The sequence below is a fragment of the Pipistrellus kuhlii genome, unplaced genomic scaffold (assembly GCF_014108245.1).
Source record: "Pipistrellus kuhlii isolate mPipKuh1 unplaced genomic scaffold, mPipKuh1.p scaffold_m20_p_13, whole genome shotgun sequence".
NCBI lineage: Eukaryota > Metazoa > Chordata > Mammalia > Chiroptera > Vespertilionidae > Pipistrellus > Pipistrellus kuhlii.
In genome coordinates, this window is record NW_023425438.1 from 31,788,629 (window position 1) to 31,932,807 (window position 144,179).

Here is a 144,179-nt window from a genome sequence, read left to right on the forward strand (position 1 = left end):
ACAAGTTTTCAGACACTGGGGTGGACTAGATTCCCTTAGGAAAGCCAGTGGAGGCTCTGCTCAATGCCTTGGTCACTGCCCAAACTCTGGGGAAAAACTGTTCAGAGAGAGTTTCGGGAGAGAAGTGAGATTGAGGAATCCGAGGAGGGCCCCCGAGGCAGGGCGAGGAGAGAAAGGTCCTCCTGAGACGACGGCGGGAGAGAAGGTCCCCAACACCAGCTGCAGCCCAGGCTGAGTCCGGAGCTGGTTACACTCCGGTCAGAAGGAAGCTGCGCACACACCTCTGTCCTCTTTTAACTGTTTATTGTATAATATAAAACTACAAAAGTAAGACTGCTCATTTCCATGTACATTTCATCCGTCCAATTGTTTCGATTACAGCCCAAACCTACACATGAATACAGCCATCTGGGTTCCAATGTAACGTCTGTAATATTGCATAGAAAAGGCACAGCTCTCAGGTCTGTAGGGGGGAAAGGTTACACTTCCTTGTTAGACAGAAACCCTCCTCAAAAACCACGCACCAAATTCACTCGGTACATCTTTTCCAAAATCTCGGTTGTTTGCTTGTATGGACTGCACTTCTCTTCCAAACTTATTATCTCCAAAAGATGTCCAAACATCTTTAATGGCTTTGTCTGCAATAGCATTTGATCCTGGCTAAATTTCCAAGAAACATTTAAGACTCATTCTTAGAAGCACTTGAAAACAATGGTACACAAGCAGCAACATACACCTCGCTGTTATGTCGCCAATTACAGGAAGTTAACCAGAATAGGTCAGATATGTTCTTTTGGATATCTTCATTAAAGATAGAAAGGCCCAATTTGTAACAGCAAGGTTTTTAAATTAAGACAATTCATGTAAAATTACCCATCGCTACTCAAGGTAGAATCTCCTTTTCTTTTTTTAAAACACATTTGTCATTTAAGAAGACTGCCTAGGGGTATTCATAATTCATTGTTTGCCACAAAAGTGGTTAATAAATTTAAGCTTTTAAAAACGATCTGTAAGTTGATCCTTTGGCTCTTTGGAGCTTATTTAGGTAAGAAATTTTCCTTGATTGACCTCAGGGCCGTTGGGGGAACGCCAAGGGGCGATGGCAATAAGAAGTTCAATTGATAAAGACACTCGAGGTGTAGGAGGTGCGGTAACGGAGGCTCTGGCTGGTTCTCACCTTATGGGTGAGCAAGGGTGTCGTGGCGTTGCCCCTTTTGTCCCAGAGAGAAAGTGCTACTAAAAAAAAAACAAAACATTTAAAAATATCAATCCTTTGATGCTTGATTTTCTTTAAAAATTTGGAGGTATTGAAACTTCCCTCACCCATACCTTTTTGCATATTTCAAATAGACCCAACATTGGAGAAGAGAGTACACATGAATGTAGACTGGGCGTATGATGAGACAACCCGGGGGGCCTGGCTAGGACCCCCCTTTTTTTTAATACAGATTTGACATTCCTACAAGAGAATACATTCCTACCATACATTCTGCACATGTTACGATCCAGATGTTGTTAGAGCTCCACAGTAAAATAAATATATTTACACAGAAAAAAAAGGAAAAAAAAAGGAATAAATAACTTATGGGAAAAAAAATCACTTCAAATTCAAAGCTCTTAATATTCTGCTCTCATCTTGTCACTTCATTGCACATCACTGTCAATGGGTGTCCGCGAGCAGCCCCACCCGGCGTGTCTTCCTCGTGTGGGCACCTCGAACTGCCTGCCCGACTCCGAATGCCTCGCGATGCCCACTGCACGGGGGGAAGGCTCGTCCCGCACGCACACGGGGGCGTGCGGAGCGCACACGGGCTCACACGCTGCCCCGTTTCAGACATCGCTTTGGAAAAATAAGACGGAGAGGTAACGAACACTGGATGGTTTTGTTCTTTTTAAACCGCGCTGCCGATGGCCCAGGTCTTCCTCAGAAGACCATGAGTATCGAGCCTTTCTGGCAAGGGTGTCCAGAGCTGACAAGCATTTGCCTGATGTTAGGGGTGTGTTTTGTTTTGATTTTTCAAGACCCAGACTTACAAACATTATAAAGTCCGAGAAATCACGTTTGGGCAACACTTCGCTGTGCTTATTTGAACTGTTGCCCAACATATGGGATTTGTTTAAGCACACCATTTGCTAATCCAACCAAAGTACAGTTGTTCTAAGTTACTGTAAATCAGCTCTTAACAATGGCAAATCAACCGCCCTTACCCCGTTATTGTTCGGAATAATCAACACTACGGTGTATGTATACCTGTGTGCAGTGTGGGGAGTTCGCCGGGTCCTCCAGTTATCAAAGGCGTGGCCTCTGGGCTGGCTTGTTCTCCACAGAAAAAGGAAGCTCTTGAGACGGGCAGGCCCAGCGACACTGGAAGCATTTGCAGCAACCCTCCCCTCACCTATACATGGTCCCTGGTCCTATCACAGGAGGTGACACGTGTGGAGGCTGCTGGTAGGAGAACAAGAGCAATTGGATCTGTTTCTCACTGCTCTACTGAGCTGATAATTAGCCTTTAAAGACACATTCACGTGGGAGGGGGGAGGGGCGGGGAAATAAATTAGAATGTAGATGGAATCACACCATACACGATGAATCTTTTGATTTAGATGAGCAGTTCCTTCATCACAAATGGATTTGTTCTGCCATGTGCATTATAAAAATAAAACTATCTATGGCTTGTTTAAAGTGCCATTTTATAAAGCTGTCTTTTTTTTTTTTTTTTTTTTTTTTTTTTTTTTTAATTGGCCAGAAAGACTCAATTTGATCCATGGCAAGAAGTGAGCAGAATTGGGTGACTGAATATGGACAAATGACTAACAACAAAGATAACAACAACAACACAAATCCCATAATTTAAAAATTCTTAAATAAATATAAAAGTTATTCCTAAAGAAGCCATCTGCATTTCAAAAATATAGGATGTAACCAGCGAAAGTACCATTGGAAGAAAGAAAACAACTGAAAGGGGAAAAAAGGCCATCAACAATGTCGGCAACAAGCATGATACATTGCAAACATTTTAAAATTAAATGTACACCGTCAGGAATAAAAGGCTACTTCTCAAGTGTCCTGGTTCGGGGTGACGGGGGTGACGAGGGGAGGAGGAGGTGGAGGAACATGCATAGAAAGTCCTGTGTAATTGGGGTACAACAGCCTTGTAAAATGTGGTTATAGCAGCTGATTATAGAAAGCAACCAGACTGGAAGCTGTGACATAATGGGACCAACTCCTGGTTCCAGGGCCAGGGTTGCTTCAGGAGTGCATCCCGGGCTGGGCCGAGGGGAGCAGAGCTGGCTCACCTTGGCGATAGATCCTGAAGATGCCATTTTCAGCACTTAGCAACCGGTGGAGAAGCAAAGCTCTGGGGAAGGGAAGCTGGAAAAGACAATCGGGCAGCATGATGGATGCCTTCTGGGGGAGATTTTTTTTTTTTTTTTTCCTTCTAGGAGCCCTAAGCATTGCAAAAGGGTTTAGATCCAAGAAGAGGTGGGTTGCTTTTCATAAAATTTTGTTCACGTGTAAAATTTCAGGTCATCGTAAAAATTACGCCAAAAAAGTAAAGACTTGGGTTTTGTTGTTCTTTTAAAAAAATGAAAATAAAAACAATTAAACGCGCAAACTTGGCATAAATACAGTGAAGATTCGGTAGTCTTCCCCTCAAGAGAGGGAGTGAAAGAGAACCATCACTTAAGCCCCCCGAGCTCCACGGCCACCTCCCGCCAACTGCTTAATGCAAGTTTGATGAGCAGATGTGGCTCTGGCTTTGGAAGTCACAGTGCTGGCGGGCGTTCATGCCAGGAGGCCGGTGCTTGTGAAATTTGGGTGTGATAGTGCCTGGCCCTTTGTTAAAGCGCTGTGTGTGTGTGTGTGTGTGTGTGTGTGTGTCTGCATTTGGGGGACGTTAACTGCAGATTGATTTGATCCAATTTCCTCTTTGCACCAGACACATATAAAACATTACAATGCTATAAAAGTACAAGTGCAACTTGTACATCTGAAGTTTTGCAGGAACTATGTGAGCAAATCCTATCAAAATAGCTATCTCATATGTATAAACAGCATTTGTTTTTTTAGAAAAACAATATCATAAACTGCAGAATTTGTACAAAAATATAAAATAAATTTGGGCAGCAGTTTTCTAAACAGCCATGTAAATGCAACACTTACGAGGAGTTAATGCCTCTAAAAAGGCTGAATTGCCAAGTCAACCTATACAGGGCAGAAAATGCCAGAAAAGGTACTGAGATTATCTAAATAATAATAATAATATATATATTTATATATATATATATAACTTTTTTCTTTGTTTTACCTCTTGCAATAAAACTTATAGAAAAAATAGACAAATATGCACATGCAATTTACAGCTTTCCCATCTTATTCCTTTGTGCTTCGCTTTGAACTGTTTTATGTTTGCCATTCCGTTATAGCGACATTGTCTTCAAACGTATTCTCTCCTATTCCCGGGGAAGGAGGTCTCTGAGGAACCACTTGAACAAAACAAAAAAAAGTGTATTAAAAGTGGTCATACTTGGATGAAGGCACTCCAACGCTGCTCAAAGCAAAAAAAACAAAACAAAAACAAAAAACCAAAAACTAGTGTGATCCTTTTGTAAAACGTTCTTCTCCTCTGAAAAAAGGCAAGCAAGGCTGCATGCACAGTGCGGAGAGCTGTGGGGCGCCGGGACACTAGCAGGGTCTGGGCGGGAGGGGGCTGGGGCTCGGCCGGTCTCCGGGATGGGGGTGGGGGGGCGGGCGCACCCCCCCCTCCCCCGGGTATTAGGACCCCACAAGCACCTCCATGATGTGGTCCAGCTCCGTGAGGTCCATTTTGAAAGGCTGGCTCGGGGCGACGGGCTGGCTGCTGTAGGGGGCCAGGGTCTTGAGGAGGTCGTCGGCGGACACGGGGGCCACCTTGGAGGCGGCGCCCGCGGCCGAGGTGCAGGGGTCGAAGTCGTACATGGACGTGTCGATGTCGGCGAACAGGATGTCGTCCAGGGTCAGGTCCGTGAGGAAGCCCGTGGACGTGGTGACCTCGAAGTTCCCGGGCAGGGAGTCCATCAGCTTGGGGTCGTCGGGGCGGGCCTCGGGGAGCAGCAGCCCGTCGGGTTTCGGGGGGGCGGCGCCCCCTTTGGAGCCGTCGGTGGCGGCGGCGGCGGCGGCGGCCAGGGTGGCGCTGGCGGCGGCCTGGGCGGAGGTAGGTGTGGGGCAGAGCTCCTCGATCTCGTCCAGGGCGGAGGAGAAGCTGTCCTTCTCCGGCGGGAGCGCCGGGGACGGGAGCCTGGCGGGGGCCGCGGGCTGCACCGCCGCCGCCGCCGCCGCCGCCGGGGAAGTGCAAAACGTGTCCTGGTCGCCGTCGTCCTCCAGCAGCGAGGCCGGGGTGAGGCAGGCCTCCAGCGGGGCCGGGTCCCCGGGCGGCGCCGCGGGGCCGGGGGCGGGCGGGGGCGCCTCCCGGCAGCCGCCCAGGCCGCCCGGCGGGGCGGGGGCCGCGGCGGGCGCGGGGCCCGCGGGCCGCAGGCTGCCCTCCCGCCGCAGCTCCTCCTGGATGCGCCGCAGCATGTTGTTGATGAGCACCGTCCGCTGCAGGCTGGGCTCGCTGAGCGGCCGCTGCTGGTAGAGCTTCATGAGGGAAATGTTGAAGATGGTCTGGCGCTGTAAGGTGTACGACACCTTGGACGGACCGTCGGAGGGAGACAGGATTTTGCCTTCCAGCCCATCTTCATGCTCATCAAACTTCCGCTTTCCTCCTTTGCCCAACATAAATCTGGCGGAGGAGAGAGGAGGGAAATGGGAGTCAGTCACGGGGAAACTTACTGCTGCCATAAAATAAAATGAAAAAAAAGACGCCGGTTCGGAGGTCAGGACGTGAATAAATTATATGTATATATATATATATATATATATATATATATATATATATATATATATATATATATATATATATGTGTGTGTGTGTGTGTGTGTGTGTGTGTGTATATATATATATATATATATATTTTTTTTTTTTTTTTTTTTCTCATAGAGAAGGGAGAGGGATAGAGTTAGAAACACCGATGAGAGAGAAACATCGATCAGCTGCCTCCTGCACACCTCCCACTGGGGATGTGCCCGCAACCAATGTATGTGCCCTTGACCAGAATCGAACCTGGGACCCTTCGGTCCGCAGGCCGACGCTCCATCCACTGAGCCAAACCGGCTTGGGCCAGGATGTGGACTTCTGCTAGCCCCTCGCCCGGGCTTTGCTGGAACAAATGGGTTAATTGGGGGAAGACTGGAGCGAGGTCCAGAGAACTGCAAAGTCCGCTTTTGCATGCCCGCAGAGCAATATTAGTCACCACGCGGTCCGGGTAAATGTACTTCCTGGGAAACGTGTAGGACCCGGACAAGTTAGTTACCATGGAAACCGTGATTTTTACTTTCTCAGCTCCTGCTCTTGCCTGGCGTTATACCATGCAGGTTCACTCTCCCTCCCCCCGGAACAGATTTATTTTTAAAGCCCACGAAAACACAATGCCATGACCCAGAGACAGATCAAGGTGTCGCAGGTCGCGGCGTGAACACGTCTCGGGCGACGAGAAGAGCCCGCGTGGAGGAACACGCACTGTGCCGGTGGGACTGCTTGTGCTTCCCGAACGCCCTTTCCTCCCTCATCGTGCACAGAGGCCTTCTGTCTGTCTGTCTGTCTGGCGACACGTGGGGAAGCACTTGGCCTGAGCTAAATGACCACAGGGATTAGGCTGCCAGTCCAGAATCCAGTGGAAGAATGTGGGTTTCCCTGCCCGAGCGTTTCCGTGGCTCAGTGTCGCTGCAAACAGTTAGGTCTGAATGCAGGCGGACTGACTGGGAAGTAATGTGCTCTGATGACAAAGCATTGCTCTTTGGATACTCGAGGCATTTCATGACAAAACACTTACTGTGAGTCCAGATACACACACACACACAGGTATTTCAAAGCATCGGCACTCTTATCATAGCTCAGACCTTGAGCATTTGGGAGTGGGTGGGGCTTTAGCTCCTGCCCGCCTTGGGGGGCGCTCACAGCCGAGGCTGAGGGGCCTCCTGCCTGCCCTGGCCCCAGTCAGCACCCCTTCAGCTGGCTGCCCCTTCCTCTCAGAGCCTCTCCCATCTCAGCAGGACAAGCGCGAGGCCCCTGGCCTTTGCCTCAGAGACCTTCACTTCCGACTGTTTAGCCGGGGATGCTGTCCCCCTGCCGCCCAGCCCGGGAGGCGGGCTCTGGGCCACGCCGTGCTTGCTCTCTCCCTCCTGCAGCCGTCACCGCGGACACGTGGGAACGCTCTCCTCAGCGCCACACGCTCGCTCAGATGTCTTCATGGACGAGCACGTGCTCTGCAGTTATCCAGTCTCTCTTCTCACGGCGACTGGCCTTTTACTGCATCGTTCCGGCCGATTCTGACGGTACCTTATTCAATCCCTTCATTAACTCATTCCGCATCTCTGCTGCCTTGGGCTCTCTGCCAGGCAGCCGGTCCCTCGGGAAGAAAGCCTGGTCCTCCAGGGGCTGAATAATTTCTCCTACGCCTCGTTATCATTTTGAATTATGAGCCGCATCCTAAAGGAATAAAGCACGCCACAGTGAAACTCCAGAAACTCCTCCCAACGCTTTGTGAGAGAAGGCCACGCCGTCCCCGGAGGCGGGCAGACGTGCAGGTGGGCACAGAGCCTGGCACACAGGTCCCACCGGAGGTGGCTACCTCCCCGGGCCCCAGCCTCGAGGAGAGAAAGACGAAGACAGCTGCAACACATCAATGTCGGAATCGGCTCGAGAATCTGTTAGTGCTCATGAAAATGCGGAGTCCCTTGTGTGAAACACTTGTCAGCATTTCATAAACATTAAGAGAATGTCTGTCCATCACTAGAACCAAAGACCAGTCTCATAATGAATTGCTCCCTAAGGCAAGGGAGGTAAGATAGTGACAGCTTGCTTACCTAACGCCTCACACGACAAACATTTCCTGCTCTGCGGTGCTAAAAGTCTCATTTGTATATGTACTTTGCATAGAACATTTCCTATCTGAAGTGTCTGTGCCCGTTTAAACGTCAGCATGAATCCGAGAGGAAGTGATTTCGTTTCACATTACGAAACACTTTCTACTTTATGCTTTTAGAAGTGCTACTGGACCGCTGTGTTTTGAAACAGGTAACTGTGTTCACGATGACACTGAGTGGCCAGATTATTATATTAGAGGCCTGTGGGGGGCTGTTCCTCTGTTTTCCTCGACCCGCATGGAAAACGACAGGTTCCTGAGTGGAGGAGCTGGGGATTAAGAAATTAAAGGAAAAAAGGGACCAAGACACAGAAATAGATTCAAGCTGGGACCCAGGCGGGGGTATGCCACTCTGATGGAGAGACAGTCAACCACCCACCACAGACAACACTGTGCATTTATTTATTTCCAAAAGAATAAAGGGAGGTTTCCCTGAAAAGCTTAGAATCAAAGGAGTTTTGGGTGTGCCCAGGTCCTATTCATTCCCTCATTCCAGGCACGTGGATAAAGATAGGAAATGGGTACTGATAACCGGCTCCCACATTTTGGGGAAACGTTCCCAGGGCGTGGCTCTGCCTATGCCTTGAGTTCAGCTGATGATAATTAAAGGTCATCCATGTGCATTCCCAAGGGGGGCGCTCTACAGAGGCCCAGTGCATGAATCCATGCATGGGTGGGGTCTGGCCAGCCTGGCCAGGAGAGGACAGAGGACACGGGTGCTTGGCCAGCCTGCCTGCTGGTCGAACTCCTGGTCCAGGGGACAATTTGCATATTAGCCTTTTATACACTGAGTGGCCAAATTATTATGTGTTCAGAGATCATAATAATCTGGCCACTCAGTGTATACTGTTTGAATTTGCTTACAATTTAAGCATCTAAATACTTTCAGAGAAATTCCGCTTTTGCCAAAGAGCTCCAAGTGCACTTAGTTCTCATATAAAGCTGTTAGAGATCTATTTTATATATCATAATGTGAATAGACCCAAGACATTTAAACATGTGTGACAGAGTAGACAAGTGCATACATGCAACAGCAAAAGGATCAGCCTCTCTGACTCCATCTTGGTCAAGCCTGCTTTGTTCCACGGCCTTCAGGCCTATGGCATCGGTTTAGTTTAGCATATTGAAATGCTAATCATTAGAGGAATCCTTGAGTTTTTTTAAAAAAACACCCCCTTACCAGAAGGTGCCTCTCCCAAGGAGATAAGGGAGGTAAAAATGGTTTATCAAAGATTTGCAGGAACCTCTTGGCTGGACTCACAGCAACTAGGATCAACAGAGTCAACAATCTTCCTCAGACCCTTGCTGGCACTTGTCTTTGGTAATCACTTCTCGCCGCTCCCCTTGCCCCTTCCCTTGATATAAAAGAAGCCTGAACTCTATACCTTCTTAAGATGGATTTGAGACACCAAAACATCTCCCATTTTTCTTGGTTGCTACCTTCTCAATTAATACCCCCTTTTTTTTTTACTCCAAACTGATGTTTTGAGTTTGGGCCTTTTGAAGCACTAGGCACACATAATTTAGACCGGTAGCATAAACAAATACTCTAAAATGGTGCTTCTCAGAGTGTGGTCCACTGATGGTCTGTGAACTGTTACTGGTCCATGATGAGGTAAGTAGAAATTGTATATTATTGAGAAACTTTTATAGTAAATGTAAGAGTAACTGTATGATGATTCTATTTTTACATCTTTGTACTTTTCATTTCTCTAGCCATCATTTTTCTTGTATTTTACTAAAGTATGAGTCTATGAAGGAGGAAGGAATCCAACAACATGTTTCTTTAGGAACACTGTCCTAACATGTAAACCAAATGCACAACTGAAACAAATAGTAAGCTCGTCGCCACTTCGAATCTTACTGGCTTTCCTGAGGAAAGGTAGCTAAGGCAGTACAGACGACGTGTCCTTCTCTTTTAGTCACTGATATAGAACTGTCTTCTAAAGATTTGTTTCTGAAACAAATAACAGGACTTTTTTTTTTCAATCACTCACATTTCTCTAGAAATAATCACTGAATCCTGGAACTCAAATACTGACAGAGCGTTCAGTACTGTAGGCATCTAGCAGAATTCCCGGAGCTGAAGAGTACTTTCAGAGAGATTCCCACGTGAGAAGCACCTCATTTCCAATGAGAACGATTCGGCGGGTCATAGCTGTGTGATGACCAATGCTTTCGGAAAAGCTCATCAGAAATATATAAGCTGTTTGGATGGGGAAGGAGGAGGGCCCGTGTAAGCAAAATCTGTGAGCAGGAATAGACAGAAAAAAAGAAAAGAAAGAATCCTGGATGCTTTTCAAATGAGTCAATAAGGATCCATGACAGAGTATGTCTCAAAGCAGGTCTGCCTTCATTTGTCCGTTTCTCTTTATGAGGCAGAACTGGCCCCACACACCCAGTACGATTGTGAAATGCACCCAATCAGGATGTGCAATCCCACGTCTGCCTACATCTTTACAGGCAGGAATAAAAGGCAACGTCACGAAACCTAGTCCACGTTTTTTTTTTATTTAAAAATCGATTTTAAAGTAAAAAGCTTATCCAAAGTTTGCTTCATCCTGTCTGGGATCAGGTCTTCCCACGCACTGTTTGCGGAAGAGGCCTCCGACTCCCAGAAGTGGGAGGACGTGGGGAGAACTCACTCTCACGGCGCATTACCCTCCTCCTCCTCCTCCTCCTCCTCCTCCTCCTCCTCGGAGCGGGGCACCCTTCAAACAAGAAAAGACAAGCCTCTCCAGAAGCCGAGGGCGAAAAGCCAGCAATCGGGCATCTCGGGGCCTGAGCCCAGGTGGGCCCCAGCCGGGAGAGGCAGCTCCTCTCAGACTCTCGCCTGAGGCCCCGCACGCACGGAGTAACAGCAGCTCAGGGAGCAGCTGCCGAGAGGCTCGTGACCTTGGGAAGGGCCTGGCCGGGCTGCGGCCAGAAGACAAGCAGCAGCTGGAGCTCACTGAGGGCTTCCAAGGGGGGTTCCTGTCTCAAAGGCCCAGAGGAGGGGCTGTGACCAGCCGGGTTTCTAGCCACCCTGAGGTGGGACATCCCCACTCCGTCTCTCCCCCCCCCCCCCCAGCTTCAAAGACCCAAAAGGGAATCTGGGCTTCAGGGCTTGTTAGAGACCCCCGAGAGGAGGATGGGGGTGGGGGCTGCCTCCTTTTTTTTTTTTTGCCCATGTGAACCACAGGCACTCTTCCTTAGAATAGTTTGCAAATAAGACGCCTTCCCTTCTCCTGGCTAATGTTCTTTTTCTTTTTAAAAAAAATATATTTAATTGATGTTTTACAGAGAGGAAGGGAGAGGATCGAGTGAGAGAAATATCGATGAGGGAGAAACATGGGTTAGCTGCCTCCTGCACACCCCCTACTGGGGATGTGTCCACAGCCAACGTAGATGCCCCTGTCCGGAATCGAACCTGGGACCTTTCAGTCCGCAGGCCGACGCTGTAGCCACTGAGCCAAAAAGGTTAGGGCTAATTTTCTTAACATGATTGTTAGCAGCTATTAACGACAGCAAAGTTTTGAAAATACAGAACAAAACTCACAGGAAGCAATATAAATGAAAACTGCTCTCTCAAGAGTTTTCCATGAAGTTTAATTCTGAATAAAACTCAATACACTGAGTCTGGCTCCCCGTTGTGCAGCTTTCATTCAGAAGGACCAGGCTGCCCTCAAAAGGGAGGGAGGGAGTGAGGAGGAGAGGTGCGCCCGGCTGAGGGAATTCCCGGGACCCAACACAGAGGGAGGCAGGCAGCTCTCTCAGCACGCTCTCTCTCCCCTCGCTCTCTCCTGTGACAGCCTCTTTGAGTTCTGGAATTTGAGTGAGCATCAGACTCACCTGGGGGCATGTTAACACAGAAGGTAACCCCAAGATTCTCATCAGCAGGTCTGGTGTGGGGCCCAAGAAATCTCACCTCAAGAACCATGACACCCCCTTCCCCCCACAACTGGCCATTTCACGTTTAAGCCTGAGAATATCTCTACTCAATTAAACCAGAGTCCGAAGGTCTTCCCCATTCCTGCCTAAGCAAGGAAGGAATGAAAGAACAAACAGCGTTTTTGTGATGGCAACCGCCAGCTGGCATTGAAAAGAAGGCTATGCAGAGTTAAGATGTCTTCAGCTCAATGTTATCGATAAAGTGCAGCTTCTCCGACTGACACATCCGATTCCCCTGGCTCATGGGCCCAGATTCTTCTGAGATCTCAGAGTGAATGAACGGCAGCGAGTAAGGCCTGTGCCCAAGGTCCAAAAAGGAACGGAAACATTCAAGTTAAATGTTTAAATTAAACATTAAACAATTAAAAGGGTAACTTTTTTTTTTTTTTTGCATTTTAAGGCATTAAGTATTATTAAATGTATTTAAAAAACCCACGTGATCAAAAAAAGTTCTCTAATTCCATGTTTTAAAACTACATATTCAAGCTATGATTTAAAAAAAAAATTTTAAACCCCTCTGTCCTTTAATGTTATTTGGACTGTAAAAATAAATGTCATGATTTTTTTTTTAAATATATTTTACTGATTTTTGTACAGAGAGGAAGGGAAGGGAGAGAGATAGTTAGAAACATCAATGAGAGAGAATCATCGATCAGCTGCCTCTTGCACACCCCCTACTGGGGATGTGCCCGCAACCAAGGTACATGCCCTTGCCTGGAATCGAACCCGGGGCCCTTCAGTCCCCAAGCCGACGCTCTATCCATTGAGCCAAACCGGTCCCCGCAAATGTCATGATTTTTAAATTAAAAATATTAAATCAGGCCTGGCTGGTATGGTTCAGTGGTTGAGCATTGACCTATGAACCAGGAGGTCATGGTTTAATTCCGGGTCCGGGCACATGCCTGGGTCACAGACTCAGTCCCCAGTAAGGCAGCTGATCAATGATTCTCTCATTCTCTCTCTCCCACTCCCTTCCTCTCTGAAATTAAAAAAAAAAAAGTAAAATAAAGGATATTATGTTTACTTCTGTCAGCCCCACTAACAACAAAACCCATTGCTCTAAACTGCAGGCTCACCACAGCCCTCATTGGCCACAAGTGCCCCCTAGAGGCCCAGAGCCTGGTAGCCACTGAGTGACAGGCCCCTAAAGACTGAGGGCAGCATTCCTGCTGGGCTCCTGAGAGACCTGAATGGGGAGCTCTCCTCAGCCCATAACCAGGCTGCCTTCCTGACTCTGTGCTGGTCCCAAAAGATGGGAATATTGCATGTGCTTCCACCTAACTCACCCCAGGCAGAAGGAAAGCCATCCATCTCATCCTACGCCATACCCAGGTCTTTAGAGGGGGTCAAGGCGGACAGCTTGGTCCCGGTTTCTGAAGGGAGCAAATGACTGGGACAGGTGGGACCGATCACATGGTCAAAAGGCAGCCGAGAGGTGAGTGAGGTGCTTGGCCCTGTGCCCGTGGAGGGTGTGACAACGGCTCTCAGCTCCCCACCGCCCAGAAGCGAGGATGGGTGACGGGGGAAACCCGGAAGTCATTGCTTTTAAACAACTCACAGCTCCACTGGCTCCTACCTTGTGCACATTTTCAAGAGCTTATTCCAACTTCCTTTTGGACTAATAAACAACAACTAGAATCTAGTGGTTTCCCTTCTCGGAAGTGGAGCAGGCTTCGCGATGAAGCGACATGTCCTTTCAGAAGCCGGCTGACCAGGCAGCACTAAGCCGAGGGAGGGTCTGCCGCCGGGGAAGGGTGGCCTCGCAGGGCAGCGGCGTCTGTGGAGCTGGCCACACTCGGCCTCCTCGCCTGGGCGGCCAAGACACTCGTGTTTGCTTGGGTGTAAGTCACTGGCCTATGTACTTAGGATCTGTACGCTATACTTAAAAATACAACACAAAACAGCCGAAACCAGTTTGGCTCAGGGGTAGAGCGTCGTCGGTCTGCAGACTGAAAGGTCCCAGGTTCGATTCCGGTCAGGGGCATGTACGTTGGTTGCGGGCACATCCCCAGTAGGGGGTGTGCAAGAGGCAGCTGGTCCATGTTTCTCTCTCATCGACGTTTCTAGCTCTCTATCCCTCTCTCCTCCTCTCTGTAAAAAAATCAATAAAATATATTTTAAAACAAAACACAACCTTTTTAACCCTAGTTAATAGCTCTCAAAAAAAAAGGCGCCTAATTCAAAAGGGAGCTGTAAGAAGCCACATCCCCAATCTCTTCAGCCCCACTGCCCAGGGCGACGAGTGTGGCCGGAGCAGCGTCCAGAAGTGCAGCGCTGACACGGCCCAGCTCAGGGAGGAGGCGGCGATGCCCTCAGCTCGGAACAAGGGCCTGTCCCCCCGGACCCGCCTCGTCGGGAGAGAGACGCTCAGCAGCGGTGACGGGTCTCCAAAGAGGCCAGCGGAGGCCATGTCCTCACGCTGACATCCTGTGTCACCAGAACCCCAAGTCCTTCACGTGGACACTCATTCTTCCCGCTTCTCCCAGGGGCAGAGGCAGAGGCAGAGGCGGAAGGAAGGGGCGCCCTGGCAGCATTGTTTTGCACGAGACAGACTTCCAAGACCCGGAGAGAGAGGGAGGAGGCCGGCCAGAAATGGCTTTGAGACAGACGGCCTCTGAAACGGAATGCTCCCGTTTCTGCTCTCTCACCCCGCAGGCAGGCGCTGTAGGGTGTGTTCTGCACCCTGCTTCAGAGGTGTGGTCCCCACACCCAGCCTCTGCTCCCCGCAAGGACACCTCCCCAGCAGCCAGGGCCTGAGCCTCGGTGCTGCCCGCGGCCTGCCACGCTCGGGCCGGGAGGAAAAGCTGCTCCTGCTTCCGTGGGGAAGACACGTTTGCTCGGACAGCTTTCTCCGCGGTCAAAATAGGACGCCTTCAAAAACACACGGCACTCGGCACCCTCCCTCCCCCGAGGTGCCACAGAACACGCCAGGAGAACGCGAAGGCCGCCCCGGAGGACACGGCGGGGGTGGTGCCGGCAGGAGGGGCGAGGAAGCTCAGAGAAGGACCCACGGGTGTGTGACGCTGTGCGTGGCAAGCGCAGGAGTGAGAGTGTGCCCTCCGCCCGCCCCGCCCCCCGCATCTGGGTGGCAATTTGGTGAGCTTCCAGAAAAAAAGGGGGACCAGCACCCCCAAAGGCTGCCTTCAGACTCTAAAGTGGCTGCCTCTGGCCTAGAGGAATGGCAGATAACAGGAGCAACATTTCACTGGGAGTGGGGGGGGGGGGGGAGCCTCTCATTTACAGACAAGAGTAGGGGCTCCCAGAAGACGAGGGATGTCAGGGACAGAACCCCTCACGCTGCCCCGCATGGGCTTTGTTCCTTCCACACCGAAGCTCATCCAGGCGAGGTCCCTGCAGTCACAGCCACGCTAATTGGTGAGGAAGACAAAGCCTCCCCTAACAAATCAGCCATGTCATTAGGAAGCCAGGCCCCAGACGCAGCCAGTGGGGCGGCGAGGGTGCGAGGCTGCGGCTGTAACCCGACACCCGTGTGCGGCCCGCCTGCCCGCCCCCCCCCCCTGCGCGGGGGCTCCAGCTGCGGGCACCGCACCGGCTGCTGCCCGGCAGTCAGCAGACAATAACTCTGGGAGGAGACCAAGGGAGGCCGGTTCTGGACTTCAGGGGGAACAACCCGCTTGGCCTTCTTGGCAGCATCTCCAACCCTGGGGCTCAAGCACCATTTAGCCAGGAAGTCAGCCTCTAAGTGAACTTAGAAACACAACAACAACAATAACAACAACAACAAAGTTGTATCATTGGGGGACGTCTTCGCAAGGCCCCGTTTTAAGACACTCCGGCTTTCCCCGCTGAGGATTTTTACGCACCTGTGTTAAGTTGAAGACAGTTCTGACACTATTGGTTTGTTAAATATAATCTGTTCTCTTGAAAAGGGGGGGGGGGGCGGGGGGAAATAACCACTTAAAGCTTGACAACTAACTGCACTGAGTAGGCAAACTAAGTCCAATCCTGGGAGATAATGTTGGAAGTTAAGTATTTCTTTGGAGTAAACGATGGCCTGGTTCATCAACACCTGGAAAGAAAAATGGGCTTCTTCATAGTGCAAACTGCAAAGTAGCACACAGTGTTTCTACCGTGTTTCCCCGAAAATAAGACCTAACGCATGGAAAAATAAGACATCCCCTGAAAATAAGATCTAGCAGCATCTTTGGGAGCAAAAATTAATATAAGACACTGCCTTATTTTCGGGGAAACAGGGTAATACCCTGTCTCACTGGTTCTCCCCAACAGCTGGGAATTCTGGGTTTTAAACTTAACGCATGAAGCAAGGGACACCAGCCCCTTCTTTCAGAGACAGTGAAAATAGTAGTAATTCTTTTATTTTACCTAAGGATTCTGACGTAAAGCACTGCACACTTTAGTAAAGTAACAGACTGGGCAGTATACAGAATTTAAGGTTAACAAAAAACATACCCAATATGATATGATGCTTGGAATCTGCTTTTAAATACTCTAGGAGAAAAACACCCGGTTGTGTAGATGATACGAGACTGACAAAATGTTGCTAACTGTGGACGCTGGGTGCCGAGCACAAGGGGATGCATTGTCCTCTTCCCTTTACTTCTGAGTATGTTTGCAATTTTCCATAATAAAAAGTAAAAAAAAAAAAAAAAAATACAACACACCTATACATTCTATAAATTTAAAAAATCAGGTAAGCACAATAAATTATTTACACTCTCACCGAGAACTGTCTTAGTAACTTGATAGAGTATTTTACACAGAAGAAAACTATCAATGCTGTGTAGTAAACAAGCATGCCCAGTAGGAGTCGGAACTCCTTCAACCTCTGAAAGACAGGATACCACATCCAGCCACGAGGGGGCGTAGCAGAGCAACAAGGCACTCCTGAAGTCTGATTACTCACAGCAATTTCTACCTACAGAACTCCTAGAGTACACGCATTTCCAAGATTGTTCCAAAATTCCGGTCTCTGCAGGGCACTTCTAAGCAAGCCAAGAGGTAGGACTCAAATTCTGGAAAGACTGTATGTAGAAAAGGTTGTTGCCTGTATATAAGAAACACTTGGTGTTTCAAAGACCATGGTTAAAACTCTGGAAGGATTTCTCAAGTGAGCACACACACACACACACACACAATAGCAAACACACAAACCCATGTGATAAAATGTGGATTCAGAGAAGCCAACAGTTCAGAATTTCCACTGGGGGTACTAAAGTAGAGTCCCAGCCACACAAAGAGTTTCACGGTAAGCACTAAGAATTTTACTAGTACAGAAAAGCCTTCAGTGATCCTACTGCTTCCTCATATCAGGGAAGTACTCACACGCACTCACATGCTGAACAGACACAGTAGTTATTTGGGAAAGCTTCATAAAGGGTATTGGAGAGAAGTCATTTAATTATAAAATGCAACACAGAGAGATAATGGAGCAAGTTATATAACTGCTTGCTGGAATTCTTTCTATTCAAATACAAACTTAGGTTCTGTGAGTAGGTTTAGTAATAATGTCCATAAAGTATTGAGCTATTACCTCCAATACTTCCATAGGAAACTTGGTAAATGTTATTACAATTTTTTATAAATAACATATTGTAAGCATTTAAATGATGATGCTACTTCATAATAACTTGGTGTCAGAAACACATCTTTAGCTGAACCTAAAGCCTCATTAACACGAGAACTCTTATTAGATTTGAATTTCTTTCCCTTAAGATTACTGCCTGTAAAGATTACCAAACCTCACCCCACCCCCATTCCTATGCATAATGAAAGTATTTTTTTTCCTCCTGTATTTATAATTGCTTGGATGGGATTCTGGTTTCAGCCCTCCTGTAGCATCTTTTCCCCGAAGACACCTTGTTTTTCCCCTCACACGAGACCTTTAATAAACAATGTCCAGGGGGGGAAAGGGGAAAGTTTAAGGTAGAAACCAAATGCTTTGCCAAAAGTCTGTGATGGCTGTTGTTTTTTTAAAGAGGGATCTCTGATATATAAAAAAGACATACTAAAGCATAAATGTAATTTGTTAGAACAAATGGGAGAAGAGTACAATTGCGTATGAATTTAAACAAAAGACTTCCTTTTAGGTTTTGTTAAACGACTGGCCTTGAATAAAACAAATGAAAACTAAGTATGCTACATCAGGAAGTGTTTCTAAACGGTTATGATTACTTTTTAATTTTCTTTGCTTTCAATGTTGGAACGCTTTACTACTGTGGGGGAAAAAATGCTTAAAAGAAGACAGGCTATAAAATATTCCTCACAAACACAAAACATATTTCATCTTTTAATTTCCACATGCCCAGTTTAAAGAAGAAAAGCAGAGAAATGTTATTTATTTACTTACTGAGTAAATGTAAACATTGTATTACATGATCTAAACCTGAATTCCTTAAAACGATCAAATGATATATGAGTGTATAAAGACAGGCATGTAAAAGGAAGGAAATAACTACTCTATTATGTAAATATCTGTCCCATGTAAGCAACATGCATATTCTGAATGTTTAGTTATTTCTATGAACTAGGCAGGCTAGGTATAAGGTCTTACAAAACAACTTAAACTTGATATCATATATTTAAATAATTCACAAGGTAGAAAAAAGGAAATGAGATACAAACCAAACCTGGGGCAGTGAGTGATAATTTGTAAATGTGGTGGCCATTCAGTTTTATTTACTGTGGGGGCTATTCTGAGATCAAATGTATTTCTTCTGTATTGCCAATTAATGACCCATAGAACTTCACACAGAGTCACTTAGTCAGATACAATAAAAACAATCAGAGTACTACGCTGGATGTAATAAATATTTACTTTCTTAGGAAGCTACCTCTTAATACTTCAAGGATCTTCAATGACCTTTAGAGAGAGATTGCCTCCAACCTCCCCTGCTAGCCCGGAACATTCCGATTCACCCCGCCTGCCTATCTCACTCAGGGACCTGCATTCTGAGTGTGCAAGCCAATTACTGAGCAAACAATCATCAGGTGGTGAAAATACTTTACAAAAACTAATCTGTTTTTAAAAACTGGCAAGCAGAGAGGCAGTGCAAACCCTTCTTCAGCCGCAGACCACACGGCCAGCTCGGGCTCTGGGACAGCAGGGAAGACACAGAAGCACACGCATACATGGAGGCTGCCTCCTAAAAGAAGGAAAGAAATCTGAACAGCAAATCTGTATCAAGTATTATTATAAAATGGGATAACCACTCCGGGAGGACAGATAAGTCTAAAACAGATGCCGCCTCGTTATCTCCTTAGTGTGGCTAGAATTTTTATGCAAACCTGTTCTGGAGGAGAGGTGATGACTTTCAGATTCCCCGAGTTTTAACTCGGGCAACCCTTCTCAGCACCAGGGTGGGGTCCTCCAGCAGGCCTGCTGAGGCCGGGAGCGTGGTGTGTGATGATAAGCAGCCAGCCAGGGAGAGGAGAGCAAGGGGGGCTGAAAGCTGATCTTCAGAGTGGTGTTTCAGTGTTTAATTTTTTGACCATGGCATATTCAAGTAGAACTTTTTACTTCTGTCCAACAGATCCATACAGCCCACTATAATGTGTTTGTGTGTGTGTGTAAAATGATCTTAAGAGCCAGAATCCATTCTCCTATGTGAAACTCCTGAAACACACACACACACACACACACACACACACCCTAAGAAAGTTTTTAAAGAAAAAAAAAATCTTAGAATGAAACAGTAACTCTGTAAAGCTACAGGTTTTTTTGCAGAAGCGGAAAAAAAAAAGACAGTAACACAGACATAAAGTCATGTTAAGAATTTAGGTTTTGCTGCTACCCGAAGTTACTAGAGGAACAAAGCTGCCTTTGGGCACCTAAAACTAGTCAGACCTGCTGTAGCAGTTGCACAGTCGGCTCCAGAGCTGTCCTCTGCTCTCCTCCCCCCGGCCCCCACCCCACGCATCCGCATAGCTCACTCCACTCCGGGCGGCGCCGGCCGGGCACACTCACCCTGCTCCCCTGCTCAGAGGCAGGGCCGCCCCGACACACACGGTGTGCAGGCCCGAGAGGGGGCCGGACCGGAGAGCCGCAGATACCAACTCCACTCGGAACGGAAAGCCGCAGTGGGTGCAGAATACAGCTCTGGGCTCCCTGACTTTTTTATTTTTTTTTTTTTTTTAAGAAATCGATCAAGTTGTGGGTGCTGGCTTCAGGGACACCTGGCAGGTGCTTCCCATTCCGTCCGGTGGAGGAACAGATCTCCAGAGCAGACGAACCAGCCTTCCCAGACCACACCGAGGGCAGAGCTTCCGAAAGGGAGTTTGTGCCGCACAGAAGATACGCGTCTCTTTTGTCCTGTTAGAAATCATGCATTTTCAGAGATAGTGTGTTTTTGTTTTTTTCGATTTTTTATTTGTGTTTCAAAGAAAAACTTTTTAAGACAGCCAAGCATATCTCATGATCTTCCAGGGGGGTGGGGGGGAAACACCAAACAAACAAACAAACACACAAAAACATACAAGGCCTCTATTTATTACAGAACAGAAATGTTGTCTTATTGGCCTGACATATGCCATTCACAGACTCGCACAAAGCATGGACTGCCACTCAGCTCGTGGAGAGAGTCCCGCTCTGCACAATGAGGGCTGGGCGCTCCGGGGACAGCCCTGCTCACAGGGTGTCCCGGCATCTGTGCAGAGGGCCGGGGAGTGTGCCTTCAATGGCCAACGGCCCTGGCCACTGGAGACACTTTCTCTTAAAAAGACATGCCAACTTTGGTTAGTGGCCGGCTCCTTCGAGAATATTAAAACTAAACTGCACATCCACACACGTGCTGGAATCCCAGCTTTCAGGTTTCTGCCAACTGTTTAAGGAGTGTTGACGGTGGGTAGAAAATACATGGTTTGTGCAGACACAGTGGCGGCTGCACTGTTACAATGTCATACTCTGCTGGTCCAGATCAATTCATGGAAAGACCTAGGACGGTGACTGTTCCCCTTATCATAAGGCCAGTTTTCCATAAAACCAGGGCTTGCCCTAGGATGCCTTTACTATGTGTGTGATCTTTGAGCTCAGTAATCAGAAAGTGCCTCTCTCTCTCTCTCTTTTGCCAAGAAAGGAATTCCACTATAGTTACTTCCTATAGGATATGCCATAACACTAAGTATACAATTTCTGTAGCAGCAAAGTTTTAAAAAAAAAAATTCTACAAGTGAATTAAAATTCACACTCTGAAATACCATATTTACCTATACATATTTTTAATCTATATGTAATACTGACAAAATCATCTTGATTTTTCTGATATAAATGAGATATAAGATATAGCTTTTACCAGTGTTCCTCAACTAGAAACTACAGCAAAAATAAACAAATAAATAAAGAACCAAACAAAAGCCTTTAACAGTTCCTACTGTAGCTTTTACCCATCTTAGCTATTACGAAATGTTTTGGCTGAGAGTAAATGTATAGTATAATTTGATACTGGTAGTTTGTTATCTGCTCCTTTATTTATCCACAGACAAAAATCTCGAAGTATCTGGATGTATACCTCCAACCCCCCCTTCTATCTTCTGATCTGTTTTGTGTGTGTGTGTGTGTATACGTGTTTCTAAAGCAGTGTTGTAACTTACTCTGCACTGGGTCACTATTTAAAACAGCGGATGCCAAAAGCTATCAGCTGCTACACAAATCTGAGTGAGTTTTAAAATATATAAAACTTTACTACGCTCATTATTAATAATCAGTGCACAGTAACTGATAGTAACTTTTAGCTTCTGAGTTAAATTAAAATGCTTTCAAGAGGGGCAAGTCAGCAAATAAGGAGCCCAGAGATTTTTCTAAATGTGAGTCAATATCCTTCTCTTGGTCCTTAAAGGGAAAGAAGCTTGAGCAGCTGTTACCTAAGAAGCAGCGGTGGCACTGGCCCGACAATAAAACTGTTCCCTAGCACACCTCTTGTCCGCACTTGGTTGGCATTATAAGATGTGGGTCCTCTCTCCTACCTGTTGTAATACAGCAAGGAACAGAGCTGAGTGTTTAAAACAAACAAACAAACATATCCATTTCATAAGATTTCTCATCTGAGAGCAACATGGTTACAAATTGTAATTAGGGAGGGGGGGTAAAATTATTTTAAAGGGTGCCAAGCTTGACGAACAGCATAAACATCTTTACACTAACATACAATACCTCTGAGTACATCAATGAAGTGAAAGGAAAACTTGCTAACATGTCTCACTTTTTTTTTTTTTTTTTTAATTTAGCGAAGACGTTGATAAAATGAACAGGGAAGCAGAGACTCTTGCTCCCGCCCCGAAGCTGGGATCTTGGGACGGGTATTTTCATCCTCCCAGCACACCCTGGCACACTCACATCAGAATAGACTGCTATAAAAAGGGGGAGGAATGGGGATGGGAGGAGCTCCTGGGCTGAGACGTGCCTCCTGGTTAGCTGAGCAACTCACCACCCCCCCCCACACACACACACCCACGGGCAAAACAACCCGCAGGCCCTCACTCAGGTGGACTGTCCTCCAGGGGCTGAGTGGAGCCAAGAGCCCACTTCACTCCTGTCAGAGACCAGTCCCTCCTGACAAAAGGCTCCTCGGAACACTTGAGGCCTCCGGGATCCCACTGGCTACTGCCACTTCTAGGTTCTTTACGCACGTTACAGACATTTCTCAGCACACACTGGGAAGTCAAAAACCGTATTTCATGAACAAAGCTGGAAAACGTTCACGTACACTATCTTCCCTAAGGCCAACGGGGGCTGCTCAGCTCAAATAAAAACTGCTCTGGTCCCAGTCTGACGGCTCACCCTGCCCTTCCCCATTCAGCGCCTGTAAAAGCTGACTTTCCACCTCCCGACTCATCCGGAAACTACCCAGTGTTAGAGCAGAAAGTTACTCTGAGACAAAGCAGCTATCTCATCTTTTTCGTGAAACGAGAGGGAGTAAACCCAGAGACTCGACTCCCATCTCCATTCTACGACTAGGAATCCTGCTGAAGGCGAGGTAACCGATGACCAAGAGAAAAACAGGACAACTCACTTCATGGTTCTCTCCCCGGCAGCGTCCCTCCGTCTGGATGGTACAAAGTCCGGGGCCGGGACAGCTGGGCTCCCCGCACCCCCTCCCTCTCAGTCCCCACCGAGATGACTGGTAGGTTTCTAACTTTAAAGCTGACTAGGCATGTGCATTCAAAATCAATTCCCTTGCACACGGGCGAGAAGAAAAGCCTAAGGAGGGATTTTTTTTTAAGCTAACACACACACACACACACACACACACACACACACACACACGCACGCACAGGGAAACTCACAGACACACGCCATAGCAAGTTGAATGCAAACCCGGGCACGGAACTCTAAAGTGAGGCAGCCCTCGCGGCAGCAATCGGAGCCTTCGGGGGGGGGGGGGGGGGAGGAAAGTCTCGCACGTTCACAACAACACAACCGCCACCGACACGCGCGCGCGCACACACACACACACACACACACACACACACATCCCGGCAGCGAGCGCCGCGGCTCCGGCTCCCCCGGCCTCGGCGCGGGGCTCCAGGAGCTCCGGGCACAGCACCCCCCTGACCCCGGCCCGCGCCTCCGCGCCCGGCCCTCCCCCCGCGGCTCCGCTCCCGGCGGCCGGGGGTCCCCAGCCCGAACCCCGGGCGTCCGAGGGCGCCGGGCCGGGAGGGGAGGGGGCTCCCCTCCGCGGACCTGCTCCTCCGATCCGGGGGTCCCAGTCGCCGAGGAGGAGGCTTCCGCGACCCTCGCTGCCGGCCGGCCGCCCGGGGCCCTCCTCCGCCCTCCGCCCTCCGCCGGGTCCCCAGCGCCGCCCCCACCCACCCGCGGGGAGCCCGGCGCAGCGGAGGACCCCCTCCAGCCCCCCAGCCCGGCGCCGGGAGAACTTACCACATGCAGCTCCCCCGGGGAACGAGCGCCTCGGGAGGGGGTCGGCCCGCTCCTCAAAGCTGGTCCCGCTCCATGCGGGGTGCCCGGCTCCGGGGGCCGAGGGTGGCGCCGGGGAGCGGGCGGGCGGCAGGCGAGAGCGAAGCTAAGCCTCCGCCGTCCTCTGCCTGCGCGCTCGGAACATTATACAATGGTGGAGGAGGAGGAGGAGGAGGAGGAGGAGGAGGTGGAGGAGGTGGAGGAGGAGGCGGCGACGGCAGGCAAGCAGCGGAGGAGGAAGCGGGAGGCGGGCGGAGGGGGCGCCCTGGCCGAGCGAGCGACAGCCTGGGCTCCAGCGCTCGCCGTGCAGGAGTGACGTGCGGCCAGCGAGCCTCCCGCGAGCTCCCGGCCCGGGCGCCGCAGGCCCCGCCCCCTCTCAGCAGGCCACGCCCTCCCCATCCCTCCGGCCCCGCCCACCCCGCCCCTCCGGCCCGCCCCCTCCCCCGGCGGTCCCGGGAGGCGCGAGTACCGCCGAGCGGGGCCCGGCCGCCGGAGGAGCTGGAAGCGGGCGACGCCGGGTGGCAGCACTGCCCACGGCTCCCTCTCCGGCCGGCGCGCCCTTCCTTTTCTCTTAAGGCTTAAGGAGAAGGAGAGCAGGAAAGAGGCACCCCGGCCGGGGGACCCCAGCTCCCCGCCAACGGCACCCCACTCCCGCCCCCCACACTCTCTAGAAAACACTCATTTAAAGGACGGGGCGGCTGGTGACAAAGGCGGCGGCGAGCGCGGCGCGCGCACAGCCCGCGAAGTGGTGCGACCGCAAATATGACAAGCATCCGAGCTATTCGGCAACTCGGGGCCTGTCCGCGGGGCGGGCAGGGTCCCGCGGGGTGGGGGCGGGGGCGGGGGCGGGGGGGTGCAAAGATCCGACCCCCGAAGCGCGGCGCCCACGCGGCCCAGGGGCTTTGGAGACGCGAGTCCCGGGAGGGCGCGAGCGGCCGCGGTCGCGGCCGCCGCCGGGGCACTCACTCCCCGACGACCCCGCGGGAGAAACTCTCAGAGACATCCCACTGGCAGGATGGGGGCTCCCTCTTGAAAATGCCCCTTGTGCGTGGGTGGCCTCCCTCGGCCGAGCTTTCGAAGTGGGTCACCAAGTCAACAGTACTTTTCGAGCCGGACGGAAGGACCGAGTTGCATCCTCCGTGCCAGGCGGCGCCGCGGTGGTGCAGACCGGGCGGCCAGCCGGCCACGGGCTCTGAAAGAGCCCACAAAGGTAGGGAAGCCAGGCTTGAAGACACAGGGGGGCCGGAGACTCCAGCCCTCTGGCCAGAAGTTTCAAGTTCTTAGCCTTTTCCTCGCCTTAGGAAAGCTGCTGCTAGGAACTACTTCTATTTAGCAGGGACATTTATTATACTAGTTGAAAGAGGTTGTGTGTATATAATATGCCTACATGGTGCGAATTTAAAATCACCGGAAAAGAAGAGAGACAACTACCCTGGAAAGTAAAAATGATTTTATTTTTAAAAATCACACGAGCGTTCAGTGTAACAATATTACAAAAAGTAACTCAGGCGCCTTAACATTGTGGCGTAAAAATATTACAAAAAGTAACTCAGGCAGGCACCTTAACATTTTGGCCGCTACCCCAATCAGTATCTCAGGTCTCTTCCGTGTTTAATGGTCCACTATGTCAGCTATGTTTAAGGATAATAAAGCTTTAAGGCCTAACATAAAGGGGATTGTAAGTCGTTAACATCAACCCAAGTGCAGGGCCTATTCCAACTGCTCTGCAATGATTGTTATCAATCAAATTGATGCTCGCATTGAAATTAAACCTGGGCTAAAATGTTTGGTAGAGGGGACAATGTTTCTTGTTCTATCTTTAAAGGGAATGGTTTTTACCGGACCCTCAACATAATTAAAACCTTACACAGGTTTTTCTTTAAAGTCTAACCAATGCCGAAAGCTGATTATTCGTGGATATCTTTGGAAAGACCTAGGAAGGAGTGCTCGGCCCCTCTGCAGTTCCAGCTCAGTGGTGCCTGGGTGGCAGAGCATTCAAACAATTTGCTGGGAAGCCACGATATTTTTCATTTCCAGAGTTCGGCCTTTAGAGAGGACACTAACTCCTAACAGTTTCCTAACCACTCACACACTTCCACTGGTCACTTTAAGGAAAAGCCATTGAAATAGAAGCTTTAATGATCTCTTCCTGCGATATGTCTTTGTAGGGGAGGCCACAGGGTTCTGTTGAATTTAACGTGAATTTAAACTGTTACTCATGAATCGAAGTTAGCAGCAAGTCAGAGCTGCAGGATTTGTGGGGCACGGATATTTTATAGCAAATGGGTTCCCAAGAGTGTTCCTGTACAAAAGAACTAAGATCAGGGTGACAGTTTCTGTGTCTCCAGAGTGGACACCTGATTCCCATAAAGCCTGTGTCCTGTACGTGCTCAGTAAAGGTTTGCTTTCTTGGGAAGCAACCTGAGTTTGGGGTGAGATGGCGGGCACCTTTCCACACGTTTGAAGGCTGTAATATTATCCCATCAGTGCACGTGTTATAAACAAGTCCACTTCCCCCTTTCAGATTCTGGCATCTTTCACCAAGAAGGCAGCCCACGAAGTGGCAGCTTCAACAGCCCATGATGTGGTCCTACACCAGGTGGTTCACCAGCCCCCTTCGCCCTATGCTAAGCCCCCACAGGCTGGCCCTAGAAATCCAGATCCCCGAGGATAAGGAAAGGCCCTCCCAGAACTTTTGAAGTCAACTCCCTTCTGTATGCAATGGCACGTTTTGTTTTTTTAAATTGTTTATTCCCAGCAAATGAGCAAGAAATGCTTAGTGGAGACGATGGTGTTATTTTCACTCTTTGGGACTTTTAAAAGCCCATTTAAAATAATCCTGCCTTCAGGACGGAGAGTTTAGAATTTCTCCCTCTCACTTGCACATAGAAATTAGGCCAGTCATCCACACTTAACTACCAGGAGCATACCTGTTTAGGGAGAAAGGAAAACATTGCTTTTCTAAGTATAGCACTGTGATGGTAATTATTAAAAATACTCCGTGAGTTTAATTTCAGAGAGGTACTTCTCAACATTGCTTGGTAGTTCTGGGTACTAGTTTGCACGTCACTGCTCCTCTTGAAAGCTTCTGTGCCTTCAGGTCTTGCAAACTATTAGACTACTGCGCCAACTGCAGGCCCCTGTTAGCATTTAATTAGCATGCACAAAAGCAAGACACAAGGACGAGCTGCCTATATATACTGAGAAACTAAGACAGTAAAACAGTTTTCAAACTTTAAATTTTCCTTTCGCCTTTATTATATTTTATCTTTCTGGTTCCATATGAAATACTGGTAAGAATCATCTACATACATGCCTTGGAAATACTGGTCTTCTGGCCAAAAAAAAGAGGCGGGGGAGGGGGTTAAATATTTCAGTTATTAATCACACTGCATATAGCCGGCGATACTAAAAGACACATACAACCTTTTCATGGAAAATACAGAGATTCTAGCTCAATGTGGACTTCTGTTTGATAAATAACTAAAAATTATCAATGAATCTTCAAACTAAAGTCCTGGAAGCCACATCACCCAACTGATTTTCAAAGAGTTGATACAATGACTTGGAAAACTAGATATTCTCACAAAGAGCGCAGACAGGTGAAGACTTCATTGTACCAAATGAGCACGTTAACTCATCTACTTCTGCAAACCCTTCTTCCTCGCTTCTTCCACCTGCTTCTGTCCGTTTCCCCCTCACCCCTGCTTCTCGCTTCACACAGAACTTCAGCTCCAGGGAAGGGCTGCTTCTGCGAAGTTTCCCTTATTGTTCCCGGACTGCTTTGAACTGTTGCCGCTTACGTTCCGAGAGAGAGAGTTGTTCTGTTACAGATACACCATTTTCTCTTTCAAAAATCTGACAATGTTTACATTCTAATTTGGAACCAAATCTTCCTGGTAATATTTGAAGAAAATGCTTTTAGGTTTTTGGGTGTTTTTTTTTTTTAGTTTCTTCTAACCTGTACTAGAGAAGATGACTTCCATTAGGCACTAGCTTCCTTCTTATTCCATTTGCCACTGTTTTCCTCAGATAAATCGCGAGGTCCAGTTTGCAGCAGCCGCCCTGAGAGACCTGACTTTTTGCTTTCGTCCTCTCCTCAGCTGAAAAGGGAAGGCCTTTCCGGCGGCAACGCCCGCGCTCCCTTCCGGCCAGAGGCCTCCCCACTACACTTGGTGGTCGCTTCTCAGAAACATCTCTCCTCGTACCCGGTTCCCCACACAGCACTAGCCTCCTGGTGGCATCTGCGCGTTGACTCTGTATTTCCTGTCTTTGACAAAACAGCCTTCCTTCTTGAGTTCACACTCTTCTCAAGGCACTCAGCAGCCCTGGCTTCCACAGAAAACTTCTTCAATGGATGTTAGAAATCTCCCAGCCTCCGGGCCTTCCTCGTCCCTGGGAACCAGCTCAGCGAGATGAGGAGGCCCGGAGTCGGGAGTTTGAAGATCCTGTGCAAATAAATCACTCAACTATGATTAGATGTTGATATGTTGGCTTCTTAATCTGCTAGGTCACAGATTGAGAGTAAGCACTGGTTCCAGTGAACAGAGCACAGGAGATTTGGGGTGTAGTTCCTCAGCTACAGTAGGCCAGCAACGAGGCTGAATCAGACCCTGGACACCATGGGTCTGCTTCCACATGCCACGCAAGGAGGATTTCTGTACTAGTAACTAGTAGTCCCTTCTCAGTATGAGGAGTCCATGAAAAGTGACCACAGTTGGGAGGGGTTTTAGGGCTTAAGTGAGATAATCTGCTTATTGGAAAAATAGAGAAACAGCTTCACATGCACACATTCCTAAAAGAAAGAAGTACAAATAACGATAATTTGCTTTCTTCAATAGAACGCGTTCTCTGAATTGTTTGTCATAGCCAAGAGACAGATTTGAGCAGCCAGCCCTACCCATATTCTCCTGGCTCTGTTACCCGTTATGGTTCAAGTCACCTACTGGTAATTGTGAAATCTATAACACACCCAATTTTATTGGAGCAGGTTTACAAGGCGTTTTCATATGGATTCACTTGTTTGCTCCTCATCACATCTTCGCTCTGCCACAGGCAGGACAAGTGCTGCTTCCCTCATTGCACAGATGGGTAAAGAGAGGCATAGAGAAGGACCTGCCGACTGAACTCCTCCTTCATCCAGGTGACTCCCAGGGACAAAGATCTGGAGGCTGTGAGATTTCTAACGTTCATTAAGTTGTTGTGTTTTTTTGTTTTTGTTTTTGTTTTTTTTTAAAATATATTTTATTGATTTTCTACAGAGAGGACGGGAGAGGGATAGATAGCTAGAAACGTCGATGAAAGAGAAGCATCAACCAGCTGCCTCTTGCACACTCCCTACTGGGGATGTGCCCGCAACCAATGTACATGCCCTTGACCGAAATCGAACATGGGACCTTTCAGTTCGCAGACTGACGCTCTATCCACTGAGCCAAACTGGTTTCGGCATTGTTGTTGTTGTTGTTTTGTAGCGAGGAGAGACTCAAGCTGAGTGTCTTGAGAAGAGTATGAATTCCTCAAGAAGGGGAGGATGGTTTGTGACCCAGCAAGTTCAGAGTCAACAGGCAGAGATCACCAGGAGGGAACGCTATGCCAGGATCTGGATACCACTTTGCTTCAACCCTAATTCGAGAGTCATGAAATAACAGTTCTACTTCTGACACAAAGAACTCCAGCCCTGCCTGATCTTAGTTTGTTAGAATCACATTTTAACCCACAGAATTAATAACCTTCAACCACTACAACAACAACAACAAAATAAAACTCATCACACCCTCCAGCCTCATACTCATTTCCAATATGGTTCATAAAACTGTCACCACTCTCCGTAGTCTCTAGAACAGTAGAGGATATGGTAGTATTTGGTAAATATGGAATTATATTTATTCAAATGAAAATATGAATAAATTAAGACAGCTTCATAAAATCAAGGGGATTAAATCTTTTCTGCTAAGATTTTCCTCTCATTACCTTTTCACTAACTCTGCATGTGTGTATACACGTATAAGTAACTACTCACAAACACTGTTCAAGCAGTATTTAGGAACCTCCATAACTAGAGGGGTCACTGTGAGTGAGATAATATTGTACTTATAACTGCTGTTCAGCATTTCTAAAACATGGCATTTGGAGTTAACACAGTTAAAAGGACTAAATGGGCACTCACAGAGTACTTCCTGTTAGGAGTTAATCCATGCAGCCTCTCTATTGGGGAAATAACCTTGCAGATAAACAAATGATTGCCATAATTCCACCATCCCATACTTCTTTATGAAGGTTTTCTCTTCCTACTTACTTTAAGAAATAAAAGTCTCAGTTAAATCATATTTAAATATGCAGTGGCATTTGATAATTACAGGTTAAAAAAAGATTTCTCTATTCAAACTTTCAAATGAAGACTTGAATGGTTCAAATGACCATTTATTACTTTTATCGCTTTCATGTCCTCTTGGTCATGAAATACAGAAACATGCCAATAATCAAACATGCTCTGAATATCATCAACCAATATTAATTTCCAGGAAATTTTGGCAAAATGATGACAGGAAAAATAAATTTTTTAAAAAAGTATTATTCTAATGCCAGCTTTTTTTTTTTTTTAATGTTTCAAAATCAAGCAAATTTATATGATTGGCTAGACTAAATTCTACTTTCTGCTATACATATTCTCATGTCTATACTATCTAGAATTATATATCTTTACATCACCTATATGAGTAAAGAGTTAATTTAAGAGCAGTATGGCAATTTGGGGACTGCAAATTATATATTTAAACCATTTTTTGGCTCTAGCTATAAAAATTATACTTTGAAAATTTTAAAAAATATCAAAGCTTTAAATGTGTATAGATGCCCAGAAAATGCCTTTATGGTCAGGCGATGAGGTATCATTAGAAAATAAACATGTGGACAGAGAGCACAGTTTAAATGTAAACATAACGTACAATTAAAAATGAATCAGCTCTTTGCACTTCGAATTTTTACTGGTTTTCTGAAAGAGAGGTAACACTTAGGTAAGACGGTATAGGCTTTATCTTTCCTTTTAGTCGCCAGTGTAGAGCTATTATTTTTTTAAAGACCTGTTGCCAGAATAAACAAGACTTCTCCAAAACTATCCAACTGTCCAATAATACTAGTCCCTTGATTTAAATTAAAAAAAAATTTAATTTAAGACATTTTATATTTAAAAGTTAAGAGATGCACAGAGTGACGTCAGGTAGGTAGAAACTAAAACAAGTACCTCAGATAAACACCAACACCAATTAGATACACTTGTGTAACCAGTCAGTTGTTTTCCTAAACATGCTTTAAATGTTGAACAAAAGATTTAATCTTGCTAAGTAATATTTGTTTCAAAACTGTTGTCTCAGAGAAGTCTTGTTTTAGGAAACTCCTTAAATGGGCAATTATCAGAGAAACTGGGTTTTAAAGAGAAAAATAATAGTGTGAATGAGCTGTATGTAACTTCCCTTTTTAAAAACAGAAGTTGAATCTGAATCACCAAATTTAGAAAGGAGAGTGGATGGCAGCGAACACCAGAGAATACCATCTATAGCATAGTCGCCCACTGCCATTCTGTTCTGTTACAAATAAATATACACTCTACGTTCCTGTGTTTGCTCAAACAATGCGTGTATTTAATCATCCCTAAAGATTATTCTTTTAAAAGCAAACATACATGTGAAAGAGTCACATCAAATAAAAAATTCTCACTTAAAAAGGACCAGATTCTCTTCTTTTACCACTGCGATTCAATTCACAGTCCTCACTGGGACTGCAGATACATAGCTTTTGTGGGAATAATACTGATAATTTCAACACCATTTATATTTCCTTTTAACTTTCTTTAAGAAATTAAAACCCAAATACAAAAAGACATAATTTTTTTTAATGATCAGATATTCCTTTTCAATCCATTTTTATTTATTAACTACTTTAGAACTGTTAGACACCAGGCTTTTAGTTTTAGTGAAAAACGTTAACAGCTATAAGAATAAATACTCCAGAATGACTATTTTTCATGTTACAGCCAAAAAATGAAAAGTGTGACAATAGAAACCTTCCTTTCTAATAGTTCACGAGGTGAAAAGATCAGAAATAATGGGGACTCATACCAATTTTGAAAAAAAATACTGAATACCATATAGATACCAATTCTCCCCCAAATTCATCAATAAATTAAATGCAATTCCAACTTAAATTTCAATTTTTTTCATGGTGTCTGGTAAACCAAATCCAGAAATTCATCTTGAATAACAACAACAAAAAAACACACAAAAAAACAAACAAAAAATCATCTATAAGTTTTTTACTCTTATAGCTGTAGTAAGTTTAAAAAACAATATAGGGCATGTGTCCTATCAGATAGCAAGGCTTATTATGCAGTTCCAGTAATTAAAACAGAGTGATGTTGGCATAGGGATAAATAAATAGATCGACAGAACAGAACTGAGAGTGTAGAAACAGACCTGCACATATATGGAACTATGGAATAAAACAGCGGTGAGATTACAGATCAGTAGAAAAGAACAGACTGATTATTCAATAAACGGCTAAGAGTCATCTGGCTACCTGTGTGAAAAATAAAATTAGTTACCTAATATTTTCCCAAAAGGCACATCTCAGGTGGACTGGAGTCCACATATGTAAAACAAATCGTTAAAACTTTTAAGAGAGAATACAGGAAAACATGTTTGTGGCCTCAGGATAAGTGATGTGTGATGATTTGTTTGTCTCCTAAGATTCATTCTCTACTTGCCTCTCCTTTACCCTGTGCCTTGGAATGCTGACTCCTCCTTTGCCAAGCAGCTCCCAAATGGGTCCAGCAAATGGAAAGCACCCGGAAGAGATCAGCAGTTCAGAAGGGAAAGAGACTGGGGTATTTCCTCCTCGCTCCTTCCTGCGTGGGCCTGGGAGAGCAGCAGCCCTCCCTCCACAATCACAGCTTCTGCAGGTGGCCCTCCTCCGGGCGCCAACTCTCGCGGATGCCAGCAACGCCACTGCTCTCTTCTCCCCTTTAGCCCAAGGATAGTAACAGTTTCCTACTGCTGTTGGGTTTCCAAGCCTCAACTTCTGCCACATCTCTGTAAATAGTCCCTTCGTGAAAGTCTCTGTAGTTGAATCATGTAGTGGAATTCTGTTTCCTGCCCAGACTTTGATTATGAAGCAACAACACACCCAATGCATAAACTATAAAGAAAAAGGTTTAAAGAAAGATCAATAACCTTGACTCATTTGAAATTAAACATATAATAATATAATGTAGGGTGTCCCCCGCAAAACATGTACACACACTTTGAATCATTAAAAAGGCAATGTTTATTAAAATACATTTCATTTTCAATACCGGGCTACCGGTTGTAAAAATGTATATACATGTTTGGGGGGGACATCTGTATAAGGCCATATCAAATGCTATGTGTGATTCATGTAACCCACAGAAGATTACTAGTATTCAAAATTAATAAAGAACTCCTCTAACCTTTCAAAAGCCAAATAAACCTAACAAAAAACTAGGTAAAAGAGGAAACTCAAATGTCCAACAAACATGAGAAAAGATACTTAACTTCATCAATGATAAGAGAAATGAACACTATGAGGAGATAGGTCACAGCTATCAGAGATAATCTAGTACTCTCTAGGAAATTAGGAGATGCATTTACCCTAAGCACAGGTAAGGGTCCATGAGAAAATAAGCCCTACAGAAAATGATTCGAGTGACTGTTTCCTCAATCTTCCCAAGGATGGTATAAAGTTAAAAACCAGTGGTGTGCTGGGGAATGTTTAACAACCATCTGGGGGGGATGGGGAAGGAAGCTCTTCCTGTAGCCATTTGTTGATTTCTGTGGTGTGCATCCCCCACCAAAGTTGATTTTAAGCCTCCCAACTGAACTCAAGAATTAGAAAGAGATTCACACAATTGCTCTTAGGAGCAAGGGTAAGTCATTTCACAGAGGTTATTTTTTTACATACAAAGGAAGCTTTAGAGTATGGGAGTTTAATTTTCCTGAGGAATTTTGGACCAGAGGGTTAAGTCTAGAATTTAGAGAAAAGCTTGCTTGTTTGTTTTTTAATTTTATTTTCCAATTACGTTGCACATTCATTATTATTTGATACTGAGGCCCAATACACGAAATTCATGCACTTGGGGGGGGGGGGTCTCCCTCAGGCAGTCTGTGAGCCATCGAGGGATGTCTGACTGATTCAGCCGACAGGCAGACATCCCCGAGGGGTCCTTAGTGCTGCCACAGAAGTGAAAGAGGCTCCCACCACTGCATTTGCCAGCCGTAAGCCCAGCTTCTAGCTAAGTGGCCCTCCCCCTTAGGAATGCAGTGACTACCAGGGGGCAGCTCCTGCATTGAGTGTCTGCCCCCTGGTGGTCAGTAAGCATAATAGTGACTGGTTGCTCTGCTATCTGGTCAATTTGCATATTAGTCTTTTATTATATAGGATTAGTTTCAGATGTATGATATAGTAATTAGACAATTATAGGGAACGTTTTTATCACTCATGCAGATCTAGAAGAATGTGAAAGAATGTTTGAAGAAACAATCTTAATTGTCATTAAGATGAGAATAAATTGCTACACTTAAAAACCATTGGGGTTAGAGGTACTAAAGGTACCATATAGTATCAATATGGATAAATCTCAAAAATATAATGTTGAGTAAATTAAGCAAGCTTGAAAGAAGGAATTGAAGATTCAAACAAATGGAAATATATACCATGTTCTTGGATAGAAAGAATTAACATCTTAAAATGTCCACACTACCCAAAGCAATGTATAGATTCAATACAATTCCTATCAAGATTCCAATGACATATTTCACAAACTAGAACAAATATTTCAAAAATTTATATGGAACCACAAAAGACCCTGAATAGCTAAAGCAATCTTGAGAAAGAAAAAGTTGGAGGAATCACACTACCTGACATCTAACTATACTATAAGGCCATAGTAATCAAAACAGCAAGATACTGGCATAAAAACAGACATACCCATTTAGGTCAATGGAACAGAATAAAGAGCCAGAAATAAACCCATGCCTTTTAGTCAATTAATATTTGACAAAGGAGCCGAAGCCGGTTTGGCTCAGTGGTAGAGCGTCAGTCTGCGAACTGAAAGGTCCCAGGTTCGATTCCAGTCGAGGGCATGTACATTGGTTGCGGGCACATCCCTAGTTGGGTGGTGCGCAAGAGGCAGCTGGCTGATGTTTCCCGCTCATCGACGTTTCTAGCTCTCTATCTCTCTCCCTTCCTCTCTGTTAAAAAAATCAATAAAATATTTGACAAAGGAGGCAAAAACAAACAATGGAATAAAGATAGTCTATTCAATAAATTGTGCTGGGAAAATTGGACAGATTAAGTGCAAAAAAAAAAAAAATTAAGCTAGACCACCTTTTACATCATACACAAGAATAAACTCAAAATGGATAGAAGATTTAAATGTTAGACTCAAAAACATAAAAATCCTAGGACAAAATATAGGCAGTAAAATCTCAAATATTACTTGTAGCAATATTTTTTCTGATGTATTGCCTTGGGTAAGGGAAACAAAATAAAAAAACAAACAAAAGGGACTACATCAAACTAAAAGGTTTTTGCACATCAAAGGAAACCACCAATAAAATGAAGAGACAACCCACTGTCCCTGGCTGATGTGGCTCATTGATTGAGCTTCCTCCCATGCACCAAGAGGCCACTGGCTCCGTTCTGGCCGGGCACATGCCCAGCAGGTTGGGGCTTCAGTCCCCAGTAGGGGGTGTGCAGGAGACAGCTGATGGATGGTTCTCTGTCACTGATGTTTCTCTCTCCCTCTCCTTCCTCTCTCTATCTAAAATTAAAAAAAAAAAAAAAAAAAAAGACAATCCACTGAATGAGAGAAAGTATTTGCAGATACATCTGATAAGGGTTTAATATAGAAAATTTATAAAGGATGTATAAAACACAACACCAAAATGCCAAGCAACCAAGTTAAAAAATGGGTAAATGATCTGAATAGACACTTCTCCAAAGAGGACATACAGGCGGCCAATCTATAATAATAAAAGCATAATATGCTAATTAGACCGGACATCCTTTGGGACAAAGCCAGTGATGCAAGGGAAGCTTGGGTCCTGGGTGCCTGCCGGCAGCCAGAGGGAAGCCTGGGTCCAGAGGGAAGCCATTGCTGGCAGCTGGGAAAAGAAAGGCCTATTCTTGCACAAATTTCATGCATCAGGCCTCTAGTAGACATATAAAAAGATGCTCAACATCACTAATCATCAGAAAAATGCAAATTAAAACCATCATGAAATATCACCTCACCCTTGTCAGAATGGCTATTATCAATAAATTAACAAACTACAAGTGCTAGCAAGGATGTGGAGAAAAGGGAACCCTCATGCACTGTTGGTGGGGATGCCGATTGATGCAGCCACTGCGGAAAGCAGTATGGGGTTATCTCAAAAAAATTAAAAACACGCTGCCTTATGATTCAGCAATTCCACTTCTGGGAATTTATCCAAAGAAACCAGAAGCACTACTTTGAAAGAATATGTGCACCCCTATGTTCACTGCAGCATTATTTACAATAGCAAGATTTGGAAGCAGTCCAGTGTCCATCAATAGACAAGTGGATAGAAAAGCTGTGGTACAGTCACACAAAGGAATACCACTCGGTCATAAAAAAAGAAGGAAATCTTACCTTTGGGACAGCATGGATGGACCTGGAGAGCATTATGCTAAGTGAAATAAACCAGTCAGAGGAAGACAAGTACCATATGATTTCACTCCTATGTGGAATCTAATGAACAAAATAAACTAACAAACAAAATAGAAAGAGACTCACAGATACAGACAGACTGATAGCTGTCAGAGGAAAGGGGGGAGGGGTTGTGGGGCTGGGTGAAAAAGGTGAAGGGATTAAGCAAACAACACCAACAACAAAACCCCTTCACAGACACAGACAACAGTCTGGTGATCAGCAGAGAGAAAGGGGGTTGAAGGGGTAGAAGAGAGTAAAGGGGAGATAAGTGGTGATAGGAGATTTGACTTGGGGTGATGAACACACAATACAACGTACAGGTGATGTTATAGAATTATACACCTGGAACCTATATAATTTTAGTAACCAGTGATACCTCATAATTCAATAAAAAAGGGGGAAAAAGTTGCCAAGTGTAGAGGGTCCCTTGGGAATGCACATGGATGACCTTTAAATTAATGCCAGCTGCGTCCGAGGTGACTGGCATGGCCGTCCCCCGCTCCTCCTCCCAACCCCCCAAACAGCCTCCCAAAATGTGGGAGATGGTTATCAGTACCGATTTCTTATCTTTATCCACGTGCTTGGAATGAGGAACGAATAGGACCTTGACTTACCCAGGTCTTGATATGCTAAATCCCAGGGATGAGGGAATGAATAGGACCTGGGCACACCCAAAACTTCTTTGACCTTAAACCTCCCCCTCCCCCAACCCCCCACTCTGGAAATCAATAAATGCGCTGTGTTGTCTGTGGTGGGTGGTTGACTGTCTCTCCATCTGAGTGGCAGCGCCCCACCTGGATCCCAGCTTGAATCAATTTTTGTGTCTTGTTCTCTTTTTTCTTCTTCTTGAATTTCTTAATCCCCAGCTCTTCCACTCAGGAACCTGCCGTTTTCCATGCGGGCCACGGAAAATAGAGAAACAGCTCCCCATAGCCAATCTGCCCAAGATCAAATCTATAGAATCTAAAGAAGCCGAGATTTGAACCCAGGTCTGTTCATATTCCATAGACCTGTAATCTGCATGTCTATGCCCAGCACAGAATCTAATGCAGTAGGTACTTAATAAAATATGTATCAAAAAAGAAAAAGAAAAGCAAATGTTATAATAAACAATTTGAATTTATTGATTTCAATAGGTTAAAAATGTTTTTATTTTCTTCCTTATAGTTCCTATGAAGTAGAACTCATAAGATTTTTCCTATACTTTCTAAAATCTACTAACAAAGCATTGGGTAATATTTGCATTTCATATGTTTATTGATAGCCCAATATTTCAATAATAACTTATTCCTTTCACTCCTTTAGATATATTGTTCTTCTTCTCTCTCTCTCAATAATCTATAATAATCTGATGAGGCCAGGGTTGTGCATCGGACCTCTAGTAGACTGATAATCCTCGAGTAAAATTCTACATAGAAAGCCCATCTGATAGGGCAAGTATACTAGTAAGAGAATAACTGGTTTAAAGCCTTTGCCTGGAGTATATTTCTCTCCTGCCAGGCTAACTTTTATCTTATTAGGAAGGATAAAGGCACCCTCACAAAATATGGAAGGCTTCTTGTTACTCCTCCATCTGCCAAGTAAATCAGTTAGCACTAAAAAGTGAAATCTTATTGCTGATTAAAAAGCAACAACTACAGAAACACACTTTCCCCTAAAATAGTTTTCACTGGGTGTTCAGGTGACAACTAACTGCTATACCCAATGTATTTTGATTCTTTCTTATTTTATGTTGCTTTTTTCATCTGAGCATCACAGAATTGGCCCACAACTATCTTTATTCTACTGACCTTTGGGGGCGTGATGTTGTCTCAGTGCATGCGTAGTGAGACTTTTTTTTTTTTTTTTTTTTTTTCAGAGATAGTCTTGAAATAAGCCTATGTTTTAAATACACACTTTTCTGTGCTAGCAGGCATTCTGAAGCTAGGTAGTTCTAAATAAAGAATGCTAGTCAACAACAGGAAATAACTCCCACAGAAAAAGGGGGCAGAATACAAACTCTCACCAACTCTTGTACACGGTTCACAACGGCCTTTTGTTCCCTGCACATTAAGCCTGAAATTTTTACTTTTCAGAGCATGTTTGGGCCTTTGCAATTAAACCTCTCTTTTCCTTCTGAGGTTGTCCTTGCCTTCTTCTCCCCAAGGAAATTAGCCTTACCAGGAGACAGTATATCAGAAAATGGAACAGTTTTTATTCCAAAATTTTACTTTTCTTTTTCTTAATGGAGTGTCTCAAGAAAAAAAAAAAAAATCAATTCTCAGTTTAAACTTACTTTTCCTTCTAATACCTACAAGTGCCATGTAAACACATGTATGTTCGAAAGGAATATGATCATCTGCAGTACGTGTTTCTAAATCTATGATAAGGATATATCATATTAACCTATAAATCTAGATCAAAGGTTATCAACAAGTGACATTTACAAGTGACATTTCAGCAAATCAATGCAACCAGAAGGTAAATTTATATTCTACTCCAAAGCTCACCATCCTGAATTTATGGTGAAAAAGAGGGAGAAAAATCTAGACTCAAGCTAACCAAATAGAAAGACATCTGAATGGTCCTAGCTGGTTTTGGTTCAGTGGCTAGAGCACATGTGTCAAACACAAGGCCCGCGGGCCAAATCCGTCCCGCCAGGCCTTGCAATGTGGCCCACACCGCGCTGTCATCACTGCACTCCGCTGTGGTTCAGTGGCTAGAGCATCGGCCTGTGGATTGCAAGGTTCTGGGTTCGATTCCGGTCAAGAGCACATGCCCAGGTTGCAGGCTCAATCCCCAGTAGGGGATGTGCAGGAGGCAGCCGATCAATGATTCTCTGTCATCATTGATACTTCTATGTCCCTTCCTCTCCGAAATCAATAAAAATATATTTAAAAATAAGTAAATAATTTAATTTTTTTTTTTTTTTTTAAAGAAAGACATCTGAATGGGTAGTTTTCAAAGTCAAAGTGACTCCAAATGAAAAGAACTGGTGGTATCCAACTATAGTAAGCACAGGTAGTCCTGATAAGAAAATGGGCCTGAAGAACACAGCCTAACTATGATGCTGCCTGGGATTTCTTCCCTCTTCATACACTCAGCTTGTCCTCTCTACTTGCTTCCTGCGGTCAATAAATTACGGACTCCACGCTCTCTATCTTCACTCTAGAAACAGGAAACAACCCTCCCCAGATGCAATGCTGCAGGAATGCTGGTGGCTACTTCTGTCTTAGCCTGTCAACAGCATTAGTCCCTCCTACTTCCTCTGGCGTCCACAGGACAACTATGCTGACCATACCCAGAAAAGAGCACCAGTGCCCCCTCAATGCCAAGGCCAACTGACACTTCTCTGTTGTTTAGACACTGAGCCTCTCCATAGCATTTGACATTGACATTACTGACCACCTCCAACCATTTCTTTCAGCACCTTTGGTTTAACTGTAGTCTCCTGGTTCTTATCTCCTGGCCACTTATAGTTTTTTTGTTTGTTTGTTTGTTTGTTTGTTTGTTTTGCTGGCTCCTCTTCTCCTCTGCCCATCCTTAAACCTTTAGTTCCCAATTTTAAAATAAATTACCTTTGGTTGCAATTTGGGACCAGAGAGGGTTATGGAGATGAGTAGGGAGTAGGGGGTGGTTGGTATAACAATCTTCAGGAAATGTGGAGACACAATTGTTTTGGAAAAAAATGCCAACTGATCATTACTATCTAAATGTCCTACTCCCTATGGCTTTGTTTTTGCTCCTTCTCCTCCTCTTATCCTATAAACTTTCCCTAGGTAACCTCACTCTCAGGTAATCTATATGCTAATGGCTCACAAATCATTCACCACATTCTAGATCGTTCTCTTTAACTTCATATCTGACCTTTATATAGAGAAAGGCCATATACCCCAGTTTGTCAGGGTCATTCCTAGTCTGTTCTTGTTCTGGCATGATTAACAGCACCCTGTTTCAATCTCAAAAGAGTCCTGGTTTGAACAATAAAAGTATACAATTAGGTTATTTTTTTATCCCATTGCCGATTAGACATCTCCACTGGGTATCACAAAGGCAGCTCCATCTCATAGCACATCTACCAATAAAATGGTCCTAATCTGACCCTCCTCCTGAATGCCTAAATATGGGTAAGGCACCACAAGGTACCCTGGTGTCTAAGCTGGAAATCTAAGATTCATGGTATCTTCTCTTCCCCCTTTCCTTACATTTAGCTAGTCAGAGTCATGTCCATTTTCTCTCTTAAATGTTTTTCAGATATGTCCCCTCATCTCCATTTTTCCTATAACAGTCCTGGTCAAGACCCCTAAACATCATTTACTTGATTATAACAATCCATCTCCCTATTTCCAGTCCTGGATATTCTCTAAGGTCTACTGTGTGACAAGTAGCACTCCAATGACTAGACATCCAGGAAAGACTAACTCATCGTCACATCACTGAGGCAACAGGTTGCCTGGGATAGAGACATACACAGGATGACCATGGACACACACAGCCTGGCCAGCGTCAAAGGAGTCAGGGAGGTGGGGAGGGAATCTTGGGGTAAAAGGGAGTTAGACAAGGTCATCAAAAGCAGATGGAGCAGCAGAGATGGGGAGGTGAGAAACAGCATCTCTGCGGGAGGGGCCTGAGAATCTGTATTTTATATTTCCCAGATGTTCCGGTTTAACATTGCCGCTGTAACTGATTATGAAAAAGTCAGTAGCTTACGGTGACACCAATTGATTCTCTTACGGTGTGGAGGTCAGAAGGGTAAGGTCACAGTGTGTCCAGGGAAAACGTTTCCTTGTCTTTTCCAGCGCCTAGAGGACAGCTGTGCTCCTTGGCTTTCGGCCCCTTCTCTTATCTTCAAAACACATTCCAACCTCTGCTTCTGTCATCCCACTTCCTCCTGCCTTTGACCTTCTTGCCTCCCTCTTACAAGGACGCTTATAATTACATAGAGCCCAAAATAATAATGCAGGCTAACCTCCGTGTCTCAAGATCCTTAATTTAATCACATTTGCAAAGTCTCTTTTACCATGTAAAGTAGCATGGGGGAGGGGAAGCATTATTACCACCACCACCACCACCACATCAGTTGATTATGGGACTGGTAACAATCAAGGTTTAAGCTACTGTTGGCTTTTCTGTACCTGCAAGTGTAAGCATCTTATTAAATCACTTCCTGGTCATAAAAACTTAACTCAGTGGATTTCAATGGGAACAGGGATGGGGATGTGGAGGATTGGGGAAACGGATGGGGGAGAAGCTATTATACACATTAATATTGTTTGGGATCTTTTTCCCCCCAAAATATATTTACCTGGGTCCTGGCCCAGACCTGTGGACCTGGGATATCCAGGTACAGGCACCAGGGGAACAAACCTCTGGCTGAAATCCACCAACCAAATTCCAACTATGCATTCGTTTTCTTATCTGTAAAATATAAGAGTAATGTACGTCCTGCCTATCTCTAATGATCATGTGAGGATCAAGGGAGGCAATGCATGTGGAAGCATTTTATAATTGGGAATGGCTTATTTAGTTATCACTGGTGATCATCAGAGAAAATTGATGCAGACAGTAAATGGTGGTGGGCAAACAATCCCTCCAGTTCCTTGGAACTAAAGAAGCAAACAAAAATAAATCCTTGAGAAAAAAGGAGAAATCACAAAGCCCATGTGTCGAATCTCATGCATCATCATGCATTCCCTGAGTGTTTATGTAAAAGGTGATTTAATTTTTTTTTTTTTACCCCAAACAATAAATTGTAAATGGAAATCAGAGGGGAGGCTAGATTAAAAGAGGCAAGTACATGATACCAGAAAAATAAACTAACAAGTAGAAGAGGCGGAGATTGAAAAATGTTGGTACAAGAAGAAAGAAAAAATTTAGTGATGTGTGATCAGTTAAAGTAGAGGCAAACAGCACCATGCCCCTCCCTAGCTCTGCGCCCTAAGACTGTGTGTTCCAAGAGGATACCTTAGCAACTTACATGATCCTCAATCATGAAGAAAAGCTAGCATTCTGTTCAGTGCTCTTCGTGGGGAAAATGTAATACGAACAACAACAGTAATGATATAGTGAAATATTTTTATGGAACAAGCTTACATTAAAAAAATGTGGGTGCTTCAAGAGAAACGTCAAATATATTTAAAATGCACATGTACAGAATGCCTGCATGCTATAAATGACACTCTATAAACTAGAGCTGTTGTAAATCTGTGCATGAGTTCTGCTGATGTGAAGGAAGTCCTCACACATCGTAAGAGCTCAATGTGTATTGTTTGAGAGATTGAAATTGACATTGTCACCTTCATGGTCCATCTGCCGGCTGTGGAGTATTACAACGATAACAATACCACACCTTTCAGTCTGTATAATTCCTTATTTACACATTATAAAGCACCCTGACCTTATCATCTTATTTGATCCCAACTCCCCAAAGCCCCAAGAGCCAGTTACTACTATTCTCTTTCACACTTGAGGAACGGAGGTTCAGAGAAAACTTCCTCAAGATGCCACAATAACCAAGCAGTAAAGCCCAGATTCAAGATCCAGTTTTCACTGTCAAATTTACATTATTGTAAGTATCATACTTCACTTACCATCCAATGCAGACTCTTTGCCAAAATACACTTCTGAAAACAAACTCAGATGGGATCTTTCAGTGTGTTGATCTAACATCTATCTACCTACCTACCCAACAGCATGAATCAGAAAAATGTTAACATATCTTTAAAAAAAAATCTTATCTTTTTCTTTTTAATATGCCCATACATGGGCTAAGTTTCTAGGAAAAGCTTTAGCTCAGAGTAAAATGTTATTCCTGAATCAGAAACACTTTAATACATTAAAAACTTCTAAGATAAAAGCTAGTAAACAAAATCATTCACTCTTAAACACCGAAAGCTCAAAACAAGCAGGTTTCGCAAGTACTACTCTGCTGCTACGCGAAGTGGTACGGTTAGCCCACGGGTGTGTTCTACGCGCACTACTCGTGGACTACTATGTTTCTGTGCAGTTTCAACCCACATGCCCGGATGACACATACGGAGCTGAAAATGCTGTGATTCACCGAGGCAGCCAGGCGGGCAGCTCAGTGACGTGCCCATCGGATGAGAAGCTGCACACTCACTCCTCGGACCCCTCACTCCTCTGCACACTGCGTGACTCCAGAAGGGCACGCTCACCCACCTCCGGCCCACCCTCCCACCCGAGGAAGAGCACACGCTGTGAAACCGAAGTCAATACAAAAGGATTCTCTAAAGGCCACCTTAGTCAGAAATCAATCATCTTTTCTACATTGACAGGGAGAAAGTCTTCACTATGAGTCAGGTCATTTTTTTAAACTATTACCTTTTGGCTCCTTGCAGAAAAACCAAAGTACAAAATGCAGAGTACTTGGAGATTATTTAACATGTAATTAAGCGATACGGTCAACATTTTCCGACATGCCTAAGAACACTAACTTTGGAGTCAAAATATTCCTGGAACAAACAGGGTTTCAGGTTCCAGCTTGACCATCATGTGTTGGCTATCTGACCTGAGGCAACTTGCTCAAGCTTCAGTCTCCTCAAATGTAAGCGGGACAGAACCAGGACCTGAGGCATGGTGCTACTGTGAGAGTTAGATGAGATTATGTACGTAAAGGAATTAGCACAGCCTCTGAAAACGATAAACAAAGGTAACTGTTTTGTTATTAATAATCAGTTCATTATATAATGCTCGTTGAGTTCCATGCTGAGAGGCGGTCACTGGTGTTGGAAGGCGAGCTCCCCTGTTGACCCCCGGGAGGCCTCGTCATTGCTGCCGACTATAATGACTCTCATGGACGGTTTGGGATGCACATTAGAGCACACGAGAGATTAGGTGGAGCTCCATTCGCTTAAAGCATTCATCAGACTAGATTGCAGGAAAAAGATGCTTTTAGTGAATAAATTTCACCATCTGACTGGCATTCAAAATGTACCTCTGTCCCCACAATTCAATATGAAGCCAACCCCACCTGTTTTGTTTTTCCTTTGCCCAACTAACATTTACTAGCTGTCCACTGTGCCCTAGTCTAAGTTTAAGAAAGGGTTCCAACTGTGAGACCTCTGGATTCTAAATTAATTGTGATCCCCTCCTTCTTGTCTCTTTGCTTGAATTATATTCTAATGGGAATGTGTATGTAACAAAATATAGTAAAGACGAGGAAGGATCAACTATAGTCAATGGCTTTAAAATGTAACAGGAGCAGCCAACATGCATCTTCCTATTTTCACTACTGCAACTGGGCTACGGGCCTTTCTTTTTCTGTCTAGAAAATGCTGGTAATGCTTGGCATGTGAACCCAAAGGAAAGGAGAATATACACAAAAATGTAGAAAGCTCTGAAAAATATTGGTACTCATCACAGACACAAATACCTCCATTTGCCCATGCTTCTCTACCCAGGTTGATGGATTATGGGCTTGAGTTGTATATCAGGATTTATCTTTGGCTATGAGTAAAGAAATACTAACAGTGGCTAGTGACTGAGTTTATTTTATTTTATTTTATTTTTTCTCATAAATTAGATGTCTGAGATTAGGCCATCCAGGCCTGGAAAGTTGGTTGAAAGGTACCTGTTCCATCATCCGCATGGTCCTCAGGGTTGTAATAAGACTGCTAGCCACCAGCTATTTCATCCATATTCCACGCAAGAGTAAAGCAAAAGCCTTGTCTTCATGGGGCTTTCCCCTTTTATTCAAGAAGAACTATCCTCCCCAGGGACATCTCACAGGCCAGATCCCAGTCGGAACGTAGCCACCTCCTCTAAAGGTGTCAGAACATCAAGTATTTTAGCTTAGTACAGAGCTACCCCAAACAGAATGGCTTTGGGTAGATGGCAGAGTAGAAAGCACCAGGAATCTGTCTCTCCACCTAGAAAACAATCACACTGGCAGAATATGTCTGATATAACGGTTCCGGAACTGTGGAGCCTCTCGCGGGCTTGCAATCTGTGGGGAGGGGAGAGTTGTACGGTCTATTGCAGCAAATTTCAGCTCACAGTACAATAGCAGCTACCCATCCCTCAGCCCCAGCTGTGCACTTGCTCCTGGAGCAAGATCCTTGTCTTCCACCTGAAGTGACTTCCAGATGATTTAAAAGGCCAGCAGCACCCACTTCCCTTTCATTTTGCACTTTCTCCCCTTTTGGGAGCCAGACATTAAGGGCTAGGACATTCAAAACTCACTGCAACAGACAGAGAAAATAAGAAAGTGACCATACACACCCAGAGAACGTCTCAGAAAAGACCTGAGAAGGCTTTAAGTTTACACCTTAAGCTGAGACAGAGACAGACTACAACAATAAAAATAAATAAATAAATAAATAAATAAATAAATAAATAAATAACAAAAAACAAAAACAGCAAACTTTGAGGAAGGGGAAGAATCTGATTTCCAAATCTGATTATTAGATCCAACAACAATAAATCACAAGGCATACAAAGAAACAGTTAAGCATGGCCAATTCAAAGCGGGTGGGAGGGTATTAATCAGTAGAAACCATCCTTGAAAAAGACCCAATGAACATGTATCAGATAGAGACCTGAGCTGTGTGCAAAATGGAAATATCAATAGAGAGAAAACCTAAAAAGAAACCAAAAAGAAAGAAATTCCGCAATATGTTACAACATGGATGAACCTCCCCCATGCCAAATGAAATAAGGCAATCACAAAAAACAAACACTATATGATTCCAATTACAGAAGCACTTAGTCAAAATCATGAAAGGATGGTGGCCTCCAGGGTTAGGGCAGGAGAGGATAGGGAGTTATTGTTTAATAGTAGAGTTTCAGTTTTACAAGACAAAAAGAATTATGACAATGGGTGGTAGTAATGGTTGCACAACAATATTGATGTATTTAACACCACTGAATTATACACTTAAAAATGGGTGAGCTGTTAAATGGCACATTATATGTATCTTACCACCAAAATAACAAAACAAACAAACAAACAAACAAAAACCAGAATGAGGGATAGCGAGAATAGATATAGCATAAATATATGGCTATATTAATAGGATTTGCCATATGGTAAGAGAAAGCAGCTGAAATTTATGATTCATTGTGGGGCAAAATGAATTAGAATATCAAATGATTATTAACAATTAAAATAGTTCTATATGGATAGATAATGAATAATAATAACCATAATGGCATCTTGGACTTATTCACAGAGCACTGTTTTCTGAAAATCTCCATCTGTTTTCTACACCTATTAACTTTTATCACCAATTTAAAAGAAATTTTCCAGAGAATATCTGCATAAGGTAAAGGAAAGAAATATAGAATATGAAACTTGTGTTACATATGCTGCCTCAGGTTCTCCTCCCAGAGATCCTTCAGAACGGTTAGGTGGGTTTGTAAAGGCTGTGCAGGAGAAATGCAATCTGAGTCTATTTAGGTTCAACCAAACTGAGTGTGCTGAGCCAAAGAGACTCTTCATTAATCCAATACTGACCCCTTATCAAGGAGGTCTGCAGCGTAGCCCTTATGGGTAAGACGTGCAATGCAATAGAAAAGGTCTCAGTGTTTAGGTCAAGCTGTCAGTGCTAGACCAAGAGAGGAAGGGAGGAAAGAAAGAGGGAGGGGGGTGAGAGGCAGAGCTCTGATCACTATGAAACAACTCCCAGACATTTTAATATGTTTTATTGATTTTTTACAGAGAGGAAGGGAGAGAGATAGTTATAAACGTCGATGAGAGAGAAACATCGACCAGTCGCCTCTTGCACACCCCCTTCCGGGGATGTGCCCGCAACCAAGGTACATGCCCTTGACCGGAATTGAACCTGGGACCTTTCAGTCCGCAGACTGACGCTCTACCACTGAGCCAAACCGGTTTTGGCAACTCCTAGACATTTAGACGACCTAAAACCAGGCCACCTAAAATTATTCCCTTTACTTCAAATATTAGTCCACAGATGGACAGCTTTGTCCCAAGGAAATCAACTTTTCCGAGAACATGTACTCAACATGTTCAAGCCCAGAACATATTCAAATTCAGTGGGTTAACTTGTAGCCATTAATTAACATTATAGTTTGTAACTCAATTAGGAATTTTTTCTAAATCTTTAACCATTCAATAGACTGAAAAAAAGAAGTATTACAACATTATTACTAAGCAAAATACTAAAAATACTAGGACACACTGAAAGCTATTCTTCTCTGAGCACATATACAACCCCCATTGTTACTAAGAGAGCTTAGCACACACTCATTTGGAGAAAAAAGAGAAATAACTGTAATGCCTCAGAACTACTCTCAGTGGTACATTAGCTTCCTAGGACTAAATAAGAAAAAGCAGAGGTTGTTAGATTTATAGTCTTCAAACATGAACATGTCCAATCAATTATTTATTTTGTGTTCATTTTAATTTTAAAAATTACCCCACAACTGGGCCCAGGTGGGGGTGGAGGTTAAGGACACACTTGTAATACCTTAATAAAGAAAGAAAAAAAAAAGTAACCCAAAGAAAATGGTTGCATCATTGATGGATTAGATCATAGCACTCTTTCAGGAAAGCGAAGATAAGTTTAGTAAGTTTAAATAATATACGACTAAATAAAGTATTTCCCTTTCTCAGGCGAGAAAACACGTGAAATCAAATATAGGAAGTTCTGTAGTGAGTTTCATAATTACTTATGACCCCACAAGTAGTTGGAGCAAAATTCTTCATTAACATTTTTTTAAAATCCATAATTATGTGATTGAGAACATATTCATTAATAGAGAGGCAGATCAGAAGGTCTCAAAAGCAAATTTTTGTTTTGAGACTTGGGTCCTGCTATGAAGAAGAATGGATACAGTGTGGGGGTGGCTGGCAAGGGGGCAGACACTTCAAGGTGAAAAAGGTTTGGGAAGCTCTTCCAAGACTTGCATTTTAAGACAGAGAAACAAACCAACAATGTTACTGAGGAATGTCTGCCTGGTGGCAATAATGAATACGCTTCTTTTACTGTAGTGTTTTATGTTGAGGAGGTTGACATGATTTTTAGTTGTATATTACCAAAACAGGTTTACAACACTCTTTGTTTGTTTTCAAACTAATCTAAAAAAAAAAAAAACCCAAAATGTTTTTAAGTAAAACTTCCCCCCTGCAATGGACAAAAGACTTGGGCCCTAAATGGAGTTGGTTTTTAAAACCTGCAAACTGATTGGGTGACATTTAATCTCCGAGATTAAAATCTCTTAGTGAATATTGTACGGTTCCCACTGTCCTCACTGTCATTTTGGCATTTGGGGCCTCGCTCTGCTGCTTCTGCTGCTTCTGCGGGTGCACTCACCAGCTAATGCAGCCAGCCCGGGAGCAGCTGCCTGAATCTATGTCAGACTGCATCTGGCAGCCATCTATCTTGCAGCACTCGAAATTCACCTCTGAAACCATACAAAAGCAGCGCAGAGCTCCGTGCAGCCACACCAACACACCAGTCTTTGTTTCATCAAGGCTGTAAAGCAATTTCAGACCTTTTTTTTTTTTTAATTTGCCACATAGTTGAGAGTGGCAGCTTTCTAAAGAAATGGGGGGAAATTGTTTTTTTTTTTTTAATCATGAGAATATCAAGTCTTAAAAACGTCTTGTTAAAATTTGGTAGGCCGTTATTAGCACAGTTTTGGCTGAAATAGTACATTTAAGGGCCTGCCAGGAGAGACACACTGGTGCCGATGGATCCCAGACAAGGAGGCGAGTCTGCTTAAAATTCTTGAGTTGTCACGGTTATTAAATATGCTGTGCCACAAAACCTTCCAGTGCTCACGGTTTTCTCCAGATCAGCTCCACTGGATTATCAAAAATGCTGGCCGTAGCAGGAAAATTATTTACAGTGCATTCAAGGAACATTATTTTAAAGGAGTATGTTATAGGAGAAAGGTTTTTCTGAAGAGGAGGAGAGAGAGAGAATAGATGATAGATTGTTGTTGTTGTTGTTAATCCTCACCCAAGGATATTTTTTCCATTGATTTTTAGAGAGAGTGGAAAGGAGGTGGAAAGACAGAGAGAGAGAAAAATTGACTTGAGAGAGACACATCAACTAGTTGCCTTTTGTACATGCCCCAACCTGGACCGGTATATAGCCTGCAACCGAGATACATGCCCTTGACAAGAATCGAACCAGGAACCCTTCAGTCTGTGGGCTGATGCTCTATCAGTGAACCAAACCTGCTAGGGTAGATGATAGATTTTTTTTTTTAAAGATGAATTTTTTTCCAAAAATTATAATTAGTTGGATTACTCTGTAACCATTGACTCTTCTCCTGCCCTTCTGATGGTAATGACTTTTATAAGGGGATATCCCCCCCAACACACACACACACACACACACACACTGTAATGGCTAAGGCCTGAGCCATTAAGAAAGGAGTATAACAAACATGTACTACAGAATGTACAAAGAAAGCCAGGCCACAGATGATGCCTAAAGCAAACTTAGTTCTTAGATGAGAAATAAGTGAAAAAATAGTGGGGGTTTTTTAGCTCATTTATTGATTTTGTTCATATATGTATAATCATTTCACTTTATGCAGTGTTTTATCTGTTAGAATTTACCATTCCAACCTTTTTAAAGTGCATAATTCAGTGGCATTGAGTACATCCACATTGTTGTACAACCATCACTACTATCCATTTCCAGAACGTTTTCATCATTCCAAACACATACTCTATACCCATTAAACAACAACTCTCCATTCCTTCCTGCTCCTAGCCTCCAACAATCTTTATCCTACATTATGTTTTTATAAATTGGATTTTTTAGGTGCCTTATAGAGGCAGAGCCATACAATAGTTGTTCTTTTGTGTCTGGCTTATTTCACTTAGTATGTTTTCCAGATTCGCCTATGTTGTAGCATGTATTAAAATTACATTTCTTTTAAAGAATGAATAATATCCTATTATTTTAATCATTTGTTTTATTTATTTTTTAAAATATATATATATATTTTATTGATTTTGTACAGAGAGGAAGTGAGAGGGATAGAGAGTTAGAAACGTCGATGAGAGAGAATCATCGATCAGCTGCCTCTTGCACAACCCCCACCGGGGATGTGCCCGCAACCAACGTACATGCCCTTGACTGGAATTGAACCTGGGACCTTTCAGTTCGCAGGCCGACGCTCTATCCACTGAGCCAAACCAGTTTCGGCTTAATCATTTGTTTTAATCCATCATCTGTTGATGGACATTTGGTTGCTTCTGCCTTGTAGCTGCTGTGAATAACGCTGCTATGAACATCAGCATACAAGTATCTGTTTGAGTTCCTTCTTTCAATTATTTTGGATATAAACCTAGAAGTGGAATTGCTATGATAATTCTAGAACTTTTGAGGAACCAAAGAGTAGCTTTTTATTTATTTATTTTAAAAGATATTCTTATTAGAGGCCTGATGCACGAAATTCGTGCATGAGGCTCAGCCCCCCGCAGTCCCAGCTTGGTCCAGGTCATCCGGAAGGTTGTCCAGATTGTCATTCTGCTGTTCGGCCCTCCAGACTAATTAGCATATTATGTCAGAGAGGAAAGGAGAGGGAGAGAGAGATAGAAACACCAATGATGGGAGAGAATCCCAGTAGGGTTTGAGCCCACAGCCCAAGCATGTGTCCTTGACCAAAATTGAACCCCAAACCCCTCAGTCCTCAGGCCAAGGTTCTATCATCTGAGTCAAATCTGCCAGGACTGGCTTCACGTCCTTGCTAGAACTTGAACATGCTAGACATCATTCACCTCAAAGCCTTAACACTGGCTGCTCCTTATGCCTAGAGCTCTCGTCCTCCACATACCTCCATGGGTTCTCTCCTACTTCCTTCAAGACTTTGCTCAAATAACACTGTCTCTTTGTTTTTAAACTCTGTTTAAAATTGCAAGTTACAACCCACTCACTCCTCAGCCATCTCCATATCCTCAACCCCTAAACATTGCTTTAAAAATTTCCCCACAGAACTTACCTCCTAGCATTAATTCTATAACTTATGCATTATATTTATTGCCTTCTGTGCCAGTTAAACTATGAACTCCATGAAAAGCAGAGAATTTCCCCCCTGATTTTGTTCACTGTTGTATTTCCAGCACTTAGAGGAATGACTACCATAAGGTAGATACTCAATAGATAGTTTTCAAATTAATTGGTCAGCAGAAAAATACCCTTCATTTTGGGATATACTGCTTAATAAGGTTACATTCAAATGTGTAGCCTCTCTCACTTATGAAAACACACAAACGTTTAAAAATATATATATTTTATTTGATTTCAGAGAGGAAGAAAGAGGGAGGGAGAGATAGAAACATCAATGATGAGAGAGAGCCAAAACTGGCTTGGCTCAGTGGATAGAGCGTCAGCCTGTGGACTGAAGGGTGCCAGGTTCTATTCCAGTCAAGGGCCTGTATCTTGGTTTCGGGCACATCCCCATCAGGGGCTGGGCAAGAGGCAGCTAATGAAAGACTCTCTCTCATCAATGTTCCTAACTCTCTATCTCTCTCCCTTCCTCTCTGTAAAAAATATCAATAAAATGTATTTTTTTAAAAATGATGAGAGGAACCCACAACCGGGGCATGTGCCCTGACTTGGAATTGAACCATGACCTCCTGGTTCATAGATCGACCTCAACCACCTAGCCACGTCGGCAGGGCTGACAAACATTTTTAAAGCATCTTCTATGAGTCAGGCACTGTGCCAGCTGCAGGTGAAATACAGAAAACCCTTCCCACATGGAGTTCACAGTACAATGCAATTCTAAGGAGTTCACAATTTTTAAGACTTTTCCTTTTCAGATAATTATATTTTGACATGCAGTTGTCAAAAACAACCCTGAGAGATACCGTTTACACTTGACGCAGTTTTCCCCAAGGGTAACAATAGCACAGGCTATTGACATTGACATAGTGAGGATGCAGAACTTCCCCATTCCCACCCAGACCCCATGTGCTGCCCTTTACAGTCATACCCACTTTCCCCTCCCCCCGGCCCCTCCCCTTCCGTAACCCCTGGAAACCATTCAGTTTTCCTCAATTTCTAGATATTTGTCACTTCAAGAATGTTGTATACTTGGAATAATATGGTATGCAATCTTTTGGGATTTTTTTTTTTTTTAAACCCAGCATAATTCATCCAGGTTGTGGCATCTATCACTGGTTAGTTCCTTTTCGTTGCTGACTAGTACTGAACATACCATTGAAGGATCTGAGTTGTTTCCAGTTTGAGACTTTTCTGAATAAAACTGCTATAAACAGTCATATAGAGGTCTTTGTATGAAGTTAAGCTTTCGTTTTTTCTGAGAGAAATGCTCAGATATACAATTACTAGAGAATCTGCCACGCTGTCTGCAAAGTTTTGCATTCCTACCAGCAATGTATCTGTGACCCAGTTTCTTAGCAGCCTTGTCAGCATTTGGTGTCGTCACTATTTTTCATTTAGCCATGCTGATAAGTGTGTGCCTTTAATTTGCATTTCTCTAATCTAATGATGTTGAACATCTTTTTGCCCCTTTTATATCTTTAGTAAAATATCTCTTCCATGTCTTTTGACCACTTTGTAACTTTTTTCTTTCTGTTTACTTTTCAGAGTTTTTAAAATATATTTTAGATCAGGAATTTCAACCTTATTCATCTCATGGCACACATAAATTAATTACTAAAGTTCAGCACACCAAAAAAAAAAAAAAATCTATTTTTTGCTGATTTGACCAAAAAAAGGTATAATTTTTATTCATTTACAGTGGGTGGCTGTTGTTGTGTTGGCTATTGTCATATTTTAAAATTTGAAAATCTAAAAAAGAGGTCAGTGTCCTTAACAAAATAGTCAGGTATTGTGTAGTCTGTTTGTTTTTAATCCTCACCCGTGGATATGTTTATGATTTCTGAAAGAGAGAGAACATTGATCAGCTGCCTCCTGTACATGCCCTGATGGGGATAGAACCCAAAATCTAGATATGTGCCCTAACTGGGAATCCAACCCTCAACCATTTGGTGTACGGGATGACACTCCAACCAAGTGAGCCAGGGCATGTATTACATGTTTTAAAAAGTCTTGTGACACACCAGCTAAAAAAATCACTTTCTAAGTACCAGCCCTTTGTCAATATGTGGTTTGCAATTATTTCCTCCAAGTCTATAACTTGTCTTTTTATCTTCTCAACAATAATCTTTCGAACAAACTTAACTTTAATGGTCTAATTTGTCAATTCTTCCATTTATGGATTATCCTTTACATGTGTGGTACAATTTATTTTGTAACATACCTAAGTCTTAAATGAGTAGAGTTTGCCAGATTGGGAAGTGGGAAAGAACATTCAAGGCTAACGAATCAGAATGGCACCACTAGCTAGCTATGATATCAGCTGGCTCAAAAATATGAGAACTGGAGAATCCTTTCGACCATCCTATATTTACAACAGTACACTAGCGCAGTGGTTGGCAAACTCATTACTAGTCAACATGGCCAAATATCAACAGTACAATGATTGAAATTTCTTTTGAGAGCCTAATTTTTTTAAAACTTAAACTTCTTCTAATACCACTTCTTCAAAACAGACTTGCCCGGGTCGTGGTATTTTGTGGAAGAGCCACACTCAAGGGGCCCGCTGTTTGCCGACCACGGCTCTAGTGTATGTAATCAGAGGGTGCTGTACTCTACCTAGATTGGTGGGGATGGGGAGTAATTGTTCTATGTTTACAATTTAAAATATTTTGGGATTGGCTAATACACTTTTTTAAAAATTGATTTTGAGAGAGAGAGACAGGCAGACATACAGAGATTTGTTGTTCCACTTATTTATGCATTCATTGTTTGATTCTTGCATCTGCCCTCACCAGGGATTGAACTTGCAGCCTAGGCGTATGGGGACAACACTCTAACCCACTGAACTATTTGGCCAGGGCCCAGACAGTTTTTGGGTTTTTTTTTTAAACCAAATATTATTAATACCAACCATTCTGAGACAATATATAACTCTAGACACCAGAAGTGGAACGTAGAACTTGCCTGTACAAACACAGAGGTGGTGATCAGATGAAGGTGAAGAGTATTGTGAGTAGTTGGCCTCTCCTTTATTTGACATGATCACTTTTACAGGCCGTTCTACTTAAACAAATTTCCCAGATAATTGATGAAGCTTCCCCCTTTCAGGGTGCCAACATGTTTTCTCTTTTAACCACAAGGGAAGGCTCTGGACTGCTGTCACTAAATCTAACTATTTTACTGTGTGGTAATGTTGTTAAATGAGCGATGCCTTGGGGCTACTAAAGTTCACAGGACCGGTTGCCCCTAGATCAAATTCCTCTGAGCTGCCAGCTGAGTTTTTACCTTGGCCTTTTGTGTGTCCGTGTTTGTTACTGGACATTCTGTTCTTCATTTTTGCAACTGTCAAGATGCCTGCTTCTCACACTTCCTCCTAATCGGCAGTGGCTTGGGAAGCCCTGTAAGTAAGCCAGCAAAAATTCTGTCCCACTGAAGAATAAATACATTCTAAAGGAGGACATGATTCTGCTCACCTCTGAGTAAAATGCATTAGTGCCCGTCACAGGAGAGTGATTTTAATGCTGCTGAAAACTTTGGGAAGAGGCTTCTAGCTTTCCCCAAATATGTATTCCCCATTTTTTTTTCAGTAATAATTTTTAGTTGGGCCCATGGGTACCCAATCAAAAACTAAAATCCTAGCTTCTTTAGTAGCTGGGTGTGACCATGCGACTGTGTCTGGCAAATGGGATCTGAGCTGAAATGACAGTTACAATGTTACCCTCCCACCCCGCACCCCTCCACTCTGTTTCCCCTTCCCAGGGGCTGCTTTCATGGGCGTTGAGCCATCCTGAACAAAAGCAATGTTCCAGGGATAGTGGAGCAATAAGATTGAAAGTGATATAATGATTCTAGCATATTGTTGCCCAGTCTTTATCTATTACATCTTTAAGTATCAATAATATTTTCAAGAGATGCCACAGTATTTTATTGTTAGGGTTATCATTTTGCAATTGTTCTATTTTGCTCTTTTCATCTTAAGAATGTAGTTTTATTTAGAGAATGTCAGTTAGCAGGTCAAATTTAGGCTTAAGACATTTATCCACACTTAACCAGAGAGTTTGTAGAAGCTATTACACCAGTCAGCTATTCTAAACCCTTTTATGTTAAATATGAACATTTTCTCAATACTACTCTTAAGTTACATCTCATTTATCTTCCTCCTTAGAATTGCACAGGTTTGTTTTAAATAGTTTTAAAACCTGTAATAAACTACAGAGTTTGTTCAGAGTACAGGTACTCTGGTTAATGTTCAAAATGGTGCGGCCAGAGGTAAAGCAAGTGTTATTAAATATGCATGCAATCCTTATCAACAAATTGAACCTTTTCTTCCAATTAAAAAAGCTAGTCCAATATACAACCTCATTCTATAAATATATCATTTCCAAATTGCAGTGAAAGAAAGGGACTTTTATGGAAATTACCACCCTTTCAAAGACTAAAGTCCCATCTTCCAAAGCTAACCTGCAAGAATTTTTTCAAAGCTTATTTTCCTTCAATTAGCTAAAATTCCAGATTCCTTTTTAGTCTTTATTCTTAAAGGACTCTGCCCTTCACGCCTACAGTCCTATGTTTGCTCTTAGACATGCTCTTTCCTCTTCCCTCTAGCTGTAACCTCCAGAACCACGGGTCTTCAACAGCACAAGACCTTGCACTAGCACCAGCCTGCCTTGCTTCACAGCTGGGCCTCACTTGGACACCTCCAAACCCAATAAAAAAAAAAAAAAGCAAATAGCAGCCGACTGCAGTGGCTGGCTTTGCACCTCCCTGGAGGCCTTAGAGCCAGTGCACCCTTTGGGCAGCTTCAGACCATAGTAGATTACAGCTCTACACGTCCACAAGGGACACACTCAAAAGGCAGACTCAGTGAACACCAAAGCCCCACTGAAGCAAGTCCTGATCCGTAGGGGTGTCTCCTGCACAGCAGCTCTCCCACTGTAGTCACATCTGGTTCTCACAGTCAATTGGTCTAGAGGTCAACTCTTCCCAGTGATTCCAACAGCAATCAAGGCTCAGCTACAAGACTGTGCACACAGTCCACACAGGGGTGTACCTAGAGTGCCCAGCTCAGGTAATGGGGAGGCTGAGCCACTGGGCACTGTGGGACTCCTATTACACAAGGCTACTCTACCAAGTCCAGAAAACATAGCAGCTCTATTGAATACTGTACATAGAAACAAACACAGGGAAGCAGCCAAAATGTGGAGACACAGAAACATGTCACAAATGAAAGAAATGGAAATAAGCAAATTATTGGATAGAGTTCAAAACCAGAGTTATAAGGTTACTCAAAGATCTTCATGAGACTTTCAAGGATCGTAGTGAGAATGTCAAAGACAGGAAAAAAGGACCAGTCAGAAACTGAGCATACACTAACTCAAAAAAGAATAATTTACTGGGATTCAACAGTAGAGTAGAGGATTCCGAGAATCAAATCAATGATTTGGAATATGAAGAACCAAAAAACAACCAATCAAAAGAACAAAAAGAAAAAAGAATCCAAAATATGAAAATAGTGTAAGGAGTCTCTGGGACCAATTCAAGCATACCAATATTTGCATTATGGGAGTGCCAGAAGGAGAAGAGAGAGAACATGATGTTGAAAAACCTACTTGAAGAAATAATGACAGAAAATTTCCCCTACCTGGTGAAAGAAATAGACTTACAAGTCCAGGAAGCCCAGAGAGTTCCAAACAAAAGGAACCCAAAGAGACCCACACAAAGACACATCATAATTAAAATGTCAACGATTAAAGACAGAGAATCTTAAAAGCAGTAAGAGAAAAGCAGTTAGTTACATACAAGGGAACACCCATGCGATTGTCAGCTGACTTCTCAACAGAAACTTTGTAGGCCAGAATAAAGTCACCACAAAAGCAGTATTAGATGAAATGTTGAAGGGTATTCTTTAAGAAGAAAGAGGAGAAAGAAGAGGTAGAGGAGGAGGAGGGAGGAGAGGAAGAAGGGGGAGAAGAGGAGGAGGAGGAGGAGGAGGAAAGGAAGAAGAAGGAGGAAGAGGAAGAGGTGGAGGAGGAAGAGGAGGAAAAGGAGAAGGAGAAAGAGGAAGAAGAGGAGGAGAGGAGGAGCAGGAGGAGGAGGAGAAGGGGGAGGAAAAAGAGAAGAAGGAGAAAAAAGAGAAGAAGGAAAAGAAGGAGAAATAAAAAATATGAATGACAAAATGGCAACAAATACATATCTATCAACAATTGAATCTAAAAATCAAAATAAATGAAAAAGAAATCTAATGAACAAAATAAACTGGTGAATAAAATAGAATCAGAGGCATAGAAGCCTCTGATGAATCTGAGGAAAGGGGGGAGGTGGGACAAGAAGAGATTAACCAAAGATCTTACCCACTGACACAGACAGTAGGGTGGTGAAGGCCTGGGGCAGGGTTGGGAACTGGGTGGAGGAGGGAATGGGGGGAAGTGAAATGGGACATCTGAAATTCTCAACAATAAAGATTTTTTTTTAATAAAATAAAAATAAAACCTTAATAGAAAACTTTTAAGGGAATAGATGGTAACCAAACAATTGGACTTACTAGGTGTTAGGGAAGGTAGAATGCAATTGTGCAGCACTGGAATTTGGCCAGGCCATTAAGGTCAAATAGTTAAATGTAAAAGGTACTTCTGATTGCATGGAATGTAAGTGTCTATATTTTTCTATGCATTCAAACAAAACTTCTAATCACCCTGACTTTCAATTCTTTTTTCCTTAATTCTGGAAGCAATCAATTGCACTTAAATAAGTAGTACAACTGGAGGAAAGAGAATACTAAAAAAGTATATATGAGAAAAATCTTTTAGTGATTTTAAAGGAGCTTAATCTGTGTACTAACAACTGTAGCTCTGTAAAAGGAAACCATGTGGAGAACATAGCAACATTTAGTTTATGTTTTCACAAGTATATGCTGACTGTCTCATAATTAAGTACACAGAGCTCAAAACAGCCAAGCCAACACTACAGAGAGCTTATACTGTTAACCATTATAGAAGAGGTTGAGAAATATTTGCTAATGACTACCATAAAAGGAACTGATGACTAAGAACAGAGAGGATGTGTGACTAAAAAGTCCCACTACAGTTCTTTGAAAATTCCCTGAATAATGAGGCATGCCAAATGTGGTCTGTCATAAAAGCATCTGATGTTAAACTCTGTAGTTAGGCAACAAATACATGCTCTGCCTAAAGGATAAAGTGCCAAAACAACAAGACCACCAATAAGGGAAAGTGTTAATCAAATTAAAGTGTGGCCCGGGTGCAAATGCTGCTGGGCCAGAGTGGGCTGACTCCCGATATAATTCATTCAGGTCCTCAGGGGCTGGACCACCGCACAGGAAGCAGACACTTCGGGCCACTGCTGTTCTTCCCTGCACCTGAAAAATGTACAGAAAGCTTCTCACAGACCCTCAAATTCTAGAATAATTCAAGTCAGCACATCACAGCCTATCTTTGGTAAATCAACCTTTTCACCCCAAAGGCTTAATACAGGTATAACCAAGCTGCAGAAATCAAAAGAAAATCCCAGTACACATTTGGGAATGCATTTTCTTTTTTATATACACACAACTATCTCTGAATTGGCACAATTGATTTTCCAAAAGAATATTATATTTCCCGCAAATAATAATTCCAAATTATAATAACAATAGTTACCATTATTTTATGAACAACGTCATTTAACCCTTTAATTCATGAGATAGGTTATGACATCATTTTTCAGATGGGGATGCTCAAGGTCACACCATTAAGGTCAGATTAAAACCCAAGTTTGGCTGAATCCAAAACCTATGTTTGTTTTCACTACATTTCACTGTTTCTGGATATTTTTCTGTTTGCCACAGACACTTGCGGGAGAAAATACACTAAATACTGACTCAAATGGGAAACAGTTTTGAATGACTGCAGGAATGTGTTGTAACACACTGCAGTGACTTTTCATGCCACATGATTAAGGGTATATGTATTTTTCTTTTCCGTTTTTTATTTTTTGCTTTCCTAGTATATGTTACTATCTGGACCTCTAAGCATGTTTGTAACACCATATCAGGTTTCAGTAGTCTATGGATTTTTAGTAAAATGTACATCTCCATCATGTATAAATTTTGCATCTTTAAAAACCCATGTTCTATGAATATAATGAAAAAGAAGCAACTCCTGACTCCTCTATAGAGCTATCTTTCATTCAAAATAATTGATTCAATAATGAAGGATGAAACTTACTTTTCTCATTAGGATTTTAATATTTCCTCTACTTAGTGACTGATGTATACAGTGAGAAAGAACTGATTAATAAAAAGACATTTTAATTTTCTGAAACAATAGATTGCAAAGTGGCACTTTGATCTACTGAAAGAATGCAGAATACAGTATTATTAAAAATGTCAAATAACATGATTACAGAGGACAGCTGTTCCTCTTGTTGCATCCATTTCTCTTCTTCTACAATTGCACCCCACTTTTAAGAAGCCCCTCTTTTTTTCTTTTTTTTTTTTTTTTTTTTTTTTTTTTTTTTTTTTTTTTTTTTTTTTTTTTTTTTTTTTGTCTAATCCTCCAGCTGATTCTCTCTTTACTAGGGATGGACACATGACCTAGGGCTGGCCAATCAAAGCATTTCACCCACCCTTGCCATAGTGATCCATTCACAGACACATACAGGTCAATGAGATTTAATGCCAAGACTTTTCACAAACTATTGAGAAAGAAGTGCTTTCTTTCTGCTAAGGATGTTAAAGAGACTATTGCTTCTGGTTGTCTTTACTACCACTTAGGGATAATATATCTAAGAATGAAGACACCACAGGGGAAAACAATGATGAGAAGTAAGTCTACATACTCCTGATGCTATTATTTGAGTGGTAGCAGGTTCAGGATGGAAAGGTTGATCTTACTAGTCAATCGCTGTCATGTGGTCTTACTCTGCTGCAGGCCACTAAGCTCCACTTGACTCCTTTTTTCCAGCCTTCCTGGTAATTCTGTGAACACCTGATACCATTTTTGGCTTAAGTTGAATAGAGTCTATTATTGTTTTTGCAACCAAGAATCGTGCTAGCCCAATGGGCAAACAATTTTATGATCTTGGGATAGAAAAGGCCTGCCTAGAAAGACAGAGCTGACTACATAACAATCTAAGAATTGTAATAAAATAAGAAAAAATAAATTATGTATAAAAATAAGTACATGGATATGCAATCCACAAAAGAAAATACTAGTCAATACATACATTTAAAAATATTCAAATTAATGAGAAGAAAAGAAAAGAAGGTTAAAACAAAATAAAAAATACTAGTCTCCCAAAACAACAAATTCTGGGCAGGCAAAAACCATTTCTGTATTGTTTATTATTGAAACCCCAATATAACACACACTCAGACATTTATTAAATAAATGGAACAATCAGTTTAGGAAGGAAGCAATTGGGTGTAATAAACAGACCCTCTTAGGTCCTGTTAAGGAAGCACACACTGGTACAGCATTGGAGAGCAAGTCGGCAATATTATAAAATGTTTTAATGTACATTGTGCTGGACTCAGCAAAACCATACCTACAAATTTATCTTACGGAGAACAAGGAAAAAAGTGTGCAAGATGTAAGGATAAGTGATGTTCCCAGCAGTAGACTGCTTCCAAGAGGATAAATGAAAAACAATACAAATGTCTGGCAATAATGGTTTATTGAATAAATTATTTTGCATCCATTCACATTGGAATACCATGCTGCTATTTAAAAAGATAACCTATATTGACATGGAAAGAGTTCCATGAGTGAAAATAGCAGAAAACAAACAGCACCTATCATGTGACTTTATTTAATGAAGTTTCTTTTTTCTTATGTATTCCCTGGGGTAAGGTCTAGAAATGTATTCGTTGAAATGATGCCAATGGATTCTGAGGGCAGGGCTTTAAGGGAGTTATACTTGTATGGGTTGAATGTTTTGAACAAACATTTTATCAAGGTACCAAATAATAATAATAATGACACATGCATACACAGAATTCGTGCAATTTCCAAAGGAATCACATATAATATTTAGTCAGATAAGACAGAGAATCTTAATCTTTTCATTATGGCAATGTAAGCCTAAAAATTTACCAAATTGGCCTAGTAAGGGAATAAAATTCCCCTTTTCATTCTAGACTCAAGGAAAGGTAAAGGCTAGAGCAGCTACCCAGGTAAAATATCTTGAGAAAATAAGTTTTTTAAATCTTATAAAAGATGCTCTTCGGAATTAACGCAAATAGCCAAGAATCTGAGGAACTAAGAGGAAATAAATCAAGGTCATCAATTGTTCAAATATGCACTGCATCAATTCTGACCAGTCAGAAAAGTATTGGACATTTGAAAACACCCAAAATGCGATGAAATTCTGTTGTCCAACACTACCAAATTGTCTCTTATTTCACTGCAAACTCAAACATACTCACCCACTACTTATCCCAAAGTACTGAGACATATAATCAATTTTAAAAGTAGTAAGTAAAATGTTTGGCGTGTAAAATAGAAGGCAAGACTGATACCAGGAAGAGGTAATGTAATACAAGCTGTCAGCCTTGTACAATAGAGTACAATCAGTGCGTCTGAAAGTCTTGTTTCCACGGCCCGTAATATTCTGAAGCACTTAAATTCTGGAGAATTCTGCCTTTGAAACAGAAACCTCTCGGCAGGGTACTATAACTTGTGCAATCAATGCAAGTTAATACTGTGAGTGCTCTCCACTTCTTTAAAAAACTAAGATATATGGGGAATTCAAACATGTTAAACTCCATCCCAGAATTTGCATATTCGAGTATGAGCAGTCCCGCATAGTGGTTAATGATCTGAGTACAAGTCTTGACTCTGCCCCACACTAGCTTAGAAATCCTGGGCAAAATAAGACCTGCTTCAGAGTTGTAATGACTGCGTTAATACAGACAAAGCACTTGCAATAGTTCCTGACACAGAGAATGCCCCCCAAATATTAGCTGTCATGATTATTGGGCATAAAAATGATTCCAGGATTCTAATGCTATGGGATAGCTACGGAACTAACCAAGCTAAACTTAAGTTATAAGGCATTTTGTAATTCAACTCATTATGGTTCTGACTTTTTTTTTTTTAAAGTAGTAATTAATTTTAATTCTTTGAAGTGCTGTAAGACGCTGCATTAACTAAATGTTATTCACAAGATTATATAGTACAATTGTTTCAAAGAGCTCAGAGGCTTAATATAATTACTTATTTTCTGATCCAAAATGTGATAATTTTTTTCCAAATCGTTTCTAAATGTGAATATGTTTATTGGTTACAGGTTTTATTCTGAAAACAACAACAACAACAAAACTTTCCAAACATGACACATATACTTCAAAGAAGTGGTAATGAGGAGTTTATGCCAGTAATTGCTACGAATTTGAAAAGAACCATTGCAAAACCCAACTGTATGAAAAGCCTAGCTCTAAAAAATGCTCTCATCCTAGATGTACTTGCCCCTCCATTCTAGTAAAATGAAGCTTCTTTCTTTTTATTCCTTTATCACTCCATTTTTTAACTATCCCTGAATTTTATTATCACATCATTAGACTTCATTTCATTGTCCCTTTTCAACAGGAAAGTTTTTTAAATATGTAAATGTCTCTTCATTTTATATATATATATTTTTTTCTTTTTTCTTTTAGAGAGTTAAATAGAGAGAGAAACATCAATGATGAGAATCATTGAATAGCTGCCACCTGCAGACCCCACACTGGAGATTGAGCCCCTAACCCAGGCCCCCAAGCCATGCAACCCACCCAGTCATGTTCCCTGACAGGGAATCAAACCGTGACCTCCTGGTTTACAGGTCAATGTACAACCACTGAGCTATGCCGGACGGACTCCTTTTTTTATTTTATTTTTAAATTGCAAGGCCTAAATACTGGCAACTCATCAGATCATTTCATGAACCAAGAGTTTGCCTTTAACACACAGCACCACTGGTTTTGGTAAAGTTAATATATACCTTAAATTACTAGAAACTATTACATCCTGCTGTATTTACCATTGGCCTTTGTGCAAAGAGCATGATTTTGTGTCTTGATTGGTGTATCTGTTTTGTTCTGAGATTTGAGAGAGACCCCTTTGTGACAGTTTTGATTATTTAAAAGTTATAAATATGGCCCCCTTCCTGGTGGTAAAATGTCTGAACTTTGCCAGAAGCTCTTTCACTTGGTTCTCAATTTGAAAGGCAAAGACAGTATAGGGGTCACAGCTTAAACTCTAGTAAAAGTCTGACCTTGTGTGATGTGAGTCGTAGTGAAATCACACTTATGAATCAGCATACGCTATTGTTACTATAACTAACAATCATAATTTCTAATAGTAGTGAGTGTTTTCCATGTATCAACTTAGTCCTCACAATAAACCGATAAGTTAGATATCATTTTCATGCTGGCTTTCTAGATGAAAAATATGAGGAAAAGAGAGCTTAAGTAACATGACCAAAGTCACACATAATGTGACAATGACAATTTGAACATGCTCTTGACCATGGGCTATACTCTCTCAAAGATAATTTGGAGCAAGCTACAAACAAACAAACAAACAAACTGCCTCATCATGCACTTAGTTTACTCAAATTCAACTATATGTGCTCAACTAAAAAAAGAACACAAAAATTTAGGTAGTATAGACAATTGCCCCTGTTTTACTCATTGTATGCCCAGAAGGATAGAGATGGGAAACTAATTTTTTTGTACCCTTGATCCATTTCAGTATTTAAGTATCCATTCTTAATGACCCAAGTACTTCTCCTTAATGATAGCACTTAATTAAGTTGAACGCGGTTTTAGTGTAAAGAGACATTTTTCATGTAACATTAGTTACATGCAGGTCAACTGTTTCATCTGGTGCTCAATTGAAGAAACAGTGATTATCCTGTTGCTGCCGGGGGAAACTGGCTCTCCGGGGCGATGGAGTGTCAGTCCCCACTGTGCACCTTCCTCAGGGATTAACAAGAGCGATTCTGACCAAATACAATCTTTGCAGCTTCAAAACTTACCTCCTGCCTTATATGCAACTCCACTCATGCATCACGGTTGTTTGCATTACTTCAATAGCAGTGAGTAACAGAGGCCAGATAAATTACGGAACGCAATTCGTGCTCATCTAGGCCATTACTGTGGCTTTGCAGTCTCTTACATTCCTCATAGCATCTGCTCAGTTTCCACCCTCCCTCCTCCCCGATCCTTTACTTTCCACAAAGTCTCAGATACATCCACACCCACTTAGTAGCTGACAACAACACGTACTTTATAAGATGTGAACAATGCAACATCAATTCTCTCCTCTTAGTCTACTTTCACCACAAAACTATATCATCCAGCCCCTCCTGCTACAAATTGAAATCTAGTCTCACCGTTTTACTGAAACTGCTCTCTCAAAAGCCACTGATGACTTGGTTACCAAGTCCAATAACATCTCAGTCTTCATCACTCTTTCTGTATAGCAGTGATTCTCAACCATGGCTACATATTAGAAGCACAAAGAAAATACTGGTGCCAGGGCCCCACCCTGGGGCCAACTTAATTGGTCTTGGGTTGGCAGAGGGCTGGGTTATTGCTTAAAGCTCCCTAGATGGTCCTAATGTGCAGCCAGGGTCAAGGATCACATCTCACTTTGTAACTCTTCCACTCGAAACTCTTGGTCATGATATCGTACTTACTATTTCTATTTCTCCTATGGTTCCTCTTCAAAATCCTTCTCTGATTCCATTTGCTCTGCCAACTGTTCATTTTTTCCTGTCAAACTCTTAATTTAAGGTTTCTAACAATTCCAAATCTCCATATCTAATCTTGAACTCAAGCCTCAGCTCTAGACCCTCGCCTCACAGAGATGGTGTCCCTCTGAATTCAAACTTCACACATCCCAAACATCATTGTGCTAGCTGCCTCTCAATCCTCTCTACATAATAGCTTTTTCAAAACTTTTCTGCACTTTTCTCAAACCCACATCTCTTCTTGTTCACAGCAGAAAATCTTGCTCTTATTTCACAGAGAAAATACAAGTCTTTACACTCAGTCTTAACTTGACCCAACCTGACAAAGTCTCCTACACATGCACTTTCTCTGCACACCAACCCTCCAAGGCTCCTGTTTTCAGCCACTCTGGAGACTAGGACCTATCAATTATTTCCTTTCTTCCTTTTGGACCTTCCCATCAGCATCTAGACACATTGAAGCCTTTCCCGTTTTCAAAAAATAAATTCAGAAAACTGTTTAACTCTACATAATCTCTTAGGTGCCATCATCTCTCTTCCTATACAGTCAAAATCCTTAACAAGTTTTTTACATTCACTTTTCTCCCCTTCCCATTCACTGCTCAACTCACTATAAGTTTCCGTGCCATCCCTCCATCCAACCAGTTCTTGTCATTGTCAGCAAGGGCCTTCTTGTTACTAAGTCCATAGAAAACTTGCAAAGCTGCACATTACTAACCATTCTATCCTTTTTAAACACTCTTCTTCCCCTGGCTTCCAAAATACTTCATGTTTAAGTTCTCCCTGCTTCTCTGGCCACTCAGTTTCAGTCTCTTTTGGAGGCTCTTCTCCTGCAAGATATTCCTGAGGAGGCTGTCCTCACCTGCTCACTCGTATTTCTCCCTGTACACTCCCATCTATACCACAGCATCAACTGTGTACGATCTGCGGCTGCCACAGAAGTATTTGTCCAACCAGATCTTCAATGAGATGCAGAGCTACAAAATCAAGTATCACATTATCTCACTCACATGTGGGATCTAAAGAACAAAATAAACTGATGAACAAAATAGATCCAGAGACACAGAAGCATGCAACAAACTGATGAATCTCAGAGGGGAGGTGGGGAGTGGGTCGGGGAGGGGAATGGGTGGGAAGAGATTAACCAAAGAATTTATATGCATATATGCATAACCCATGGACACAGACAGTAGTGTGCTAAAGGCCTAGGGTGGGGGGCAGGGTGGGGGCTAGAAGGGGTTAATGGGGGACTAAAGGGGAACATCTGTAATACTTTCAACAATAAAGTAAAAGAATTAATTTTTAAAAACACACACAAAACAAAAGTTACAAATTCAAATGCCTGACTCTACTTCTCCTCCAAGAAGTCTTATGGGTGTTTTAAATTCAATATGTCCAAAACTGAACTCACCCACTTTTCATGCTTCTCCTCAAACCTGCTGCTCTTCCTCTTTCTCAGTGAGGGCATCGCCATCACCCAGTTTCCCAAGCCAGAAATGTGGGCATCGTTCTCATCTCCTCTTTCTAAACCCACCATACATTCCAGCAAGCACCAAATTCTGCCCGTTCCACCCCAACTGCTTCAGTTCAGCTCAGGCTGAGACTATCTCTTGCTTGAATTTCACTGCAGTGCAATCCTAACTGACCAGTCTCTCTACAAATGCAAATCTGATCATGTCTCTCTGCTGCTTAAGACTGCAAGGTGGTGTATTTTGTTTAGGCACAGAAGTAATCAGAAAGATTCCAGGGATGGGACAGAGTTCAGAAACAAACTCAGAAATCTAATTTTATATATGATAACATTTAAAGCAGCACTTAATATCACTGAAGGTGATTCAATGAATGAAGTTGTGATAATTGGCTAGTTAGTTGGGGGGAAAAAAATGAAGGATATATCCTTATCTCATATAATGAATAAGTATTAATTACAGATAAATTAAAGCTCTAAATGCAATTAAAAAAACATGAAAAAACATAGAAGAAAATATATGAAAATTTTGTTTCTAATCTGGGGATGAATAAGACGCTTGTATAAAAGGTCCAAAGGCCACACAAAGACTTAACATCATCTCTCGCTACTGCCCCTCCTCCTCTTCTCCAGTCGTGGGAAGTTCTTGCTTCAGGAGATGCACCATGCATGCTCTCACCTGAGTGCCTTTGCAGTGCTCTTTTTGTTCTCTCGCTTTATATGCTGAACAATTCATCATCTTCCCTCTGATTGTAAATGTTGCATTTATCATATATTAAATTTGGCTCAGTGTCATCCCCCCAACCCCCCGCCCCCAGGATTCTATTCTGTTCCACAGATTTGTTAGTCTTCTCCTGTGCCAAAGACATAATGTTTTAATTATCTTAGATTTTAGGTAGATGTTTATACCTGCATTCTTTATTCAAATTTTAAGAAACACTGGAATCAGCTTATCAAATTCTATTAAAAACTGCATTAGGACTTTTTGGTGTAATTGCACTTAATCTATAAATGACTTTGAGGAGGACTGGCATCTTTTCACCTAGAAATGTGTTTCTCTTCACATGTGTCAAACACAAGGCCCGTGGGCCAAATCCGTCCCGCCAGGCCTTGCAATGTGGCCCGCACGCACCGCGCTGTCATCACTGCACTCCGCTGCGTTTCCATCACAATGACAGTTTATGATTGTTCAGTAAACCATTCGGCCCGCGATTTAGGCTGGATTTTAGATTTTGGCTCCTTCTCTGATTGAGTTCGACACCCCTACATCTCTTTAGTCCATCACCAAAATTGTTTTTATAATATATATCTTAGTGAACATATTTTCACAGATATTATAGTTATAAGTGCTATGGTGATTGGGGCTTTATTTCATTATATTTTCTAAGTGACCACTGATGATGTGTAGGAAAGCTACTATATTCTGCATAATTACTTTGCATCCAAACACCTTACTGTTTTCTCTTACTAGTTCAAATAGTTCTCCGGGAGAGTGAGAATATTAGGTTCCACAGGAAAGAAAAAAGACAGATAGTTGAGGCAGGTTGCATGCAATATAATGAGGTCCACATAAGACAGGTTAAGTGAAAGTGACAATGTTATACTAAACTAGAGATGTCCTAAAAAATATACAGAAATACAGAACTGGAGCAGAGGAGAGGGGTGAGGGCTGAACAAGATGTAGGAGCCACATGCATACAGCTAAGAGTTGAAAACACTCCTTAATGGTAATGTCAATGCCAGAATAATGGGGGGAAAATGTTTGTCTATTCCAAAATTTTCTATTAAAAATACAATTAAAAAGGCACTGTTTTAATTGTGTGGTGGCTTCATACTGTAGTTGAGTATAGGCTTACACAAGGTACTTTTCCAAAAGAATTTCAGGAGACCAAGGGTGGAGTCTCCTGACTGTAGGTCTGACGACTACATTACTACCATGGAATCATGTGGGGGGAAAAATCCTGATGATCAAAAGTAAAGGCAGGAAACGGGTGGAGGGAAGGGGAAATGCTGAACTACAAGGTCATGGTCAGGAAACCAATTTGGCAAGGCATGTGGAAAACCAAGGCATATAGAATCAAGTACCACATACAGTAGTGCACAGTCCAAAGCCAGCTTTGTTTTCAGCAACGGGACTCAAATGGCAGGGCGAGAGCCAGTGTCTGTGATCCACAGAAGCAACCGCCTGCAAAGTCCCTGTCAAGCTCTTGTTCTTTTAGCAGCTCTCACTGCTGAAACAGACTGCTAAAGGGAGCTCAGATAAAAGCTGCCTTGCTCCTAAGAAATGTGTTAGTAATTCATGCCTAATGCTGATTGTCATGAATGTATACAAGTCTCCTTTTCATTCATTTCCATTAATGTTAAACAACCCAAAGAATGATATCTTTAGATCATACAAGAAAATTAAGATATAGTATGTACATCCAAATCCTAACTTTATAAAACAAAAGTGTTTGTGTGTATACAGTATAGGTGTATGTTTACTTTCTTTATGTCTATTGTCAAAAGTAAATATCACTTAAAATACCAGAATGTAGCTTAGCTTTTAATTGATTTTTTTTTTCTTTTCTGAAATTTTAGCTTTCTACAATGAATATATATGGACTTTTATAATAAGAAAAAATATAACAGGTGTTATAAAAAACAGAAATCAAAAGATCCTGAAATACATAATTTCAGATGGCTCAGGAAGTAGGAATTCTGTTTAAATCTCCAAATTTTAGAATATAAATAACAAATAATGGGAGATATACACCTAACTTTCTCCTTTGAAGAAAGTTAAAATAAAAGGGTGGTTACAGGAACAAGTGTGAAACCCAGGGAAGTGTAGAAGCATGAAAGGGAGTGTAATTGACCCTCACACTACGCTGGTAGAACGGGAAAGAGGTCACAAAAGACAAGACAATCACCTCAGAAATGACCCCCTCGAAGCAGTGCAAGTCTAACAGGATCATGCTTTTGGGAAATGAAGGCAACATCTCTGAAGCCCACGAGGGGCACAGAGTTAACTATGGGAGGGAGCTCCTTCCTGGCCCAGTCACGGGAGAAGACACCTGAGACAGCTGTTTCCTGGACTGGCCTCTTACCTTCCAGCACCCCAACCAGGCCGCCTTCCTGGTGCCTGGTCCTTCCGGAGAGTCCCTACCAAATCCTATGGCCCGCCCTCCCATCCTCCCAGCCTCAGGACCCAGACTTTTAAAACTCAGAGGGAAGGGACTGGGAAAGCAGCTGAGTGAACAAATTCACGTCCTCTGTTTTCAGCCCGGAAGCCGGTCTGCCAGAAGATCGAAGCCATCAGCAAGAGTAGTCTCCTTGTGACTTGATGTGAGAAACAGGTATGTTTATTATGCTCATTTGAGCGCATACTTACTAAGTGTCTTCTGCAGGAGAGGTACCTGTGAGGTGCTGTAGGGGATATAAGGAAAATCATTCACCTTCCTAAGGGAGCCAATGTGGATAGAGGCGGTGACAGCCAAATAAAGTAGGTGAAGAATCGTGCGGTACAATGATGAGAAGGGAACCTGCATGGTGGGTGAGAGTGTGTTCTGAAGTCAGGGGACTGAATCCAAATCCCTGGCCTTCTACTTGTGTGACCTTGAGTATGTCTCTTAACTTCTTTCTATCTTAGTTTCTTCATCTATAAAATAATGATAATAGTGGTTTCACCTCATAGTGTTCATGGGAAGATAACAAAGAGTTTAGAATAGTATGTGGCACATAATAAAACATTTGCTGTAATTCTGTGCCCACTATGTAGCAATGTGCTAATATTTTATATTATATATTAAATAAGAGAGGCATTATTAGCCCTGTTTGCAGATGAGGAAACTGAGGGTCAGAGAATTAGGTAATCTGAGCAAGATCTAAAGAGAGGAGGAACAGCCAAGACCGGTTTGGCTCAATGGATAGAGCGTCGGCTTGGGGACTGAAGGGTCCCGGGTTCGATTCCGGTCAAGGGCATGTACCTTGGTTGCGGGCATATCTCCAGTAGGAGGTGTGCAGGAGGCAGCTGATCGATGACTCTCTCTCATCGATGTTTCTAACTCTCTATCTCTCTCTCCCTTCCTCTCTGTACAAAATCAATAAATATATTTAAAAAAAAAGAGAGGAGGAACAGGGTTGTGCTTTGAGCTGACCCCTGCCTGAAGGCAAAGCTTATGATGTTTATTACTACCGTACTACTATTGCTGTATAAGAGCAGCAGCCAACTTTTGTTTAGTACTTACCCTGTGCCAATGATTATATGCATGATTGCAATTATTCTCACAAGACACTGTTTGAACCCATTTTACGGAAGGAAGGAGGACGCCCTACAGGGAGAGGCTCGGAAGTCACTGAGCAGCCAAGTGGCAACGCCAGGACGTCAGCTGGTGTCTGCCCTTTTCCTGGCCAGAGCTCCTCACGCTGCCTCGTGGTTGCTTAACTGGGAGCTTCAGGGAGAGAGACTGCAGGGAACCGTGACAGCACGCTCACCTCCTCACTGGTGGTTCTCACGAGCCTGCGAAGGCAGGTGTGGCTGTCCATCTTCTATGCCAAGGTGAAAAGCTTACACTCAGTTCATCTAGAAGTGGGGAGTCAGTTAAGTCTTTTCCAGTGAGGTTTTTCAGTAAGCAGTATTTTAGGGAAATTAATCTGGGAGTAATGAATAGGATGGGCTGGAGGGGAAAGAAAAGTGTGGCAGAGACCGACTGGCAAGGAGACTATTCTAAGCCACAAAGCTTATTTTAGTCTTAACATAGCTATATGTCAGACACAGAAAACAAGCCCTTGGAAAAAGACCCACCTGAACACAAAGTGACTTGCAGAAAACTGCATTTTAATATTCTAGATCTACATATAACAGCTCAAATAAAAGTGGATTTTTTTCCTTTTTAAAACTAACAAAAGAAATATATACATATGTATGCACACATAGCAATTTTTAAAAGTAAACTAGGAGTCAAATTAGGTATGTAAATATGATTGAATTGATCCAGCATATGTGAAGAAAAGAAAAATTAGGATTTTTTTATAGGGATTTACAGTTTAAAAAAACTAGTGATATAAACATTCTGGCATGGTAAAGAAAAAAAAAGATAATATGTAGGGTTTATTTTACATAATAAAGGATATACCTTATGTAGGTAATTATAAGTTCAGGAACTTAATTTATTTTTAATTTATATGACCGAAGTAAATGTATGCATGAGATGCTAAATGTAAGGGAGTAACAGTTTTTGTCAATTTAAGATTAAAAACTAAAATCAAAATTGTGGTCAAATAGAAAAGTTGTATAGTTTCTAGGTTTATTATCACTAGAGTGTTGAGGAGATACAGAAAGTAGTCCTTTTCTGAAAGGAACTGCAATAAGAACCATAAAGATATTATACCTTTTGGCTAAATAAATCTGTTCCTAGGAATTTATTCTAGGGAAATAACTGACTAAAAGCAAAAGGGCATCGGTAGAAGATACACAATGCAGTGTTTCTCTAGTACCGAAAATCAAGAAACAATGTGCCCTGGCCGGGTGGATGGTTCAGTTGGAGTATCGCCTCATACTCCAAAGGTTATGGGTCCAACTCCCAGTCAGGGCACATACCTACGTTGTGGTCTGATCTCGGGTCGGAGTGTGAATGGGAGGAACTGATAGATGCTTCTCTCACATCGATGTTTCTTTTTCTCTCTCTCTCCCTGCCTCTCTCTCTAAAATCAATAAAAATGTATCCTCGGGTGACGATTGGAAGTAAAAAGAAAGAAAAAATTTAATAATCCAATATTAGAGAATTGCTTGATAATTATGATTTGTAAAGATTATAATATTTTATAATACTAAATAAGTTTCAATTATAAACATGATATAGAAATACAAGAAAATGATTATTACATTTTAAGTGCACATTACAGAATACATAATTATATGGATATTATTTATACCTATATAAAAACATACATACATGGAATAAGGCAATGTCAAAATTAAAAACAGTAGTTTGAGGGTTGTGATTAGGCATCTTTCTTAAAATAAAAATTTTAAATATTGTTCTATTGTCTTTTTATCATCTTTCTGTCCATATAGATTCTTCAGTTTCTTTAAAGTAGAGGAAACTTCTTAAAGGAAAGCCATGTATCATCCCTAATCTCACTGATCACATGCAATTTCTCCCATGTAGGATTTTGCCTAATCAGCCTTATTTCTAAATCATAACGGCATAATATTTCTTTTCACTTTTCTTATTTATATTAACTAAAAATAACATAAATCACTATCCTTTCTCAAGATTCTGAGTCCAGGGCTAATCCAGGCAAATCCAAGAGAGTTGTTCCACACCCACATTCCTTCTTTAATTTTTGGATGGAAGAGTTCTGTAGCCACATGGATTGACTTATGACAAAACCCTTCCTATTTCTAAACAAAATACTTCTCTGTTCTCCAGTGAAAATGCACTCGGATTCTCCCAACAAGCTCATTTTATCTGGGCCATTAGATGACTGCCTGACAAAGGAGACAGAGATCCATGGAAGTGAGAGCTGCAGATGGTTTTCCAGAGAAGTCTTTCGACTGCCAGGTTTTTAGAAATAGTTCGGGAGGAATCGGCAGTTATAAATAGGTTGCAACAGAAATACCTTATCTTAATTTTTCCAGTATTCTGTACTTAACTTCTGGGTAAGTGGGGGAAATCTCAAAGGAAAAAAAAAAAAGATAGTTTTCAAAAAGAAAATTTCCAGCGTTTTTCTTCTAGGAATAACCCAAACAATGGTTTGAAATGGGCCAACATAGATATTGTAGGTTATATAGAGTAATATGTAGACACTGAACAACAGTGGTCGAGGAAAAGAATGAGTTTCCTTTCTCCTGATCCAGCCGCTACCTCTCCCATTTCCCATTCTCTCCGGGCCATGCCACCACCATTGTTCATTGTTCAACTATTGTGTACTGTTCCCTCACTCCTTCACACAGCCTCCTTTCTTCAGCAGACATGTGTCTATGAAAACACATCCGCTTCCAGTCCTCTCTCCTCAGCGGACCGTCCATCACATTCAGCTTCCTAAAAGATAGCTCTACCCAGGCCATCCTCCTCTTCAACACCCGCATTGACTTGCCAAAGTTCCTAGCATGGGCTGCAATTCTCCCCAGTTGGTCCATCTGTTGTTCCTATAATTGCCCTGGGCTTCCACCATTCTGAAATGCCTTTCCCCTCTTGCTCATTGTCCAAAGCCCTACCAATCCTTTACTATTAAGTCCACATTGCACTTCCTCCCAAAAGCCTTCCCTGATGGCAGTAATGAAAAACTTTGTTCTTCCTCTGAACTGTTATCCTAATTTTTGCCCCTATGATGTCTTGAAAATTTTGTAATTATTTGTGAATAAAGCTTATTTCTCCATCTTAAAAGCATTGACAATAACATCTCTTCTACTCTTCTCACCTTGAGGAACTATTGAATCAATTAAGGACCAAGCTTTGGTGAACCTGCATATGGCCTGAGAACTGAAGGGTCTCAGGTTCAATTCCAGTAGGGGGCATGCTGGAGGCAGCCAATCAATGATTTTTCTCTCTCATCATTAATGTTTCTCTCCCTCTCCCTTCTTCTCTGAAATCAACTTAAAAAAAAACAACAAAAAAAAACTATATATGCACATGTGCATGCATATAAAAAGTCCCCACTTGTTTAGAACTTGGAATGGGCAGGCTTCTAGGCTAGCCTTCACAAGTATACTTAGCCCTATACAGCTGGATCTCACCAACTCAAAGATCTGGATTTGAGAGACTAGGGCAAGGCCCAAGCATGGGTATTTTTTTTTTTTTTTTTTTTTTTAACTTCTGCAGGTGACTGAATGCGCAGCCAGAGAGCAGATACGGTATCAATGATGCAGGCCTGTGTTTGGGGTCCTAGCAACAACCCATATATAGTTCAACAGGGAAGAGAAAGAGGAAAAAGAATTCTCCACCTTTTCTGGGGAAAGGATATATAGCCAGTCCTACTTTTTAGTCTTTCTCTCATTTCCTGGGAACCTTATGATGTTCTAAATCTCCTGAGTTTCTCACTGTGACCTGCCCGTTTTCCTAATACTTCCCTGCTAAAAGTTCACTACTGTCCTAACCCTCTCAAAATGTTAGCTTCTCTAGGGAGTGTTCAATTATATATTTGGGGTTCCAAGCACTCATAGAAATAATTTATGCTGTAGGGGGGGGATCATGAATGAACCTTTTAGTTGCCTGCATATGTGGTAAGAGCTATCGTCTACTGAGAACTTACTATATCCTAGGCATGGGATCATGTACACTACATGTCTACAGGTCAAGTTAATCCTTGAGTGACCCTGGGAGGTAGGTACAATTATTCTCATTCACAAAAGAGAAAATAGACTTGACCTGCCCCAAGGTTAGACAGCTAGGAAGTGGCAACACCCAATACCAAGTCTGAAGTGTCCGATTCCAAACTCATGTTCTTATCCTCCTTGCTATGTGTTAAAGGAGACTTGCTATCCTGCACTTGTTACTCTGCTCCATGGCCCTTGTCAAGGATAAATAATAAAAAGAGCTCTGGCAGTGGACAGGAGGACAGGAAACTGCCAGTACGACCAGATGGGCCCTATGGCTGGGGTCTACGCCCCTGGTCCTTCCTCCACTCTGACCCTCAGATTCTCTATGAGCACTGACAATACCTTCATGGCAGCAGCATCAGGCCTGGTTAGAAGGGGAAAACTGGGGCAAGAGGAGTATGGATGGGAGAGTTGGAAGAAGTATACCTCGGCGAACGTACCTCAATCAGATTGAGAACTTTTTGTGTGTAGGGGTTGCTTATAATTAGACTGCTCTATTTTAAATGCATCAGGAAAAATGTAATTAGTACACTCATTTCTTAGATCTCTGTTACATTTCACTTGTAAAAAGACTTGGATTGAGACCTAAATCTTAGAAATAATATCCTGGTAGGAACTAATGAGAAAAATATTTACGGAATTGGACCCTGGTTGTGAAACACAGGGCTTATAACATCCAAAAATGTTTTTCTTTATTCAGGTTCACTAACATTTAACAAAGGTAAATGTCACTTTAAAAAAAAAAAAAAATGATTAGCCTAGACCAGTGGACGGCAAACTCATTAGTCAACAGAGCCAACTATCAACAGTACAACGATTGAAATTTCTTTTGAGAGCCAAATTTTTTTAACTTAAACTATATAGGTAGGTACATTGTTATTAACTTAATGAGGGTACTCCTAAGCTGGCCTTTGCTAAAAAAAAGTTCTCAGTCTGATTGAGGTACTTTCGCCAAGGTCAACTTCTTCCAACTCTCCCATGCACACTCGTCTTGTATACTTGTTTCGTCTATCTCCTTCCGTTTATCCTCTCTATATGTCCAAACCATCTCAACATACCTTTCTCAACCCTCCACACTACATCTTCTTTCACTCCACAACATTCCCTAAAATTAACTTAATAAACTTTACTTAAAGTTTTAAATCTTTAAACTATAGGTACGTTGAATAAAACTTGATATCATACTTAATAACGATATTATTTATTTATCAAATTCCTTGCAATTTACCTTACAATATCCATAAAATTAAATCATGACAATGACTGACAAACACTAATGTGAACAATGGCCTTGCATCTCCTTGGAAAGTTTGGGTAAGTCAGGTTTGTATGTTGTTGTTTTTAATTTTAGGCACGATAACAGGTTCTCATCAATAAGACGACCTCTCACTCTACTCTTGATAAGGTTCATGCTTGAAAATGATTGTTCGCATAAATATGTAGACCCGAATAAGGAAAGAACAGCAAACGCTAGTTTTTTCAGTTGGTCATATGAGTCAGGAATACTATTCCAGGTGTTAAAAATCAGCACATCTTCCTTCTCCAGGTCTTTCAAAGCAGACCACTTGTGCTGCGAACTAAGTTCACATTTGTTTTTCTCCAATATTTCCATATCAGCACAAAGACGTTCAAATTTCGAGCTCCACAATTCCTTGTTTTTTAAATCCAGCAATTGCATTTCAAAGTTGCCAATGTCGATATCAAAGGGAGAAAAATTTAATTCTGTTACACTAGCAGTAAGAGGTTTTCTAACAAAGGCTAATGTCGCTTTGCTGTCTCTGAATTCCTGAAACCTGTTGAGAAAAGCTTCCCTCATATTTAAAAGTGTTGTTTTGAAATAGCAAATGTCAATATCAGAATTATTTTCTTGGCGATGTTTCAACAGGCTTGGGAAGTGAATCAAAGTTTCCCTTTCAAAATCTTGAGCAAAAAGAGATAATTTGTGTTCGAATGAAGTAACTTCTTCTAACATCGAAAAAATTGTGTTTCCTTTCCCCTGTAGTTTATGATTAAGCTGATTTAGATGAGACGTAACGTCTACCATGAAATAAAATTTTTGGATCCACTGATCGTTCATTAGTTCTGGATAGTGAACACCCTTCTCAAGGAGAAACGCTTTAATTTCTGTTAATAAGGAAGCGAAATGTTTCAAAACGTTTCCTCTTGATAACCACCGTACCTTGTTATGCAGCAGCAGATCTGCATACTCACTCTCCATTTCAAATATAAATTCTTCAAATTGTCGATGATTAAGTGCTTTAGCTATAATGGAGCTGATAATGTTAATCACCAATTCCATAACTTTGCAAATTTCTTCTGGAAATGTCTGCACACATAGCGCTTCTTGATGAATGATGCAATGGTAAGTAAGTATCTCATGATTAATTTTTTCTTTCAAAATAGCAACAAACCCGTTTCTTATGTCGGTCATACTATTCCCCCCATCTGTTGAAACTGAGACAATTTTATCTAGCGGAATATGATGTTTTTCAATGCACTCAATTACAGCATTTGCTATATCCTCTCCACGTGTTTGACCTTTGAGTGGCAATAATCCTAAAAGTTCTTCTTTAGGCCCTGTAGGTGAAATAAATCGTACAAAAAGTGAAACAGCGGTATCATTTATATCACAAGACTCATCAACTGCTATTGATAAAGCTGAAACCAATTTAAGATCTTCGGCTTGCTGGTCGGTTATATTTGAAGACATTTTGAATATTCTATCTTTCACTGTTTTAGCAGACAATGGTAACTCTTTAATTTTTTTTAGAATATCTGCTTTGTTCATAAAATCCCGAAATAGCTCTTCGGATGCATTTATAAAACAACTTTTTATGTATTCACCGTCTGTATATGGTTTTCCTCTCTTAGCAATCTCCTGACTAACGACAAAACTTGCAATATTAACATTGTTGGAAGATTGCTTCTGGTAATTAGATACAGAAATTGGTGTTTCTTGACGCTTCTGAAGTTCCTCAACTGCTTTCTTCCTTGCATCACCGACAGGATATTTAGTACTAAATGACACGTGTTTAGTTGCAAAGTGTCTCTCCACATTTGATTTCTTGTTATGGGCCAATTTTTTCTGACAAATAAGACAGGTCGGAAGGCCATTTAAGTTTTGAGTAAACGCGAAAGTCTCGGTCCATTCAACTTTAAATTCACGGTTTTCGTCTTCCGTTTTTCTTTTCTTCTTCTGTGTAGCCATGTCAAACAGGGCACCTAAAAAAAAGTTTCATTTTATAATAATAAAGCCACCAACACAAAATAATTACAATTCTTAAATTGATGACAAAAATACCTGTAGGATTTGCAGCTGGTTGGAAAAATACAGGTAACTTTATGCTTCGAGAAGGTATTTTTGTCACCCATTCGTGGTTTGCGGACACAACCAGCACTAACCACTGCACAATGAGACTGCGACTGACTGGCTCACTCACCTCGTGCATGAATCACTCGCGCCTCCCCCCCTTCCTTACTCCCCCTTCCGTGTAACCCGAGGCCCACTTGTGCCCCTTAGCCCTCCCCGTTGCCCGACCGACACCCCCACTTTTTCTAATGCCACTTCTTCAAAATAGACTCGCCCAGGCCAAAAACCGACTTCTGTGCCTGGGCCACAAAGTTTCAATTGCACTGTACGTGCGCGCCTGCACGTGGGTATTTTGTGGAAGAGCCACACTCAAGGGCCCAAAGAGCCGCATGTGGCTCACGAACCGCGGTTTGCTGACCACTGGCCTAGACAAACTAGAAAAAGGGCCTTCATTTATTTCTAATTACCACTCTGTTGCCAGAGATTCTTAGCCACTTTTGTGAAGGATTCGTGTGTCCATTTAAATCAGAGCTTATTCTGTGGGCATGCCATTCCAACATCCTCCAGGGTCCACGCAGTCTTGGCCTGATGCACTGCAGCCAAGCTGGGATAATTCTCTTCTCTGAGTGCGTGCATTCTCGGGCACACACAACTCCTGAGTGTCTGAACCTCTGCCAAGGAACAAGAGGAAAGTCTGCTGGGAGATTACGTACATCTGAAAGCTGATCAGTTTTACCTGCAGTCCAACTCCACCATTTCTCAGTCATCCTGACAGCCAATAAGTGGAAAATAAACATTCCTCTAGCTATGGCACGTGGGTTCAAGTTGAAGGCTATGATTAGTAGCATCGAATGCATACCTCAATGAACTCCAACAAACAACACTGAAATGGAATTGAGGCTGCATGATTTGCTCAACATTCTCAATCCAAGTCTCGGAACATCAGGAAGCACAGCCGACGGTGCTGATGTCCACACAGAACAGTGACTGATGTTCCCGACCAAAAGGGGGAGAGATCAGCTTGCAACAAGAGGACCCATGAGGCAAAGACAAAAAAGACTGTCTTGAATTCCTTACAATTAAACCTAGCTTGATAGGAAAAGCAAATTCTAGGAGTCCTGGCTGTGTTACTGAATTAAATACTAATCTTTTCTGTGCCTCAGTTCTCTTATCTATGAAATGGAAGTATTACTATCTGCTGTGCTTAGTTCAGTGTTGTGGAGATAAAAACTAGACAACTAGAGTGAAAAGTGTTCCAAGAGCATGACCAATGGGTAATCCAGTCATGCCAAAACCTTATTACTATTTCTTATTTCATTTACAGTCAGCACACTCTTACAACGATTTAATAACAACAAAGGAAGTTACAAATGGTTTTATTTTCCACTTGTGCTCTTACTCAAGCCACTTTTCATTTTGTTCCCCTTCCAGAAAATAAGAATATGGGAAACAGCTTCTATAGTAAGGTTCCTAAGTCTCAAGTAACTAAGCACTACATAAAGTTTTAAATTAAAAAGTTTCCTTCTCATAATTTTCACTGCCTTAGCCAGGTCACTCACTGACTATGAGGGGGGAAATGCACTAGAAGCACTTAAGTTTCCACCTCAACTGTAACACAATCAAAGGAACCACAGGAGAAAAGGTTCGGCATTTTCAACACTTCTCAACATCCCTTATACCTCTAAACCAGAAGCTAACAAGGCTAATTTAACACTTTTTAAATAACAGAGGTATAGAAAAGTATATAAATACAAATGGACAGAGTCATGTATTATAGAACATACTAGAGACCCAGTGCATGAAATTCATGTGTTGGGGGGGGGGGGTAGTTTGTCCCTCAGCCCAGCCTGCACGCTCTCCAATCTGCCCATTTAGGCCTGAGCCACCAAGCTGTCAGACACCCGTCTCACAATCCAGGACTCCTGGCTCTCAACTGCTTGCCTGCCTGCCTGCCTGACCAATCCCTAATTGCTTCTGCCTTCCAGCCTGATCACCCCCTAATCACTCCCCTGCCAGCCTGATCGATGCCTAACTGCTCCCCTGCCATCCCAATTGCCCCTAACTGCCCTCCCCTGCCAGCCTGATTGCCCCTACCTTCCCCTGCAAGCCTGGTCACCCCCAACTGCCCTCCCCTGGGAATCTCTAGATCCATTCAGAGGGTCCACAAAGTTGAAACTATTTTTCATAATAGTTTTAAGATGTGATTTGCCGTTTTCACTGTTGAAAAACAGTGAAACATTTGGGTGAGTTCAAGATGACATGATAAAGGCAGAAGCATCAACTTTATTAACAGTCACTGAATTCCTCACTGCCACACTCTGAAGAAAATATGCCAGGTTCATGCTAAAATGTTTTTATTGAAGCAGTAAAAATATTAATTTTATTAAATCTCTTCTTTAGGATGTACAAATTGCCAGTTATAAAAACAGTCTTGGAGATATAAAATACAGCATAGAGAATATAGTCAATAATACTACAATAATTATGTGTGGTCTCTGTTGGGTACTAGACTTATCAGGGTGATCACTTTGTAAGTTACATCCACGTATAATCCCTATGTTGTATAATCACTGTGTTTACATTTTTTTAAAATCTCTGCTCTTGACTAGACACCTTTTCAATATTCTGTGTGACAAAAAAGGCAAGTCACATAAAGCACTTCTGCCGCACACACAGTACAAAGGTTGCCTGGAAAAAGGCACTTGGGCAATTGTTTGTCTTTGAGCTGGATGACCACAGCTGCTTTTTTCTGAAGGAGTGACAGTCAGACAGACTATGGTTATTCATACTTGAGTAGCTGAGAGATAAGTCAGCCAATCACTTCAAGAAAAACAACTGAGGGTTTGGGTGCCAGTGGAAAAATTAGGGCTTTCAAGTGAAAATGACAATTTTGGAAAACTTGTATCTGCCACTCCGTGCTTGACAGCTTCCCAATACTTGAACACTTTTCTGATGAGGTTGGTAGTGAAGTTAAGGGATGTGACAGTTTAATATTGTATAATGAAATGAGTAAACCAGTATTTTGCAAATTATCAATGTATGATATTACAAAATCATGCGTGAGTAAAAATCTACTCAACATGTAATGTAAACTAAAAGATTTTAACGTTAACAAAATAATTAAGTTTATTGATATGGTTTCAGATTTCACATTGCCACCCACCTTTAAGAAATTACCATTTGTAGTTTTAGTTGAGTATCAAAGAAAAGTATCTGCAATTATTTGAGAAAGTTATTAAAATACTCTTCCTTCTTCCAACTACATATCGGTGTGAGGTCACATTTTCTTTGTATACTTCAACCAAAAACAACATACCACAACAGATGAACACAAAAGTAGATAGGACTGAGACTCCAGCCATCTTCTACAAAGGTTGAGATTAAATAGACTCTCAAACTCTAAAACAATGCCACTCTTCCCACTAGTTAGTTATTTTTCATAAAAAATTAACACATAATGGGCTTTCCATAAAAAAATATTTTAAAATTTCTATATTTTTAATATGGTAGCTATCTATAGATATGATCCACATAAACAAAAGTTCTTTTAGGTCAATAATTTCTACAAGTTTACAGTGAGATCAAAAGGTTTGAGGAACTGCTTCCCTAAGGTATAAATCTAGTAGTGAAACTACTGGATGAAAAGTATTTGTCTTCGGCATCACTAGATACTGCCAAACTTTTTCCTGCCGTAGTTGTACACACTCACACCAATAATTAGTTATATATTCTGAATAAGTCCTTTGTCTGTTATATGTGTTCTAAATATTTTTTCAATATATTTTTAAAATTTATTATTTTTTTGGTCCTCACCCGAGAATATGGTTTTATTGGTTTGAGAGAGAAGAAGAGAGCGAAACCTCAATGTGAGAGAGAAGCACTGACATTAATCGGTTGCCTCTTGTATTCACCCGGCCGGGGATCGAACCTGCAACCCAGGTGTGTGCCCTGACCAGTGGTCAAACCTGCAACCCTTTCCCAATCTATTTACTCCAATCTTTTTAATGAATAGAAGTTCATCAAGAGTAGTCAAATGTATCAATCATGTCCTTTATGGTCAGTACTTCTGTGTCTCATTTATGAACTCTCTTCAAATTCCTAACTCTATATTCTCCAATCCTCCCAAACATTTTATTATTAATGGATAATGATCTCTAGTTGGAGAAATATTGTGCTAGACATTAAAAGTAACAGGTAATTAAGTTCATGTGTAAATACGTATTTGGGCATGGAGATCACTTTTCACGGTGAGATCCACAGCACTGCGGGCTATCCGTTATTTAGGATATCTGTAGGCTTCTGTTTGCAGTAAGGAACACAACCACTCTTGTCTGAGTCTTCATATGTCTCATTCAGGAGTCATTCTGTATTGCTATTGAGTTTCTATCCGAATCTCTCGATTCAGCTTAAGAAATAGAAGGTGTGGATTCAGATATTTCAATAGAAGATCAAAAACAAGAGGCCTTACTTCTTCTATGGACTCTTGGATACATAAAGCCATCAACCATCTCTTTACAATGTTACAATGAACAGCTTTCTTTAAGATATATATTATATTGATTTTTTACAGAGAGGAAGAGAGAGGGATAGAGAGTTAGAAACATCGATGAGAGAGAATCATCAATCAGCTGCCTCTTGCATACCCCCTACTGGGGACATGCCCGCAACCAAGGTACATGCCCTTGACCGGAATCAAACCCGGGACCTTTCAGTCCGCAGACCGACGCTCTATCCACTGAGCCAAACCGGTTTTGGCAATGAACAGCTTTCTTAAAAACAACAATGTTTTTAAGAAAGCTGTATTGATGTTTTGTTTTAAGACAGAACTGAAAGCACTCTGGGAAATTTTCTAGGTCTACAGAACTTCAGTATGTATTTCTCAGCAAAAGTTATCGATAAGTCCAAATCAGAGTGTAATGTGGCTAAATGCACTGGTTTTCCTTACTTTCCTTTATTCACCCCTATATACTCCTCAGTAGGAAAAGCGCTGTCCTATCCACCATGGGAACTAGAAAAGGCATTGCTGTCACATATTTGTCACCAGTATCTTTTCTAGAATGTAAGTTATTTCTTCAGCAAGACTAAATAAATATCCATGCCCAAATACATATTTACACATGAACTTAACTACCTGCTACTTTTAATGTCTAGCATAATATTTCTCCAACTAGAGATCATTATCCATTAATGATCATGAAATCAATTAGGTGAATAATACTTAGTATTCTTAAAATATGAACTACAAAGGAATGTAATCCTATATAATAAAAGGGTAATATGCAAATTGTCTCCTAGACTGGGAGTTCTACCAGAGTTGGAACCAGAGGGTCCCAGGTTCAGTTCTGGTCAAGGGCATGTATCTTGGTTGCAGGCACATCCCCAGTAGGGAGTGTGCAGGAGGCAGTTGATCAATGTTTCTCTCTCATTGATGTTTCTAACTCTCTATCCCTCTCCCTTTCTCTCTGTAAAAATTTAATAAAATATATATTTTTTTAAAAAGAAAGAAAGAAAGAAAGAGCACACTGGTCTGAGTCTGGGGAAATGGGACCTTGTCCCTGCATTGACTAGAGTTTCACTTTCCTTATGAAGGGCTTTCCTCTATCTTTAAAAAGTAAAAACTGTATATGAAAACTGAATGATCCTTAAGATTCACTGTGTGCTGCCATTTTGATTCTAAGTAAGAAATAACAAGGCTCCTATTTTTTATTGGTTTACCAATGTTAAAGTCAATCAAGAAGTTGCCCTTTGGTGATCTATACGTTCCTGCTGTGAGCAACGTGACTGGTCACCAAGCTGGCTCTGCTGACTGCGGCTTTCTGTGCAGCTGTGAAGCAAGAGGCACACAAGACCGTAACGCTGGATGCTCCTGGCCCAGTGAAGGGGGCAGGGGAGCAGAAGTCCAAAGACAAGGACTCCAGTCTCGGCTCTGCTGCTTACTAGCTGTGTGTCCTGCATCAGACACTCTCAGAATTCTGTGTTCCCATATACGAAGGGGAAGGGCAATACCTCACATGGCGGCTGCAGCTGTGGGTTTTAAATAAAATAATGGTCCTGTGAAAGCTTACACCCTGCAAGGCACTAGCCATACAAGCCCCGGGAGGCATGGCTGTTTGCAACACAAAGCCAAAAAAAAAAATGGTGTTGTTCAACAAACTCTGCAGAGTTCAAATAAAAAGCAAACGCTTGAATGAAGGGTGAAAATGAAAATCCTACTTGGTTTTCCGTTCAAATGATACCCACCATGGGACAGACAGTGCGGTAATTGCTTAAGAGTTAAAATCTAAGCCCCGCTCGGCGTTTCCACTGGTCCACCACTGACTTCAGTTATCTGACATCTGTCCTCTGCCCCCACTACGACTTGTTTACAATAACGGCCAGCCTCTCCCGGTGATGAGAAACTCCACTGCTGACTGCTGTTACGTGACAAACTGGGACACAGGTTGTTGTTGTTTTAACTTACAGCAGGGCTGGGCAGACCCCTGCGGCCATTCCTGTCAGACGTGGGTGTGGGCTTCCCCCACGGGCAGTGCCGGGGAAGCCCCCCACTGGTGTGCACCCTGCACCGGCCACTCCCTGGCTGCAAAGGCGCTCTGCTCCCACCGCAGACCCAGACAGTGAGACTTGCCTGCACAGCAGAAGCCAGAGGCTGGAAGGGTAAGCTGCTACTGGCTCCCTGTTCTCCGTCACTCAGAAAGCGAAGGATGGTGAGAAGGCCGTGACTCGTTTTCTTTGTGGAAGCAGATTTTATGTACTAATCTCTATGGTGATTTTAAAAACCACAAGTATTGTCTTTTAAAGGCAAAAGCATTTTATGCCAATTAAGGAAATAAAATACAAAAGAAACAGCTCTTTTGGTTCATTGGAAGTTATGCAGTAGAATACGTTTCCTTCACCCCAAATGAGCTTCTTTCCTTGGTTGTAATTTGGTCAACTACTGTATGATGCTCGTTTGCTGAAGTTGCTAATATAGCTAACTTCTGAGGCTCACAGCTTCACTTGTTTTTGAATGCCCACTCTATACCAAAGTGCAGTGTAAGAAAGCAATTTATTATATGTGCCCTTTTTAATATTTAGGGCTTTAACATGTTTTCTGTCAAGGGTAAGCTAAAAACCAAACTATGTGAATTTCCTAAACATACAGCTCAAAATCAGGGGGGCTAGCTCAGGTGGGTAATTTACTGTGGGTAGTCCACACAACTCTAAATGCTTCCCACCGATTCTTTTTTTTTTTTTTTTTTTTGATTTTTTACAGAGAGGAAGGGAGAGAGATAGAGTAGCTAGAAATGTCGATGAGAGAGAAACATCGACCAGCTGCCTCCTGCACACCCCCAACTGGAGGTGTGCCCTCAACCCAGGTACATGCCCCTGACCGGAATCGAACCTGGGACCCTTTAGTCCGCAGACTGAGGCTCCACCACTGAGCCAAACTGGTTTCAGCCCTTCCCACCTATTCTTAATGTCACACGGGAAAACCAGCTTGGAGTCACAAACAGAAAACCACATTACCTACAACCTGCAGTATTCCCAAACCATCTAAGCAACTATAAGTCGTAGAAAGTAATTGTTCCTTTCCATTTGTTATAACTGCCCGAAAACAAGCAAGAAGTAGGCAAGTGAGAAAGAGAACTATTTTATATAACCAGTTATACTTTATCAAGTGGCTCAACTCTTCCCCAAGAAAATTCTGATTTCTAACTAACAGAACATCCTTTCTTTTGTGTTGGTTTTGTCTCTTCCAGTTAACACAAAACAATTACGATCATTTGGCCTCTCAATGTTATGTAGCTTTCAGAATATGAAAGAACAGGATCATCATGTTAATAAATCCTTCCCATTGAGCTTTTGAGTATAGACTTACGCTAGATTTTTCAAAAGGCCTCTCTGAGACAAGGGAGTGGGTGACCTTGTCGTCTAAGAGTTCCCAAATGCAAAAAGATTGTATCTGATTTTAATGCACAGATGTCTTGACTGAAAAAGAAATTCATAAATCATCATCCCACACACTTTAGGTGGGAGAGGAAGTAACAGAATTGAACAATTAACAACTTACTGAAGAAATTATTTAATATAAAGAGAAGAGATACAAAAGAGTGTTTAGAAGGCCTGAATTTCAGTCATTTCTCCACTTATGCTAACTTTTTAATTCTCTGGACTCATGTTAGCTCATTTCTATTAGGAATAGCGACAGTTCTTCTGCTCGTTACACATATTTCTTGCTGGGGATTATATGTGAAAAGTCAATTTTTATTTTTAAATGGGGGGAGGGGGGGAGTTACCCCAGTATTCCTGACATGAACGGATTTCTCTGCATTGCATTTATTCAAGTGTGGCTAAAGATGATCAAAGCCCATAGCAGGCCTTCGGCTGTTCTGCAAGAATCTCTGAAGTGGGTCTGCTATCACTGCTGCCTGGGGTGACGTCAGGCTGTTGTTTACAGAGGAAGAAAGGCTGCCAATTTCCACCGAGCAGAAGACCGCAGTGGCCAGCCTCCTCTGGCTGTGAGGGAGCAAGAATGGACTCTTTATGTGTGGCATGTGTGTACATGCAACGGTTCACGTGCAGGGGCAGCCAAACCAGAAAACTGCTTTGTGTGCACGCACCAGCCCACACTTTGGGGCTTCCGTTTTCACTAAGAAGACTAATGAAAACTGATCAAAATGCAACTTTCACTTTGGTTACTCTGAAGGAAAAAGTAAAAAAAAAAAAAAAAAAAAAAAAAAAAAATGCCACTCGGAAACTTCATCCTCGATTGGAGGTTTGAAAGCATTTTAAAAGCAGAACAGTCCATTCCTCTAGTTTTTACAGGCTCCTCCTCAAGTTTTACAAACATTCACTCACAAAAGGAATTATGGAAGATATACTTCAAAGCACAAAATAAATTCAGCCTGCAGCAGCCAAGTTTTACAGGAACAACCTCATTTTCAGAGTGGTTGGAGTTGCTTCCTCCTATAAGTTCAGGAAGTACTCACTCAAGTTTTAACATACTCTCACTGAATCCACTTCGGGGAGTTATTTTGTTAAGTTTATGACTATAAAGGGGGGGAAAAAATCTGGCTTATTAACATATGCCCATTCATGAAATTTCCTGGCAGAAAGCAACCTTATATTAAATCAAATTTAGAAGGGCAAAAAGAAAATAGGGGCTGCATTCACTATACTCTTTCTTCAGCTATCCATCACCTTCTGGGACAGCAGTCAAATCAGGAATAATATGGGAACAGATCATGTTTATAACTGGCACTGAAACTTTACTTCAGACAATAAATCTAGTGTAAACCATACCTTTGGAACACTGAAGAAGAGACATGGGAAATATTTTTGGTACCTAGAAATGCATTTTCTTCAGTCCTGTTGTAAGTATATCTGAAAAGGGAGAAACTGAGGCCCAGAAATAAGGTGAAGCTGAGGAAGACCCCTCAGTCCTGTTTTTGGCTCTGTGGCTGATTACAATATAATCCTAGGTCAAATATTTACCCAAAATGTGCCTTATTCTTTCGTATCAGAGAAATGGGGATGTCAATAGCAAATATTATTTTTCAATTTTTAGGAGAACATAGGAAACAAAGATAGTAAGTGAAAAATCTTTAGGCAACATTACATTACATGTACATTACAGGAATTAGAAAATAATAGACACATGGGCTGGGAATCCAGCCCAATATTGGCCAACTCCTTTGAGAGCTGGGGAGGAAAACGTGCTAAACAAGTAGGAAGTGTTATTAACACTTCCTTCATTTTATAGTGAGACATAACAGTAGCATGAAAAACATGGCACCAGTTCAACTTTTGCAGGGCCAGTTCTAGCTAGTAACATTGGCCACATCTTCTTAAACATATTAAGAAACTTTTTTAAAAAATATGTTTTTATTGATTTTTAGAGAGAGAGGAAGAGATAGAAACATTGATGAGAGAGAAACATCATCAATTGGCTGTCCTATGTGCCCCCTACTGGGGACCAAGCCTAAAACCTGGAATCAACTAATGAATAATCTCTTGGTTCATGAGTCGATGTTCAACAGCTGAGCCACACCAGCCAGGCCTAAATTAACCCCAACAGGAAATGTTCCCATATTGCTCTTATAATAAAGTACCGCAAAAAAACAAAACCAAAAATCCATCACCTTGACCTAGCTGGATTGGCTCCGTGGATAGGGCGTCAGCCTGCAGACTGAAGGGTCCCAGGTTCGATTTCAGTCAAGGGCACATGCCCAGGTTGCAGGCTCCATCCCCAGTGGGTGGTGTGTAGGAGGCAGCCAATCAATGATTCTCTCATCATTGACGTTTCTATCTCTCCCTCTCCCTTCCTGAAATCAATTAAATAAATAAATACATACACAAAAATAAATAAAAACATCTTGAACAATCTTAAAAAAAAAAAAATCTATCACCTCTGCCAAAACCGATCTGGCTCAGTGGATAGAGCCTGTGGACTGAAGGGTCCCAAATTCGATTCCGGTCAAGGGCATGTACCTTGGTTGTGGGCACATTCCCAGTAGGAAGTGTGCAGGAGGCAGCTGATGGATGTTTCTCTCTCATTGATGTTTCTCACTCTCTATCCCTCTCCCTTCCTCTCTGTAAAAAAACAGTTATATTGAATATATTAAAATCCATCACCTCTGTCAACTCGTGCACTTACCACTTAGTAGTCACTGTTAGTAATAACATACAACATGAGTTACAGTGGAACTCGACAACGGTACTATCCCGGTAGCATGTAGCACAGGGTTTTATGACTAAGTTAGGACAAAATGAACTGCATCACTGTCAAGAGTCCATGACTTGGTCCCCAATCAAACTAAATTTACGGCTAATTACTGACAAATTTTCTGACAATCAAAATTTTCTACCATAATGCAATTCTAATAATACACTCAAACTTCCCTTTGTTTTTGCCCAACTGTAATTTTTTAAAACTATTTCTCAAAACTCAAGTTGACCAGAAAGTATCCCCAAATGCTTCAACTCAGTCACACAGCATAGTTAAAGATGCACACATTGAGTGGCACAATGCTTACTATGACAAAATGGGACTCCTTGCCCTAAAATTTCCCCATATTTAGGTCTTTCAGAAAATCATCCTCCGAGTATAATTGCTTTTCCAAATAATTTTTTAAAAGCTTCTGTAAACATATTATTGTTTGTTGGTTGTGCGGCAATTTTCAGTCAAAATAAGAGCTCCTTATGGAAAATGAAAACAACAAATGACCTGGGACAAAAACAATTTGCCCTTAGAATCCATTCCACACAAGTTTAGATCCCGCCCATAAGAAGCTCCAAGACCGAACATAGGAGCGATAAAATCGAGGAAGAAGACAAAGCTCGAGCAATTAATATCGTTACAGTATTAAGTCCTGGGTAACGAGAGGCAGATAATGTACTGCTCTTCAGCCTACTCACTTGGACTTTTGTTCCATTCTCTCAAGCAGACTAAAAATTAAGGGTTCTACTGTAACATTTCTCAGTAGAAAGGTAAAAAAGAATCTGAGTCTGTCTGGACTGCTTAGCCTTGATGGGTTTTTCACCTAACTGATGGAGTGTCTGAGGACAGAAATACATTTCCGATTCAACTGCTAATCCCAGCAATCAGTTTGACCAACTGTATAGCCATGAACAAATATTTCCGATGCATGACTGTTCACATCATGGCAAAGCCAGCCTTATTCTAGTTAGGAAATTAAATTTTAGTTTGAGCTTTTGAATCTTGATCTTTGTTTTCTTTTCATTTCTTTTTTTAACATTGGGTAGTGGAAATAAAAATAAAATCTGGTAGTAGATGGGAAACAACAGCCATTTCACTTTTCACTGCAGCCTCTGAGCCATTAGTAGCAAACCTTAGCTAAACAGTAAAAGCATTTGTTACAGAGCAAAGGGAAGCTTGTCCACAAAATTTCTCTGTGAGATTCTAAAATTAAAAATTTGCTCAGATAATATGTCACCATTTTAAAGGTGACCAATAGCACTTCAAGAAAACACAACACAAATTTCAAACTTTTCCCCAAAAAACTAGCATTTTTCACTATAGCCAGGGTGTCCCTCCTCTGGCTTCTTTAATAAAACTATTATTTACTTTAGAGTTCTGCTTTCATTGTGCTGCTTTATAATTTTAACTTTTACAGAACCTTCATTTGAGATGTATAAGACACATCAACACACACTTAAATAGTTCCTTTAAAAAGCCTCCCTCGTGCCAGCAGAAGCATGAAGTATGGATGGAACCATAGAAAACCTATGTATTTTCAGTATTCACAGAGCTTAATCGATCAATAGATGCCTGTCAACACTAAATACAAATATTTAACGACAAAGTAAAAAAAAAACCTGTAACTGAAAAGATACAAGCCAAGGCTCAGTGTCTTCCAAGTCAACACAGACTCCAGACTTCTCAGCCTTCTATTCCCTTGCAGGAGGTTGGTAGGAATAAAATATTCTACTTAAGGGGTCAGGGAAGCTCGATTGCTCTTCTTCAAGAGTGATCCTGTTGTTCTGATGGAGGATTTTTGTTGTTGTTGTTGTTAATGTGAAGATCTTCCCATGTGATAGTGACAATTTTGCAGGTGTTTCAGGAGCACTTTAGAAATCCCACAGGGAAGAAAAAAAGACAATCCTTCTCTACATATTTTGACAAGGGCATGCCTGAACAAAGACCCTAGAGTGTTCACACATCCTGGAAAACACGTCTTTGGAAGATTACTTTCTCGTGGTACGTGAGAGAGGGTTCAAGACCATAAAATAAAAAAATTAAAAAAATACTGGCTGGTAAAATACACACAATTCTTTTTAGAAAGCCAGTTCTGGAGAAACCAGGGCAGTTAAACTACCATAGAAGCTCAGATTTCCCCAAAGTATCAAAAGGCTGATGCAGCCCTAACCGGTTTGGCTCAGTGGATAGAGCGTCAGCCTGGGACTGAAGGGTCCCAGGTTCGATTCTGGTCAAGGGCATGGTTGCGAGCACATCCCCAGTAGGGGGAGTGTAGGAGGCAGCTGATCGATGTTTCTCTCTCATCTCTCTCATCAATGTTTCTTTTTTTTCTTTTTCTTTTTTTAATTCTTTATAGACTTTTATATATATATATATTTTTTTTTTAAATATATTTTATGGATTTTTTTACAGAGAGAAAGGGAGAGGGATAGAGAGCCAGAAACATCAATGAGAGAGAGACATCGATCAGCTGCCTCCTGAACACCCCCCACTGGGGATGTGCCCGCAGCCAATGTACATGCCCTTGACCAGAATCGAACCTGGGACCTTTCAGTCCGCAGACTGATGCTCTATCCACTGAGCCAAACCGGTTTCGGCTATATATATTTTTTATTGATTTTTTACAGAGAGGAAGGGAGAGAGATAGAGAGCTAGAAACGTCGATGAGAGAGAAACATCGACCAGCTGCCTCTTGCACACCCCCTACCGGGGATGTGCCTGCAACCAATGTACATGCCCTTGACCGGAATCGAACCTGGACCCTTCAGTCGCAGACCGACGCTCTATCCAAGAAAAAAAAGAAACATCGATGAGAGAGATGAGAGAGAAACCGGTTTCGGCTCAAAGATGTTTCTAACTCTCCCTCTCCCTTCCTCTCTGTAAAAAAATCAATAATTATATATATATATATATATATATATATATATATATATATATATATATATTTTTTTTTTTTTTTTTTTTTTTAAAGCCCTGTGCATCCTGGACAACTAAGATACTACACTTCAAATGGAGCATCTTATTCTGCTATTTTCCATAGGGCACGATGCAATTTTCTTTTAATAAAAGGAGAACAATCTATTTTGACACTGGATTTTACGGAGAGTTAAATATATTTTTGTTCCCATGTGATCTGGAGTGTGATAAATATGTATACACTGTTGACAGTTTTCCTTCGGTGGCTTTGGAATAATATAAAGTGAAGTTGAAATACATCAGAAATAATAAGATGGGTCAAGATACGTTAGTGGACAATATATGACCAGTTGCAAAGTACACATAAAACGCTATGCCCTAGATTAGGGGTGTCGAACTCAATCAGAGAAGGGGCCAAAATCTAAAATCCAGCCTAAATCGCGGGCCGAATGGTTTACTGAACAGTCATAAACTGTCATTGTGATGGAAACGCAGCGGAGTGCAGTGATGACAGCGCGGTTCGGGCCACATTGCAAGGCCTGGTGGGACGGATTTGGCCCGCGGGCCTTGTGTTTGACACATGTGCCCTAGATACTGAGGTGAGAGGACAGGAAGAAGACCAGTTAAGGAAAAGTCACATATATGCTTACTAGTATGGTGTGTGGCAGTGTCAAAGGAGGACAAAATTTTCTATAAGATGGAAAGGAAAAAAGAAAAAAACAGAAATTAGCATTTATTAAATTATCAGCTGTGTGTTTGTTGCTTTACCTATAGTGTATCAGTTAAAAATCATGGAGGTAGATAATCACTGTTCCCATTTTACAGCAAAGAAAAGTGGGCTTCGAGAGGAATAATGAACAGTTAGTGGTAATGTCCATTCCTACCTTCCTCTCCCTAAGTTAACCTCATTCCCAGGTTACAGGTCCACATCGGGGCAGAGCTGTCAGATCAGACAGAAAGATTGAGGGCCCACCCTGTGGAGAGATTTCCGACTTCCCCTGACTACCATGTTATATGAGTGTGAAGCAGCTTGAGGAAGGAGCCAGAACAGCAGGTGGAAACCACCAAGGAGTCTGGCACAGCAGAAAGATTCCAAGAACCTGAGCCACAGGTGTGACCAACCTTGAACCCTGCCCTACCTCTGCACTTGTGAAATGACAAACTTCCTGATGATTCCAGCAGGCTTGAGGGTGGTTTCTGAAAATACTCCGATAAAGGAATGCAACTTCTCCAAGGTCACCCACAGTAAGTGGCAGAGCAAGTATATGAACAATGTTTTGCTCGAAACGGAGCTTTTTCCAGTAAACCACGCTGTGGCATGAACTTTGATGAATGTTTTTCTCAAACCATCATGCCATGTTAGCGCTAGAAAGGATCTTTCCTCATCATAATAACAAAATGCATTTCTGCCTCATAAAAATGAAGTAGTGGCCTTTGCAAACACAGAGAAGAAGCACAATTTTAGCAAGACTCCCAGAATTTTATATTCTGCAGAACTTCTCACTTCACATGCATTTGATTTTTAGTAGAATATGAATTCACATCCTTTAAAATGGAATAGAGCTCTTGAAAAGTATTCCAAGTTATTATTAATTGTTTTAGAAGGGATAATGGTATTGTGGTTACATAGGAGAATGTCCTTATTCTCAGGAGATGCAGAGTGAAGTATTTAATGGTAAAATTTATGATATATGAAACTTATTTTCACAGGATACAAAAAATAAGTATGAGAGAAAGAGAGGAAGAGAGTCATAAAGCAAATACAGCAAAGGGTTAGCAATTACTAAATTTAAGTATGGGGAATATGGGTGTTTGTTGAATTATTCTTTCAAGTTTCCTAAATGTCCAAAAAGTTTTATAATAGGGATTTTGGGAATGATGGGATATGGTGTGGGACACAGCACTACCGAGTATAATGTGGCTATCCATTAGAATAACTTGGGCATTTTGAAAAATATGGAAGCCAGGGTCTCACCCCAAGTTTTGGCCAGGGCACAGGTGATTCTAATGTACTGATTACACTGGTATAGTAGAACTTGAATTTTATTTTTATTTATTTATTTATTTTTAAATATATTTTATTGATTTTTCACAGAGAGGAAGGGAGAAGGATAAAGAGTTAGCCTCTTGCACACCCCCTACTGGGGATGTGCCCGCAACCAAGGTACATGCCCTTGACCAGAATCGAACCTGGGACCTTTCAGTCCACAGGCCGACGCTCTACCCACTGAGCCAAACCGGTTTCGGCAGAACTTGAATTTTAAAGTCACAACTCATTAATACTCTGATAGTCCATCCCAACTCCATAAAGACAAACCTGAAAATTTTGGTAGACTATATTTTATTTGTGAAAATTTGCCAGTGTTTTAAACTTAAAGTAAGGATTAATTCCAACAATAAAGAAACTTCCCTGAAACATACATTGGGTGACACAGGAAATATTCCATTAATATTAGCCATCACTTTAACAAACCTATTTAAGTTTCCTGGTGCTATGCTCAAGACCACGAGGGCAAGAAAAAGAGAGCAGACTTAATTTTTTCCCTAAACAAATCTATTCATAGAGTCTATGTTCCAACATGCCAAAATTTAAATTAAAGAAATGCAAAAAAAGGAACAATATTTAAGGAAAAGCATTAAGCCACTTAAGCTCTCTTTTAAAAACAAAAGTCTTACTAAATCGAGCTCTTTATCCCATGCCAAAGATGAGTCATAATCTGTTAAACTATAAGGAAAGGAAGATTCCTTGAAAAACACACAACTCTAATTCTCCAAATTCAAATTTGTGCAAATTACTTAAAGATACTCCAGTGAGCCGTACATACAGAAAAAAGCTCTCTAAGGCCCTATATCTAAATTTCAGCTCACGCACAGGCCTCCTCAGTTCTATTTGTTTTTCTTAAAATATGTGTGTCTGGGGTATGGGGTAGAGGTGAATAAAGAGTAGATGAAATAGAGAAATAAAAATAAATGACAAACTTTAAAAATATAATTCTTATAATAGAGATTTCATCTTGAAAATATACTTTACACCCATGTGGCTTTAAAAAAGTTTTGATATATAATAAATGCATATATTTAAAATGTATAATTTGCTAAGTTTTGTCATTCGTATGTATACACTTTTGAAACCAACACAGCAATTAAGATAATTAATATAACTATCCTAGGTGAACTTTTTTTCTTAAATCCTCACCTGAGCATATGTTTATTGATTTTAGAGAGAGAGGAAGGGAGAAAGAAATAACAATATCGATTGGTGGCCTCCTGTAAGTGCCCCAACCAGGGATCAAGCCTGAAACCTTTTAGTGTAAGAGACAATGCTCAAATCAACTGAGCCACCTGGCCAGGGTGCCTAGATGACAGCTGTGTCACATCATAGATACAGTTTTGGGGGGGGGGGAGAGATTCTTGATAGACATTGTTACATTAAAAAAACAAAACAAACAACAAAAAACAGCAAAAAAAAGTCTCCACAGAAGTGTCCTAATACTTTTAACAACCGTTAAAATAAACATTGAAGCTTTGGCTCCCCCCCACCCCCCCACTAATTAAAATTTAAGAGACAAGGATATATTGTGTTATTTTATCTTAGAATTAGGTCCAAATAAACAAATAAAGGCACTCTAAAAACAAAGGCAATCAATATTTTCAAACATCCAGGAAAATAAAAATAGGAGCCACAGTCACACTGCATTATGTTTGAGAACTTTTAAACACACACATTAGGGATTTGGCTATTCCAAAGCAAAATAATTTAGAAAGAGTATACCTACAGATTATGGTAACATACAGACTTCCTAAATTTGTAATATTGAGCCTGTAGCCCTCCCATTTCCCAGGCAGGTAGGGCTACCCCAGGCAAAACTGAAGAGAAATAAAAAATTGTGTCTCTTCAGTAATTGTAGAAGGCTCCATCTCCACTTCTCTCCTCCCCTTTCATGTCTCTTCCATTTAGGGCCCCCACCGATGTCCCAGGCTTCCCAGAGTTGTGAAGTGACTCCTGTCCTCAGAATCTCACCCATGTCGAAGGTATGTCTATATACCGTGTTCTCAGGTGCCGAGTTTCTGCTTAGGTAGCTAGCTAGGGAATGTAACAAATGGCTAAGATGTGTGTTCCATTCCCTTCCCCTCCTCTTCCTAGCTGAGCAGTGTTAGTAGCTAAAAGAGGGACTGCTCTACCCTGAGGGGCCTAAGGTACAGGAATACCTGCTAAGCATCTTCGCCCTTACTGACAAGGAAGGATGGATTTACAGGAAGGTCACCCAGGATCCCCAGAGAGCAAGTCCAAGACAAGTTTACTATAGCGGCCCACACTAGACTTCCCACCATTCTAAATCCCATACTGCTTAATACAAGAGATTTCCTTTTCACATGGAGATCTCTTGTCTCCCCAAATGGAATGTGAACGCCATGTTTTATTAGTCTGTGATAGCCCCAAGGACTTAGGACATGTATTAAATATTCATTAATAAAAATAAAATAAGTAACGAAAATCATTGTATCATTTAATATTAATGCTATTTGACTACAAAATACTTTATTTTAATATATGAGGTAGAAATGTATGAGTTTTGTCTGTTCAGAAAATTACATAGCGTGCCGAAGCCGGTTTGGCTCAGTGGTAGAGCGTCGGTCTGCGTACTGAAAGGTCCCAGGTTCGATTCTGGTCAAGGGCATGTACGTTGGTTGCGGCACATCCCTGGCAGGGGGTGTGCAAGAGGCAGCTGGTCGATGTTTCTCTTTCATTGACGTTTCTAGCTCTCTCTCTCTCTCCCTTTCTCTCTGTTAAAAATCAATAAAATATATTTAAAAAAAAAAAAAAGAAAAAAGAAAATTACATAGCGTTACAATCATAGAAACAAAAGATTAGTTCTTTCTGTACACTGGACAAAAACAAAGTTAAGATGTTCTTGTTAATTGTGCAATATAGCTGAGATGACTACATTTCCATTGTGCAATTTTCAGTGTTACACTTTTCCCCCCAGACTTCGTTATAGAGAAAACAAAGCAAAGGGAGAAAACAACTTGAAAGTATAAAGAAAACCTAGTAAATAGTTCAGATCATGTCCACTGCCAGGTTTCCCAGGGCTCACCAATGAGGATAATTTCAGATTTCTGCTGGAAACATCCATTTACATTACCAGTTTTCAATATTTCATCTCCAACTCAAATGAAAATTGTCCACTCAAATGGAGTTTTGTTTCAAGATTGAGGATTCCTTTAAACCAAGTCAAAGGGCATAAGTTCCATGTAAAGAAACCTTACTTTTCTCCAGATCGTTATTATTATATACAATGTTTAGGTATGACTAATCCAAATAGAAGATAATAAGTTCTATACACACAAAATTGTTTGAATGTAATTTCTACTAGAAAGGGAGTATTTGTCTCTTTTCTCCACTGCTCTATGTATGTGCCTAATATGTAAGAGTAGCTGGCACATAAGTGCTCAATACATTTCTGCTGGATTGACGGACGGACGGACGGACGGAAGGAAGGAAGGAAGTCAAGAATGGGACATAGGTGTGCAAAAAAAGACCACGTTTCTTCCATAAGGCACAGATTTTATAAAGTACAATTTCTGGGAAATCTCTTACTTAATCAACTCCAAAACATAGTTTATCTAATCTTATATCTGAATTGTTTAAATAAAAAGTAACAGTGGACTGTTTTCTAAATCAAAAGGAGGATTCATTTTGTTTACTCAAATGGAAAGTTTTTCTACTACTGAAGTCTGAATAATATCAGGTATTTTGAGTAACTATACAATATTCTCTCCAAGTCAGTGGTTTTGGTCCTTAGGAAAACATTTTACTCAAAAGATTTTTTATGTAAACTTTTTTTTGGTTTAATGATACATATGCATTTACATACCCTTTGATTTCCTGGGTCAAAAGACCCCTTAAACATCAAAACAAAAGTTAACTCAAAGGGATACATTTTATGTGAGCGGAAGCCGTGGGAGGACAATAAAGCTGATGGCTACTTCACCAGGAGCCATTAATCACTGAACAATGGTGAGCCCCAGAGAAGCTCGCAGTGGACTTGGTCTGGTGTTCAGTCGGTTTCGAGGAGAGCAAAACACAACAAAGGAGCTGTGCTCCTTGTGCCTGATGCGGTTTCCCAGGCCAGCCGCCGCCCACGTGGTCAGGTGGCGATGGTCACTGCTGAAACAGCCCGCAGGGCTCACCGGGGCTCTGGGCGTGCAGCAAAACAAAGGGAGGATGTCTGAGATGTTTCAAAGTCACATGGACAGAAAAATTTCTGCGGGTATCCCCCCGTAACATAAACATGTCACAGTTTCCTCTTTTCCCACCTCACTGAAGCTAAAGCTTGGTTTTAGATTTACAAAAATGGCCCCTTACGTTCTGTGTAGATTAGATTGGTTTGGGAGCTCATCTTTTGAGGTGAGCTAAAGCAAATTTTCTACATAGAAGGACCCTGCATCAGCCTCATAAAAGCAGACTGAAATAAATGAGAACTACTAACTTCATAGCATATACAGGGGCAGAGGCAAAAGACAGCTAAAGGAAAAAACCTACTGTGATCAAGGAAAAAGAATACCAATGTGAAGAGAAGACAGAGCAAAATAAGAAAGATGCTGCATAAAAAAACTAAAAAAAAAAAAGCATGTGGAAATATTAAGAAAACTGAAAAACAATGGTAGAACAAAGGAAAGAGGGCGGTGAAAAACGGAAAAATTACATAAAAAGTGAGCTGTTTGGGTCATTTTATTTACTATGGAAAAGAAAACATTCAATATATCAAAGAGTCATACATACCACCGCACAAAACATTATAAACATCAATGTGGACTTTAAGTTCAAAAGAGGAGAAGAAATCTATCATTCTAAGTTTCTGTTAGTTGAATGTTGAACAATAAGAGGGAAAGGACACTATATTTTTTAAGTTGCTTTTTGCTAAGCAACTTCGTATTAGAGGAGAATTGCTCACTATACTCAATATTAGTTGAAATAAATATTTCTTTGTATGCCCACGTGTTTTGATAGGCCTTATTCTGAGTATACTAGAATTCAGTTCCATTTTAAAAAGTAACATCATGAGGCCGTGACAACTCTTCTGCTAATAACCAGAAAAAGGTAAAGCTGAATTAAAAGAAATGTACCTAACGTGCTAACTGTGGGCTTTTGACTTTTAAAGTCTGCTCACTCACTTTTAAGGACAAGCGAAGACTAGTTTCTTAATACACGGCCTTTCCAGACATAGCTTCGCTCAAATTTTCAAATAAATTAAATGAAATCCTACAACCCGCTATATTCTAATGTGTACACATTTCACTGCATTCCGGGCTCAAAAATAAATGAGTGCAGCTAAAGAATCATTTGGAAATTTAGAAGTAAATAAAAAACTAATTTTTCTTTGAATATACTTCTAACAAAGTCTAATGTGTCTGAACATTTTTCCTGCAATGTGCAAGTTTTACAAGCTTTAACTTAATAAAATATATTACCTCTTATACATAAAAATTTGTTCTTACATCAACCCCTGCTATAACCCAGGATGTACCAAAACTCAGCATTATAATTTTATATATATATATATATATATATATATATATATATATATATATTTAATTGATTTCAGAGTAACAGGGAGAGGGAGAGGGAGAGGGAGAAGGGGAAGGAGAGGGAGAAGGGGAGGGAGAGAGAGAGGGAGAGGGGGGGGAGAGAGAGAGAGAAAGAGAGAGGGAGAGAGAGAGAGGCATCAATGATGAGCCCTAGCCCTTTGGCTCGGTGTATATAATAGCATCAGCTCTCGAACTGTAGGGTCCCAAGTTCGATTTTGGTCAAGAGCACATACCTTGGTTGCAGGCTCAACCCCTGGCCCTGGTTAGGGCACATGTGGAAGGCAACCTATCGATGTGTCTTTTCACATCGATGTTTCTCTATATATATCTCTCCCTCCCTTCCACTCTAAAAATTAATGGAAAGACTTCCTTGGGTGAGGATTTATAAAAAAGAAAGAAGCCTCAATAATGAGAGAGAATCACTGATCAGCTGCCTCCTGTATGCTCTTTATTGGGGACTGAGCCCACAACCCAGGCATGTGCCCTGACAGGGGATTGAGCCGCGTCTTCCTGATCTATAGGTGGATGCTCAACCACTGAGCCATGCTACCCGGCTCAGTGTTATCATTTTAAATCCCATTCAATTAAACCAAAGTTTCTTACCTTTTTAATTAATATTTTCACATTCTTATGAACACATCAATTAAAAATCTCTTCAAATATAAAGTTAAAAGAAAAAATGCCCTTCAGACAAAAAATCCAAAAGGCCACAATTTTTTAAATGACGATAAACATCCATTTCTAAATGCTAATGTTTACTTTATATTTGCTTGCATTTTTGTCCTCCAATCCTTTCAAAAGTACTTACAACGTACCTCTACAACATCCTCTGTGAATGAGGGTAGGGTAACTGCCTTCCCTCTCCCCCCTGAAAGATGGATAAGAACTCCAAGAGCCATGGAGGTTAAGTGTAAAGCTCAAGGTCACCTGCCAATAAGTAGCACTGCTCGGTCTAAATCCATGGAGCTTAATTTTAAGTTTATGTCAATAGAGAATATATATATATATTATTTTACTCTATTTTTTATCACTGACAGATACAGCAGGTCCTCGAACAATGTAGTTTCATTCATCATTGTTTCATCTTAATGTAGGAAATTAACTCTTATTTTATATCTATTAGCCTATGGTAAATTTTACATTCATTTCATTTTATGTTGTCTTGCTTAAAGTCACAGAACCTATTGATGACGTTAAGTCTTAGTATACAGTTATTCATTTTCCTAATGTTAGAAGATAGCACGGAAATCACAAGTCTTAAAGTTTTTATCTACCTCATTCTTCTCTTCTTTCCAAAGAATTTTTTATCAAAAACGTTGCTTTTTTATTTTTTAAATATATTTTATTGATTTTTTACAGAGAGAAAGGGAGAGGGAGAGTTAGTTAGAAATATCAATGAGAGAGAAACTGAGAAACATCAATGAGCTGCCGCCAATACACCCGCTACTGGGGGGATGTGCCCACAACCAAGGTACATGCCTTGACCGGAATCAAACACGGGACCCTTCAGTCCACAGGTCAACGCGCTATCCACTGAGCCAAACTGGTTAGCGCAGAAACAATGCTTTAAAAAAAAAATGGATACATTATATAGGACTATAAAATACTAATACTCACATGTCTTCACAAAAAAGTTAAATAAAAGGAAGAGATAAGAAAGAGATGTGAGCTATAGAAACAGTCATGCTAAAATGTGCTAAGTGAAAAATAAGTGACCTTCCATCTTGCAGACCAGACACTTGTATACTTTCTAAGTGCCTATAAATTCATTTTTTTAAATTTCATTTTTAGACTGGCTGCTTTAAAAGTATATAAACAACAAAGGGCAAGTTTTCTAAATTAATTGTTTTAGCCAATAAAAATGCAATATATTCAGCTAAAATCGGTAGCTGGTGATTAGGTAAAACAAAGGATTATATATACAAATTATCCACATTGTAGTATATGGTATACATATTTGAAAAGTTTTAACAATGTTAGGGAACACTAACACTTCTCAGTCAATCAGTATCCAGATTTCATTACTGAAGATATCTCTTTTTATACAAGATATTTTTGCATTTTATAATTTCAGGGGCATAATAAATTAAACTGGATCTTATTGACAAATAAAACAGAGTGATTCTATAAATGAAGCAGGTGCTAGGCCTCATCAATTTTATTTAAAATATATATATATATATTCCCTAATTGTATAATGCCTATTAAGTTTGTGAAGTTTAAAGTGCTTTACTTACTAATTACATATACCTCTTTTATGAGTCCTATTACACTATTTACTACAGCTATTTCTAAAGTTAATTATTTATTAAGATTATGCAAGAGAGTTTCATTCTTGAATGGGAAGAGAAACAAAGCTTTGGTCCTTAAGGAAATGATGCCATTTTATTTTCACAGAGTTAGCTTAATAAATTCTCTTTATTATTATTAATTCTGAAGCTGATAATAACATCACATCATTTGGGACATGCAAAAATCTAATTTGTATAATTCACATTTATAGTAACATCCAACTTAGTAACAGGAAATTTGGGAGTCAGAACATCTTACAATAATAAATGGATGTGTAAGGTATCAAAGGATGATATTTGATATGTACTTTTCTGACTATTTTAAGTTTAATCTTTAAAATGAAAAAATAGTTTCTTTTTTCTAAATATATTTTATTGATTTTTTTACAGAGAGGAAGAGAGAGGAACAGAGAGCCAGAAACATCGATGAGAGAGAATCATCGATCAGCTGCCTCTTGCACACCCCCTACTGGGAATGTGCCCGCAACCAAGGTACATGCCCTTGACCGGAATCGAACCCAGGACCCTTCAGTCCGCAGACCAACGCTCTATCCACTGAGCCAAACCGGTTTCAGCAAAAATGAAAAATAGTTTCTTAATAAAGTATGTTTTGCTGTAATTCCCCTCATTTGTTCTCTACTTACAAAAATAATAATTGAGACCATAAAAATTAAATTTAACAATATAAATACTAGCGTTCTCCACAATGTTACTTACATGTCATTCACCTAACTCAGTGGTGGGCAAGCTCACTAGTCAACAAGAGCCAAATATCAACAGTACAACGATTGAAATTTCTTTTGAGAGCCAAATTTTTTAAACTTAAACTTCTTCTAAAGCCATTTCTTCAAAACAGACTTGCCCAGGCCGCACGTGGCTCAAAAGCCGCAGTTTGCGGACCATGGACCTAACTCACAAATATAACTTTGGAATAACATTATTTAATTCATTCCACAACATTCATTAAGCTTCTTTATGTACCAGGCACCCTGGTAGATACTGGAAATTAAATTATTAATGAAACACACACACACACACACACACACACACACACACAGAGGCCCACTGAATAAAATTTGTGCAAGGGGCTCAGCCCTCACAGCTGCGGTGGCTTGCCTTGGCCCTCACAACTCCAGCTTCGACCAGAAGGACGTCCAAAAGGTCGATTAGCTGTCTGGTCTAATTAATATATTACGTTTTTATTATTATAAACATATATATATTTTTTTATTGATTTCAGAGAGGAAGGGAGAGGGAGAGAGAGATAAAAATATCAATGACGAAAGAGGATCATTGATTGATTGCCTTCAGCATGCTCCTTACTAGGGATGGAGCCCACAACCCAGGCATGTGCGCTGACACGGAATCGAACAGTGACCTCCTGGTTCATAGGTCAAAGTTCAACCACTGAGCCATACCGCCAGCTGGGCTGAAACACTTTTCTTACCCTCAAAGAGCTTTCTCGTTGGTAAAGGAGAAAATCATAGATAACAGCAAATGGGTGATAGTAAATACTATAGTAGAAGTATATATATATATATATATATATATATATATATATATATATATCCTCTTATGCAAGTTTAAATGAAAGAGTGATCAACTCAGCTCATCAAATAACTAAATTTCATAAAGATATATATAAATGCTAGTTTAAAATATAAATCTCAAAGAATATCATACATATTGATAATAATTCTGCTTATTTTGACAGCAACAATTCTTTACAAAAAATTTACTCATGTTTCAAGACATACCAGGAAGATAACAAGGAATTATACTTGAAAAGATGTTTCAAATGCTAGTTAAGATTTTTACAAAGATGTACTACTGGTAAATATTAGTTAAAATCTTTGCATGGCCCTGGCCAAGCAACACAATTGGTTAGAGCAGTGGTCAGCAAACTGTGGCTCTTGAGCCACATGCAGCTCTTTGCCCCCTTGAATGTAGCTCTTCCACAAAATACCATGTACAGGCACACACGTACAGTGCGATTGAAACTTTGTGCCCACGTGCAGAAGTCAGTTTTCGGCTCTCAAAAGAAATTTCCATTGTTGTACTGTTGATATTTGGCTCTGTTGACTAATGAGTTTGCCGACCACTGGGTTAGAGCGTTATCTGGACATACCAAGGTTGATAGTTCAATCCGAAGCACTTACAAGTGGAGGGGGCATAATTTATGGTGACAGTGGATGGTGTGACTTTTGGTGGCGGGCAGACAGTGCAATATACAGATCTTGTGTCATAGAAATGTACACTTGAAACCTATATGATCCTATTAACCAGTCACCCCAATAAATTTAATAAAAATTTAAAAAATGAATGCATAAATTAGTGGAATAACAACGTGATGTTCTCTCTCTCTCTCTCTCTCTCTCTCTCTCTCTCTCTCTCTCTCTCTCCTCCCTCCCTTTCTCCTTCCTTCCCTCCCTCTAGAAAAATCAATTTAAAAAATTTATTTGAAGTCTTTGCAGCCTGGCAGGCATGACTCAGAGGTTGAGTGTTGACCTATGAACCATGAGGTCATGCTTTAATTCCTGGTCGTCAGGGCACATGCCCGGGTTGCGGGCTCGATCCCAAGTGGGGCATGCAGGAGGCAGCCAGCCGATCAATGTGATTCTCTCTCATCACTGATGTTTCTGTCTCCCTCTCTCTCCCATTTATTTCCTCTCTGAAATCAATTAAAATATATATATTTTAAAACATTTGCATATATTAACTCATTCTGACCCCACAAGAACCCTATTAAGTGTTTTCTATTATCCCCATTTTACAGATAGGGAATCTGAGGTTAACTTGACCATGGTCACATAGACAACAAGAGGAACTGCTGGGACTTGAACTTACAGAATCTAAGTCTAGAGGCCCCACTCTTAACCAACTGTATTAGACATCCTCTCTAAGGGGGAGGTGATGACGGAACAGCTAACACCAAGTGCTCTGTGGCAGGCATTCTTAGTCATCCTTACAGCAGCCTTTAAGGAAAAGTCATCCTTCCCATTTACAGGAGAAAGTCAGCAGAGGCCAGTTTAAAAGTTGCCCAAGGTCAAACAGCTATCTAAGGATGGCAGCAAGATTCAAACTCAGGCAGCCTGGCTCCTGTGCTTGAGGCCTCTCAAGGATTCAGTCCGACACCCAGGCAAAAGGCCACATGACAAATTTACTAAACACTTCAAAAAGGCTCTGTGTAAGTCTTCCTGAAATACTCTGCAGGATTTGGGAGCTTATGACAAGCATTTCCTCACCATAGCATTTACATTTGAGTCAACTTGACTACTTTAGGCTGATCATAAACACATTTCTGCTCTTCAAAAAATAAATGTTTCTACAGAAAACTGGCAGATTTTAGTACAAGTAGACTATTCTTTAAACTTAAATTTAGTAACCACTTATTCTGATTAGTCTGAAAGAGAAAGAGAGAATGAACTACTAAGAGGCCTTTCCTATACTTTAATGTATCAAAACACGTTTGGTTTGGCCTAATTTGAATCTTGTGGACAACACAGACCAGAACTTGATACAAAAAAAGAGTAATAACATTTTAAATAGGCTGAATTCTCAAAAGTAACCTCAGAAGCCGATTCAGAGTAACTACTCAGAGTTTTTACTTTTATCTCCAATTAAATACTAAAAATGCATAAGGCAAGATTCTCATAAAGCATAAAGCAAGTACGTATACTTCTGAACTACCAACAATCAAGAAACCAAATTAAATTTTTACAAAACTCTGCAGCATGGCATTGCTTAAGAGCAATCAAAAATACAAAAGAGGGATAGCACAAGAAAAAAAACAAACTCAAAAAACCACCACTATTTTTATCCTTAACACCCCCCACTGGGCCCAGTGCCTGAGAAACAAAAAATTCGGTGTTGTAATTTCTTGCTAGACAAGAGGTGAGCTGAAGATGCAGGAGGAAGCTGGATTTTCATCTTACCTTGCTTTCCTCCAACAGGTTCAAAGACTTCGTAGCCTTTACTTTAACAGTGAATTCCTTTTTTTTTTTTTTCCTCCCTAAAGGAAACCTATAAAACTATCTCACAATAAAAATAGGAAGCCACACCACTAGGCAACCTGCCTTCCCTTGCTCTAGTATCGCACATTCAAATCAGAAATGCCTTTTTTGTCTTGCCTTTTTACTAAATAAAAGTTGGGACTTTGGTTTGGAGGAACATGTACCCAAGGAGCCATTGTACACTTTTTTTTGCAGGTCACAGAGCCTCTTATAATAGATCACACTGCTGACTTATTACAGTTCAAGGAAGCATCCTAAAGACAGAAAGTGTGCCATTACCGCTCATTCGACTAAGCCTTTCTAATGCCCCGATGGTGGAAGCCTGGCAATACCTAGAAACACACACAGCAGCAGGGCTGGGGCAGAAGGAGGGGCGTGGGGGAGCCAGAGCTGGGGGGGGGGGGGGGGGGGAGGCAGTCTCCACCTCCAATGCACGCCGGACCCGGAGCCCTCTCCCCACAAGGCGACCCCTGCCCTCCCCGGAGTGGACGGCACCCCCATTTCCCCATCGCTCCCCCCAAAACCCCGCACGGCACTCACCCTTCCGCGGAGAAGTCGCGCCGCTGGGTCCAGCGCCGAGACGGGTCGGGGTGGCAGCGCGGAGGGGGCGTCTGGGCTGCGGTCGGGGGTGCCGGGCGTCCCTCGCGGGCAGGAGAGTCCGGGCGGCGGGAGCCGACAGGAGCGGGGAAACCGAGTCACGGCCGGAGAAAAAGGAGAAACGTGGCGGGGGAGGGAGGGGGGAGGAGGTGGAGGGCCCCCGTCCCTAAAATAAACTCTGGGTCCCCTGCGACCCCCTGCCCCAGAGAGGGAAAATAAAATCCCCAGGGGAGAGTAACAAGGCTGATATAAATAAATCTCCAAAACGACGAGGAGGAGCGAGGAACAGACTTTTAATTCAAAGCGGGGGACGGAGCGAGGGCTGGAGGGGAGACCCGAGTCGCTCTGGGTCTATCCCATGCCTTTGCGGTCCCCGAGCTGAGGAGGAGGCTGGCTGAGGGGAAGTTGCAGCGGCTCCTGAGGAGGAGGAGAAGGAGGAGAAGGAGGAGGAGGAGGAGGAGGAGAGGAGGGAGGCGGAGGAGGAGGAGGTTACACCGTAACCAGTACAGACAGACAGCCATGGATCAGAGGGGCGCTGCGAGCAGGGGCGGCCGCGGCGGGGCGACCAGGGGCGGCGGCGGCGGCGCGACCAGGGGCGGCGGCGGCGGCGGCACCGCCCGCTCAGCTCGCTCTGGACATGTAACGGGATGGATGGGCTGTGCGGTGACTCACAGACTTCACAGAGCCGCACAGCGAGCGGTCCCCGCCCAGCTGGCCGGGGGGATGCGGCGGGGACGGCAGCGGGGGAAAGGGGGTCGCGGACGAGCCCGGGGAAGGGAGGCGGCGGCGGCGACTGAGAGGGCGAGGCGTTGGGGGGCGGGTTAGGGCGGGAAGCGGAGCGGAGCCACCCAATGGCGAAGCCCGCCGCTCCGACGGGCGTGAGCGCTGACCAATGACAGCGCGGCTCGCTCGGCGGCTGGCTTTTCCCCCTCCCTCCCCTCCTCCCCAGCCCACTGAGTCTACTGAGGACACTGCCGCGATCGGGGCGGGGGAAGTGGAGTGGGGGGCGGGGGAAGTGCGGTGGGGGGGGTGGGGAGAGTGGGTGGACGTTGAAGTGGGGGGTGGAGGGAAAGAGGAGGCGCCGGGAGACCCGCGGAGTCACTCGGCTCGCCTCGCTTCAGAAGTGGCGCCTCCCACCAATCCAAGTGCCGCCCGGGGGTGATGGACACCAGTGTGTGACCAATGAGGAGCGAGACAGAGAGGAAGAAGTAGGCGGGCCCACGCCCTCCGGCTCCCTCCCGCCCGCCCGGCTGGGGTCAGTCACGCAGAGAGCAGAGTGAGGGCTGGGGCCGCGGGGAGGGGAGGGGAGGGGAGGGGGGAGGGGGAGGGAGCGTAGGGCCCTGCTGCCGGCGGCGTGACTGCGATCGCGACAGGCTGTGGAGCCCACACGCGCCGGCGGGAGGAGGCGGCGGGGGCCGGCTGGCTCCTTACTCAGCCTGCAGGCTGCGGCTGCTGCTCCTCCGCCTCTGCCGTGCGCAGCCGGGAGCCCCGAAGGCCAAAGCCCACACCCGAGGAGCAACCACATTGGGAGTGAATCAGATCAAAACTTTGCCCACGTCCGTGCAGCGTCTACTCTCTCGGAGGCAGCTCTGTGCTCTAGGCAGCTGGAAGGCAGAGACCGGAGGCTTGGCAGTGGCATGTGCGTCCTTGCTTTGCCTCTTTTCTGGGGAAGTCAGGGCAGGGTGTGGACAGGTTGAAACAGCTCCTGAATATGTACCTTTTTTGTTGTTGTTGTTTTTGTTTTAATGGAGTTTCCGGAAAAGGCACTTCTGAACCTGGCACGAGCGAAGCTGTATAGATGGGCTTTTGTTTTTTTTAAATGCATGCATGCACCTTGGCTTCCTCCCGTCTGCAACCTCTGGCCCATTCCCTGCCCAGCCTCCTCCACCTGCTACCTGGGGGCAGTGCTAGGGAGTACTCACGATTAGATCTTGTCACTGCTCATTCCCAGGAACTATGGCTTTTCTCCGCTTCTTGCCCACTGTCCAATAATCATTTTATAGACCTTAACCCTTTCTGAGTACGTTTGCAAGTAACTGTGATTACCAATCAACCTGAATAGAAATGCGCACAAAAAGTGGTTACTTCTTTCCCACGCACCTTGACATGTACGACAGTTGCTTCCTATCCAAGGAAAGGAAAATCATATCCCTGCAAAAAGAGGTTTTCAAAACCACTTAGAAGGCCCATTGTCCATTTGCCTTAGACAAGTCAACTACAGAGACCAAGAGTTGATTTAGGGTCCCCAGGTGACCTGGATAATGTTTTATTTCCCATAAGATTAAAATCTAAAGTGGTCTGGAAGTCAGGGAACATGAACGTTTGCTCTGGTCACATTGAAGTTTTCCTTGATTATTGTCATTTTAGGGTATGATTCTCCCTCTCAGCTGTAACAGTGAGACCCAGCCTGACACCCTTTCCTCTTCCCTTTCTGATTTTAGCCCTCCTCCATGATGTCTGCCTGTAATCCTGAGTCCACCTAAGAAAATGAGTTGCCCTGCAAACCTTTGCAGTACCTAGCTTGTGCATGTGTTGTCCCTCTGTGTTGAAACACCTTTGGAATTCAGCAGAGCAAGGAGGCCAGTGTCCTCACCCCAGGACACTGATCTATGAAAGGTAGCCGGTGCTCTCTTGCCAGGTCACCCTGTGATAATCTAGCCCAATGGTCGGCAAACTCATTAGCCAACAGAGCCAAATATCAATAGTACAACGATTGAAATTTCTTTTGAGAGCCAAATTTTTTAAACTTAAACTTCTTCTAAAGCCACTTCTTCAAAATAGACTCGCCCAGGCCGTGGTATTTTGTGGAAGAGCCACACTCAAGGGGCCAAAGAACTGCAGTTTACCAACCACAGATCTAGACAAACTATATCCCTCAAGTGGGAAATATTACCTCCATTTCTAATGTGTGCTTTTGTACTACATTTAGAACGTGCTAATGATGAATTTTTAAAAAATATTTTTTATTGATTTTAAAGAGAAAGGGAGAGGGAGACACAGAAACATCAATGATGAGAATTATTGATCAGCTGCCCCCTGCACTCCTCCTACTGGGGATTGAGCCCAAAACCCAGGCATGTGCCCTCATCAGGAACTGAACCATGACCTCTTGGTTCCTAGGTCAATGCTCAGCCACTGAGTCATGGTGGCAGGGCTAGCCAAACCTAATCTTACTGCTGAAGTAAGAAACCTAAACGTGAAATCAATTCATGAAAATCAAAACTATTCCTGCATGCTAGTACTAATAAACTAGAAAATACAGCAAAACTGTAAAGTTAAGAATTCACCTCAGATAGAATGCACAAGACCTTTAGGAAGAAAATATTTAGTCTATTAAAAGACTCCAAAGAAGATCTAAGTAGGGGAATATGTAATATTTGTGGATAGGATTGTTAAGCTCTGAATGATCTCTAAATCATTTATTCATAATCTCAATGTAAACCTTTCAAACTTGTAGTAGGATTTGAGGAATTTAAGCATCCTGAAATGCATACAGAAGACTAAATTCCATTATAACCTGGCCATTTTTAAAAAAGAAAACCTGAAGGAGGGGAAATTCACCCTTCCAGATAGTAAGACATATTATGTTATAGTAACAGGAATGCAGAACAGAATAGAGAACTCAGAAACAGCCCATTTACCTATGAGAACTTGGTATGCAATAATGGCAACAGCACACAAAATCTATGATGAAATCATGCTGAGATAGTCAACTGTTGCTGCAATAATAACATTATATAACAAATAATCCCAAAAGATTAGTACCTATAGCAGCCATTGTTTCTTCTCCTTCATGAGTTTGTATGTGAATCGAGATTTTGCTGATCTCACCTGGGCTCATCAAGATTTGGCTGGGCTCAGCCAAGTTCAGCTGGGGCTGGCTCCAGGACACAGGTAAAGTTCAGGTCTTCATCACATGTCTCATTCTGGCCATGGCAGAAGCAGAAAAAAAGTGAAGTCAAATCACTCAAACACATTCAAAGCCCCTGTTCCCATCACACCTTCTAACCTTCATTGGCCAAATAAGTCACATGGCCATGTCCAACCTCACTAGTGAAAGAACTGCAAAATCACATAGCAAAAGGCCTGGGTATATAAATCTATAGCAGGAAAGACATAAAGGGTTGGGAATGATAATCCAATCTAACACAGAGGTTTCTTAAATAATATTAGGAAAATTGGTTCATTGTGGAGAAAAAGATGCATCCATATCTAATACCATATGCAAAGGTATGAGCCCTCAGTGAATTTTAAAAAGCCTAAAAGTCAAAGGGAAAGTTATAAGGCCAATAGAAATTAAAAGCAGAAGAATAGCTTTGGAATCCTAGGATAGAAAAATGCTTCTTAAGTAAGACTCTAAAAGCATAAACTATGAAATCAAAACAATGATAAACCATACTAAATCAAAATTAGAGTTTTCTATTCAACAGAGAACATCATACATAAGATAAAATTGATAGATTGAGAGATATCCCCAAAGGTTAAAACCAACAAGAGATTAATATCTAGAGCTGAAACCAGTTTGGCTCAATTGATAGAGCGTCGGCTTGGGGACTGAAAGGTCCCGGGTTCAATTCCGGTCAAGGCATGTACCTTGGTTGCGGGCATATCCCGGGTGGGGAGTGTGCAAGAGGCAGCTGATCAATGACTCTCTCTCATCGACGTTTCTAACTCTCTATCTCTCTCCCTTCCTCTCTGTACAAAATCAATAAAATATATTTAAAAAAAAACGATTAATATCTAGAATATTCTAAGAATTCCTGCAAATCATTGAGAGAGAAAACACACACACACACACACACACACACACACACAAACAACCCACAGAAAACATAATAGAAAAATAGCCAAAGAATATGAACAGCCAAATTTACAGAAAAGAAACTTGAGAAACTAACAAGTAGATGAAGAGATATACAGATAAAAGCATATTAATACAACAAGACACTTCTTTATATGCATTAAATAGGCAAAAATGTGAAAGATGGTTAACACTCAGTGTTGGCTAGGCTGGGAAGAAGCCATTGCTATTAGAATTAAGTCCAGGTCATTTTGGAATTGTCTTGTGTGCTTTTGTACTGCATTTAAGAATGTGCTAATGATGCATTTTTTAAAATTTACGTGTGTTTTCCCAATGGCCCAGCAGTTCCCCTCCTGGGAATATACACCTCTAAGAAACTCTTGCACAAGCCCATAACAGGACACAATTGAGAATACTCATCACAGCAGCCTTTGAGATAGCAGCGTATTATATGCAAACTTAGTACCCATCACCTGTAAAATGGTAAGCAAAACCATGAATACTCTGCAATGACATGCAGCTGTTGGAAGTAATGTAATAAATGTAATCTTGCAACATGGATAAATCTTTAAATGATGTTATGCCTGAAAAAAAGGATAAGAAAGAAAACAAGATCACGTAAGCCCCGGGCCTTGGGATGTGTTTCATTATAGGATGCATCAATATGTTTTTCATTTCTGCTCTTATCCGGGGCGCTCAGAGGGGAGGCGACGGAAGGTGCTGTTACGACTCACTTCTGACTCAAATATTCTCCTCCAGTTTTCACATGAAGTTGTGGCAAGCTTTCCTGCAGGCCCTTCCGCCACTTCCCCCACTTACTCCTTCTGCAGGCCCATAGCTTCTCCCCCCATGGCAGGCTCTGTCGCCTCCCTGATCCCCCGTATGTGGTGAATATACATGTGCCTGGTTCTAAGCTTCCTTCCCAGGCTGGGTGGGAGATGAGTGATGGTTCTTGAGGAGTGGGCTGCAGTCAGGGATGTAAAATACCATCTTGCCCCTGTGCTACTCACACCTGCCTACATCCCCATTTCTAAGTGAGAAACACCCAAACATTCTCTGGATTTTAGAAAGCTTTCTTTCAAGACTGCCCTAAAAATGTGTTTGCTTGTGTATTTTTATATACCTTGTAGGGTGCTATTGGTGCTAATAATAACCATAAGGATGATATAGAACAGTAATTGTAATATTAGCTTTGTGTCGATAAGCAGGAGACCAGAGGCCCTTTTAAAATTGACCCAAAGGGATGCGATTGGAAAAAACCTAACTCGCTGTCGAGGCTTAGGACACGTATCAGAAATAGATCCCCAAAATCAGGGTTGATAAACAAGTAAAAGGAGTTGCCAGGAGGTTTGGAGATGATAGATAGATGAGTTAGGGGGCTTTCTAACCTAAAGACTGGCATAAATGCAATGGCTCTTGAAATTTCTCCCAGCCCTGTGTGGTTGTGAACCTCTACACAGTTGTTTCCCACAGAGGTACACTGGAAATAGCCCCCGCTTGGATGATGCTGCCTTAAAAGCATGCCTCTACCCAAAGCATTCCTTAATGGCTCATTACTAGCATATGAAATCCTGACCCTTCCTAATGGCTGTGATTTCATGGTCCTCAAACTCGCATATGCAGGCGCTTGCCTGAGCCCAGGTAGGGAGCTCAGCAGGGTAGCAAATGAGGACCAGCTGCCCACACCCCTTCCTGGGGGACTGAGCAACAGCTGCAGGCTTCTCTCCAAACAGCTCTGGGTCCCCGGTTTGTGCAGAAGCCAGACTGTGAGCCTGCGAAGACGACTACTCTCAGGATCCCATATCGAATGGTCCCACTTAAGGTCTCTAATGCCCATCACTAGCTCCCCAAATTGGAGCATTAATGTTAGCTTGCCTCTATTACATAACTCCAACCCTAACCGGTCTAATGATTTATTCATCTGCCGTCTCTCTAACTCCTAGGAGCTGTGTGATCCCATCATTCTGCGTTTATTGAACACTTTCTGGGTTCTAGACAGTCTTGGGAGGTGTAAATGGAAAAGTAGGTTGAGCCCAGATTATGGGACCCTAAATGCCTGGTTAAGAATGTCAATTTATAGGTTAAGGAAGTAGGGAGGTTTCAAAGGTGTTTGAAAACTGGAATAGCATGATGAAAATAGTGTTTTAAACTTAATTGAGCAAAATATTGGAGGAAAGGACAAACAGCTATTAAGTCCTATTATAGGAAAGCCTGTCTGATAAGTCCTATTATAGGAAAGCCTCTCTAATTTATAGTGGCTAGGTGTTGTTCTGTGTCTGTTTTTAATATAGGGAGTAGCATTTTGAGATATTAGCCAGTGTAGTTTCCCTGAATTTCCTGTACCCGAGTCCATTTCCTCAGGGTATGTATATGCACAGAAGAGCTTTGGGGAGAAAGAAGGGTCAATTCCTGACTTCCTGGTCTCAACATGGACTTGAAGAACTCCCAGCGGAAACACCAGCTCTAGAGAAAGGCCCAAGTTTTCATAAGCTACAAGGCAACATGAAAGCATAGATTGGACGCACAATTTGTGGGGCCCAGAAGAAAGGGTTGTTAAACGTACTAGGATATAGACGTTTTCCCTTTCTTCTACAGTTTTTATCTCAATGTGCCTTGGTTTTTAAATCTGTTCTTTAATGTCATTAAGCAAAAATTGAAATTATTAGCCCGAGTCTTATGGTTCATTTTTGTATCAGGCAATACCAGTTTTAAATGCAACTATATCAGCATATAACTTCTAAGCAGAATCACTGAAATTATGCAATTTATATCTTGTAACTTGGGCGCCTTGTATTTTATTCTTACCCCAGTGCAGTGGTCGGCAAACTGCAGCTCTTTGGCCCCTTGAGTATGGCTCTTTCACAAAATACCACGGCCTGGGCAAGTTTATTTTGAAGAAGTGGCGTTAGAAGAAATTTAAGTTTAAAAAATTTGGCTCTCAAAAGAAATTTCAGTCATTGTACTGTTGATATTTGGCTCTGTTGACTTGAGTTTGCCGACCACTGCCCCAGTGGGACAATGTAACTCAATCGTTGTTCTTTTTCATTTCTTGATATGTACTTTCTACCAACACTCTTCCTGCACTTCATTGATATCTAAGGAAGGGCTGAAAGGGAAAGGTACTATGAGGTGCCCTATACTTCCCTTTCCTTCTGTGTCTTCATTTTAGCATACAGGGCTAACACAGTGAAGTACCCAACGGAAGAAAAGCTGTGATAAGACTCCTGGGCTGCTCATGTTTCTTAGAATGCCATTGCCCTTTCTCTGTGTTCAAACAAGTCCTGGTTTGAAGGAAAGCATGGCCCCTCAGGGTTGTCAGCGCCCCTGCTTAATCGAAGACGAAACACACATCTCACCGAACTCCCAGGACCGTGGGACGTCCAGAATTCTGCGCTCACGGGGCAGCGGGAGCAGCAGAACTTCATGGCACGCATACCCCTCTGCTCATGTGCCACTGTCCCATTGGATTTCACAATAAAACCCAGATTTGGAAGTAAAATCAAGACTTGAGACAGCACAGCAGCAGAGCGCCCTTCTGATTTCAGGTAATGTGCAGCTGTGCAGGGGACCCTGTTTGAAAGCTGGATGAAGGGCCAGCGTGCCCTGCCGTGGACACGCTAATGATGCTCTAGACTGGGGAGGGATTCAGGACTCTAAATAGGAACGTGTCTCTGAGAAAGGGGGCTGCGTCTTGCTCTTCTGCCCACTTCCACCTCCCCACCGGGTCACATCCCAGAATCCACTGGGAGATGGGCAGGTAAAAGCAGGGAAAGCCTGGCCCTCACTTCCGAAGTTTTATGTCATCTGTTGAGAACTTGGAAAATTACAAAGAAAAAAAAAATTAAACTATAGCATTTTGCTATTCAGAGAGAGCCACTATCAAAATTTTGGTCTATATGTGTACAAAATTTAGAAATAAATAAATATATATGGTAAACATTTCTCATGCCATCTCATATGCTTCTAGAAAACAGTTTTAAATGTAACTTCATTTTTATTTATTTATTTATTTATTTATTTATTTTTTTGTGAATATGTGGTGGGATTTTGCACAATGAATTCTAGAGGGAAGGATCTATCAGCAAGGAGCCTGGTCAGGAAGTGAATGCAAGAATTCAAGAGGGGATCTGGGCTGGAGGTCGGCAATGTGGAGAGAGAGAGAAGGGGCCTGGACGAGGCTCAAAATAGAACACTGAGAGAAAAACGCAAGTCATCAAAGATCCCATCTATTTATAGTCCAAAGGCAGAGAAAACTAAACATGATGTTATTCGGGAATACATACATAACCATTACAACTACAAAGTAAAACATGATTCTGAAAAGTATTCCTGAGGCGAGGCCAGGGAGGTGAATGTGTTAGAAATGGGCACTCAGGAGCTTCCAAGGCCCTGGGGATGTTCTATTTCTTTTTAAATATGTTTTTGTTGATTTCAGAGAGGAAGGGAGAGGGAGAGAGAGAAACATCAATGATGAGACAGAATCACTGATTGGCTGCCTCCTGCGTGCTCCCCACTGGGGATCAAGCCCGAAACCTGGACAGGTGTGACCTCCTGGTTCCTAGGTTGATGCTCAACCACTGAGCCACATGATGTTCTATTTCTTAAGTCTGGGTATAGACACAGGTGTGTTCAATTTATTATTTTTTTTTAACATGATACGCTTTCATTTTATATATTCTTTTGTATAATATGATACAGGCTAGTATATCTTAAGCCAATTGCAAAAGACCCAACCTCACTCTTCTCTATCCTGAGGCTTTGCCAGACAGGTTATATACAAATGGGGCTCTTCTCCTTCCCCAACTGCTTCACCATGTGCATAATTTAATCTTGTCCTTAAGTAGCTGTCTGGAGTATATTTATCTGAACGTGTCATTTCTGAGTTGAGACCTGCAGCAATGCAAGCATGCACCAGAATATGGATATGCAGACACGCGGATAAACAAAGGTCTAATCCTGCAGGATGAGCATGGCCACCGGCTGGAAAGGCTTTCTGCTCTGAAAGCGTCTGCCTTGCAGCATGAGCAGCAGGTGCATGTCATTCTTTTCCAGCTTCCGGGGCAGTCACTCCAAACCAAAGCTAAGATGTTGAAGGGAGAAGTAGCGGGCAAGTGCCTCACAGGGTCCCCTTTACGGTGTGGCAAGATCATCAAGGAGAATTACTTGTGGATCTCTCCTTTCTGTAGTAGACATGCTACAGCAGATCCTTCCAGCAGGCTCACAAACCTTTTTTATCCCACTAGTCTACACATAGTTTATTCTAAAATGCATACCACATGTATAAATGACACCTAAAAGCCGTGATTAGTGTTTAGAGCTAAAGTAAAGAGCAAAGTCAGCTTAGATGAAGGTCTCTTAAAAACCCTTTATGAATGATAGTGTACCTGGTGCTATGCTATATTATGAAAAGTGGTTCACTTTTCATGAAAACGGTTTCTGAAAGTGGTTACAAAAGGCCTTTTTGGTTCTTAAGGAAGTGGAATATAAGCTATGGGCAGTCCTAACCTATGCCCCAAACACATCATGTCACATTGGAGACCATGGCAAACCTCTCTTCCCAATAGTAACTCTACTCTGAGTCCTTCGTACCTGCCAGGTTCTCCATACATTAGCCTATACACCCGTAAACTCCCACCATTTCTGTGTGTTCACAGATATCCTTCCTCCTATCCTTCTTCACCACAAGGCATTGATTGCTGGGCCCTCAAAAGAAACCACCTGGGCAACATCAATCCCACACTCATCCTTGTTGTCATGCTGAAGAGTAACAACATACACTCCCATGAGCGCATGTAAGAAATACCTACATCATTTTGCAGTATGTAAGTGTATCAAATCAGCACATTGTAGACCTTAAACTCATACGATGTTATATGTCAGTTACTTCTCAATAAAGCAGAAAAAGTAACCTACAATGGAAATGGAAATATAAATAATCTGGCTCACTTCTGGTATTACTCCCTAGTGCTCACCCCTAGTCTACCCCTGCCTCTGCTGTTCTTTTTTCCACTTGGTTACGGAGGCAGAAACACTCTGAGCACACTGCAATATTTTGAAATCTACCCACTTGATCTTTACATAGGAAGTCATGGTAGGCAATATGAATTCTGATAAACAAGATTATAAGTGATAGAATGGCGCAAAAATAAAATAGATGAGTTATTAAGTCTCTACATAATCATTTTATAATAGGTATCCAATTGACCTTTAACTCTGCTACTGCTCCCATTCATAGCATATCACAAGCACAGAGAATAAAAATCAACAACAGAGTGCCATCTATAAAAACGATGGTAATAAAGTTGTAGCAACCATTGGGCAAAGCATTTCTATGATAATTCATAGATCATGTAGAGCAAGGTGAAAAGAATGCTGAGGATAAAAGTTTTAGCTTAGTTTTGTTTTGTTTCATCACAGGAAAATTCTCTAAAATGACAATAATCCCAAACATAGAACTTCCATAAATGAAAGAGATCTAACATATGTGAATAAATTTAGAAAAAAATGTAAAGGTAAAAAAATTGTAAAGGTATTTTTAATTTAAAATATGAATGCTATTGGAACAAAAGTCAAAGATACAAAGAATGTATAATAGAAAATAAGTTCTTGTCCCATCCCAGCTTCCCAGTTACCTCCAGGAGGAAAACATTATTACCAGTTTTGTAAATATATGTAAATATTCATATATATACATTTTATATATGTATATATGTAAAAGTTAATACATGCGGTATATTTATTTTTATAACATAAACTAGTGTCCCAGTGCATGAAATTAGTGCACATTAAAAGGGAATTAATTAGAGGAAATAATTTAATATTGCTATTTGCCCTTTCTCTATAACAGAAGTGTCAAAGATGAAAGAAAATTAGTAAAATGTATATGAAAACCTTCCTCCTGTCAGAGTCTGGGGCACATCCACATGCACCTCAAAATCTCGTGAGACCCAGACCCGACCAGCACCCCACATTGGGCTAGATCCAGACCCGGCCAGTCCCACCCTTATCAAGCCCCACCAGGCAGGCAGCATGGCCTGAGGTCCCCCATCAAGCCAGGTAAGTGGGAGCAGCCTCAGGTCCCCCATAAGTCCTGTTGAGCGGGGGGCATGGCCTGAGTTCCCCAGACACAACACTGGGGGTGCACCTGGTGGGGGGCATGGCCTGAGATCCCCTAGCTTGGCACTGGGGTGCGGGGAGCAGCCTGAGGTCCCCTAGCGTAGCACCAGGATAGGAAATGCACCTTAAGGTCCCCTGTCAATCCCTGCCAGGTGAGGGGTGCAACCTGAGGTCCCGTGTCAAACCCTGCCGGGTCGGGGGTGAGATCTGAGGTCACCTGTCAAGCCCCATGGGGGAGGGGGAAGGCATAGCCTCAGTTCCCTGCTGATTGCTCATTAAGGCTCCAAATGGGAACTTGGCCTCAGCTGTGGGTGCAGCCATCTTTGTGACTGAGTGATGGTCAATTAGCATATTCCCTCTTTATTAGATAGGATTACAATGTTTTATAATGTTTATGCATCTTTCTTTATTCACTGCCTTAATCTTATTCAAGGTTAGGCCAGCCAGCGTTGCTCAGTGAGTATCAACCTATGAACCACGAGGTCACAGTTGGATTCCAGCTCGATCAGGTTCCCCAGTGTGAGGAGTGCAGGAGGCAGCCAATCCATGATTCTCTCTCATTACTCATGTTTCTATCTCTCTCTCCCTCTCCTTTTCTCTCTGAAACCAATAAATATATATATTTTTAAAGACTGTAATAGTTCATCATATAGATGTACCATAACTGCAGAACATTTATATTGTTCTAACCTTTTGTTAGTACAAACACTGTGACAACCAATGACTTCATGCATATAATGTAACTGATAAACTCCCAAGAGAGAAATTGTTGAGTCCAAGGGCATGTGCATTGAAAACTGAGTTGGTGCCCTAGTCGGTTTGGCTCAGTGGATAGAGTGTTGGCCTGTGGACTAAAGGATCTCAGGTACCATTCTAGTCAGATACGTACAGGAGATTGCAGGCTCAATCCCCACCCAGTCAGGGATATATATGGGAGGCAACCAGTTGATGTGTCTCTTTCCCATCAATGTTTCCCTCTCTCTCTCTGTCTCTCTGTCTCTCTCTCTCTCTCTCTCTCTCTCTCTCTCTCTCTCCCCCACGCTCTCTTTTAAAGAAAAAAAAATTAATAAAAATGTGATGGCTATTGCCAAATTATCTTTCATGGGGATCCCAGCATCAAATGGGTATTTTATAATGCACTATAACAATTGCTATTGTGGTTGTTCTTTAACTTTATTAAGTACGTATACAGTACTAGGGCATAGCACTCGCCACAGTAAAATCATGTCATAATACTATTATTACAGACACCCCTCACTTTATGGGCCAGATGTTAGCAAGAACAGCATGTTAGATATTACCCTGCCTGCCTCTTGTGGTCTTAGAATTACCTGCGTGGTGACCAATCTGTGGCTAAGCAAGGCTTTCAAAAAACAGGCCTACACGAAGCCCAGAGGATTTGTAGGGCAGCGAAAATGCTTTGGAAGACATTATAAAGATGAGCATATATTATTAAATGTTTGTCCAAACTTATAGACTGTACATTCTGAGAGTGAACCCGTACGTAAGCCATAGACTTTGAGTGACTATGATGTGCCAGTGTAGGCTCAACCTTGGTTTAAAAAAATAAAAAAGGTACCATTTTGGTGAATGATGTTGGTAATGGGGAAGGCGACGCATGTGTGAGGGCAGAGGGCATACGGGAAATCTCTGAACATCCCTTCTGATTTTGTTGTAAACTTAAACTTGCTCTAAAAGATAAAGTCTTTTTTAAAAAGGCCTATATCTACATATGCATATCCTTTCTTCTTAATAAAACTAAAGGGCAGTACTTCTTTGATGGACTCTGGAGTTTATAAAGTGAAACTGAATAGAAACCAAGATGAAAGATAGCCATCCAGGCAACCTCTCGAGCATTGACTAGCAACTAAATTATGAGAAATAAATTACAGTTTTGAAAAACCCCGTTTTAATTACTGCAAATGTCAATGTGACTAGGTAAGAATTATTTTTAATCACCTATAATTACATGGATAGTGTGCCTCTAAAAGCACAGAGTCTTACCCCAAAGCCACATTTTTTTTTTTAAAGCCCCAAACTTTTGTTTGAAACGTGCTGTATTTACCCTTTACATGCTCTCCCTCCCTAATATGTACGGTTAGAATCATTGGCTTTTAGCAAATACAGAAAGCTGGCTGAAAACATCTTTTCTCCTGAATTCAGTGGGTTTGCGTCTTGATAGAAGCAGTTTGAGCAAATTCTTGGCGAACATTTCACGAACTCACAAGAGACTAAGAATGTATTGGACATGTTTAGGAGATGTAAAATAAAGCTGTGTAGGTTTCTTTTTTAAAAAGCTTTAGAAAACTGGGGAATTCCCTGAGCCAGAGAGAGAGCGCCAGACCGGCAATGAATGCAGCCGCTGACACTGTGAAGGAAAGCACAAAACACAATTCCCCCTTATCGCCGAGTTTAGGATCTCCCATTCTAGGTAGAATTTTTCGTTCCCTCCTTCACGAAGGAGAGAAGCAGAGCAGGGCGAGCCAGGTCTGCGGTCGGAGGAGCGTCTATAAATAGAAGGTGGAGTGTTCCTGGGGAGGGGGGTGGGGATGCGTCCCGGCGGCCCTGCCCGCAGCTGCCCGCGCCGGGGCGGCCGCGGGAGCCACCGCGTCCCCGGGACGCCGGCCCAGCCTTGCTCCGGAGCTAGAGACCTGCGGGGAGGACAGATGGGGTGGCTGGAGGCCCCCCGACGACCCCCACGTTACCCCAGCCCCAGGCTGGATCGGATCCACTCCAGGGCGCACGGTCGCCAGCGGAGAGGCGGGGCGCCCTGGACTGCGGCGCCCCAGCTCCAGTGGCAGCAGGGCGCCGCCGCGGTGCTCCTCCCGGTCGCTTCTCTCTCCCCGTCCCCCCTGCCCCGCCGATTCCCCGCCCCCCTTCCTCCTCCCCCGTTCCCTGCCTGCCCGCCTCCCCGCCTCCCTGTCCCCCCTCTCCCCCCGCCTGCCCACCCGCCTCCCCGTCCCCCCGCCTCCCTCCCCGCCTCCCCGCCCGCCTCCCCGCCTGCCCATCCGCCCGCCTCCCCGCCTCCCCGCCTCCCCGCCGGCGGCGGGAGAACAATAACCGCGGACAATGCGAGGGGAGTTCCGAGGGGGCGGCCCGGGCGCCCGGCGCGCGGCTGGAGGCCACGTGGATCAGACGATCTGAGTCTGCGGAAACCTACAATCTCCCAGGGCCCGGGCGGCTCCCGACGGGGAGAATTCCCTCCGGTCCAGACAGAACACCAGCAGTTGGTTAACGTGCGCGGAGCGAGTGTATTTGGGTTCTTTTCTATTTCGGGGACCTGAATCGCGGCAGCCACTTGTGGAGTTTCCACAGGCCGGCCTTTTTGTAAACAGATCGCTCCGGGATTCCCCACGCGGCCTCCCGCCGTGGCCTGTTCCTCCAGCTCGACCCTGTCTAATCTCCATCGAGAGTCACCCGCTCTCCCCCTCCCTTCTCTTCTTCCTCCTCTTACACACACACACACACACACACACACACACACACACACAGTTTTGTTCCCCTTGCACTTTCTCTAATGCGTACGTGTCCTGCAATTTTCTCCCTTCTAATTGGCGCCTACATTAGGTTCCCCCTTCTTGCCAATGTGTTAATTTTATTTCAATCACTCTCACACACCCCTCCCCCCTCAATTCTTTTGTTTTCTTTCACGGGCAACTATATTTGCGTGATTTTTTTTTCTTCCCACTGGTGAAGGTTGTTTCACCGTAAGGACTCAAGGGTTCCTGGGGGAACACCAAGAGGATTTCATTGCATTTTTTAAAAAATACTTTATTGATTTTTTACACAGAGTAAAGGGAGAAGGATAGAGAGCTAGAAACATGGATGAGAGAGAAACATCAATCAGCTGCCTCCTGCACACCCCCTACCGGGGATGTGCCTGCAACCAATGTACATGTCCTTGACCGGAATCGAACCTGGGACCCTTCAGTCCGCAGACCGATGCTCTATCCACTGAGCCAAACCGGTTTCGGCTCATTGCATTTTTAAAAAAAATTATTTTTTACCTCCCTCTGGCCACTCCCACCCCCAGCACAAGCCTCAACCCCCTACTGTCTGTGTCCATGGGTTATGCTTATATGCATGCATACAAGTTCTTTGGTTGATCTCTTATCCTCACCCCCTTCTATTCCTCCCCTGACTTCCCTTTCATTGCATTTTATCTTGGGGAACTGTCAGACAGTTCCATGTCCACAGAGCCTGGGCTAGCCGGAAGTTGTGTACTTCTATGTATGTCAGACCTTCCTAGCTGAAGAAATCCCAAGGCTCTGTAGCGTCTTGGATGCCGGGCTGCTGCTTACAATAAAAAGGCATTCAGGAAAAGAGGGGCGGGAAGGGCATTTTCAAGTTAGGCCTCTGACTATGGATCTTACACTCATTTCAAAGCAAATTGTTGAGCTTACAGTATTTGAAAGTCAGGGCATTGGCATCTTTCAGTCACCCGGGAAATGCCATCTCCTTGGTCATCTTCTTGCACGTGTTCCCATCTATCTCACCACTTGGTTCTTTCCTCTGAGTTGGTCTGAAGTACAGAGTACAACCCTTTATCAGCAATAACTCTTAGACTTGGGACCTGAAGAAAAGGCAGGCCAAAGGAAAGGAAAGAGAAAGAAAGGAAGGAAGAAATGAAGAAAGAAAGAAAGAAAGAGAAAAAGAAAGAAAGAGAGAGAGAGAGAGAGAGAGGGAGAAAGGAAGGAAGGAAGGAAGGAAGGAAGGAAGGAAGGAAGGAAGGAAGGAAGGAAGGAAGGAAGGAAGGAAGAAAGAAAGAAAGAAAAAAAAAAACAATAGAGAAAGAAAGAACGGTTTAGCCAGTCAAAAGAATGGTTAAAATTTTATCCAAAAGCATACCTTTGGTGGCCAGAATGTTTGGAGGTGAGAATGAATGTGAGTGGCTGTATGTGAGGTAGGAGTTGGGGTGGCACAATCATTACACATTTCCAGGAGGCCTTTGCTTTGCCAGGGCTGACCCTCAGATTGGGTGGGGCCTGAACACAGCACAAATCACATTTCTATGCAGGTGACATTGGAACTGAACTTGGTGCAGCCTTGACAGAGAGAAAAGCAGCCAGCGTCCAGAAGTGAGGAAGAGGCCCCTGGCAGAGGAGAGGGGACTGGAGGGTAACTGCAGGCTTGCCTTTTCAGCAGCAGCTGTGGACCTGGGGGCTCTCCTGCATCCTGCCACCACTTCCGCCTGCCTGAGTTACTAAACCCACTTTCTTCCAGCCGGGGCCTCCACTGAAGGCAGATCAAGAGCAAGCTACAGATCATGAGTAATCCTATTTGCATACACCATGCTCACAGCCTTCAAAAAATTATTAAGGATTTGGGGCCCCAAAGGTCGGGTCCAACCACCAGGGTTAAGACTCAACAATAATATCATCATTTATAGCAATTTATTTCATGCCAGGGTCTCTGCGATGACCTTTAACACTGCATCTCATTGAATCTTCACAACAAGACTCTGAGGCAGATATTACTACCCTCGTCTTACACATCAGAAAACCAAGGGCCAGAGGAGTGGCTAAGAGCTTACTTGCCCAAGGTCACAGGTTCGTGAGTGGTAGACCAGGAAGGACTCAAGCCCTACTCTAGCTTCAAAGCCTCGTTTATAATCTCCTCTCCGCAAGGGGAGGAGATAAAGGCAATCCTCAGCTATGGGGACCTGGGAATTCATCCTGAGGTGGGGGAGACTTGGGGTACCTATCCCCATGTGCCACACGGAGCCCGGGTCTGTGTTTATGAGTGTCTGCACAAGTCTGCACACTGTGACAGACATCTTTGCCCTTAGGAAACTGATTCAGATCCTTCTACGGAAAACCTGTCAACCTAAAAGAGCCAGGCTTCCTTGAGAGGACAAACACTCCACCCTAAACCTTGCCATCAAGGTTGGGGAACACACCTCCACCCACCGGGGTCCGAAGGCTTGGCTCTTTGCAATAGGAAGAGGGCACAGCCATTTTCAGGAACAGCCCCAGTAGCAGCATCTGCCAGCAGGGATGAGGCAGGCCCTGGGCAGGGGCACAGAAGTCAAAGAGAAGGGGATGGGGGCAGTTAGGTTGCAGTGGGAGGGGCCTTAGTTAGAGACAGGATGACAATAGAGATGAGCCAACTCTAGGCATCAGAAGAGTCCCAGACAGGAACAGGGCTTAGTGTAGACAGCCACAGGCTGGAAGTGCGTGTCTAGGAGGGAGAAAATTAGCCTTTTGAGAGCAAAGGCTCAGGGAACAGACTTCCTGGGTTCGAATCCTGCCTTCATTCTTTCCCAATACAATGACTTTAGACAAGTCAATGAACTCTCCTGTGGGGATGATAATGCTATCATGCTTCTACCAAAGAGCTGTTGTAGGGTTAGAGGAGAGAATGGATACAGAGCACTTAGAACCGTCCCTGGCATGTTGTTAGTCTTTTCTGGGTGTAAGCTGTTACGATAATCATCCAACTTGACCCAGGGTGAGCTCCCTGGAACTGGCAGGGGAGGAAGACAACGGGGGATTCCCCCTTCAGGTGTGCACTCCTCCAATAAGAAAATGAAGCGAAACCAGGCAAACAAAAGGCTAATGGAGCTAGATCTCCAGCAAATGACTGGAAAGAAGTTAAAGCAGACCATAAGACCCTTAATTCCACCCCACCCTCTCCACCCCCCTGACTTTCCTACTGAAAGGGCTTGAAATGATTCCACAGAGTGAACAATAGTGTGGGGAAGGGAGTCAAGCATTTGACTAAGTACCAGGCGAATTAAGTATAAGTGGTAACCTAGAGTAAGACACTTAATTTCTCTGAGCCTAAATTTCCACATCTATAAAATGAGGAGTGGGTTTTGTGTGGTGTTTTGTTTTTTTTTTTGCTGTGGGGTGGGTGGGGGTGGGGGGGTCTTCCCATCATCTCCCCCTTTCTTCTGGGAACTGTTTCTCTCCCATTCACCTACTATTGGGACCTCCGTTTTCTTACATGATGCCACCTCCCTGGCCATGATTGGCATGTGACCCACACTGGGCCAATCAGAGTGCTTCTTGTGAGATTTTTATTTTTGTTGTTGGAACTGGGAAAAGGTAGTCAGCATCTCTGGGTAGACTAGGTGGAGTGGGACTCAGGACCTCTTGGCAGTCCCGTTTCCACCAGGTGAAGTCTAGAAAGATTGCATACAGTGAAAAGCAGAGTTAAGAGGCCGATCATTCTAACGGCATTTGGATCAAGTGTCTCTGAGACCCACGTGTATGTACCCTGCCTTGCCTGCAGTTAAATGAGACACTCAGTTTGATTCCAATGATTCTCCTTTTCCCCTACACTGGTTCAAGTTTGTTTTCAAGTTACTTGCAACCACAAAATCCCTGATTTTACAGATTAGTTTATTTATAAAATTCCCCCCTTTATCTCTAAATGACTAAGTTTTTATACAAGAAATAAATGAATGGTGTTCAAGTAAAGCTATGTCTCTGAACCTTTGGTTGCTGTGTGAAATAATCAAAGCCTTAAAAAAATTTTTTTAAAAAGGGAGAACCCTCATTAAACTTACTTAAAAGTGCAGAATAGGTTCAAGACTATTTATAGCTTTTTATTATATCTAAATGAAAGAAATAAACAGGCCAAGAGCTGGTGTTTTGGTGAACTGTGAGGAAGTCAGCCATTAAATTATAAAGAATTGATTTCAAAACTGTTGACTTGGTGACCTGGTTTTTAAATTGAATCCATTTTTTTTTTTTTCTATACCCACTATAACACAAGAGGGAAATTGGTTAACTTTGGCTTGATGAAGACCAAGAATTTAGAAAGACTTGGTCACAGTGTGGCTATTTTAGCCTAAATTTCTTAGTCTGTCCACACTACTGTACCTTGTTAGCATTGAGTGAGTGAAATCTTTTCTTTCTACTTTAACCTGTCCATCAGTCTGTGTATTATTAAAAATAACTTACATTTTAACTTTCAACAAGAAAATATTTTTTTATTTTGCCTTCTTGATCACTAATATTTCAATATATAAAATTTTGTACTTTTGCCCATGGTAAAATAACTCAGGAATGTCTGGTAACAATTAATCTTTCTATTTATAATGACTTCTCAATATTAACTTTAAAATGAATGTCTAGCCCTAACTGGTTTGGCTCAGTGGATAGAGCGTCAACCTGTGGACTGAAGGGTCCCAGGTTTGATTCCGGTCAAGGGCATGTACCTTGGTTGCGGGCACATCCTCAGTAGGGGGTGTGCAGGAGGCAGCTGATCAATGTTTCCATTGATGTTTCTAACTCTCCATCCTCTTCCCTTCCTCTCTGTAAAACATTAATAAAATATATTAAAATAAATAAATATAAAATAAAAAGAATGCCTATATGTCTATAGTTATACCTGTAACTACTATATTTTAGTCTTCTCAATCTACTGTAGTTAATTTCGATAATTAACAGTATGAGAGATGGTGCTTTCATAGTGTTAACTGAAATCCATAGAAAATTATAAGGTCTAATTTTTTGCTAATATTGTCATTTTAATCTCCTCCTCAGAAAAAAAAAAATTTTAAACTAGAGCTCATATGTATAGTAATAAAACTATTTTGACTTTTACAGACTCTCTTAAACCACTTTTATTTTTATTATTTTTTTAATTAAATATATTTTTATTGATTTCAGAGAGGGAGAGAGATAGAAACATCAATGATGAGGGAGAGTCACTGATCTGCTGCCTCCTGACCACAATGGGGTCCGAGCCTGCAACTCGGGCATATGCCCTGACCGGGAATTGAACCCTGACCTCCTGGTTCATAGGTTGACGCTCAACCATTGAGTCACGCCCGCTGAGCCCACTTTTATTTTTTAGTTGAAGACCTTCCAAAAGGTAAAGTCATAGTAAGTGAGAAGTGAGGAGAGGTAAGGAGGCTGGAGCTTGTACAAACCACTACTGATATAATACATTTGAATAACAAAACATTCTGGTTATAGACCCAGAATATCATGGCACTAATGACTGGGCCTGACTCCTGAAGTCCACAGGAGCCCAGCTGTCACTCTCACCCCTAGAGAAAGGTCCGAGCCATGTATCTGGAGTGATTTTCACTTTATTCCCACTTCTTCACCTTCCTGTTGGGGAACTCTGAACGCACAGCCCACTGAATTGGGCAATACAGTCTAACCCATAAACACTACAACCCTGCCGTCCTCTTCTTTGTCCCTTACCCTTTCCCACTTTACATTTCTACTCAGGCACCTCCTTGCCCTGCCCTCCTGTCCACCTGGTCTTGACTTCAAAATATTCTGCCTTAGTTGACTATTTCTTTCCTGATGTCTTGATACCATTATAATTAGTAGGCTATTGATGGTCAGTTTCCTAGGCATCAGAGAGTGGTTGGAGTCTGTGCAGGGCCGTGCTTCTGGACATGTGGCTGATCTTGGCTTTTAATCTTCTTTCATTCTGATTATTGTGTGAGGCTAACAGTGCCGATCAGTCAGGCCTGTTAATGGTACAGTTCCTGTTTTGACGGGGGCCAATTTGGCTAACTCTCAGTTCCTTTTATCTATCTTTCCTCCTCACACAGCTGGAGAGAAATACCCAGTCTACCTGACAGAAATATACTTAATAGAAGACATGAAACAACTATACACATCTACAGAGTTATACAACTTCACTTTATACATACATATATAATAGAGGAATGTGTAGCAATAGTGCATTTGGTTCAAGCCAAGCATCAGAAGGCTAAACATCAATAAACTAACACAGTGATGTGTAAGCGATAAGCTGCAAACCTTGCACAGGTGGATGAATTCAGAATAGTGTGTAAAATGTATTTTTTGTTACATCCAATCAATACAACCTTAGTCAATGAGTACTGCAACTTGGCATAGGCCTCTGAACAACTTGCTGGAAATGTGCTAAATGCGAAATAATTTACATCTAATATGACAATATGGATAGACAGATAGCCAGGTAAGTAATCTGATGATACCACAGTGGGGACTGTATATAATTTTATTGTTAGTAGGAGAGTTTGCTTTGTAATCACTGTTCATTTCTTTAGTCCTGCTTTGAATCTTTGAATCTCTTCAACTGCACAACTAAATTATCAGGAATTTGAAGGTGTAACATGAGCACAAAGTCGGTGAATTATTAGAACTGTGATTGATCACATGGTATGAACTAAGAACATGTAAGGTCAAGAAAAATAGCAGTAAGGCTGATGAAGAGAGCCCGGGGAAGCGGAGACTATGGCAGGCCTTAGGTGAGCACCACGGTAGACCTATTCAAAGCAATGAGAACGGACTTTTAGACAAAAGTCCCAGGCCCAGCAGGGAAGGCTCCCTAACCTATCACGAGAGTGAGGACTATATCTGAGAAATTTCTCAAGCACTCGTTTTAAAAATCCAATCGATAAATGTTTACCGGGCCCCTAGTTATGCCAGGTAATGTGTCCTGGGGGACAGAGATACAAACACAGAGTCTCTGCCCTCACTGAGTTGTCATTCCCCTCGGAAAGAAGGACAAATAAAGTAAATAGAGAAAACAGTGACAGGTGCCGACGTGTTATGAAGAAAGCCAACACGGGGCTGAAACAGAGCCGGTGTGTTTGGGAGAACTCTCTCTCCAGAGCACATGTGTCAAACACAAGGCCCGAGGGCCAAATACGTCCCGCCAGGCCTTGCAATGTGGCCCGCACCGCGCTGTCATCACTGCACTCCGCTGCGTTTCCATCACAATGACAGTTTATGACTGTTCAGTAAACCATTCGGCCCGCGATTTAGGCTGGATTTTAGATTTTGGCCCCTTCTCTGATTGAGTTCGACACCCCTACTCCAGAGGGACAAGACTTTCTGATGTTTATTTCCCTCGTCAGCTCTTCGCCAGCCGGCAGCACAGCCTCTGACGTTGCACGGAGACTTCAGGGAGAGAAACTGTGTGCTGCTCTGTGTGAAGTAAGCTCTTTATAGTTTTCAAACAAATGAAGAAGGGGGTGGAATCGCTACCGAGGTATAGAATCACTTAATGCGCAGAGCTCACCGTCTCTCAGAGATGAAAGAAGGAAAGTCTGTTACTTAAAAGAACCCAGAGTGGGCACTGTCAGAGGGGAAGAGGAGGGGACTTCAACTATTATCACAAAGTAGAATACCTTGCAGGGATTACAGGGGAACCAAATCCAGCAGATAAATTACTGCACATCTACTATGTGTCAGGCACAGTTGGAGATCAGAGACCAATGATGGAGCATGAATTAGCACAAACCCCCCACCCCTCTACCCCCGCCTGCTAGCTGGGTCAGACCTGAGTGCCATAGAAGGCAGCTGGGCACTCAGACAGCCCCATGCAATCAGTGGGAGAGGTGAAGGAATGGGAGACTGAGAAAATAAAGAAGTAACACCACTTTTTCAAAACCATAGGTTTGCCTTGAGGACACCAGCCACCAAAACTAGTAACAACTATCAAGAGTATCCAGGTAATCCCTCTTGTTCAGCCTTTCCTGTTTGTGGAATGACCTGCTGGCTTTCATCTGGCTTCCCATGCAGGTTTGCATAAAGGGAGAGAAATTCAAGCAGCAAGTGTGAGTCTGTGGTAACCTTCTGGGGGACTCAGATTTCTTATTTCAAATTCAAGTTGAAGAACAACAAATGCTGGTGAGGACGTGTGGAGCAACAGGAACTCTCGGCCATTGCTGCTAGGAATTAAATACAAAATGGTACGGCCGCTTTGGAAGACAGTTTCTTATCAAATTAAACATTTTCTTACCATGCAATCCAGCAATCTTGCTCCTTGGTATTTACCCAAATGAGTTCAAAACTTACTTCCACACAAAAACCTGCACATGAATGTTTATAGCAGCTTTATTCAAACTTGCTCAAACTTGGAAGAAACCAGTAGGTGAATAAGAAAATGTTCGTACATCCAGGCAATGGGATATTATCGGTGCTAAAAAGAAATGCGCTATCAAGTCCCAAGGGGACTCAGCAGAAGCTTAAATGCACATTCCTGATATAGACAACCAGGAGGGGCTACAGACTGCAAACCATCTTTCCTTAGACTCTAAGCTCCATGAGGGCCGGCATTTCTGTCTCTTTTGTTCACTGTTCTATCCCAGGACCTCAAACTGGCCTTATCCAGCACATACCCTGTTTCCCCGAAAATAAGACAGTGTCTTATATTAATTTTTGCTCCCAAAGATGCGCTAGGTCTAATTTTCAGGGGATGTCTTATTTTTCCAAGAAGAAGGATACAGTACACATTTATTGTTAAATGAAAATATAGGAAATTTATTACCTGTATACGGTAAGGTAAATTAAGTTTCATTCTGAGACAGAGCCGAGGGGGGCCTTATTTTCGGGGGGAATGCCTTATATTTCACTCAAAAGGAAACCTGTAAGTAGGTCTTATTTTCGGAGGATGTCTTATTTTCAAGGAAACACGGTAGTAGAACAAATGCTCAATAAATAGTGGTTGATCAACTAACCGTTTTTATGACACATCTCCTGAGTAGGCCATAAGCTCCTTAAACATAACTAAGGGCCCCCTAATGTTCCATGCAGCACCTGGCAGGTGCCGGACATGTGGCGGATGACCAGGTGGACCCTGGGAGTGGCTGTCTTTCTAGTATCCTGAACCCGACACCCTTCAACACCACCTCCACCACACAGGGCTCCTTTTATCTCTTATTTGCCCACAACGTGCGGACCTGCTTACACCCTAACAGCAATGCAGTCTGGGTGGATGACCAGCTGGTGTCCTGTAAAGAATGAGCATCTAAATCCCAGTTCAGTAAGGGTACCTCTCCCTTGCCCTGACCGCTTTGGCTCAGTGGATAGAGGGTCAGCCTGCGGGCTCAAAGGTCCCAGGTTCGATTCCGGTCAAGGACATGTACCTTGGTTGCAGGCACATCCCCGGTAGGAGGTGTGCAGGAGGCAGCTGGTCGATGATTCTCTCTCATCAAGGTTTCTAACTCTCTATCCCTCTCCCTTCCTCTCTATAAAAGACCAATAAAATATATTAAAAAAAAAAAAAAAAAGGATACTGCTCCCAGGTAGCTCTGTAAGCAGGCCTGAAAGATAAAGTCACTTATGGGGCCAGGATCAGGCTCGATTTCTCCCTTTGAGAAACAAAGCAGATGGTGTCTGCCTTGCAAAGGCATTGTAAGAATCAGGCATGCTTAAAGTGACCCATTTGTGGTAACTAGTATGTGCCATTTGTGGTAACTAGTATGTGCATACTATGTGCCCAATAAGTGAGGGTTTTTGGATGGTGAAGTGGGGTCAGTCCTGCCTCCCACCCCATCCAGTGCAGATGGTGACGGATATGTGATTCCTCTGAAAGCCCAAGGTCACGTGGCCACCTTACCTGCCGCCGGTTCTGAGGACAGGGTTAGTTCTGAGGACGGCAAGACCTTGCCAAGACCCACTCAGGCATTTCATGTAGCTCATTTCCTTCCTCATCCCGGCGGCGTCAATGACTTTAGACATTAAGCATTAGAAGAATGCGTCTGTGTCATACTTTAAAACTGATTAGGAACGGGGCCAAAAATAACGTCAAAAGAATTCCCCGGTTTCCAGATACTAGCCGGTGCTGCGAGCTGTTCTAACGCCGAAGCTAACACGGGAGGCGCTGCCATCTTCCTGGCAGAGCGAACTCTCCTCTCGACACACGGAGAGAAAGTGTTGTCTCTACCACGGGTGACCCAAGTCACTGACCAGCCCCTGGAGCCCACATTCTGACACCACCTGACTTTTCCTCCGAGAGTTTTATGTTTCCTTCCCTCCCTTTTGCATTTCCAAATGTCCCCTCCTACTATGACTTCTGTTTGGCTCCTCTCTGTTATTTCACCTTCCTGTTTGCCTGCCTTTCCCTTTTCTTTTTGTTATGTTATTTTTTCCCCATCTGCTTTTTTTAAAAAAAATATATTTTATTGATTTTTTACAGAGAGGAAGGGAGAGTTAGAGAAATAGAGAGTTAGAAACATCGAGCAGCTGCCTCCTGCACATCCCCTACTGGGGATGTGCCCGCAACAAAAGTACATGCCCTTGACTGGAATCGAACCCGGGACCTTTCAGTCTGCAGGCCTACACTCTATCCACTGAGCCAAACCGGTTTCAGTTCCATCATCTTTTATCCTCACTTTACCCTGCTCCACTTCCACCAACCCCCCAATCACCATACTGTTGTCTGTGTTCATGAGTTTTTTCTCTTTTTTCTTTTCAATCTCTCTATCCCTCAGCTTATTTCGCCCCTTCTCTCTCCCCCCCGCCCCACCCCTCTGCCACAGCTGTCAGCCCACTTTCTCTCTCTGAGTCTGTCTCTATTTTGCTTGTTAGTTCAGTTTGTTCATTAGATTCCACATATGAGTGAAATCATATGGTACTTGTCTTTCTCTGACTGGCTTATTCTTTTCTCTCTTCCTACCCTCCCCCTGCCTCCCGGCAACCAAGGTTACATGCCCTTGACCAGAATCAGACCTGGGACCTTTGAGTACGCAGGCTGACGCTCTATCCACTGAGCCAAACCGATTTTGGCTAGTTTCTTTTTTGTTGTTGTTATTGTTCATAACTTTTTATCTTTATCTTTTTATTCTTCTTTGTCTTCTTAAAGAATACACTTCAGCATTTCATAGAATACAGGTTTGGTGGTGATGAACTCCTTTAGTGTTTTCTTGTCTGTGAAGCTCTTTATCTGACTTTCAATTCTAAATGTCAGCTTTGGCCTTTAAAAAACAATTGTCACCTTGGCTCTGAACGTTCCTAACTTTCCTTTTCCATCAAGTCTGTTGAGTTTTGAAGACTGTTTTCCTTCTATTTAATGGCTAAGGGCTTAGAGACTTTGAGGAGGGAGGATTCTCCAGGCAAACAGCGCTTTGCAAACACAAAGGAGAGACGGGAAGTACCTGCTGGTGGCTGTGTCCTGGAGAGCAGCGTGAGGCGGGAACTCAGGGGCCTCGGCTGGTGTCCATAACCCAGTGGCCCTGGCCACAGGCTGGAGAGGGAGGCCCTGCCACGCCTCCTGCTGTGCCCCTCCCCCGAGTGCCCACACCTGGCATCCACTCCAACCCTGGTGAACACCGCATACCCCACGGAGCCCGACCTGGCCTGCTGCTTCCCGATGACCAACCAGCCAGAGAACACCTGCTTTTCATTCTCTCCAGGGGAAGTGTGAAGTTTCCCCTTGGGGCGATAACCCATGGAATAACCCTTCTTCCTGTTTTCTTTCTCCACATCTCCCAGCCCAAGTCCAGAAGGTGTAGGCGTGAGCCCCAACATCTGCTCTGCGCGGTCCGGAATCACCCTGGAGTGTCTGCAGCAGGCGAGGGGGGGTCCATGGCGGGCAACACGCCTCCGTGGCTTTGTTTTCCTTTGTCTGCGTTTGGTTGGCATAAACACTTCTGAAAAATGGGCTGCAGCTGATGCCTGCTCGTTTGGTTCCCCTTAACAAGAGCTTTCTACAACGACTCTCACTATGCGGAACACATGTTCCGAGTATACAGTTACTTGATGGATGGAAACAGTGCTGAGGGAGGCAGAACACATGTTTAAAAATATTCCTAAAATACATAACTGCCCCGTGGACCAACCGGGGACATAATATATATTTTAATACACCATTTAATTGCTGTTTACCTAAGGGACAGGAACCATTCTGGTCTCTTGGGCTGAACTACAGATTTTTAGAAACCGTCTAAAGACATATTTGCTTGATTCATTCTGGCCTCCAGAGTGAAGAATCCTTTTTTCAAAGAAGTGGCTTTACATGCAACACAAGAGAATGGAAAGCGCTGAGGTGGGTGGCTACTACTGCAAAGACAAAAGCCTTCGCTTTCGTGATTCAGGGATAAGAATCCCAAAGGGTAGGCCATTCCCGACAGCCCTAAAATTAATCCTCAGCCGTCATGTCGCGTCACTGAGATGCACGGCTCCTCACACCTGATTTCCCCCCCCCCCCCTCCCCGCAACCTGAATATTTTTTTCATCACAACTCTTTCTGATTCAAATGCTCAAACTGCAACAGAGTGGCTTCTTTTCAAGGGAGCACTAATGTAAGGTGACCAGACGTCCCTCTTTTGGCGGGACAGTCCCGATTTTTAACAACTTGTCCCGCAGCGTTTTAAAAAAAGTCTCGATTTTTAGATAAAATTGGGACTTTTTTAAAACGCCGCGGAACGGGGGACAAATTATAAAAATCAGGGCTGTCCCGCCAAAAGTGGGACGACTGGTCACCTTACATTAAGGAGATTTGGCTGGAGAGAGAGCTGCATCTCTCGAGCCCAAGTCCAAGGGAGAACTCATGATCTTCCTCCCCCCAAAACTTCTTCTCCTTCCATGCTCCCTTCTCAAGAAACCAGCCCTAATCGGTTTGGCTCAGTCGATAGAGTGTTGGTCTGTCGGCCAAAGGGTCCTGGGTTGGGTTCTGTTCAGTACCTGGTTACAGGTGCCTCCCCAGTGCAGGCCCTGTCAGGAGGGCCCATGTGTTTCTCTCTTATCGATGTTTCTCTCTGTCTTTCCTTCTCTCTTCCACTCTCTCTAAAAATCAGTGGGAAAATATCCTCAAGTGAGGATTAAAAAAAAAAAAAGTAAGAAGCAGCACTGGCATCCACTCGGTACTCGTGTCAAAAACCAGTGTCATCCTTTACTCTTCCCCCCTCCCTTGCTCTCATACCTTCATCCAACCAGAAACTACTTGGATGCTACTTCGTTTCTCAGTGCCTCAGTTTCCTCATCTGAAGAAAATGAGGATTGTAATAGTACAGATCTCATAAGTCAACACTATAAGCTTTAAATGTCAAGTGCCTAGGACAATGCCTAGCACACAGTAAGTGCCATGTGAGTAAGTCCTTCTCTTTCCTTTTCCCCACCTCTCCATCGCTACAGCCAATGCCCTAATTCAAGCTGCCATTCTCTGTCACCTGTTTCTCCGTCTGGTTTCTGAGTCTTCACTCATTATGACCTCACTCCATCCATTCTTTGCAAGGAAGCCAAAGCTACCTCCCACATATAAATCTAAGTCTGTCACTCCTACACCTAAAATGTTTTCATGGAGATTAGTCTTAGGATCAAGACCAACTTCTATCTTTTAAAAAAAAAATCTATGTTTTTATTGATTTCAGAGAGAGGAAGGAGAGGGAAAGAGAGAAAGAAGCATCAACAATGAGAAAGAATCATTGATTGGCTGCCTTCTACATGCCCCCCACTGGGGATTGAGCCCACAACCTGGCCATGTGCCCCGATTGGGAATCGGACTGTAACCTCCTGGTTCATGGGTTGATGCTCAACGTCTGAGCCATACCAGCTGGGCTATAGACCAACTTCTAGAAATGGTTTTCGAGACCTTCATGGGCTGGCTCCGGAGCTCTGTCTGAGTTCCAGAAGGCGGTGGCTATGAGACGTACGGCTCTAGCATGAGCTGCATGAAACTGGACACTGAACCCCTTTGTTTTCTTTGCTTTATCTTCCCTCAAGTCGGTGGGGCGTAATGCAACTAGGCTGAGGAGTGGAGGCTGAAACCTGACCCACCAGGCAGGCCAGCCTCGGTGAGGGTGTGACCATGAGTGGTGCACACCAGAGTAGCTGCACCAAGGAGAGCTGGGCCAGGTGGGCCTTCTATCCTGGCCCTCAGCGTGATCCACTCTGCCCTGGGCAGGCCCTTTAGCTTCCAAAGGTCCAGGATGGAACCCACCAGCCTTGAATGCTCTGAAAGGAATGTTCCTTTTCCCCGCTAGGAACCACCAGTTTCTGTGTCTGGGTTGATCAGTGGGGCCCACTACCCTCACAATGGAGTCCTATTCTCCATTAATGGCCACAATACCAGCCATTTTCACTTTCATGTGCACAAGGGAAGGTTTTACTAGTAGGAAGGCAGGCAAAAGGGAAAATGAGAGGGATAAATTCCCCTAGAAGGTTAGCATTTGGGGAATGGGAGCAGAGACCAGGGGAGGAAGGCAGCCCCTCTGGGGCACCTGTCTCCATGGTGATGACTCAATAGGGCAGCAGAGGTCCCACGGGTACCAGGCCTGCCCTGCCTGCTCCGGGCCAACAGGAAGACCCAGGAGGAAAGGTGGACAGTGGCACTGGTGATTACGAAGACTTTCTCAACGCAGAGAGGAGCAGTGCCAACTGAGAACCCCAGGGAAGAGTCAAACATCCCCATTTCTAACTGTAGATTTTCAGGTAAAAGGTGCCAGGCAAGGCCAGCTTATCTGAACAGGGGTGGCAGATGCTGGGCCGAACCCACGATGGCTTAAGAGAATGGATTCAGAAGCAGAGAGGTTAGCCAAGGGGTTGGGACCAGGGCAGATGCAACAGCTGGGATGGAATTGAGGCTCCTCCCCAGCACAAGGCAAGCAGGGCAGCTGGAGCTGTTCATTCTAGGAGACAGCCAGTTGTCCAGTAACCAGGGAGACCACTTCCAGGGAAGTCCAAAAGGTGATGATGCAAAAGCTAGGTGTATCTGGTGCAACCGCTGGTGAGATTTCCCGTGGAAGAGCTGCGTGCTCCGATGTACAAGGCTGTCTATGACAGAAAGGTAATAGCAAAAGACATGAGCAAAGATTGAGATCCGGGTAGTGGTACATAAAGAAAACCAGGAAGGATCAAACTGGGTGGAGCTGCCTGGTGCTGACACTACCAAAGGTTGCCTGCCACCAGGCCTTCCAAGCTCTCCCTTCATTGCCCTTTCTGCAGACTGTGTCTCCCTGGAGTCTGGCCACTCCAGGAGGAAAATTTGCTTCTAGTCCTGCCTCATCTTTGTCCATCCTGTTCTGTGATAGGCCACCCCTGACTATGTCCTGAGATATGTGAGGAAAGGGTTGCCTGGCTCCAAACAGACCTCGTAAGTGCCATACACCACACACACACACACACACACACACACACACACACACACACACACACCAATACCTTGCTCTAGCTAACCCAGAAGCTGACTGAAGTTTCTGCTGGCAGTGTCAAACCAGCATGTCTACATTGAGCTCTGGTCATTGTTCGATGGCTTACACTTGTTTGTTTTCCTTCCCACACATTCACAGTTAATCTTGTAGCATCAGGTACTGATGCTGGCCTAAGGATGTGTACTGCTTCAGGAACACAAACTTCAAATTCGAAATGTGTGCAGGCCCAACCAGGTAAAGAATTACCTGCGCTCATGGTGAGCAATGCATCTGATTAGCTCTGAGCCGTGGAAGGAAACTCACCCACTGTCCTGTTCGAGACAGCTAGCTACTATTTATTTATGCAAAACATCAAGACAAAGTCATTAAAGCCCCAATTCCTGGTAACTGTCTCAGAAATTGCATTCCCTGGCCTAGCAATTAGTTTTATACAGGGCAAGAAGATATTTAGGTTAATGACCTTAAGTTTTTATGAGTCAATCAATGTTTTGGTTGCTGCAGGCTGCTTTGCTACTGTAAATTTTGAGTACAGTGTTTGTGGGGTGTGTAAATGTTTAGCTAGTCACTGAAGCATCCATTAATGAAATCACTTCTTCTGTTCTTTAATTTAGAAGATGCTGTTGGCAGTGTACTGGTGTGAGCTGTTTGCTTTAGCTGCTAACATGGATTGGGAAACTAAACTGATGTTGTGCTGTATGGTTTATTACTTTGTCGCTTTGCGTATCTATACTGCAAGCATCTCTTTTTGTACTCATCTCCTTCACACAGGTCTTGAATAACCTATTCATTTGCTTCAAAAGGTTTTGACTTGATTTTAACTTTACAACCTTGCTTCTCTGTCTGTTTTAAAATTGCAGTACCCCTGGCCAGTGTGGTTCAGTTGGTTGGACATCATCCCGTGCACCCAAAAATTACTGGTTTCATTTCCAGGTCAGGGCACATGCCTGGGTTGCAAGCTCAATCCAGGTTGCAGGCTGCACCCCCAGGGAGGGGGCCTGCAAGAGGCAGCCGATCTGTGTTCTGCTCTCACATCAATGTTTCTCTTTCTCTCTCCCTCTCCCTTCCTCTATCTTTAAAAATCAATACAAATAGTTTTGTGGGTTTTTTAAAATATATTTTTATTTATTTCAGAGAGGAAGGGAGAGAGAGATAGAAACATCAATTATGAGAGAGAATCGTTGACTGGCTGCCTCCTGCACACCGCACATGGGCCTCGAACCTGAAACTCAGGCATGTGCCCTGACTGGGAATTGAACCATGGTCTCCTGGTTCATAGGTCAATGCTCAACCGCTGAGCCATGCTGGTCTGAAAATACAAATAGTTTTTTAAAAGATTTGCAGTTGTGTGTGTGTGTGTGTGTGTGTGTGTGTGTGTGCGTGCGTGCGTGTGTGTGTGTGTGTGTGTGTTAACATCCCAGATGTACTAAGAGTCACAACCAGGACTGATTACTAAGCCTTTCCTTTTAATGTGAGATGACTTTGAAAGAGGAGAAACCAGCATAATCAGAGCCCAAAGCTATAGCGATTAAATACCAAAACAGTCAAACAGAGCGAAGCCTCTTCCAGCTGGTTGTTTTGTCTAAATCAAGGTTTTCCAACATGTGTTCTTCAAACATTTTCCTAGGATACTAAAGGATTCTGTTTTGTTTCTATTTGGAAAGTCAAGTGAGAAAAAAAAGTGGTAAATCTAGTTATGAGGCTCTTCACCAACTAAGACATTTGGGTGAAAGAGGGTTTTAACTCTTTATCAGTGTCCTAAAAAAGAACTATTAACTACTGTACATTTTTTTAATGTGTGACTCTTGGTATTGGCACTTAATTGTAAAAAAATGAATCAATATGATAAGCAGAGACTTTCAATGGTCTTTACTAAAAACGGGTGCTCTGATTTTTTTATTTTTTATTTTTTTTGTAGATCATCAGGGACATTGAATATGAACTGAGTATTAAATCATATTAAGAAAATATTTTAATCTTGTTTGGCATAATACTGATACTTTATGTAATAAAATGCCCCCCCCCCTTTTTTTTTTAAGATATGTACTAAAATATTTAAGGCTAGAATAGCATGCTGTCTGGAATTTCTTTGAAAATATTTCAGCAAAAAAGAAAAGAGAGAAAAAGTGAACATAGAGGGAACAAGGAGACCAGAGTAGTGATAGTTGTTGAAGCTTGGGGGATGAGACTATAAATAATCACCACTTTTATTTACATTCAACCATTTTCATACGCAAAGTAAAAAAAGTTCTGTGGTGAAATAAGTTTGAGCAATTCTAACTTTAATAAAATAAGCATGTTTCTTTACCATAGGCTTTCTCAGGACCTTTATATGTTAGTGTGTATGTAAGTCTTTTATTTATTTTTTTCTTTGCAGAGCATCTCAAAAGACCGATATTCTGCCAATTATGCTAAGATATTTTAGAAATTCTGGCCTAAATTCTGTTTAATAACCAGCTGAGATTGAATTCTCTGCAATGACTACTATTGACTTCATGAACAACGAGAATAGATTATGCTTTTCTTCCCGTCTCTCCATTCATTTCAGTCCTAGGAGCCCAGCACTGGGGCCTTGGCTCGGCCACTTATTAGCTCTCTAATCTCAGGCAAGTCATTTAATCTCTGTGCCCTTCAGTTCCTTCATCTCTAAAATGGGGATAATCATAACCTACCACTCAGGACTGCCATGCGGAATAAAATGAGATAAGGCCAGTAAAGCATTTTGTACTCTTCCTGGAACATGGTACGTTCTCAATAAATCTGAGTTATTATTGTTATAATTCATTCTTTTAAGGCCATCTTAGATTGTATTCCCTTTGTGAAGCCTTCTGTATTTCCTTTATTCAGAATTAATTCCCCTTTCTTCTGTATTCTGGCAGTTTTTTAGATCTCTAATGTGTGATCAATTGTAAAAGCCTCAAGCATAAGGACCACGGCTTCTTCATTTCCATATTACATTGGCATTCTAACACAGGCCACAAAAGCCAAAAGTGTGAAAAAGAGATTCATCCCAGCAAACTCAGCTTCCTTTAAGTTCTTGAAAGACCCACACAGCAATAGCATTTACATGTAATTGTTTGGCCACATCTAGCTGCAAGAGAGGCTGGGAAATGTAGTCTTCATTCCGCACTTCTCCTTAGTTACAGCAATGCTCTATTTACCTATGTCTCTATCTAGTGTGTGTGTGTGAGTATGTACATATGTATGTATGTAGCTAGCTAGCTATCCATCTATCCACTTATCTATGTACACGCCGGAGATGAAGCCTAAGGGTCGAGTTTAGTTCTGCCCAGAGCCCATTGCCTACTTTCCAGTGAGTGGAAAAGACCCTCCCTGCTGTTAATAGAGTGATGTTAGGATAAGAAAACAGCAGCTTCCTGATGTTATAAATATCACTGGGTCTTTGTCACACTATAGAAAAATATTTGTGTTGACATACTTAAATACTATTTAGGGGGGGGAAAGGCCTTCGAATCAAGGAAAAAATAACATAAGTGTCTCTGTAGCAATAACGTCCCCACTGAGGCACAGCAAGCACACACACTGAGCATTTTGACAGGAAAACATGCAGATATTTTTTTTGGCAACAGCCATATTTCACAGTTATTGCTCCCCAGGTCTAAGCTATATGCATAAATCTTCCAAAAGAACACGCAGGCAACAAGAAGAAAAATAAGAAACCCTGGATTTGATCAAAATATACAAACCTCCCTGCCAATTCATAAGCATCTTTTCGTTTGATTTTCCTGCTGTGGTATGTGAGTGAAAATTCAGGTTAATCCCACAACGGAGGACATGAAAACAACAAAGACCTGATCAGAATAAGCTTTAGGCAGACAAAGCTTTATTGAGTATCTTTTTTTTTTTCTTTTCTTCTAGTTGAAGTCAAAATGAGCTAATACAATCAGGAATGAACAACTCTTCAATTCTCATGGGCATAGCTAACTAATTCATGGAGAATAACAAAAAATTCACAGATGAACTAAGACTATCATATTGACCATCCGAATTCATTTTCTCTCCTTTGATGATTGTCAAACAAGTAAAATTATTATTTCTTCTCTATTTCCCCTTGTTCCCCTTTCCTTTCTCAGTTAGGACATTTTTTCTTATTGAACTTAATAAAATTTTTTTGAGTATTTGCTGTGTAATGTAAAAAACACAAACTATATGAAAGCACTGCTCTCACTGAGTTTAGTTTATAATTCAGTTGGTTTTATTTGTAGTTTTTGTTCATTTTTAACCCAAATGGCAGTGTACTCTATTAACTACCACGTGCCTTGGTTTTTTAGTTATGTATCATGGGAAGGGCTCCAGGTTCGGAACCTTTTGGAATATTCCTACAATAGGAATATAGAGTAGCCCACATATAGAAATATGGAATTCAAAAGAATTGAGTTGCCTCCTTTTTTTTTTAACAGCAACAAAATAGCCTACTGTATGAAAATACCGTAATTTAATTCACCAGTTCCTAAATGATACACATTACATTTTTTGTTATTACAAATTATGCTGTAATAAATAACTATACATTCTCCATTTACCACCTGTCAAATATGTTCCTGAAAGTTGAGCTGTTGGGTTGAATTGCAGAGAGCATGTGCTTTTGTGATTTTGATACCTATTGCAGTCAAATAACTCTTGCAAACGGTTCTCTTTTAAAGAAGATAATTTACATATTCCATAAACACTCATATATTTACTTTCATGTATTATAGAGTGTCCTCATCAAAAGAAAATATGACCAAATGTTGTGAATTTTACCAAGTCGAAATATTAAAAAGAAGTCACCTCAGATTTTAACTTGCATTTATTTTATTATGAATGAGGGCAGGTATTATTCATATGTTGAAGTAGATATTTAAGTCTATTTCTGGATTCTCTATTCTGCTCATTGGTGTGTCTTTTTCAGAATTAATAAGGATGACTTTTTCTTAAATAAGAATCTTTTAATTAATTTATTTTTAAATCCTCACCTGAGGATTTTTTCCCCATTGCTTTGTAGAGAGAATGGAAGGGAAAGGGAGAGACGGAGAAACACGGATGTGAGAGAGACACATCAATTCCTTGCCTCCCACATGCCCCTGACCAAGGCCAGGAATCTGCAACCAAGGTACATGCCCTAGACTGCTGAAATCAAACCTGGGATCCTGGGATCCTTCAGTTCACAGGGCAACGCTCTATCCACTGAGCCATATCGGCTAGGGCAAGAAGGATGACTCTTTTTTTTTTAAAAATATATTTTATTGATTTTTTACAGAGAGGAAGAGAGAGGAATGGAGAGTTAGAAACATCGATGAGAGAGAATCATTGATCAGCTGCCTCTTGCACACCCCCTACTGGGGATATGCCCGCAACCAAGGTACATGCCCTTGACCATAATCGAACCCGGGACCTTTCAGTCCGCAGGCCAACGCTCTATCCACTGAGCCAAACTGGTTTCGGCAAGAAGGATGACTCTTAATTTAAAAAGAAGGTAGAAGGTACAACTGAGCTCCTCCACTGACCAGCTAGCTTAAATGAATCCCTTAATCTCTTTAACTGTAGCTTCTCCATCTGTACTTGAGTGCTGTATTCAATGAGTTCATTTGCTTGATGCATGTTTGTTGCATCTTAGGCTCTGTGCTGAGGATGCAAAGGACATGTCTTCTCTGCTCTCCTGGCTTGCCAGTCACTTTGGGGAGAGGTCAGACACTATTCAAATCCTACACAGATCATTGAGCGTCCCTGGGGAAGGAAACTTAGAAGATGTGGGGGTGAGGGAGCAGGGAGAGGTCATAGAGACTTCCTTTTTGGAAAAGAAAGTGACTTGGAAACTGAGATCTGGTGGGGGAAAAGTTAGCCAGGTGAAGTCAGGGGTAGTGGAGAGGAAGAGTTTTCCAGACAAACTTTCTGACATGTGAGGAGTTGCGTGAATGAATTCCATACTGTAACTGGAGATAGAAAAAGTAATAGGAAAGTGGTAGATGAGAGAAGCTAAAGAAGAAAAAAGGAATCAATTCGTGTTGAGTCTTGGATAGATATTTTGGTCTTTAACTTAAGCATTTGTCTTGCCTAGGACCTCTAGGAAATAAAGTCAGAGTTAAAGACTTTATTGTTGCCCTCGCTAGTTTGGCTCAGTGGATAGAGCATCAGCCTGCAGACTGAAGGGTCCTGGGTTTGATTCTAGTCAAAGGTACATGCCAGGGTTGCAGGTCAATCCCTGTAGGGGTGTGAGGAAGGCAGCCTAATCAATGATTCTTTCTCATCATTGATATTTCTATCTCTCTTTCTCTCTCCCTCTCCCTTCCTCTCTGAAATCAATTTTTAAAATATTTTTAAAAATAGGCTCATCTCTTAAAAATTTTTAAAATATTTTTTAAAATAGGCTCATCTCTTAAAAAACAACAACAAAGTTTAAACACACACACCCACACACACACACACACAGACTTAAGTGGTGGCACTTTATTGGGGTGTGAAAGCCCAGGACAGAGCGAGTCAGGAAAAAGGGAAGTGAGGCAAGGAAAGACGTGAGTCAATGCAGTGCTGAACTTACACTCTGGTCACTGAGTCACAAGGAGCTGCAGCTACAGAGAAACATAGGTGATCAATTACCAACTCATTTCATATAGGATTTCTCCGGGAAGCTTATACGGAAAACCACATTTCAGAGCAATTCTTACCAGGGAGAAAGGAGGAAGCAATTTATCTGCCTACCAGCCGAGGTCCCTACTGTTCCCCTACCTTCTGTGGCCCACTTTTGCGTTTCACTCTACAGAAAGCACACTCCCCTGTGCTTGCAGAGGGCATCACCCAGCCCCGCGCTGGTCCTGCCCAGGTGTGGCATTTCACCCAAACCTGGGAGCTGAGGGATGGCTGGAACACCCTCCGCCAGAAAAAAAGAAGGTCGCAGTCAAGGGAATCTGAGAAGTATGTGGAGTTTATGTCCAACATAGTGTCAAAGGATTCTAT

The 144,179-nt window shown here is 42.4% G+C and overlaps 2 protein-coding genes and 1 long non-coding RNA gene across 7 annotated transcripts; all 3 read right to left on the bottom strand.

The window, feature by feature from the left end:
• Positions 1 to 916: 916 nt before the first annotated feature.
• On the bottom strand, positions 917 to 24,026 carry SERTAD2 (SERTA domain containing 2). 5 transcript variants are annotated; one of them, XM_045580820.1, is made up of 5 exons: positions 23,786 to 24,026; positions 23,194 to 23,274; positions 5,194 to 5,762; positions 4,796 to 5,160; positions 917 to 2,508 (listed from the first exon to the last, which is right to left on the bottom strand). In XM_045580820.1, exons 1-5 carry the CDS (start codon positions 23,788 to 23,790, stop codon positions 2,419 to 2,421), a joined length of 1,110 nt encoding a protein of 369 aa, XP_045436776.1. In that variant the 5' UTR covers positions 23,791 to 24,026; the 3' UTR covers positions 917 to 2,418. The 5 variants fall into 5 exon arrangements, with proteins under 5 accessions (XP_045436776.1, XP_045436774.1, XP_045436778.1 ...); XM_045580818.1 differs by having other exon boundaries at positions 4,796 to 5,762; XM_045580822.1 differs by lacking the exon at positions 23,194 to 23,274 and having other exon boundaries at positions 4,796 to 5,762.
• Positions 24,027 to 71,557: 47,531 nt separating this feature from the next.
• On the bottom strand, positions 71,558 to 78,525 carry LOC123652226. Its single transcript, XR_006741435.1, has 3 exons — positions 78,283 to 78,525; positions 76,106 to 76,108; positions 71,558 to 76,058 (listed from the first exon to the last, which is right to left on the bottom strand). It is a non-coding gene; the product is annotated as an uncharacterized LOC123652226 (long non-coding RNA).
• LOC123652225 (general transcription factor II-I repeat domain-containing protein 2-like) lies at positions 71,558 to 107,304 on the bottom strand. The gene is made up of 2 exons (XM_045580817.1): positions 106,420 to 107,304; positions 71,558 to 78,282 (listed from the first exon to the last, which is right to left on the bottom strand). The coding sequence occupies exon 2, from the start codon at positions 78,266 to 78,268 to the stop codon at positions 76,334 to 76,336; it is 1,935 nt and encodes a 644-aa protein (XP_045436773.1). The 5' UTR covers positions 78,269 to 78,282; positions 106,420 to 107,304; the 3' UTR covers positions 71,558 to 76,333.
• Positions 107,305 to 144,179: the final 36,875 nt, after the last annotated feature.

Bases quoted from the DNA above. Each gene is read 5' to 3' on its own strand.
- LOC123652225 (XM_045580817.1), bottom strand. From the start codon at position 78,268: ATGGCTACACAGAAGAAGAAAAGAAAAACGGAAGACGAAAACCGTGAA.
- SERTAD2 (XM_045580818.1), bottom strand. The intron at 5,763-23,193 runs GTGAGTTTCCCT...CTCCTCCGCCAG, and splicing joins ACTTGCTATGGCGTGTGTCT to ATTTATGTTGGGCAAAGGAG. The intron at 2,509-4,795 runs GTGCTTGTGGGG...GTGTCTTTAAAG, and splicing joins AGCTGGACCACATCATGGAG to GCTAATTATCAGCTCAGTAG.